General features: G+C 45.0%; 2 protein-coding genes, 2 non-coding genes and 1 pseudogene across 4 annotated transcripts; 2 read left to right on the forward strand and 3 right to left on the reverse strand.

Annotated features, from left to right (window-relative positions):
- Positions 1 to 1,231: 1,231 nt before the first annotated feature.
- Positions 1,232 to 10,231, reverse strand: LOC142423935 (glyceraldehyde-3-phosphate dehydrogenase-like; annotated as a pseudogene).
- A 15-nt stretch (positions 10,232 to 10,246) lies between these two features.
- On the forward strand, positions 10,247 to 37,120 carry NEMP2 (nuclear envelope integral membrane protein 2). The gene is made up of 9 exons (XM_075529444.1): positions 10,247 to 10,395; positions 21,136 to 21,251; positions 22,724 to 22,955; positions 23,090 to 23,162; positions 24,247 to 24,340; positions 26,276 to 26,390; positions 27,633 to 27,858; positions 33,000 to 33,176; positions 34,638 to 37,120. The coding sequence occupies exons 1-9, from the start codon at positions 10,281 to 10,283 to the stop codon at positions 34,759 to 34,761; spliced, it is 1,272 nt and encodes a 423-aa protein (XP_075385559.1). The 5' UTR covers positions 10,247 to 10,280; the 3' UTR covers positions 34,762 to 37,120.
- A 5,569-nt stretch (positions 37,121 to 42,689) lies between these two features.
- Positions 42,690 to 117,285, reverse strand: MFSD6 (major facilitator superfamily domain containing 6). Its single transcript, XM_075529523.1, has 7 exons — positions 117,021 to 117,285; positions 92,937 to 94,524; positions 70,440 to 70,537; positions 51,367 to 51,528; positions 49,434 to 49,532; positions 47,173 to 47,450; positions 42,690 to 44,543 (listed from the first exon to the last, which is right to left on the reverse strand). The coding sequence occupies exons 2-7, from the start codon at positions 94,466 to 94,468 to the stop codon at positions 44,337 to 44,339; spliced, it is 2,376 nt and encodes a 791-aa protein (XP_075385638.1). The 5' UTR covers positions 94,469 to 94,524; positions 117,021 to 117,285; the 3' UTR covers positions 42,690 to 44,336.
- Positions 52,096 to 52,286, reverse strand: LOC142425017 (U2 spliceosomal RNA). Its single transcript, XR_012779417.1, has one exon. It is a non-coding gene; the product is annotated as a U2 spliceosomal RNA (small nuclear RNA).
- On the forward strand, positions 87,312 to 87,415 carry LOC142425143 (U6 spliceosomal RNA). The gene has a single exon (XR_012779512.1). It is a non-coding gene; the product is annotated as a U6 spliceosomal RNA (small nuclear RNA).
- Positions 117,286 to 144,179: the final 26,894 nt, after the last annotated feature.

Here is a 144,179-nt window from a genome sequence, read left to right on the forward strand (position 1 = left end):
TAGCAATATGAATGACAAAAATGCACACACACATTTTTAACTACGATTAGAAGTTTGGCTAAAATATACCACCTGAAACACGTAAAGGTCATGGTCCTCATGCGTCAGCATCACTTGGGGTCCACATTAGAATGACACATTTTTGAGGTTGTTGTTCTGTACTGACTGAATCAGACTCTCTGGGAGCTGTGACCTAAGAATCCATATTGCCAATCCTAAACCCTTATTTATTACTCACACTGCATGGTGTAGTCCTCTTTACTCTCTATGAGGTCCTGATCTTCCAAGCCGGCATGATTCACTGCCTTAGACAGAGGTGGGCACCCAGGTGCTTGCCGGCAGTCCAGGATCGATAGGCACAATGGAGCAGCTGTGATCAATTCTGTACTTTTTGTCATTTCTTTTGGTGCAGAAATGTCTGGGCCACTGCTCATAACTAGTTACAATCTGCTAATATTCTCTGGGAAAACGTAATGGTGACCCCAATTTCAATTGTCACCTCGTTGAATCACTCACGGGCAAACTTTATTCTTTAATGGCAGCATCGAAAGTAAATCTGCGTCATGTACCAAGAGACTTGCTGCAGAGGGTTCCTCAAGTGTTCCTTTAGATGTTTGTTTGGTTCCCAGGTAAATAGGCGGTCTGTTCATGTGATTTGCTTCTCATGAGAAGGCAGCTTCACTACATGCAAGAGTCTCAAAAGACCCAAAGCCAATCCTACTGCCATCAGTCAATTTCAACTCATAGCAGAGTAGAATTTCTCCACAGGGTTCATGAAGTTGTAAATCTTTTACCTTTTTTGGGGGGTGGGGGGTGGGGCTGGGAACAGTGTACTTTATCAATGGTACATGACAAGATTGGGCTCTCTAAGCACTTACCCTGCTTCAAGTGGTCTGGATGGAAACGCCAGACGATAGGATATTCTGTGAATTGGGAAACTGAGTTAGGGCAGTGGTTCTCAACCTGTGGGTCGTGACTCCTTTGGGGGTTGAGCGACCCTTTTACAGGGGTCACCTGATTCATAACAGCAGCAAAATTAGTTATGAAGTAGCAACAAAAATAATTTTATGGTTGGGGTCACCACAACATGAGAAAGTATATTCAAGGGTCGCAACATCGGGAAGGTTGAGAACCACTGAGTTAGGGCTAAGGGTCCCCAGAAGCTGAGGGCCTCTGTCTTCCTCTAGTGCTGAGGTGGGGCTGGTGGTCCAGGGCAGAGTTGGTGGGTGGGCTATGATTCTTTGGAGGCCATGTGGACCATGAGGTCCACCACCCTGTTGCTGGAGCCAAAGTCATTGTCATACCAAGGAATGAACTTGATAAAGTGGTCATTGAGAGCCTTGTCAGCCCCGGCATCGAAGTTGGAAGAGTAGGTGTCGCTGTTGAAGTCACAGGAAATAATCTGGTTTTCCATGTAGCCCAGAGTGCCCTTTTGGGGATCACCTGATGCCTGATTTAACATCTCGATGTCATTGCATTTGGCGGCTTTCTCCAGAGGGCAGATGAGATCCACGACCATCACTTTGGGGGTGGGGACACAGAAAGCCATGACAGTGAGTTTCCCATTCAGCTCCCAGATAATCTTGCCCACAGCCTTGGCAGTGCCAGTAGATGCCAGGATGATGTTCTGGGCAGCTCTATGACCATCAAGCCAGAGGGGACATCCACTGTCTTCCGGGTGGCAGTGATGGCAGGGACTGTGGTCATGAGTCCCTCCATGATGCCAAAGTTGTCATGGTTGACCTTGGCCGTGGGGGACAAGAAGTTGGTGGTACAGGGAGCATTACTGACCCTGACCATCTTGAGGGAGTTGCATATTTCTCATGGTTTGTGACCATCCCAAACATGGAGTCATCACAGAAGGGGCAGAGATGATCTGCCCCCTTTGGCACCCCCCTTCAAGTGAGCCTCTACTTTCTCTGTGGTTACGAAGACACCAGTGGCCTCTCCAACATACTCGCACAGTTCACCCCACTTGGGGTTGGTGGGATCTCACTCCAGGAAGATGGAGATGTACTTCCCATTCATGATAAGCCTCCCATTCTCAGCCTTGATGGTGCCATTGAACTTGCCGTGGGTAGAATCATACTAGAACATGTAGATCATGCAGTTCAGGTCAATGGAGGGGTCATTGATGGCAACAGTGTCCATTTTTCCCGAGTTGAAAGTAGCCCTGGTGACCAATGGTTCAAATTCCTTTTACTCTGACCTTAACTATCTTGTCTCCGGGACGTGACTGGGACTGGACGGGAAGATGCACTGCCTGCTGCACGGAGAGGAGCAGAGAGCCGAGGTTGTAAATCTTTATGGAATCAAACTACTCTGCTATAGTTGTCTCCTGCATGATAGCAGCTGGTGTGTTTGAACCTCCAGCCTTTAGGTTAATAGCCCAACACTTAACCCATTGTACCACCAGGACTCCCTCAAATCTACCTAAATATGATTATATGTCCTGCATTTCTCCATGTCTTGCTCTTTGTATCTGTCTGTGTTTCTCCACACTAATGGCTTTTGAGTTTTGATTTTTTTTGCTCATTGCCATAATGACTACAAATCTTAAACATGGGGCCCATCTGTTAATGCCTTTAATACTCTGGCCAAAGCATTCTTGATATAATTGAAAATTTACTTGCAAACACAACTTTACTAAGGAGCAAGTGCAATGTTTTCTAAACTGTGCATGTGTAGTACAAGCAAAGATTATCATAGAAACAACATAGCATTCAGTAGGGTAAACTAGCCGAATCCTGGTTCTAAATACTAATGAGGGAAGGGGTGTGTGTGTGCGTGTGTGTGTTTAAAGCTTATTAGATTTACACTGTTAGGTAAGGTGGAAGCAATTAAGGGGCATTATCTCACAGTTATACCTATTACAACTCAACAGATGGAAGCAATCACTAGGTATCATCTCCGTTCCTGTGGGACAGGAATCTGGGGAAAGCATAACTGGCTGGTTCTCGCTCAGGGTTTCACACTTGGCTGCAACCACACTTTCAGCCAGAGCAGTGGTTATTTCAAGGTTCTTCTGAGGAAGATCCACTTCACTCAGATAGGTCTTCTCCACAGAGCTGCCTCGTGGCACGGTGACGGGCTTCTGCCAGACTGAGTGATCCAAGAGTGACAAACAAGAAGCGCCCAAAATGGATAGGCGTCACAATCTTTTTATAACCAAATGTTAAAAGTGACATCCCTTCACTTCTGTCACATACTATTAATTAGAAGTGAGTTCATACATTTTGCATACACTCAAGTGGAGGAGATGACACAAGGGAAGTAATACCAGGAGGTGGGTGGTGGATTCCCAGGAGCAATTTAGAGGCTTCGGATCAGTTTCTTTATTGCAGGAGTTCTCAAATATTGAGTATGTTCCACACTACTAATAATCTTTGGTTTCTTTATAGTTACCTATTTCATATATATGAGATCAGACAGCATTTGTCCTTTTGTGACAGACTTATTTCACTCAGCATAATGTTTCAAGATTCATCCAAGTTGTGACATGCATCAACATTTCATTTCTTGTTATAGTTGTGAGCTATTCCATTGCATGTCTATACTACATTTTGTTCACCCATTCACCTTTTGATATTGTGAACAGCACTGCAATGAATACTAGTGCACACATATCTATGTCTGTCAAAGCCATCACCTTTTCTGGGTACATACCTATGGGTGAAACTGTTAGGCCATATGGTAGTTCTATGTTCAACTACTGAATGAAGGAGTCCAAGGTACATTAAAGGCATTGGTAAAACACAAGTCTCTAGGAACTGAGGAAATGCAAACTGAGATGTCTCAACAAACAGATGGAAGTGCTCCCTAGGGATGTCAAGAAAAATGTGAAAGACAGTTACGTGGTCAACATATTAGAAGAATCCATACTTGTACCCATTCTGAAGAAGTTTGATCCAATGGAATGTAAAAATTATCAAATAATATTATCTTCAAGTAAAAGAATGCCAAAGATAATTAAAAATAGTTGCATCAGTATATTGACAAGGAATTTATTGACTAGATTCAGAACAGGACATATGTCACGGATTGAATTGTGTCCTCTACACATGTGTCAATTTGGCGACGTCATGACTCTCAATGGTTTGACAATTCTGTAATGATGTGATCACTCTCCATAATCTGAACAGCTAATCGATTATAAATGGATGAGGATGGCATGCAAACAGTCTTTCTCAGGTTACAACCCTGATCTGATAAGGGGAGCGTTCCCGGAGTATGGCCTTTATCACTTCCAAAGGTCCCTCCCTGGGGAAGATTGGTGCCAAGACACACAAAGATCTCCCAGGGATGCCAAGCCCACAGAGGTAGAAAGAAGCAATGGCTTTCCCCCAGAACTAACAGGTAGTCTTCTCCTAGGGCTGGCGCCTTGAATTTGGGCTTCTATCCTCCTAAACTGTGAGGGAATAAAGATCTGTTCGTTAAAGATATTTGGTGGTGATTCTATTAAAGCAGCTCTAGATAATTAAGACAACATGGAATGAAATATTTCTGATATCTGATGGATATTGGCTAAAAGCAGACACTACAAGAGAGATCTTTACCGATATACTCATGTTTTATTGACTATATGAAGGAATTTGGGAATCATATAAAATTATGTATATCATTATGAAGAATGGAAATGCCAGAAGCCTTAATAGTACTTGTGGGGAAACTATAGACCAAGAGATAATTATTTGAATACAACCAGGGGACTGCTTGCTATAAAATCAAGAAAGGTAAAAAAATTAAAATGAAACACTTAAAATAAAATCAAGAAAGATGTACATCTTGGCTGTATTCTTTCATCATACTTATTAAAGTTTTGTGCTGAGCAAATAATCCAAGACGCTGGACAGTTTCAAGAAGAATCCAGCTTCAGGATTGGAGGAAGGCTCAGTAACAACCTGTGACATGCAATTCGTTTGCTGAAAGAAAGCCAGAGACGACGTGAATCACTTACTGCTGGTATCAAAGACTAAAGCCTTCAGCGTGGATTACTTCTCAACACAAAGCAAAAGTCATCTCAACTCGACCAATAAGCAGCATCATGATAACCAGAGAATAGATTGTCAAGGATTTCATTTTAGTTGGACCCACAATCAGTGCCCATTTAAGCAGCAGTCAAGAAACCCCAGAGCATGATGGGAAAATCTATTGCAAACGACCAGAAAGCAATGAAGTCACTTTGAGGATGAAGGTGTGCCTCATCCTAGCCATGGCATTTCAATTTATATGCATGCTAAAATGGGACAGTAATTAAAGATGACTGAAGAAGAGTTGATGCATTTGAATTATGCGGTTGACAAAGAACACTGAATGTACCATAGATGACCAGAAGAATGAGCAGAGTTATCTTGGAAGCAGTACATCCAGCATTCTCTTTAAAAGAGAGGGTGACGAGACTTCAGCTTAGGTATTTGGGACGTGCTATCAGGATGTTGCTGGAGGACAGCAGGGTCGATAAATCAGATGGTCAGAAAAAAAGAGGAAGACCCTCTATAACAGCGGTTCTCAACCTTCCTAATGCCGCGAGCCTTTAATACAGTTCCTCATGGTGTGGTGACCCTCAATCATAACATTATTTTCGATGCTACTTCATCACTGTCATTTTGCTACTGTTAAGAATCGGGCAACCCCTGTGAAAGGGCCGTTCGACCCCCAAAGGGGTTGCGACCCACAGGTTGAGAACCGCTGCTCTATAAGCTGGTTTGACATAGTAAGTAGCTTATACAAAAATGGGTTCAAGCACAGAAACAATTGTAAGGACGGTTCAGGGTCAGTCAGTGTTTCATTCTGCTGTATGGGGGTTGCTATGGGTCAAAACTGATTCCAGCGCACCTAACAACAAAATTCAATGCTTAGCAACCTGAACATGATCTCCCACAGTGGCTATACCGTTTTACATTCTAACTAACAATGAATAAGCATTCCAGTTTCCCCACAACCTCACCAGCATGTGTTTTTTTCTGTTTCTTGATCATTTCCAATCTTTGGAGAGTGAGGTGATATATCATTGTGGTTTTGACCTGTAGCTCCCTGAAGGTAAATGAATTGGAAACGTAGGCAACATCTAACAATATGCTGTTGAATATCTTTTCGTGTTCTTACTAGCCATTTGAATACATTCTTTCTGAAGTAACTTCAGCTCTTTTCCTAATTTTTTTCTATTGGATCATTTGTCTTTTGGTTGTTAAATTATAGTTTTAAATGCATATATAAACACACACATATAAACATGTATAATCACTATGTTGATACGTGTGTGTCTAGATTATCTCATCTGATAGATGATTCTTGAAAATTTTTCACTTTGTTGATAGTCTTTTTATATATGAAAGTATTTAATATTCATGAGGTCCCATTTATCTATTGTGTCTTTTGCTGCCTGAGTTTTTGTTATCATATCAAATAATCTATTGTTAAACACTAGGTCTTACAGCATTATCCTTTCATCTAATTTTTTTATAGTAGGTTTGCTGAAAGTTGACAGAGCCTATTTTTCATTTAACAATTCATACACTTGTGCTTCCTGACTCTGGATCCAATCCCCTCGATGTAACAGAACTCTTCTCCATCCCTCTCTAGGGTCCCAAGTCCCCCGTCCTCTTTCCTGCCTCCCGAGCTTTCCTTTTCTGCAGATGCTGCTCTTTTGGTGTTCTATTTTTGTTGTATTGAGGAATACCTTCCTCTCTAGTGTTATTTCCTTTATATGTCTGTCTGTTGTTTGCTGGATCAATAGGTAACCTCATGATAAAATGCAAAAAGATTGGCATTGTAAAGGATTTCATCTTGGCTGGATTCACAATCAATACTCATGGAAGCAGCAGTCAAGAAATCAAACAATGCATTGCATTTTGGAACTCTGCTGCACAAGACTTCTCTACAGGGGGGAAAGCAAAGACGCCACTGTGGCGACTAAGGTGCACCTGGCATAGGACACTGGTATTTTCAATTACCTCACACGCCTGTGAAAGGTGGAAATAGGATAAAGAAGACTGAAGAAGAGTTGATGCATTTGAATTATGGGGTTGGTGAAAAATATTGGGAGTATGAGGAGATACCCCCACCAAAAAACCTGGAATTTTTTTCAAAGCTATGTATTTGCTTATTTTTTACAAAACACCCTTATCACCTTCAAAGTACTCTCTATTACACTTAATACATTTGTTAAATCTGAGATTCCATTCTTGGAAACATTTTTCAGACTTATCTGTTTGGATGGCTGACAGCACCTCCCTCATTTTTTTCTTCACCTCTTCTATGTTGTCGTCAAATCTCTGTCCTTTCATGTCCCTCTTCATTCACGGAAACAAAAAGAAGTCGCACGAGTGAGCTCAGGGGCCTAAGGTGCATGGGCCAAGAGGGGCACGCTGTTCTTTGCCCCAAGCTGGTGCACTGAGATAACTACATGAACAGGCGCACTGTTGTGGTGGCAAACGCAGTCCCCGTCTGCCACAAATCAGGCCTTTTTGTTACACACTGTTACACAATCTTTTCAGAACCTCTAAATAGAAAGCTTGATTGAAAATCTGTCCTATGGAGTTTCTAAGAGTCAGATTTGACTTCACAGCAGTGGGTTGGGTACCCAGACTTTCAAGAAAATAAATGAAGCTTCTTCCTTTTAGAAACCCATCTCTGTTAAAATTGGGCCTCCTAAGTTACACGGCAGAAGATGAAAGAAAAGGGAATAAGCATTTGTCCTATTTAGTGTTAACTCTCACTGGCATCAAGTCAATGCCTACTAAATAGTGACCCTCTAGTACCGGGTAGAACTGCCCACGTGAGTGTCAGAGGCTAGCTCTTCCAGAGAGCAGACAGCCCCATCTTTCTCCCTCAGAGGGGCTGGTGGTTTGGAACTGCTGACCTAGTGGTTAGCAGGCCAACACGTCCCCACGTTGCAGCCCTTTCAGACAGTTCCTCATGCTGTGAGGAACACCGCCCCCCAACCATAAAATCATTTTCATTGCTACTGTATAACTGTCATTTTGCTACTGTGATGAATCAGGCCACCCCTGTTGTGGAGGGGAGTCAGACGCTTACAGACATCCTCCCTGAGGGCTGTTAGTCACCAGACTACAGGGTAGGCCTCTAGGACAGTTAGTCACCAGACTATATGGCAGGCCTCATTCCCTGCTACTGGGGACAATAAAGTATTCCTCCCTGAGGCCTGCAACCAAGGTTCTCACCCTGCCAATAATGATCTCCATCAGTTGAGTCAGGGAACAGGCCAAACTGACTCTGTGACTTCCAAAGTTAAGTTATCCGCCCATCTTATCACATGTATACTCCCAATCCCTCCTCTTACTATTGCATGTATGTCCCTAGACCACCCCTTCTCATTACTGTTTATCTGTAGCACAACCCCTCCCTGTGATGTATGTCCTCACCTGTAATTAGGGGGCTTGCATGTCCCCAGAGAAAATAAAAAGCCTGGGCTAGCATTAAAATCTCTCTCTCCCTCCACGTGGACCATCATGAGGGACTGAGGTGAGCATGCTACCATGAATCGTGTCTGACTCCATTTATTTCAATACTTCCATCTCTCATGCTCTCTACAACTTTACTATAATCTTTACTTATTATCGCTGTACAATTGCGCCTACCGGATCCGTAATGATGTGTTAGGGGCTGGCTTCCCCTGACACCCTGTGAAAGAGTCCTTCGACCCCTGAAGGGGTCATGACCCACAGATTAACTAGGGTTAACCTGTATAGGGTTAACTAGGTATATTAAATCCCATTCACAGATTTTAAGGGCCCTAGGAAGGTCTGTTTTTAAAAAATAAATATAAAGGTACAATGCTGGGTTATTTAAGCTCACAAATTCCATAGTAATTTTCAATATTAACTCAAGAAATAGCTTTGTATCTATCTTTGCACATATATACCTATATGTATATGTATGTATATATACAATTTCTGTCATTAGGTGCCATCGATTTGATCCCAACCCTTAGCAACCGTATGCACAACTGAGCAAAACACCACGTGGGCCTGTGTGTCATCCTTAGTGACTGCTATGTGTGAGCCCTTGATGCACTGTGCCAATCTGTCCCCTCCTTTGCCGCCCCGCCACTTTACTGAGCGTGATGTCCTTCTCCAGGGACTGGTCTCTCTTGACAATATATCTAAAGTACGTATGATGAAGTCTTGTCATCCCTGCGTCTACGAAGCAGCCTGGCCTTAGTTTGTCTAACACAGATCAGTTTGTCCTTGGCCTTGTCCATGGTACGTTCAGTATTCTTCCCCAGCACAATTCAAATGCATGGATTCCTCTGCAGTCTTCCTCATTCAACGTGCAACTTTCACGTGCACACGAAGCCATGGAGTGTAGTTCCATGCTTGGGTTAAGCATACCTTAGCTCTTCATCAAAGGAACATCCTTGCTGCTCGACACTCTAAAGAGGTCTTGTGCAGCAGATTCGCCCGATGCAAAGTGGTTGGTTGCCTGACTGCTACTGCCATAAGCATGGATCGAGCGTCCAAGCAAGGCAAGGTTTGACAATCTCAACCTTTCTCCACTTATCATGATGCGACCTATGGGTCCCATTGTGAGGATTTTGGTCTTCTTTACATTCAGTTGTGATCCATTCTGAAGGCTACAATTCTTGATCTTCATCAGCACGTGCTTCAAGTCCTCCTCACTTTCAGCAGGTAAGGCGTGTCATCTGCATGCCACAGGTTGTTTATAAGCCTTCCTCCCATCCCGATGCCACATCACATATTCTTCCTAGCACAAGTTAATGCGATAGAAGATCTGACTGAACTTAGTGGGGATCATTGGCAGACCCTCTGTGCGCTGAAATGTGCGTTCAGGAGCTCAGACAGAGAAAGTAATGTTAATGAACTAGATTTCTGATTCCTTATTGCCAGTAACAAAAAAGGAAACATGAGAAACGCGGAAAAGAAACTAGCCCTTGTTCATCGTAAGGAAGGGGAACTGTTGAAATTGGGTGTCACTGATGGAAGCTTTGAGAACGGAGTCCCCAAACCTGGGGCGGAAAGACCCCTCCCCGGCCCGCTGTCCAGAGCGACGGTGAGTTGGGGCGGTGTGGGCGCAGGGCGGTGCAGGGCGAGGGGTCGGGGTTGACCTGCGGGATCAAGGCCAAGTGTGCAGCAGGGACTGGGGAAGGCCGGGTCAGGACCGGTCGGCCGTCCGGCAAGGCGGAGCCTCCGCCTCTCCGCGCACCCGCCCCGCCGCCCCCTCCTCCTCCTTCCCCTCGGTCCCGCGCCATTTCCGCCACCCCTGGCCAAGTCGGCTCCGGGGGCTGGCGCTCCGGGCGGATGCGGCCGCCCGCGGGGCTGCGGTGGCTGCTGCTCGGGCTGCTGCCGCTCTCCAGCCTGCCCGGGGGCGCGGGGCTCGCGGCGCACGCGGAGGAGGAGGAGGCCGCGTTGTCAGGTAACGGTGCCGGCGGCGGGGCTCCGCGCGCGCTCCCGCCCCACCGCGGGGGCGCGCTTCCTGCCTCGGGAGGCGCGCGCGCGCCAGTGGAGCCAGTGGGCACCTCTTTCCAGGAAAGGGTCACCCTGCCCGCAGCACCCGCAGAGGATCCGCAGCTCCCCCTTCCTGCCACCTGGGTCCCCTTGGTTCCTCCCCTGGCTCGTGGCCGGTGTATCATTTTAGGGTCTCGCCAAAGCGCCAACTCTACCTCAATCTTCTTGTACAAAAGAGCAACAAAAGCCCAGGCATGTAATGGATTGGTTTTTTTTTTTTACTGCGCTACTCTGGAATTTCCCTGCCTGCCTTCCAGCGCAGGACTTTTGGGTACAATTGGTACAGTTGATGTTGAAAACTTCCTGATTTCTCTATCTAGCCATTCCTTTGGAGTGGAGACGAGGGGAGCTTCCGCTTTAGAATCAGACGGGAATTCCACCGCCCCTGATCAGACGTGTGACCTGGAGTGAGACACAAGAGGTGACGTTAAAACCCTTTTAACGTCCCCCCACAGCACTGATGGCATGCTTAGCATGTACGCGATGCAGAGGAAAGAAGAGGAAATCGCTGTATGTTAAGGGCTGCCCTTGGAGCGTTCTCCAGAGTTGGTCACAGAAGGGAGTCAGGACGATGGACTTGGATCTATAACTCTAGAACAGCTGTTAATTTGCCCTGAGCTCAGCTAGCATCCCTGAGTGCCAATTCTTTTTCCAGAAAATCTCCACCAGCTTCCTTCCTCTCATTGGGCACCGCTGGCCATAAGCGAGGCTGCCAAGGGTGGTCTTCAGTAGACATGGGTCCCTCCAGTACCATCTGGGTTGAGTGGATGTCAGGTAGTCAGTTTTCAGATCCACACACTGCCGCCATGCCAAGAATTGTTATAGTCAGGCTTTTTGGACCCATTCCACAGAACCATCATCAAACAAACCTTTGTTGACCTTACTACGCACCAGGAGTGTTAAACGTGCTTTTTCTGCATTATTCAAGACTCATAACCCCCGTGTGCTGGTAGGTACTGTTCTTAGACCCATCCTACAGTGAGAAAGCTTAGTGAGAAGGCTTAGCAGTACAAGATACAGCCAGGACAGTCTGGTTTAACAAACAAACAAACGGGTCTGGACACACACTAGAGCAAACCCTTGGGTTCTAGTTCAGTCATTACGTCACCCCCTGGTAGTATAAACCAGGATCTGGCCTAGAACCTTAATGAACTCTAGTATTTCCATCAGTAAAATGAAGACGTTCTACTGGCTGATTGGTTTCCAGTGGTTACGTCACCAGGATCACCAGTGGGTTCATGTTTCTATTTTGTTTGCCGAAGGCTTGTATAAAAGCACATCAGTGTTTGCGGTCTGCCTGAAATACGCAGGGTGCCTCACTTAGTCCACAATTAAGAAAAGGATCAACCTATGGAGTCTTGTATTGACTCTTGCTACTCCATATGGCTTTGTAATGCGAAGGGGAAGTGTCCAGGGCCCTGCCTAGCACCGGGGACACCATGCTAGGACTTCTAGACTAGACTAGGTGTAAAAACCATTGCTGCTCTAAAGGCTTTTTATGAGAAACCCTGAGGTCAATGAATAGCTCTTACCTCCTTTCTCAAAATAGAGCCTAACTATGAACGTAGCCCTGGTGGTGGTGTAGGGTAAGCAATGGACTGCTAACCACAAGGTCAGTGGTTCAAGTCGCTTAGCCGCTCCACAGGAAAATATTGAGGCTGCCTCCTCCTATAAATGTTTATAGCCTCGGAAAACCTCTATAGCAGTGGTTCTCAATTTCCCTAATGCCACTCAATCTTCTTAATGACCCTTTAATATAGTTCCTCATGTGTGGGGACCCCCAACCATAAAATTATTTTAATTGCTACTTCATAACTAATTTTGCTACTGCTATGAATCGGGCAACCCCTATGAAAGGGTCGTTCAACCCCCAAAGGGGTCGCGACCCACAGGTTGAGAACCACTGCTCTGTAATAGGATCACAATGAGTCAGCATTTTTTTTAAACAAAATGTCTTTTTAATAACAGGCGAGATTTGGTGGCTTCCTGTTCTAAAATTTTATTCTCAACAAACACCCTTGCATAAAATGAAGAGCACTTAGACCAAGACCAGCTTTCTATCCCACTGTTTGGTGGGAAGTCAGAGGCAGTAGGCCCAGGAGGGGCCCTTGCATAATCTGGCTGAGAGGAAGAAGACTGCAAGCCAAGCATTACCTTTTGTTTGCAACCAGTGGGTGAAAGGTCCCTAAACCCAATAGGAAGTTGGGATCTCAGCCTGCTGAGATGAAGCCCCAGGCTTCAACAATCATAGATCATTGGAGACCACAGCTCTCCAAGTCGGCTGTGGAGCATTTGAAGTTAAAATCAGACCTGAGTCTTGCACTACAAACAAAACAAACGAACAAGTGCCTTGTCCTGGAGTAGAGCCAGCTCATCTTTTTTAAAAATTTATTTATTTTTAAACAATTTGTTAGGGGCTCATACAACTCTAATCACAGTCCACACATATACATACATCAGTTGTATAAAGCACATCCATACATTCCCTGCCCCAATCATTCTCAAAGCATTTGCTCTCCACTTAAGCCCTTTGCATCAGGTCCTCTTTTTTTCCCCCTCCCTCCCCGCTCCCCTCTCCCTCATGTGCCCTTGTTAATTTATACATCGTTATTTTGTCATATCTTGCCCTATCCGGAGTCTCCCTTCCCCCCCCCCCCCCTTCTCTGCCATCCATCTCCCAGGGAGGAGGTCACATGTGGATCCTTGTAATCAGTTCCCCCTTTCCAACCCACTCACCCTCCACTCTGCCAGCATCGTCCCTCACACCCTTGGTCCTGAAGGTATCATCCACCCTGGATTCCCTGTGCCTCCAGCCCTCATATGTACCAGTGTACAGCCTCTGCCCTGCAAGGTAGAATTCGGATCATGGTGTTGGGGGGAGGAAGTATCCAGGATCTGGGGGAAAGCTGTGCTCTTCATCGGTACTACCTCGCACCCTGACTGACCCATCTCCTCTCCTAAACCCCTCTATGAGGGGATTTCCAGTGGCCGACACTTGGGCCTTGGGTTTCCACTCTGCACTTCCCCCTTCATTCAATATGGTATACACCCACATATATACATACACACATATATCTTTTCATCTTGAGCCTATAGGACACGTAGTTCTGCCCCATAGAATTTCCAGGACTAAATCGTTAAGGAGGCAGATGGCCCCTTCTTTCTCCGGAGGGGCAGGTGGCAGATTTGAACTACACATCTTTCATGCGATGTGCTCATTTCAGTTTCATTCTTTATGTTCATTCTTCGAGAAATAGAAACCAAGATTTCTATTCAGGTGAGATGAAACAGACAGACAAGCAAGAATAAAATAGGGAACTGATCTTTGTGACAATAATGATGCATGTTCTTATCTTTGAAAAGCAGGATTCCTAATAATAAAATAAATACTAAGGACAATTTTCCCCCTATATTTGAACTCTCAGGAGTTAAGGTTTGTTGTTGGTTTGGGGGTTTGTTTGATTTTTTTTTCTTATACTATACTTGTACCTTCCTTCCTCTTGCCCCACTCCCCCAAACAACAGTTATAAATCAAATGGAGGAAATAGTATCCAATTTAATATGTGGTATTATTCTGTTTGAGTCTAATCTGAATATTTTTCCCATCTCTGAAAGCCATCTAAGGTTAAGTTTAAGGAGGAACATTGCTGAAATATTTTAATGTGGAAGGGCTGTTGAAGACCTGCTAAGATTTGAGAAGTGTTTGCGCTTTTTATTTTTAGCATGCTCTAGAAGTAGGTTTAAGTACTACCTGCTCTTTTCTGAAGTTTTGACTGAATATTTTTACCTTGTGTATGACTAATGCATTTTGGAAAGCTAATAAGTGACAAAAGTAGTACAAAGGAGTGATTTTAAATTCAGTTTGGTAATTAAAGTAGGTGACATACAGCTGTCCCTATTTAATATATGATATCCAGATATCATGAGGTAAAAATTAGTTGAATTGGGTATTTATAAATTGAGTACTCATAAAAATGAATGAAGGGACTTCACAGGCTAAGGTTACCTGACTCAACTCTTCTGATAGCGTAGCTCGTTAATGCCTCCGGTATTCGTTTGAGCAGTTTGGACACAACTGTCCAGAAACAGCCTCTCCTCCAGAGTCACATCTAGCGACTCTGAATCCCAAGAACCTGGTGACGTCTACAGAGCATTAGAAAGGAGATGCGGATTCTACGGCTTAGAAAATCGCCATGCTGGGCTAGCTATCATAAGGATGGCATTAGATAGCCCTGAATTCTTGGAAATCGAGACCGAGCTGGGATAATCCCCACTTGCAGCAATTTCTCCTGGTTTGCAACAGATAGGAGGACAGGGACAGTGTGTTAATCCGGGGAGACTAGAGAAACAAATCCAGAGACACTCATATGTGTGCAAGAGAGAACGTTATATCAAAGATCAATTATATATTAAGAAAACATCCCAGCCCAGTCCAGATCAAGTCCTTAAGTCTGATATTACCCCATATGTCAATACTAGTCCATACATTCCTCTTCAGACTCAGGTGACACATGAAATGATACTGAATGCAGGAAGATCCCAGGACAGTGAGTGGAAAGTCTTGTGGATTCAGTGGTGGTGGAAGCACCTCAGCTCTGGTGTGGGTCTCCACATGGCTCCTCCAGCTCCAGGACTCTGGCTCCATCAGTGTAGTTCTGTGTGGCTTGTCAAGAGGAACGTCTCACAGGAAGAGTAGCAGAGCATGTATCTATTGATCTCTGCTGTGTCTCCAAATGAGGTCTTCATGCTGTGACCTGACTGACAGGCTAGACTCCACCCTTTTGCAAGTTGACAGGACATTATGTAACTGCCACAGACATGTAGGGCAGCATCAGTGCGGGGGCCCAGGGACGTCTCGTTGGAGGAAGTAGCACTCCCTAGGCAAGTATTCATTTCTGACCAATGGAATGGCTATTCTTTCCTTTTCAGCAATTCTGTTTTGTTTTCGGGGCTGCATCCAAAGGAGCTTGTGGTTGTGGTGATGTCGGGTAAGCAGTGGGACTGTTAACCACAAGGACGGCAGTTCAAACCCACCAGTTGCTCTGCAGGAGAGAGACGAAGCTCTCTGCTCCCATGGAGATTTATAGCTCTGGAAACGCTACATAGGCCCACTCACTCGATGGCAGTGGGGTGGTACGTCCCTTGCTAGGGGATCCATCCTCTCGCAATGAACCGGCGAAGGCTGGGGTGCAGGAGTACGTGAAACCTGTGCATGTGTGAGCAGCCGCATAACTTTGTCAGCGGTTCAGTCAGACGATAGAGTTGTAAATAAACATCGAACAAGCTACACTTTCCATTTTCCACCCTCAGGTAGAGATAGAGGCGGTAGAACCTGAATCGTGAAATGTCCCTGGAAGCTTGCTGGAGGAGTGGCCTAGCAGATACCACTTTTAAGAGGGTGTTCTCTCAGCAGGCTTGCCTTCATAACGATCCTAGTTGGCACGAGTCACTGTCTCGTGCCTGGTCTAAGGAGTCCGTGGCTCAGGGATCACATGAGCTCACCTGCAGTTCTGGGCTCATGATATCTTGTGGTTCTGAGTTTCTAGCCCCTTGGATATTTGGGCATTATTTTTGTGGGGGTGGCTGGTTGAAGAGCAGGGAAGAGGTGATAAGAGTGGAGGGCAGCCAGAGGAGACCAGGACATGCTAACTCCTTGTCTGTGATACCATATATGTTGTATAAATTCTACATCAACCCGCCCCCCCCAAAAAAAAACCCAGAGGCCACACTGAGGAATTCCAGTGGGGAATGCTTTTAAAAATAAGTTTCTGATAGTATTTCTTATTTCTGTAGGCAGTTCCTGAACAGCCTGCGTTCATTTGTACTTTCAGGTTGAAGACCAAGGTGAAATTAAGAGCAAATTCATTTCTTCTAACCGGTGGGTCTCTGACCCAGAATACATTATTTACCATATAACTACAAAACAAAAACAATTTTGGGGGGGTCATCTCTTTCTTTCCCCTACTTGCTCTACCTGGTGAGGAGATGGAAGAAGGTCTGGGGGTGCTGTGGGTTATAGCTCTCCACCTTGAATTATGGGCCCACCGATTGTGGGGTGGGTTCAGGGGGTAAGCAGAGCCTCTGGTCCCAGAATAGCCCTTGTGTGGCTGCCATGAGCTCTGTCGAGGAGGTGGCCATTAGCAGGGAGAGCAGGGGTGCCCTGTGATGTCAGGTTGTCTCAGAGGGAGGGCCAGAGGGCACCCCCTTTTGGCGCTGCTGAGGCTCTGGGAAAGATGGGCCAAGGTTTCACACACTGGTCTCAAATTACAGCACACACCAATATTCAGTTCAGTGTCTCTTAAATCCTGGGTCTACAGCAATGAGCTGCAGGGTCCCTGACTTCAGGGGAAACAGGCTATAAACTTATAATTACATATAAATGATATGATGAAAAATCAAACAGTAGCAAGAGAAGAAGTGAAGGTAGTTGGGGTGTGCTATTTTAGCTAGTGGGGTCCAAGGAAGCCTTCCTGGGAAGGTGACACTTGAGCAAAGACATAAATTATCAGAAGGAGCAGGCTCTGCCAAGATCCGGGGGAAGCGAGCTGCAAGCCAAGAAAACAGCAAGTCTGAGGACGTGCTGTGGGGGCGGGCTTGGCACCCTGAGGAGGAGCTGGCAGGTTGGCGTGACTGGAGCAGGAGTGGGAGGGATGTGTAGGGGAGGAGACCCCGGAGGGACACAGGATCCTTAGAAGAGAGCGTGGGCATTATTTGGCATGCGAGGGGAAGTCACTGGAGGGTATTGAGCAGGATCTTAGGGATTCTCCTCGGTGCGTTCAAAAGAGCTTGGTGCTGGAAAAAGATAGATGCTGAGTGGAGAATAGGTTGTAGGGGCCAGCAGGGGCCAGTTGGGAACCAGGGAGACCATCTGGAGAGCTACTAAAAACCCAAGAGTTAACCATTGAAAGGAACCATTGTGGGCTACGAGTTGGGCTGCAAACACAAAGTCGGCAGTTCTAATCTAACAGCCTCTGCGGGAGAAAAGCAAGGCTTTCTGCTCTCATGAAGGTTTGTAACTTGGAAACCCACGGCTCAAGTCTGCTCTGCCCTGGAGAGTTGTGCTGAGTCAGATGGACTCGGTGGCAGTGGGTTTTGTTTGATTTTGAGGCGACCCGGACTCACAATGACCTCCCTCAGGTGTGTCTGTGTCTAACTGTCCCACAGGGTGTTCAATAGCTGATGTTTTGGAAGTCGGTTTCCAGGCCTTCTTTTGAAGGGCCTCCCAGTGGACTCAAACCTCCAACCTTTGGGTTAGCAGCCTAGCACATTTACAGTTTGCAGCCAGGGACTCCTTCCAGAAAGTCCAAGTGCAGGATGACTTGGACAACAGAGAAGCCCTTACTCCTGGCTTCAGATGCCTGTGCTATGTCTACGTACATCAAGCACCTTGCTCTTAAGAGCTCTCGCTATGAAAGGACTTGGGAGAGCAGATGGAGAAAACCTCATGTCAAGGCAACATTCACCTGCCAACTCAGGCCTCACAACGAGGACTTCTCCTCAGACCACTAGCATTATGGGAATTGATCCAAGCTGACGCCATGAAGCCGACCTACTAGGAGAGGGATTGGGGGGACAGCCAAGAAGAGCTGCCGAAGCCTCATAAGCTCTATACAGTAACCCTGGAAACAGCTGACTGGAAGTAGTAGGGCATCCTTCTGAGAACTCCAACTGCTGGGGCCTGGGGCCTTCGAGATTGCCACTTTCCTTCCTTCTCCCTTCTGGAGGGCCACAGAGCATTCTAGCCCCCCTCCCCCCTTAGGCCTGGTTCCTGCTGAGAGACTCCATAGGAGGCCGCGTGAAGGCAGAACATGGGCTACCTGCAGGCCAGCCAGGAGGGTTTGCTCCAACCCTATCTCTACTGCTCACTCTCCGAGGGCTTCTCGTGTGTTTTAATATGTTCTGATCAGCTGGCTTACATTCTACACTGCCGGCTAAGACATACATCTTTTCTATAGTTTGCTGCCAACCCTTTTATGTCCCTGGAGTCGCCTTTTCCTTGTCAAGCCCTTGGAAGGGGCTCTTGGGCATCTCGGCACTACTTCAGACTACATTTCACCAGCAGTGGCTTGGCCTTTTGGAGCGCCAATCCCACCTCCTCCTTTGGGCTCCCAAGTGAACAGGCATAAGCCCGCAGGATGCATCTCTAGACTCCCGTATTTGACCCCGTATTTGACAGGGGCCCCTCCACCGCTTCTTTCTAACACTTTTTTTTATTGGGGGAGACCTGCTTCTTAACCTGCCTTCTTGTATGAGGGCACGTCAAAAAGTCCATGGAGAAAGTCCAAAAATTTGTAAACCATTGAATTGTATAAGTGAATTAATAAGTGAATGTATGTGAATTGATAAATGGATTATATGTCAATCACACAGTTATAATTAAACAGTTATAATTTAAAAAAAAAAGAAAGTCCATCATCTATTCCTTTTTCCCATGAATGTTTTAAAGCCACCACCCCCACCCACCAGTCTTTGTAGCTTCAGACTTCCAAACTCTGCAAATGTGTTTGTAGAGATAAAAGTGGAAGCGTCTCCTCACAATGTTAAGTCAAGAGTAAAAGCTTAGTGGGATGTGCTATGTCCTCGTGGACATTCCCCTGAGGGCCCTGGCTTTCAGGAAGTTCGTTGCATTTTGGAAGGCGGTGGGTGTGTCCCTAACATCCTTTCCCTGTGTCGCTCCTTGCTCTTCCTTCAACTTAATGCTAAAGATAATCTTAGGCAGGGCAGGGAACGTCCTGAGTTTATTCAGTGTTGTTTCTTCAGGGGATGTAATTGTTCAGGAGCTATTGCTGGCTACCCAGACCTTCTCTAGTTTTAGTGGTGCAGAGTTCGGTGTACGGCTCGTTCTTGGCATGTGTCCACAGTGGTGCTCCATCCCTCTTTCCCGTTTGACAGGTGTGGTGGCGAGCACACATCCTGGATCCAGAAGAACGTAGGACTTAACATCCTGATTAATTTCAAATTTGAATACAGGGGTGGCTACAGAGAAAAATGAACCCCCGAAGTTGATCATTTTCTTAGGGCATTTGTCCTCTCTACTTTCCGTACTGTATAACGCATCTCTTTTGTTCCTCTGGATATTATATTGTGTTGTGATCCATTGATTGTATGAGTGTCTATTATAACTCACACTTAATGTATTTCCATCTATCTCCAATCACATTTCCTCTGACCTGCAGGCCTCACCATCTTCCCTCAATCCCACCAGCCAGAACTTGGCCAGTTCAAAGCCAAACTCATCTCCCCTTTCCCTTAATCAGTTTGCTCCTTCCTCACCACCCCCAAGTACAGGGCCTCACCGGCTGTCCACTCACCAGAAACCTCCAGGACATCTTCCTGCTGTCCCTCATCGAACCTCTCTGCAAAGCCTGCTGATTCCGCTTCCTGAACACACTGCCACCAAGTCCATTCGGACCCCCAGTGACTCTGCAGGACAGAGTAGAACCGCTCTCTAGGGTTTCCGAGATGGTTTAGGGAGGCAGCCTGCCCCGGCTGCTATCACAAAGTGGCTGAGAGGCTCCACCTGCCTGTTGATTAGCAGCTCAGTGTTCCCCCCACCCACCCAACCTGGTCTCCACCAGCTGGTCTCCTGTCCTTCGTTTGTCCTTCCCGCTCCTCGCTGCTTGAGCTCACGTCTTCCTTAGACGGCTTCCATCGCCTCCTTTGTGGTCTGCTTTTAGTCTTCCTCCCATCCAGCATCTCTCAATGCTCAGGAAATGCCCTTTCCAAAACACAAATGGACTTCTGGCATTTCCTCGTTGAGCTGATTAGGCCCAGTTCCCGCAGCCCCATCTCAGCCCTTCCCTCCCCTGCTCTGGCTGCAGAAGCTGACCTCTGTGGGTTGGGTCCCCTGGACTTCTTTGCTCTCTAGCTTCCTGTTGGGTTTGCCCAATGCGAGACACCAGCGAGAGGGTAGGAGAGAGAGTTTGAGGTTCCAGTACCCTACTTGCCTTGCCATTCCAAGGAACTCCTGCCTGTGGTGCATTCCACTCGATGACCATTCTTTAGCACCAGTAGCAAGCCCTCCTCTTGGAGTTTCAGGGCAGCAATGTTAAAGAATTTCTACTTCTGCTGGTACCTGGGAACCTCATCTGACCTGCCCACGTCTGCACTGAACCCTTTCACTGAAGCCCTTTTGTGTCAGTTGTTTCCTGTCGAGACACTTACCTAAAATCCTTCCTTGCTTCGTCTTCCATCGGATGAAGTCGGCTGCTTACCGTGCTTGCCTCGGGCGTCGGGGTGCACGCATACAGCCTCTGCCCTCCATCTTCGTGACTGGCTGACCTAACAGGCTTTCTCCTACCCCCTGGTTCTGCACACACGCCCCACCCCCACCGATCTCCATCGCGTTGCCTCCTGCTTGCCTGTCTGCGCTCTGTTCACGTGTCAGAAGGGAAGCTGCCCTCCCGTCTTTGCCTCCACTCCGGGACAGACGCGGCCCTGCCGCAGCATTCTGACGGTGCCTGAATACGTCATGAGAGTGACACTGCACCGTCCGCCTCCTTCTAGTTTGGAAAGCCGAAGGACTATAATTACTACGTCGGGAAGTCATCATGGGCTTCTAAGACTGCCACCATCATCCCTGTGGATAAAAAAATAAACGCCTGGACAAGTTACTATTTCAGAAATGCATTTGTTTTCCATCTTTCAGCTCCAAGGTGTAAAGCTTTGAGGGAAATGGCTTTCATTAAGAGCTCTGAGTCAGACTGTTACTGCTTCCATCAAAATACCCAAATGAAGTGGAACTCCTTATGGTCTACTGTCCAGGTAAGGGACGACTTTTAAGTCAGGTCTCAGGGAGCAGGGAATTACGAAGAACTCTTCCAAGAATAGGAAGTAGGTCTTGTATGACGTGGAACTATGAGTCAGCATGACAGCTGATGTAGGGAGGAGGCACACAGTGAAGGAAGGTCGCCACATCAATGTGTGGCAGCGGTGTGCCCTGGGAGCTCCGTGCTGAAGTCTCAGCTACTGACCGAACGGCAGTCTCTGCCAGCTACTCTGGGGGGCAAAGATGTGGCAGTCTGCTTCCGGGGACGTGACACCCTTGGACGGCTTACAGGGCAGTTCTACTGTCTCTTGTAGGTCCCCATGAATCAGAACCGACTCAGCGGCAAGGAGTTGGGGGTTTTGTTGTTTTTTCTTTTGTCCAAGAGGGGCATTAACTCTCTTTACTCTTCATTAGCCTCTCCCCAAACCAGTTCACATAATATACAGCGTGCTTGCTGTTCAAACACAGCTCAAGAGAGTGTCCAGCCTTCTATTTCCAGAATGATTGCTGTCCCACATAGAAACATTGGCATTGCCTGTGGGCAATTGATTTTAGACAGCCATTGATTTTAGTCTCAGGTGACCAGATTTTAACATTGGTAAAGCGGGACACCAGAGGGACACCATTGATAAGACTCATATCCTGGCGAAATAGCCACATCGCAGCCAAAACCCGTACACCCTAGCTTGTCGTGCATTCTTTCCCAAAATCGGGACTTTTTAAAAATGCCACGGGACGCGGGACAAATTGTTAAAAATCGGGAGTGTCCCTCCAAAAGCAGGACTTCTGGTCACCTTATTTTAGTTGCCTAGTACTTTCCTTCACTGAACATTCAACAAATGTAGCCTGAGTCCCTGCTGGGCCTTAGGAACTGTTCCAGGCTCTTAGGATACACCTGTGAACAAAACAAATCCCTGGATGTTTATATTCTCAGGGTGAAAGAGGGACACATAAAAAGCCATACCTGTAATAGAGAAGAAAATTGCAAACCTAGTTTTCATTGAGAGGGTGCCGTTTGGGAAGGAGTCCAAGGAAGCGCTGAGTGACCCCAGAGAAGGGTCTGGGAGAAGAGATCTCTAGGCTGAGGGAGAAGCTAGAGCCTGGCGTCCGGATGGCACCCGATGTTCGTTTGGTGAGAATAAGCTACTGAGGATACAGATCAGTTTGCCTGCGTTGCGTTCTGTCTTTTCACATGTCCCTTGGCCACAGTCACTTGCTAGAAGAGTTAGTCAAATCCACCACCATCCAGCGGAGGAAACATTCACTTCCACACGCGTCTGTAGCCCAGTGTGTGAGTGGTCCTAGGCACGGGTCTATAGGGCCCATCCCTGGGTCAGACCATTACCAAGTGCATCTGAACGTTCTTGATTCAGCCCATCCTGGTCTCTTCACTTTTGTGCCTGTGCTGTTAAGAACCTTATGAAGGCGTGCCACTTTTGTATTTATAGACTTGTCTGTTCTTCTGTAGGTAAAGATTACCAGCCCAGGCTTGCTGCATGTTGTATATATCACAGGAAGGCACAATTGCCAGTATCCAGAAACCATTATATCGTTTGTAAAATGTATGTTTCAAAACTTTTGGGCACCAAGGGAGGCGCATGAAATATCCATAACCATCCATCCATGTGGGCAGACCGTGTGTTTCTCTGTGAAGCCTGTTACCAGGACACTCACCTATACACTCAGAGTGAGTCGAAACTGTAAGTCAGTTCTTATTACACTGGATTCTCCTGATTCGTTTTATTCTGGGGAGTCAGTTCACTCAGTTGCCTTTTCTTTCCGTCACCACATCGACATAAAATCTTCTGTTTGTTTGTTTTTTCTTTTGCCCCAGTGATGGATTTCAATCTCTTCCTTCTGTTTGTGGCTGGCCTGCTCCTCTTCTTTTATGCAAAGACCTTCAGTCAGTAAGTATGAATTGGCGCTTGCGCAGTGTTGTACAGCCAAAGTTACACTGCTTGTTTTCTGCCTCACGCTCCTTGCATTTGTAGTTCTCAGTTCCAGCCCCTTGCCATGGGTTTGGCGGACAATAGGTCTGAAGACAGTGCTTAAGGACCTTTAAAACAGTAACAGTCATCTGTGTAGTACGATATGCCTATGTTGAAATCATCCACCTGCATGATTCCATTCGATCTAGTGGCATACCTTCCTTGATTTGATCTGATCGTGACAACGTGTGAGCTCTGGGTGACTGTTGTCGTCTTATCACTGAAAACCCCAGCATCCGCGACCACACTGCTGCTGCCTGCCAGGGCCAAGACCTGTACTCTGGTCTTCGCGTGCCGGATGCCTTGCTCTTTCTATTCACTAACACCATTCCCTAGTTGCGTGGCTCGACAGCAGGAGATTGAGTTGCACAAATAGCTGATAAATACATCATTCTGAAACTCGGTTTTCAGTTTCTCATTGGACAAAGAGCCTCTCTTTCCAATATTTTACCTCCTAGCTTGCTCACATTAGTCAGTGCCCAACACTTGCTATTCATAACATGATCCGTTTTCACTTTCCCCAGAATGGAATCAAGTGTGTTTCTTGCCACCCGTGGGCTTCTCAAACCCACAGTTCTTACGCAGCATGAGGGCAAAGCTTAGCATCAGAGGCTCTGGGCTGCTGAATCCTCCTGACTCAGACAATAACTTTGGGAAGGTCTTTGGCTTCTGAGCGCCTTGCTGTTCTCCTCTGTAAAGTTCACACATGGACGGCGGTGTCACGGGGTTGTTGTGAATGCATGGGAAGCTATCAGCCAGTGCCTGGTGCACCAGATAGCTGCTCAGGGGGTATTGCAAATCCAACACTGAAGAAAGACGTGAACTTGGCCATTCTGTTTTGAGTTAGTGGCAAGCTATTTACCACGAATTCCAAGTTTATGATGAAAATTGCCTTGGCTCTTGGACGTTGCCATCTGAGTTCATTGTGTCTTCATATTCTTGATGGCTCCTGTCCTGAGTGCGGCAGGGGATTCCAAAAGCATTTGTCGGCTGCTCTTCACAGAAGCCCTCTGTTCTATTACCTCTCGGGGACTCTGCTGGGCCTTCTGATGACATCTGTCTTTGTCCTGCTGCTGGCAAGAAGGTTCATTCCCAAGGTGAGCATCTTACGTGCAGATGACTAGAAAAGTAAAAGCCACGAGCTTATAAACATGAAAAACTGATGACCGTCACTTGGCTTGGATGGGGTAGATCCTAATGTAAGCTATGAGAGTAAGTTAAAACAAGTCTTGTCGCAAAATCACTGAAAGCCTTATGAAGCAAAAATCTCCAACTGTGAAGCTCCTGGTTCTCATCACATCCCCCATCCAAATGTTGCACTTTGGAAGGTCGTGTTTCCACCCCTCTAACCCTGCCCTGCAACTTACCTCCTGTCAAAACAGCAGCATGGCCGCCCAAATCCTGTTCCTCGTCAATGTTCTTTGAGTTTTGAGACTCAATAAAGCCTGCAGCAGCAACATCAGGCCTGTAGGCTGGAAAGGGTAAGGTTTCCCGGTGAAATTCTCATAAGACAGCCCGTGCTGCCCTGGAAGATGAGCTGAGAGCTACTCTGTTGACCTTTTTCTAATCGATGCCCTTTGCCATTTGATTACAACTTCTGCCTAATTAGCTCCCATGGTTCTTCCATGTCCCGGGAGAAAAATCTATCAAGATTCCCCTTGGAATTTCCCAGAAACAGCTGCCACCGCCTTCTGAGCTGACCTCTCTGCCTTGAATTTAGCTGGCTCAGCAGATTGCCTGGAAAGACACTATTTTTATTGGACCTCTTTTTGTTGTTGTTGTTGAAGGCATCCTAATGAGACTAAAAGGAGCCCTGGTGGCGTGGTGGTTCATTATGGGGCTTTAACCCACAAGGTTGGCGATTCGAAACTACCAGCAGCTCCAAGAGAGAAAGACAGGGCTTTCTACTCCTGTGGAAGGTCACAGTCTCAGAAACTCACAGGGGCAGCTCTCCCTGCCCTATCGGGTCACTATGGGTCAGTACTGATTCAATAAGAGTGAGTTTGGCTTGGTTTTTAACAAGACATGTCTGCGAAAACTTGTTGGCAGCTGATGGCTATCAAGGTGTGTTTAAGCACCCAAACGGGAGCGCTGGTACCAGTACTTTTCAACTTACCTTCGTCTCTTCCTTCCTATAGACACTCACTTCACGTGTATCTTTTTTCTAAAGAGTGCTTTATTTCTTCATAAATGTAGACTAACGAAGTATTAAATTTTGCTGATCACCTTTTTTTTTTGAGACGTTTTTATTTCTAGAGAGTGTGTTTTTAAGGAGCCTGCTGGCGCCGTGGGTTAAGTGCCGGGCTGCTAACTGAAAGATTGGTGACTTGACCTCGGCAGCTGTCTGGGCAAGAAGCTGTGGCAGCCTGCTCCCATCCAGATTGACAGCCCGGAACCCCCGTGGAGCAGTTCAACTCTGCCCTATGGGGTCGTGGAGTGGGCCCGGACTCAGTGGGGCCAAGTGTGTTCTTGCTGACGAGTGACGGGTTGTTTCCGGGCCGAGTGAAACTTCCTCTCATCTCGGCAGAGCTTAAGTGTTGCCTGACACCAAATCATCAGGCCTTGAAGGACACATCTAGGGAGTCGTTCGTTCTCTGAAACGCCTTCGAGAAACTAAGGCCCTGCCTTTCGTAGAGGGTAAATGCATATTGGTCCAGGATGACAAACTGCAGTGACTCTGAGCAAGACTTGCAGCCCGCGTTCTGCTGCGGGGAATGTCCTGCGGACGAGGGTCACTTGGGGAGCTTGTGGCAATGCATGGTCCGGCTCAGCAGTGAGGAGTGGCCGCTGAGTGTGTGCCCAGCACACCCCAGCTGCTGGGCCACGCTGCTGCTTAGCAACCGACACCTGAAGCAGTGGGACGACTGGGTAGCTCAGGGTATTTCAGACTGACACCAGTCCATTCACTTTGGTATGGAAGTTTTTACAAGGTTTTGATTTGTGTATTTCTATTCTGATGAGAGTGAATGAAACAGATATATATATATATAAATATGTATATGTATCTATCATTTATTTTCTTCCATGCACAGTATAGCACGTTTGGGGCTTTAATGGTTGCTTGTTGGTTTGCTTCGATTTACATTTTAAGCCAATGGACAGAAGACCTGAAGTGGCTGTGGTCTGAGAGCAGACTATATTTATTAGGTAGGTAACTTTTTAAGCATGTCTTCAATTTGGGTTGAGTGGAAAAGTGCACCTTGGGGCATTCCTCCTCCAGCATCTCAATTTCCAGAAGTGCTTTTAAAAATAAATACTTTATTGACTGGATTCTCATACCTGATGCTATCAGCCCAAGTGATCTCCTGTGAGACATTTCCCTCAGACTTCTTTCTCAGTCGATGATACCAGTGACCAAAGGTGATTTGTTTCTTGTGACTGAATACGGTTCAGCTCCAACCACATCCAATTTGTCAAAAAAAATTCTCGAAAATTTGGCTCTTTTCTCCCCTTCTTCTGTGTGAGAGATGAGAAATGCTAAATTAAATAACAAATGAAAGCTTGACTTTTCAAAATACGAGGTTGTGAAGAAGCCTTACCTTCTCCTTAGCTCGTATTATAAAAGCAAACCCCCAAACTCATCACTGTCAAGTCAATTCCGACTCGTTGGGTCCCTGTAGGAGAGCGTCGAGCTGCCCTGTGAGCTCCTGAAGCTCTAAGTCTTTACAGGAGTAGAAAGCCCATCTCTGTGGAACCCTAACCCTCCCTTTCTCTGTCCTCTCTTCTCAGCACAGCGCCCTGCTAAGGAGAGCAGGGAGTTGTCCCAGGTCCCACTTTCTGGCTTTCTCAGATGACTGCTTTGTGGTATCATTGAACTTTTCCTCTTGCCCCTCCAAACACATTCAGTGTCAGACTTGCTTAGCGAGAACATGAACACCTGTAATGCGTAAGATCCCCGATGATCTGCACTTCACGTTGGATCACAAGGGCAAGCATTCTCCCCAGCACTAGTCAGACTGAGACTGAACACTGGGTTAAGCGGAGACTGCCTGCGCCTCATTCTAAAGTCACTCTTCCTTTTATGACTAGAAAGTAAAAATAAGAAATAGGGACGGAGACGTAATCCTAGTCAAGGTCATCTGATAACACTTGCCCAGATAAGACACCGGGCTGACCAGATATGCATACGTATATGTTATATTTATTATAAATAGCAATTTCTAATTACTACTAAAGATCTTAAATTATGACAGAAGTCAACCCAACCTCTCACACGGCAGTGATAAACTAGCTCATGCTCTAATTTTTAAAGCTAGTTTCATTGTGGGGGGGGGGGTTGAAATCTCGGTTTTGTGATGTGTCCTTAGCTCTAAGTCCAAGGCCCTCCAGGTCTTACGGGTAACTTTTCTAATCTCGTTTACACCATGTTGTGTTCCTCTGCTGTTGCAGGCTATGCCTTGACAGTTGGACTCTCCAGCTTTGCTCTGTGTTACAAACATGGACCCTTGGTGGACGCAAGGAGCCAGAGCCTGGTGGCGGGGGCCCTGCAGCTCCTCTCCCTGGTCCTCATCTACTGCGGGATCTCTGTGCCTGCGTATGCATGCACAGCAGTGGTCCTCGTCTCCTGCTCCGCTCTGCTGCACTACCTGATGAAGGCACTGCACTCTGTGACCTGGTGGGCATCTTTTTTTTTAAAGTTTGGTTTCCTTTATTATGTCGGGGAGTGTTTTAGACACGCCATGTGTAATCTCACAAGGAACTGTGTTACCTGGAGGGACGAGGGAGAGCGTCTGTGACCTTCAGAGGTGTGTGCCACCAGTGTCTGGAGCACCACAGCCCACCTAGCATTGATTCAAGCCAGGGGCTACAGTACTTGTGCCCCGGGTTGCCTAAAAGGTCTGCTTTTAGTCTGCATTTCCTTGCATTGGAAAAGCAAGCATGCTTTTTTGTGTTGAGTGTTGTGTTTGTAAGATTTAGGCATGGAAATGAATATTAAATGAGTCATAAATTATATTTAGGATTTTTTTTTCTCTGCTGCTTTGAGGGAAGACCTAAGCCTTTTGAAACAACAGAGAGAAAGATGAGTTTATCTCTGTTGCCACCTGTTTGTTCTGTGCTTCTTTAGTAGTTCAGTTTGAGCATTGGCTTCATTGTCAAGTGCACAGGTAAAGGAGCTGGTTCTTGAGGTGGACTTTGTTGGACTATAAACATGAATCTCTCCATATTAACTACCGAGAAAGTTCAGGAAAACTCTTGGAAGAGGTAGTACTGGCCTGAAATGAAAAGAATGAACCGATACAGTTGGGTGAATAGATGTGGTACAAGCCTGCCAGACAATGGGAAAGGCCAGTTTGTTACCTTCACTAAACGGACTGTTCTAGATGTAGCCAGTGAGGTCGGTAGACCTGGGCCAGAGTGTGGGCAGCCCAGGCCCTGCTAAAGAATCTTTTCAGCTCCGCTACACAGCACCTTGCATTTTTGTTAGCACCCCTGCTGCCTAGACAAGAATTAACCCAAATGCTGAGGGAAGTGACCACATCTCCCCTAGGCATGGAGGTGATCTCAAGGACTGGCAAATTCTACAATCCAGAGTCGTTATCACTCAGCTTGAATGGACGTTACCATATGGGAAGATGGGCTCAAGGGTCTAGAAAAGTTGCAAATGTGGATTAGAATGTGCCTTCTTATCATCTTTATGTTGGCAACTAAGCTAATTAAAAGGGAAAAATAGTCTCCAAGCAAAAAACAAAAACAGATACCAAGCAAATCATTGCCTGGCGGGCTAAGGGCCCATTTGACTGGTGTAGCTTCAGGTCCTGCTGCACCCAGGATCACAGGACACCACAGCTCGTAGAGCTGGGTGACTCCCAGGTCAGTGCATCAGCGTGGGACTGGAGAAGCCAGTGAAGCCAAGGTTGCGGCAGACTAGATGGCAGATGGACAGTGGCTCCTAGGAACTGCAGGCAGTATGGCAGGCCATTATCTTAAGTCCAAAGAACCAGAGGTCAACACACCAGGTGCAGGATCCAAACCCAGCAAAAAGCAAGCAAGCTCTCCACCAAACACAAAACCAAACTCACTGCCATAGAGTGGATGCCGACTCATATCGACGCTTTAGGACGGAGTAGACCTGCCCCTGTGCGTTTTTGAGACTGTAACTATTTATAGGAGTAGAAGCCCTCATCTTTCTCCCTTGGTGCAGCTGGTGGTTTCTAACTTCAGACCTTGAGATCGCAGCCCAACACGTATTTATATCGGAAGTAGGCCACATTCCCAAGGAGATTTCTTTTCAGGTGCATCAGGGCTATGACTTAAGTAAGGCGATTGCCACTCTACCTTAATCTAACAACTCACAGCAGACCCCCTCACGGAGTCTGTTACATTGTGTTCGGTCACATCATGGGGCTTACTAAACTTCAGCTGCCAAACCACTGAGAATCCTGGCCCAGCCTAGTTGCCACAAACCTGTCATACAGGCTTGAGCAGAAGGAAGCTTCCCCTGGGTCTCTCTCCCCTTCTTTCAGTTTAACCATCCATCAGCCCTGCCAAGGACAAACTGTGTTCTGTGATCTGCATACCGTTCAAAAGAGTATTAACCTGTACACTGTGTACCTGTGACATGGGAACGGTAATAATGTGCAAGGACTAGAACAATTGAAAAGTAAATTCAGTAAAATTATTTTTTTCTGGTTGCTAGTTACATAATAGCAATGGGTACCTAGTGAGAATTCATTATAGACAACTCACATAAAACTTCATTTAGAAAGAAAAAATGTTAATGATTGGTAGCTTTATCCTATATAAAATTGGAATCTTGTCATTTAATCTAGTAAGCTATTTCCTTTAGGCTTCTTGGCCTGATACTTTTAATAATATTCAAAGATATCTTTGAAATATTATATCGTAGTGCTGTTTCCTACAGAATGATAAGACAGAAATATATCTGTCTGCCTTTTTCACTAACCATCCCACTGCCATCCAGTGGATTCTGACCAGATTCATCACAGTAGCGAAATTACAGTTATGAAGTAACAACGAAAAATAATTTTATGGTTGGGGGTTCACCACAACATGAGGAACTGTATTAAAGGGTCACGGTATTAGGAAGTTGAGAACCACTGTGTTAGTGGCTTTGAACCTTGGGTCTTATGGTAGCAATCCAATGCTGGTGGGGGTGTTGGATAAGCACTGGGCTTCTAACCACAAGGTCAGTGGTTCAAACCCACCAGCTACTCAGAGGGAGAAAGTTGAAGCTGTGTGCTCCCATAAAGATCACAACCTCAGAAACCCTTTGTAGGGTCACACAGAGTCCTGATCAAATTGATGTCAGTGAGTTCGGTTTGGTTTCTCATGAACGTGATCACAAATAGAAGACTTCATATACACTCTGTTAAGAGACCTCTAGTGGGGCAGTGAGTTATGCACAAACCACAAGGTTTGCAGTTTGTGCCCAACAACCACTCCATAGGAGAAAGGAGAGGCTGTCTGCTCCTGGAAAAATTTACAGCCTCAGAAACTCACAGGGGCAGTTCTACTTTGTTCTATCCCCCAAACCAAATTCACTGCCCTCAAGTTGATACCGACTCGTAGCAACCTTCTAGGACAGGGTAGAACTTCCCCCTGTGAGTTCCAAGATGGTACCTCTTTACAGGAGTGCAGAGCCCGTCTTTCTCCCCCGCTGTCCTATGGGGTCACTCACTGTGAGTTAGAATGGACAGCCTGGCAGTAAGATTGGCTTTGCAGCTTTGTGTAGTCTGTCAGCATGAAAGCATTCATCAGAGGGTGCTCCTCTTGCTCAGTTTCTCACTTTGCAAGTGAGATTTATATGAAGAACTGTGGTATGGAACAGGACGTTAAAGGGTAAATGACAAAGGAGAGAAATGATACTTTGTTTTTGCATAGTACTTGCTCCTTTGCAGAGAACTGTTGGCATACATCTTAATAGGCTGCAGCTGCTGGGCGAGTGTCCTTATTGATCACTCACTGGAGACTACTCACCCTACTAAGCACTTTGCACTTAATAGCGCATTTACTCTGTACAGGACACCATGGCAGAGATAATATTACTTTCATTTATGTTTTAGGCGAGTAGAGAGAGCCTCAGGACTGGTAAGGAAAGGTACTGCCCAGGCCCACACGTGGGCCAACCTCGAAGCTGGAGCTTGTGCACACGTCTTGGGTCCACGGCCAGGGCTCTTCCTCTCTAGGGAAACCGTATCTGTCTATGGTCGTGTGCCGTCCAGTGAATTCCACCCCACAGCAGCCCTGCCAGCCACAGAGCAGACCTGCCCCAGTGGCGTTCACACATCAGCAGGTCTTTTCCTTCCAAGGAAGCAACCATCCAGTTGATTGTGGGTCACAGCAGCCTGTAGGACCCAGAGCTGCCCGGAGGTTTCTGAGACGTAGATCTTTACACGAGTACAAAATCCTTATCTTTCTCCCTGGGAACAGCAGGCAGGTAGTTTCCACCTGCAGATCTTTCAGCTAGCAGCCCAAGGCATAACCGTCTAGGGAGTCCAAAAAGAATGAGGAACTAATCTTCAGCAGCTTCCAAATTCAGCTTATCTACCACCAGATGAGGTTTAAAAGATAAAATACAGATTTCTAGGGTCCCAGACCTTCAGAAAATATATTGAAAATAGAAAATGGTAATCCTGGTGCTCTTTCAGATTTGGAGATCTCTGATTGGATATGAAACCTTCTAAACTCATCTTGAAAAACCCACTGATAAATTATAACTTTATATTTCTTTAAAACTATCAACCTCATTACTGTTTTTCAGGTGTCACTTCCTTCGGGGCTCTCTTAGTTGGAAAGGAAGACAGTACAATCGGGAGAGCCTGGCATGTGAGGATGGAAGGATATTTAAAGATTAGTCTGTGTTCACCTTCGTTCAATGTTGCCTCCCTGTCTCTGGGAGCGAGCACTCAACCACATCACCACTAGGTGGAGGTGAATTCCCACAAATCCCCCGCTTTCCAGTGGGGGAGGGCTTCCGCTGATTCTCCATAAAAGGAGATCTCCACAGTCTGGCTTCTGTTAGTGCCTGGAAGTTCCACAGGCCAAGCGTAGAGAAGCGAGGCTTTGAGCTGTGTGATTGCAAATCACCGGAGAAGAAATAGACAATGAGCCAGCCTACCAAAAGCCCATTCAAATGCCGTCAGGAAAAAGGAAAGTGTACTACTAGACCCAAACTGTAGGCTCTATATGGAGTCCATGAGTGGAGCTAGCGAAGCACTGGCCACGAACTCCAAGTCTGCCAGTTCGAGCCCACCCTGGTGCCTTGGGAAAAGGTCGCAGCCTTGAAGATCATCCAGAGCATAGTTGCTCTCTGACCGCATGAGGTCGCCGTGAGTCGTTGGCTGGAGGTAGAATGGACTCGATGGCGAGTTTGAGGGGTGTGGTTTTGTTTTTCTATGTGCCCCTCAGTAAGGAGGCTCCGTGGTAGTGGGGTTACTCATCGAGCTGATAACCTCTAGGTCAATGGTTTGAAGCCACCAGCCATCCGCAGGAAAAAGACGACACACTCTGTGCCCTTCGAGCTCCACCGGTTCAGAAATCCAAAGGGGCAGCTCTGCTCTTTCCCATGGGCTCACTCTGAGGCCGAACCACCTCGGTGGAAGTGAATTTGGTTAGGGGGTACACCTACGTCACGATAACAATAGCATCCCCAAAGTACCGGGGTCTGCATTAGAGTAAAGCAATGTAAACGTAGTATTGTTGCTACCTTAGAAACACATGTCTGTAAACGTTAAGGATTGAATTGCGCCATCAAATATGACCAGGAATCTAACAACCAAATGCTTCACGGTTTAGGAAAATGAAGAGCTGGTTTGCCTCAAAGAAACCGGTGATTCGGTTGCTGACTGCTGAAGAGTACCGGGAACAAGCTGATGCCCAGACAGCCATTGCCCTGGAAGAACTGCGCCAAGCCTGCCGCAGGCCGCACTTCCCCGCCTGGCTGGCTGTCTCCAGGCTCGGGGCTCCTAAAAAGTAAGCCTGCATTTCATTGCTCCTAAACCGAGCTCAGTCGCCTGACCCATCGCTCGGGAAAGAGTCCTTCAAGAAATAATAGAGTGGCCCTGGAAAGACGGTTCGATTAGGAACGAGCGACTTTGGTGGAAACATTTGTCAGTGGTCCTTGTTCTTTGGTCCTCCTGAGAGCTGGTGCCAGATGACATCTTGGTGGGCTCCCTCTTAGGGGGAAGTCCATAGAGGTGGCTTCCATTAAGGATGGAGGGTGGTGGCATGGGCTGTGTAACTTGCTTCTCACTCTCCTGGTATGGGAAATACTTTTTTATTTTTCACCAAGAAAGACATTCCTTTGTTGCGTTACCTTAGCTCAACACCATATATACTTGTCTATAAGCCGTGTTTTTCAGCACATTTTTAACGCAGTTTTTGTGGCAACATTAGGCTGATATTCGGGTCAGCTTATACTTTGGTATATACGGTAACTAACTCCCCTGCCATTGAGCCCGGTTTCAGTCGTAGAGACCCTGGAAGGCAGGGTGGAGCTGGGCCGTGCGTTCTGTGGCTGAACATTTTCACAGGAACGGAACATTTCATTTCTCTCCCACACATCGATTGGTGGGTTCAAAAGACTGACCTTGGGGTTACAACTTAGTGCATAACCAACTCTACCCTCCGGCCTCCTCTAAATAATAGGGTCCTCAAATGAAAGACTGAAAGGGGGAAGCACTGGCAGTAAACAAATAAACACTAACAAGCCTACGCTAATAACCAAAGGGAAGCGATGGCGGTAGGACCTCCAGTGGGTACAGTTGGCTATGGCAGTCAGCCTAAGCCTCCCGGCTCTCCTGGAATAGCTCTCTATGAGGGTCACAATGTTACAGTGGTCTGATGTTTCTGCCCTTTGTGTAGATGCCACCCTCTATTGACTCAAATCAAATCGAATTAAAAAAGATAAAATTCCAAGGGTACATGCTGCCATCCCAATAAAGGTTACAGTTGTTATTTTTAGTAATTGGGATTAATAGATATATCAATTATTCCATAGTTCAGTCACATCTACCAGAATTGTACATTTGCTGCCACAATCTGTTTCCAAACATGCTTTTTCTATGTGGACCCCTTGACGTCATCAGCCCTTCACCCAGCTACCACCTCTGTATCCCCGTACACCCAAACCCTTATTCCACTTGCTAGCTCTATAGGTTCATCAGTCCTGGTTTTCATACACCAAAACCCAAAAAATACATACCACAGCTTTAAGAGGGTGACCCCCAATGCCATGACACATAATCCTGACTTGAACAGTTAAAATGTATCAGCAGATTCCCCCTAGGATGCATGCTGGAACCTGATCTGCTTTGCTAAAATCTTACGTATTGGGGGTTGTATTGTTTTGTTTGTACATGTTAGAGGTATCTCGGGAGTGACTGTATTAGTTTTGTGGGTTTGTCTGGTTTTTGTTTGTTTTCCACTCATTAGGTTTGCAGACTTTGTCCTGGGAGCAAACCACTTGTCGCCTGAAGAGATCCACCTGCACGAAGAACAATTTGGCCTTGGGAGTGTCTTCTTGGAAGAGCAGCTCTTTAACGGGAGGACTACCTGACAGTGCCACGTGGGACTTAAATTCACTCTGGGCACCGACCGAAGTGGGTGACCGGCCGGGATCCGGCTTGAAGCTGAGCAGAACTGCTCCAGAGCGCGTTGCCATAGACACAGTGCAAGCTACACTGAAAGTACCTGCACGCAAGGTACTCTTGGCACATTCTGCCGTGTACTGGATTCTAGGTGCCCCAAGATTCTGAAGCAGCCATTCACACTCCCCTTGAATGAAGACTTTCATTAGGAACAAAGGGAATTGCATTGTTTTGCAAGGAGCCAGTAATGGAGAGCAGGGCTTTGTCGGCACACAGTTTTCAATCCGCTCCGGAGCTCCAGAACCTGCCTATAAAAGCCGGCATTGCTCTCCCCACACTTTCTCCATAGAAGTCCTGGAAGAGACCCAGGACACACTGCGCCGGTGTTTTCCACAGTCTACCCTGTAGACTACAGAATGCTGGTAGGTGTCAGTTCACAAGGGGATTCTGAGGCCAACTCCATTTGATGCATGGACAAACTGCAGCACTGAGGGACTTCTGAAAACCTCGAACAACGCCGGTGCACGCTGTGTCTCTCTTAGTGGGGCGGGGGGTGCTGCGTGCAGCAGATCCCAATTGAATCTGACCACTGAACACTTTCAGAAGTATCCATGAGTCGGTATTGACTTGTTGGCAGTGAGTTTGGTTTGGTTTGGATCCTCTGGAATGTATGGCTGGAAAATGCGTATCTATTTTCATTCTTCACTGTCTGAAGGAGGAATTGAGGTTTGGGAAGATTACATACAACCAGAAAATTTTAGAGGCAGTTCTGGGTCCGAGACCCCAGCCCTTTATATACCCCACGACTCAGGTAAAAGAGATCTTGTTTTAGATGCAAACCAAGGTACCATGCCTTTACAGACCTGCGTGTCACACAAGGGCGGCTTTTTACACTCATGGGCAGCAGGCTATTTAATAACGGTGACATAAGAGATAACATTTCTTAAAGCCATTTATTTAAGTTTTGATCAGATTTTTATAGAAATACATAAAGATTAGGAATTAGAATTACTTTCTATCTTTTCTATATGATGACATTGAAGACAATGAGCCTCCTGTGACATTTTGAATTGACTAGTCCATTAAAAAAATGACACACGTTTAGCTGTGTTGGTAGCAATTTCCTACAGAATAGGTTTATGGTCTTCCTCAGAGAGAACAAATCTTTCCTTGCTTCATGATGTGACGCTCCTTAATGAAAGGAGGGACAATGGTGTGTTTTGCCCATGGAGGACAGAGACCAAAACACAGGCCTGAAAGAGGAGCGCATGCCCAGTCTTTAGAGTTGCTAAACTGATTCCCTTTCCGAATCAAGCACAGGTTTATATTACTGTGGTGGGAAGAAAAGGAAGAGGCTTTCTCGAAGAACTCCTTTTCTAGAAGAGGGGACAAGGGGGATGGGACACCAGGGGCTTAGGCCCTGTTGCTGCCTGATCCAAAGTTAGCGGGGTTTTTATAAAAGGTTGAGCTAGCACATAACTACCAACATTTGGAACTGTCATATGATTGATTCTTCAAGTAAGCGGTCCTCCGGGAAGCAGAAGGTCACGGTTGAATAGGTCTCTCTGCCAGGAGCCTGGAACAGTAGGAGCTCCGTCCCTACTTCCCACCGCCCATCCCTGAAAGCACATGCTATTGAAGTCTGTACCTTTACACAGATCTGGATTAAAATATCAACGTGCCTTCCATTCAGACTTATTTATGTGATTGTGATGATGACTGTCTTATCTGTGTGAAAAGTAAACCTTGAACATTTTGCTGTTTATGGATTTTTATTATTTTTATAATTCTGCACATCCATGACATAAACGTGCCGATGTAGCCGTGCTTAAGCTCACCCTATTCACCTCCCTAGAGACAGTTTGTCTCGTACACTATGAGGGCGTGACGAACCATGAGAACGGTTTGCTGGGGCTCCCAGGGGACGGCCCAGCCAAGACAGCTCCGGGGCCTCACCGGTGGCAAAGGGAAGCGGCCGTGGAAGGAAGTCGTGCAGCAGAGACCCGCAGGCCCGGTGTCTCGCGCGCGCGCGCGCGCGTGTGTGTGTGTGTGTGTGTGTGTGTGTGTAACTAAAACCGCTCCGTGCCCTTTCCAGTGGCTCGTCTCTCAGAAGTAAATCACCAGACCCTGCCTTCTGACATGACTTTGGTGGACTTGAACTTCAGGCCTTTTAGCTAGAAGCTGAGTGTGTTGACCATCTGCATTATCCAGGGACTCTGGCAACCACCCTAAAAACATCTGAAGGAAAAAAAAGGAGCAACAGTCTCCCAGGATCTTCATCTCCATGTTTATTTCAGGGGACACCATGGGTATTTCAGTTTCTGTTTGGTGAGAAGGTAACCAGTTAAAAGCATGACTTGGACTCTTTGTATTGCCTTCCTTTGCCTGGGATTAATGATGGCACTAGCAACAATTCCAGTCTTCAGCAAACAATGTAGAAATACCTCTTGTAAGAGACTTATTTTTCTCTCTTTTCCTCCCTCTCTTCTCTTTCTCTCTCTCCCTTTCCTCGCTCCTCTTTATCTCCTTCCACTCCCTGTCTTTTGGAAAGCATTGAAGCTGCTTCGGTGACCTTTCAGTGGCACTGCTCTGCCCTCCACAGGTGGCTGAAAGCTGGCTGGGTGCTTTGCACCCTAATAGGTGATCACTTATCAAACATAACAGGCCCTTTGTTGGGATGGTGCTCACACTGGGTGCCTCACAAAAGCTTCCTGTTGTTAGAGTTGGACCATTTGACACACACACACACACACACGTATGTGGCTGATGTAAGTTCTATCACTCAAATGTTATTCTTTAAAACGCTTAAAAACACATTTTACAGGTCCCAAACATGTGCTTCGTGAGTCTTATGGCTTTCCAGGCATTCTTAGGGCTGTATGGCAGGGCGGTACCATCTGACTTTTAGAACGATACTTGAATGTACAGCTTCTCTATTTAAAGCCAGTCATTTTAAGAGCAATTGGAGATGAAGAAATCTGGAGTGCGTGTAGGGGCACATCGGCGTCGCTAAGCACATGGAGGACTTGAGCTCTGAAGATAAGACCCTGTTTCTTTGAAAGATGTGTGATTTTTAAATCAGCTTTTCTGGTGCTGGTCCAACAAAGAAGGAGCTCGTGTGGCAATAGCACAAGAGGTGTTTAGTTGTGCCAGCCCTCCAGCACGACAGCCAAGAATTGCTAGGTGACCTAGGGAGCGGCGGCTGCCCTGGCTGGTGTGACACTTGACGCAGACAGGGTAAGACATTTGGCCCTATTGATTCAGAGCCCTGGTCTTGGTCATTGCACTGTAAGAAGACCTATCACGTGAGCCAACTCACAGGGTCTGTTTAATAATTCACAGCAAAAAAGATATAATGGCTTGAAGCACACAACTTTGAATTGGAATGGCCAGGAGATTCTGTCTTGGAAGACAGATCTACTAATGGATCAGCCTATAAAAAGAGGATTGCTTGGTGAACAGAAACAGAACAAAGGGAGCTTGTTATATAATTCATGTTTGCGATGTCACCAGGCCAGAAAGCCTAATGCTTTCAGTCCTGTAAAAATGCCACAGTGCCAGCGAGTTCTCTAACTTCAAAGGGTGGGTGAATCAAGGTCAATGTCAACCCCAGGCTGATCCCTATGAGTTGCAAGTTAGACATTCCTCCACCCTCCAACCTTTCCACAGTTCTGGCACCAGACATCTCTGCCGCAGCACACGCTACTCCAGTGCTATGCTGTGTGCATGACGGCCACATAGTCGTAGAGAAGCCTCACAATTAGAGGATTTATTAAGGAGCCCTGATGGGGGAAAGACGGGGCTTTCTAATCCCTTAAAGAGTTACAGTCTCGGAAACTCACAGGGGCAGTTCTACCCTGTCCTACAGGGTTACTACGAGTCAGAACGGACTTTGATAGCAGTAAGTTTTGTTTGGTGACACAGCGGTTCAGAGTTAGGCTGCTAACCCAAAGATCGATGGTTCAAATCCACCAAGCGCTGCACAGAAGAAATGTGTGGCAGTCTGCTTCCATAACGAATTACATCCTTGGAAACCATAGTTCTACTTAGTCCTTGAGGGTCTTTAGGAGTTGGAGTTGATTTGATTTCAGTGGGTTTTTCATTTGGAGGGAGGGGTGTCAATTAGGGAAGTAACAGGGTGAAAATTAGGATAAAAAATAATGTAAGATATAACTCTTTGGTCAGGAATGCCTGCAGGCAGGCCTCTCTTTTGGACCTTGGTCTCCTTAACCACTGAGACTTGCCCCTGACCTGCTCCTTCAATGTTCAAAGCACTTAAGCTTAGCTGATAGTGCCAGAGGCCCCCCATCTGCCAGATAGCTTCCTGTCCCGAGGCACTCCACTCTGATCTATGAGTCAGTACACACACTATCCCCACTTTACTTCACGGGCTGGGTAGTCGACGGCCATCTCACACTGGTCACCTGTTTCTGCCGCTGCCACTTCACCATTGCTTTCTCCCACTTCAATTCCCCTCCGGTGTCATAGCTCTTTCTGGCTCCTCCTGGGTCTAGGAGGTTCTCAGCAGAGGGACCCTGGGTTCAAAGGGCATGCTTCACTTTCCGATCTTTCTTGATGACAGGGTGACTTTCTGCTCTGGGATCGGCTCCCTTTTTAATCCTATTAAGATGGCAAAACTGAGCAAGCTGCTTGTTAGGATTTCATATGCCTGATGTGTCCCACCTTCACAGGGTTCCGTGCACCAGATTTGCATTGCTTGCAGCTTGTCTAATCCCTTTGGTGGGCTACAAGTACCTTATTCCCATAGTTCTACCAATCACCGCGTAGGACTTACAAGACCAAGTGTGGCTGAAAAGGCCATGTGAAGTGGTTCACGGAACAGCAGCCCCCACTCGAGACAGCCTTGCTCAGGGGACAAGATACCCAGTCTGTTGGAAAGACCACCTTCCTTTGTACAAGCCCTGTCAACTTCGTCCTCGTCATGAATGCTGTTTTCCTAAGTTTGTTTTTGCCAACACCCCTCCCTCCTTCTGATGAACACAGTCTCCATGTGCCCGCTCTGGTAATAGTATGGTTTCCATTTTACAGTGAAGGCAGGTCTTTGAACAACTGAGAGCTAAAGTGGTAAAAACAGAATTTGAACCCAAATATATCTACTCCCAGGGTCCAACCTCTATGCGCTTCCCACATTGTCATCTTCTAATAAAACATTAGCCAAGAAAATAACCCCCCCAAATGGTTCACTCAAGAAATGACTATGCCAGCAGGGGTGGGCACATGCCCGCCATGCCCAAGTGTAGTACGTGACTGACCTCGGACCTGCTCTTTCCACCCGTCACAGAACAGTGCTTTTGTAAAATCCACTGAAGGACATGATTACACAGATTTAACAATTTCTTTTAAAAAGATGTAAGAAGTCTAGTGCCCATGTGCTGAGTGGAATATCATAACAATGATAAACATTTCAAACTCTTGGTTTCTGTTTTGTCACACACCAGCAGTTCTTTCTGGGCAGCGCCAGTCCATGGCCACAGATGGAGTAGCACCGGCTATTATTATCTTGAGACGCCGAGTGATCTTTACAGGGAATGAAACGAATCCCTGGCTTTTAAAAAATATTGGTATACGGTTTGAAAAATAACTTCAGATATTAGGGAAAGATCAAAGTACATATTAATTATTATGAAGTTATCATTTTGTGTTTATTAACACCTCTTAGGAGAAAAAGAAAAGTAGAAATTATCAAACAAATGCCTTATACTCTCTCTCTGCAGACTTCACATGCAATTTGTCATTGTTCCTTGTCACTCCCTTCCCCCCATCCTCTGCACTTTGTTTTACTTAATTCTCTGTGTTATATCTTTAACCACTTATGTTTACAATGCATCTTGGGACTGAACATTTTATTGTACAGTTTACTAGGTAAATATTTAACATGGCATTGTAGTTTGGGGGAATTTAATAGGATTAAAGATTTAAACATCAACACAATACTAAGAACCAGTGGCTAGGCTCCGAATGGGAAAACTAGACAGATCCTCATGCCCTGGGCCATTTACCATACAGTGATGGGGACAGTTATGGGGCATACGCTACATGTTAGGTATCTCACTACAATCACCTCAGTATTACAGAGGAGGGGCCCGAGGCCCAGAGGGGGTTACATGTCAACTCTCACTGCAGTGCTGGGGCTCCATCCCAGACAGCCAACCCACAGCCTGTACTCCTAACTCTGTTAGGTCTCCAGTTGCTACCTAGAAGCTAGGACCCATGTGCAGCCCAAATGGGACAAGTCATCTCATATTAGCTGTCAAAAGCAGATGGGAGTTGAGTGGGGGAAACAATCCACCTGGACTCGCTCACTCCAATCGTAGCCATCGGCAACTTCCCCATCACTCCTTTATCGCCAGTCAGTGTGGCCTTGCAAGAGACAAATTACTCTCAGGCCTGGGAAGCCACGCCCTGCGTCTTCCACGCCTTCCCTGGGTCCATCTGCAAGCACGCTCTCATCTGCCATATGCTCTGGATTATTTCTCTTTTCTAAGATTAACTATTGCTTAAAGACAACTTCCTGGGTTAATTCTGTATGTTACAGAATTAAGTAAAACAAATTGCAGAGGATGGGGGAGGGGTGACAAGGAACAAGGTATAAATATTGCTTCCAGGGAATGGATTCACGAGTTTGTCAAGCTCAATGTCTGCAGTCAGTCTGGTTTCCAATGAGAATCTCAAGTCTCAGTATGGAACATTCCTCCTCTAGATGAAGATCCGGATCCTTGATGGAAACCTTCAGTAATGTTGACCACGCAGCATCCATTGCTCCTGGACTCGCAGCATGGGAGGCAATTGCACCTGCAGACCACTTCCTTGTCCAATTAATGTTCTCTTTCGTCCTTGGCGACTACAGGTGGATAGAGACCAATTACATCGAGATGGCCGCTGGCAAGTTTTCATTGTCTGCAGTTTGGTGTTGTTGAGGGAAACTGTATTCCAACTTCAATGCTCCCCACTTATCAGCTGTACGATCCTTGTTTGGGGGATATTCTTTGAGTTTTGATGAAATGGCCCAGGAGTGGATTGACACTTTAGTAGCTTGAGCCTTGTCCCTGTGCAGCACAGGGCAGGCACACTTCTGAGTCGAAAAATCACCCCTTAATTCCTCACAGTCAGTTGGTCAAAGCATGCCCTCATCTTCCCAGAAAACAGTTTTGAAGGCAGCCTCTCTTGTTGGAGATAAGGAAATAGATACCCAGAGTTCTGCCAGAGGTGATCTTTTTTTTTTTAATTTTTTTTCAAAGGTGATCTTGTTCTCGCTCTACTTGTCCATTATAGTAGCTACAAACTACATGGAGCTGTTGAAATTTAAATAAATTTAGAACTCTAATTCCTCAGGCACACTAGCCACATTTCAAATGCTTACAGCTAATGGCTATTGTACTGAGAAAATCTGTTGAAAAAAAGTTCTTTACAGTTTTGAAAAGCAAAGATGTCACTGAGGACTAAGGTGAGCCTGATCCAAACCATGGTATTTTAATTGTTATGGAAAAGACAGTGGGATAATAAATGCACTCAAATGGTGGTGTTTGTGGGAAATACTGAATAAACCGGACTGCCAAAAGAACAAACAAATCAGTCCTTAGCTTTTCATGACCCATGGGACATATAGTGCCCATTTACACGATCTGCCGTGGGCTTGCGGGGAGCTTATATCCCACTTTTAGTGTGGGCTTCCACCTTGGGGGATCTGGGTCACTGTGAATCTAAAGAAATGGATCTCACCCCACCAACCCCAGCACCAGAGGCCCATTTGACTATATGTACCCAAATCCCTATTACCTCCAAACAATTTTCATTTCGTCCAAAATGCCTTCCAATACCAAAACCACACAATTTCAACAGAAAATTCAGTCAGGAAACATTTAAAAATTGTCTTTATTTTCATTTCAACATGTCAACTGTGCATTTCCAAACAGCAGGCTTTTCAGAGGACTAAGTCAGAACTGTAAACACAAGGTACGATGTAAGTTTTTGACGTCCGACAGTCAGTTTCACAAATTCACATACTGTACATTCATAGGTGGGGTTCAGCCTGTCACCCATTTATTTATTCTTATAATTACATAAGCATAATAAATACATCTGATTTTAAAGGTCACTTAAAATGAGTCATGATCATTTACAGTACGTTTCAGTTCAAGTGCAAAAATAACTATTTGCTTAATTCTCTCTCCAATATCTTATTTGCGGTGCAGCTGGACATCGCATGGAGAATGGCCTTTGCCTGTCAGTTCCTTCCAACGCTGTACTTTCCTTTCCTCACTGCTGCCCCATGGCTAGTCTATAAACTAACTGACCTGCGACGAAAGCAGTGGTCCCTTTCCATAACCCTCTTCCCCAGTTTCCTGCGAACCTCTACTTTCTGTGTTAGCAGCAAGCTTTTCCGTGATTCGCCCAGTCCTTGTTCTGACAGGAGCTGTAATATTTACAGATGCATAACCCTCTCTGAACTCGGCAGTGTCCTCCTCTCCACCGGCCCCTCTCCCATTCTTCACGGCAGAGCTACACTGAGCTTTGCTCCTTAAGTATTGGAAAGTAAATTTACTTCTGTTCCTTTCCATTCAATACCCTTTTCCCTCACCAAAAAGAACACAATAAAATGGACCCATTTACATAATGTTTACAAATTATATATATACCTCCCCCAGGCACTTATACCTCACACTGGTACTTGTAAATAGCATCGCTTAATTAACGAGAACCTTAGAAAGTCAGTGAGCTTTGCTTGGTTTTGTTTTATTCAGTCAGCTCAGTAGAGCCCACTCACTAGAGAAGGAGGCTATTTGTAGATTCAGTAGCCCTTGCCTAACAAGCTGCAGGACACTGAGTCGGTTTGTTTTAAATAGTCCCTCATTTCTGGTCTTTCACAAAGCCCTTAAAATAGGTGGGGGGGTCTTTTAAAGTTCAGCTTGCAGTCATCAATAATAGCTTTTGCTATTGAAAGAATGAACTATTTTCATTATATCCCATACACATATAAAAATAGATTTGCTAGAGACATGTGACATTTCTGATAAAACGTTTTAAACAAAAGCATCCGTGCCAACTCGTGCCTGCTTCCTTTGTCAATGTGAGCACTAATTCTTGAAACGCTTCTGGCGAGAAACGAAAGAAGAGATGCATGCTATTTCTGCTCAGCCGAGCCTCCAAAACCAACGCATGGGGATACATCGGGAGAGAGAAAGTACATCAGCATTCGCCTCTGCACACGTTCCCTCCACTCGCTCAGCGTGGCTGCTGCTTTCCGCCCTCTGCAGCACTCTGCCTAACGGACAGGGAGAGCCGAGAGTCTGCAGTCAACTCCTGTGCCTTTCTGTACTTCCAAGAGGATTGTGAGCATTTACCTTTTCCTGCCAACATGTACTGTAGCTCCTGTGTGTGTTTCCATGTTAATGAGCTTAGATATTTAGAAGCATATGTGGTGCTGTGATCCTCAAGAGGAGGCGTGTCCTAGGTTTGGGGCACCTCTCCCTCTGTGCTGGCAGAGGGCCCATTCCATGCAGGGCGTGAGATGAGCAGGGTCCCCTCAGTGTCCTCCGGCCGCCTCAGGCTCAGCGTGCTGCACCTGACTGACCTCCGAGTGCTGGTCCTCGCCAGGGTGTGCGGGGCTGCTCTGGGTCTGAGAGGCGGATGCATTAGGGGCTGGCTGACTTCTGGATGAGTCGACATGAGTCTCACATGCGACAGGCTGGGCTCCACCAGCTGGAGAATGTCCCCGAGTCTCACTGGTCCCCTGGGAGGCAAACGGGAGATACCCCATCATCAGTGATAGCAAATATATGCAGCAAAGTTAAGCTAGAGGAAACACGAGTGAATCACTTTGAAGTGTCCTCTTTGGGGAGCAAGCAATAGAGGCACGAGGATAGAATGCCTTACCTTTCATCTCTTTTCCTATGCGCAACTGCCAAGGCCGCATGAAAAACAGAAACACGATAAGCAGAGGTCTCGGGGGACAGGGACATAATTGCAGCGCTACCTGCTAGTCCCGGGCCAGCAGTTTGCATCTGCAGATATTCACGGAGCCCCCACTAGCCGCTTGGGTAAGCCCCTGGTCACGCAGCACCGAAGACGTGAAGCTCAGGCCACCTGCTAAACACCAGCTGCCACGGAGTCGGTTCTGACTCATGGTGACCCTGGGTGTCCGGGTAGAACGGTGCCCCACGGAGTGCCAATGGCTGATTGTCCAGAAGTAAATCACTAGGACTTTCTTGTCAGACACCTCTGGGTGCACTTGAACTTCCAACCTTTTGGTTAACAGGTCGCTGCATAAGGTGTGTGCACCACTGGTGCACCGTGCCACGTGCTGGAAGCACGTCATTCAGGAGTGGGACGGTGCCTTGTTTGAGTTGAGCCATCGAGTCCATTCCTCCTCCCCAGGACCCCATGACAGAGTGGAAGCGCCCAGTTTTCTCTCATCGTCACGGAAGCAGGCCCCCAGGTCTTTGATGCTGCGCAGCGACCATGGGTGAGCGGCTGTTGGCTGTTTGGGCCACAGGGCTCCCAGACTCCCTAACAGTGAGTTGTAGGCATTCTCAGTCACAGAGATAAAACCAGGAAAAGCCCAGCTTAGAGCAGTAGTTCTCAACCTGTGGGTCATGACCCCTTTGGAGATTGAATGACCCTTTCACAGGGGTTGCCCGATTCATAACAGTATCGAAATCACAGTTATGAAGTAGCAACGAAAATAATTTTATGATTGGGGTCACCACCACGAGGAACTGTGTTAAAGGGTCACGGCATTAGGAAGGTTGAGAACCACTGTCTTAGAGTTACATGGCCAAAAGTATACTTGGAATGTCTAAGCTAAAATCAGAATGCCCAGGTTAAACTAGGGGATGCCCAAATGACTTGGGTAACAAACGGTAAGTAACAGAACAGATCCGCTGTAGTCCCTCACCTTCCCAGTTTCTATAAAATACCGCATCTGTCTTCGCAAGCTGGGAATCATGTTTTAAAAAGAGAAATGTTGTCCCCTGATTAGTGGCCATGCTTTAAATAGCTGAGCACATGAATGAAAGAATGAATGAATGAAATCATTTGTGATTGCTTCTAAAATGTAAAATACCCAGAAACCCTTGCTACCCCAAGTGGAATTTCCTCTGCTGTGTGAATAGTTAACAACCTGTGTTTCACGTGGGCGAGAGGGAGAAGCACCAGAGAACCAGACAGACTGGCTGGTGGGGTGATTTCTCTCTCCTGGGAGATTCTTAATCAACTTTCTCTATGCAAAACTCCCCCTCCAAAATTTTAAAATAAAATAATATGTAAAAATGTATTCGTATACTGACTCCTTCATAAGAATAATTATATCACAATACTTAACAGCTCTGGTTAATCTTGACATCCTGGGTGGGGGAGAGGCGGGAAGGGGCATTTTCCCAACTGCTGTTTAAGCTTCCTGGGCCTCTGTGAAAATGAGGGTGAGTGTCCAGTCATGATGACATTGCTAGTCCTGCACCACCAGGCACCACCCTCTCCCGCTTCTAGGGTCTAGACCCCATCAGATGCTCCGCCTGCCCTGAAATTGTAGTTCTTAACAGAGGATTTATGTGCATGTATTCCCTTGATGGCAATGGTTACCACTGAAGAATCCGATTTGGCTAAAATGGGCAAGGAGTGATTCATACCAAAAGGGGAGTGGAACTCATTACTTTGGCCAAATTGTTCATAGAAGCCACTTGTTTGTTTTTCAGACTCGGGATGGAGTTTTAGTTACATCATTGCCCATGCTGTTTTCTCTGCATGATTCGCTCTTACTCCAGAGAGACCAACCAAGCCGCGCTTCCATGGAGTTGGCTGAGCTGGCGGACCCGCAGCAGCCTGGGGATGGGTTGACTATTTTTATTAATTCCTCAGGTGTTTACTGAGGTCCTGATATACATTTTGAAAAGACTTCAAGAAGTTTGTAGGAAAACATCTAGTGTCTTTCAATTCCCTTTCCCCACAAACTTCTTGAAGCCCCCTCAAATAAAGCCTAGCACTAGTATTTGGGGGTTACAGAGATGCATAGATAGGGGCCCACCATGTCAAAAAACCATATCTGCTCATTCCACCTGGTATGCACCAATCCTCAAATTTATAAAAATGTATAAAATGTATAAAAGCAGAACAGATTCATTTTCTTTTAAGAAATACTGTCTCTTCTGTGAATCCTCACTAAGTTCTGTAATGCAGAATGTTCCCTCCGTGAAGCCTGAATACACTCTGTAGCACACTGAGTCAGAACACGGAAATTACTTGTTTGCATGTCTGGTTCCCTCTACAGACCTTCAAAGCAGTTTCTGGGCAGAGTAGTTGGTTAATTTAAAAAGCTGGGCCCACTCGGGGGTCTTTGGGGAAAGTGAGCCAGCGAGGAATTGTACCTGCAGGGGCTGGATCTCAGAAGCGCGGCTGTCTCTTGCTAGTTGCATCATCTCTTTAATTTGGTAGAGCACGTAGACAAAGGTCACCCAGGGGGAGGAGCTGACTCCCCAGGCTGGTTTGTTCACGTCTTCCTGTTCTTCCTGGTGCTTGGTTTTCTTGGGCGGCAGTCGGGGCTCAATGCGTGGCAGGACATCTGTCTGTGGCTGCACCAAGTCGATGGTTGCTATGGGAACTGGGCTAGACGGGACAGGGATCCTTTCTGCCAACATGCTCTTGTCTGGAGAGAAAATGAGGTTTAAATCGGAGTTCAGAGTTTTCTTCACATGTAAACAAAGCTTCCCATGCCCCCCCCTCCCACCTTAAAGGACAACAATCATGTAAGCCCACTTAGTATGCAAGGCAACTGTGTAAGTCATCAATATAATACACAGGATGTCATTTTCAGGTTCTTTTTATAGGACTTCAGGGGGGAAAAAAGAGGTTTTCTACTCCCGTAAGGATGTAGTCCCCCCAAAACCCATGGGGCAGGCAGTTCTACTCTTTCCCAGAGGGTGTCTCGGAGTCGAAGTGGGCTGATGGCAGGAAGCTTGCCTGAAGTTACAGGGCTCTGGTGCACCCCCTGAAGCTGAGCAAAAAGGCTTTCGTGCTTGGAAGAGGGTCAGCACAGCCAGCAGGAGAGAAGTCCTCAGCGGGACACCTCGACACCATCGCTGCAAATGAGGACTCAAGCACACCAGCAATCCTGAGGAGGGCACAGGCCTGGGCAGGGTCAAAACCACACCTCCATCAAAGCCATTCCCCAAGGTACAGCTGCCATCTCGAACACAGAGAGAAAGCCCAGGGCCCCTGAAGAGCACGGCCCAGACCTCTGTCTGAAGTTGGGGAGGCTGAGGCCATGAGACCAGAGGCACCAAAGACTGTGTGTGGCCTGGAGACTGCCGGACGAAGCAAGAGCAGCAGGGGCACGGCGATGGGACTGTGAGGCAGAGCAACAGGCTGGCCTCTGCCCACAACATAAAGGTCAACGGACCATGTGCTTGCGAGACTGCGGGCCTGAGAGAGGCTCGGCCCCGGCCGAGAAGAGGTGTTGCTGCGGACTAATACCTGTGTCCTTAGTGGTTCGTCCAGACTCCTGGGAATGGCTTCGCTTCCCTAATAAAAACTCACTGCCAACTCACAGTGACCCTGGAGGACGGAACAGAATCACCCCTGTGGGTGTCCAAGTCTGTAACTCTTTATGGGAGTGGAGGCACTGTATTTCTCCCACAGAGATGCTGCTGTTGGTTTTGAACTGCTGGCCTTATGGTTAGCAGCCCAATGAGTAACCACTACACCGCCAGGGCTCCTAAAAACTCTCCTGAACTGTGAATATTATCTGTGAGTTTTGTGTGGCCACTGCAACACATTCTCAAGCCCAGCATAGCGTAGAGTGCCGTGGGAGGGGGGCTGGTATCAAGCAGCTAAACAACGACGGAGGGGAATGCATGTCGGAGCCCGGCTCCTGACACTAGGGAAGCCCCCTGCACTGCTTAGTGCAACCTTGTAGGTAGATGATTCAAATCTGAAATCCCTCTAGAATACCAGGGAAATTTAAAACTAATTATCCCCCAGTACCTTGTTCCATAAAACGAAAGTTAAAAAATCCCAAGTTACTTAAAACAATCAATATTCTTCTCAAAAGAGTGGGTGGCTTATCTCAAACAATTGTACACGGGTCTATCTCTAAGAAAATCTGAAACTGTTGTACAGTCTGTTATAACTTATGGCTGGGGTGGGGGGTGGACATCCAACCCTTGGGCCACAAAAGATTCATGAAATCATCAATACTAACTCATATCACACACCTCACCAAAGAAAAGCAGCTCCAGCCATTGCGTTCCAAAGAGAAAACAGAGAAAAGCAAAAACTCACTACCATCAAATCGATGACACCCCATAGCAACCTTGTAGGAAGGGGTAAAATTGCCTGTGTGGTTCCAAGACTGTAACCCTTTATGGGAACAGAAAGCCCCGTCTATTCTTTGAACTGGTGACCTTGAAGTTAGCAGCCCAACTCGTAACCGCAGTTCCACCAGGGCTCCTAGCCGTCTCATTAGGGGTAAGTTAATGGAACGTTTGACTAGCGTGGCTCTCGAATGATGTGATAAATATCCAAATGGCCATTGGCAGAACAAAAGGTTCCCACCCCTGATGACGGGGCTGTGTGTGTGCAGAACTCCCGTGTTTGAAACTTCAGAACCATCCAGAACAGGGATGTTTACCTTCTTCCTCATCTGGCACTGCCAACCACTGAATCAGGGCAAAGAGCAAGAGGATCACCAGGCAGGCCATGCCAATGCCGCGGAAGGTGGCAGCAGCCCCTGGGAAAACAAGCAGAGCAATCTATGAAGTCATCTCACGGATGCCAAGAACCCCATCCAAAGCTGCCGATGTTCTCAAGCGTAGGCCAAATGGCAACAATCGGATGGACCAACAATAGTGGCTGGCCATTCGCTTGATAGGCTGGGGAAACACATGGCTTAAAAGGTGTGTGGAGAGCCTAGGGCTAGTATTGGATTGGCTGTAGGACAACTATCTATTTGTATTTATAAAGAGTTGTACTTTCTATTTGTATTTATAAAGAGTTGTCTGAGTGCCTTTTGCCAAAATCCACTGGTGATTTCTTCCTAAAGACCATCTACTCAACCATTGCCAAATGGCTCTATTGCTCTGTGGTGGGAATAGCAGAGCACAAATTATGTGATCAATAGAAACATTCCCAGGCCCACCTTACATTGATGTCGCAACATTCAAGATCCCTGGGGCAAAATCGTCTTCATTTCTACCCTAGCCCTGATATTTCCGCTGACAGAGATCTGAGAAGGCGGACAGAGTGTGTTGTCACAGATGTAATGACGTTACCAAACCCAGCACATGAGGGGGTACCCCCCCAAAAAACCTGGAATTGCTCTGGGCAGAGCCAAGCTTTGGTAGTACTCATCTTACCCACAAGGCATCAAACAGCTCATTCTGAGTTAGTGCACCCAGTGGCACCTCCTGGGAAGGTTCTCTCTGGTCACAGTGAATTTTTTTGTAAAGCAGTTTCGCTCAAACCTTGTTTTTGCGACGGCTGATTTAAGAGAACAGCATGTAGCCATGACATTTTGTGTCCTGCCCAGGGGTAAAAGACTTCAGAAACTGTTGTGATGTTTAACACAGCTTACAAGGGCAGTGCTATGGGAAAAACTCAAGGGTACAAATGGGTTTCTTGCTTCAAAGAAGGTGAAATGTTGATTGATGACAAACCTCCTTCTGGATGTCCGTGAATTTCCCGAAAGAAAGACAATATCGACTTGTAGAGCATTTGGAGTTCTTCCACCAGGTCAGACTGTTAATCAAGCTTTCTATTTAGAGGTTCTGAAAAGATTGCGTAACAGTGTGCGACAAAAAAGGCCTGATTTGTAGCAGATGAGGGACGGCTTTTGCCACCACGACAATGCACCTGCCATCTCAGTGTGCCAGTTTTTGGCAAAACCGCATCCCTCTCTTGCCCCATCCACCACAGACCATACTCACCTGACCTCACTCAATGTGACTTCTTCCTGTGTCTGCGAATGAAGAGGGTCATGAAAGGACAGATATTTGATGAAGTAGAAAAGGTGATTTTAAAAAAAAAGCGAGGAAGGTGCTCTCAGCCATCCAAACAGATGAGTTTGAAAACTATTTCCAAGAATGGAATTGCAGATTTGACTAATGTATCGGTGTAATGCAGAGTACTTTGAAGGTTGCCTTGTAAACAAAATTAAATACATAGCCATAAGAAAAAAAATTCCAGTTTTTTTGGGGGGTACCCCCTCATATCCTTGGATATGTTTGTGGCTGACAGTCTCCTGATAAAATAACCATGAGGGATTTTTCTTTTCCCTAAAATTACTATCAGTTGACTAAGCCACCAAACTTCAAACTCAAAGCGCTGGGACCCAGCGAGCAGCTTGCCAGAGGGCGTGCTCAGTTCCAGGCCGGCTCTACTTGACCGTCAACCTACTAAGCACACTGCCCGGCCATATAACCACCATGAAATCCAGAAAGAGATGATGAAGACAGGTTCTGTTTTAGCCAATGTCCAGGAATAATCTGAGTGCTTACTTCAGTGTTACTGAAATATCACAAATGTTGATCAGAGATGAATGGAAAAATAGAAAAAGCCATTCTTACCAAAATAGTTGACTAACACGCCCCCAATCATGGCACCACAGCCTCGCCCCAAACCCAGGTGCAGGCCCTGCAGGATGCCCTGGGCAGATGTCCTCAGCTCAGGGGGCACTGCTGCGCTCAGGTAAGAAATGCAAGCCGCCCAGATGGCCGCGTGGGTCACACCTGGATGGGGAGAGAGCAGATTGGTCTGGTCAGCACTCCTTTGGGAATTTCATTCTTTACTTACAACTACATGTTGGGCTGCTCCCCACAAGGTAAACATTTCAAAACCTCCAGCTGCCCCGTGGTAGGAAGATGAGACTTTCTACCCCTGTAGCAGTTAGTCTCAGACTATAGGGTTGTATACATTCTACACTGACTTGTAGGGTTGCTATGAGTCAGTATTGACTTGAGGGCAGGGAGTGAACCTACCACCCTGTCCATCAAACCCAGTCTAACTCAAAGCCACTCTGGAGGGCAGGGTAAAATGGCCCCACAGGGATGCCCAGGCTGTAATCTGTGTGCAAGCAGACTGCCACATCTTTCTCCCATGGAACAGATGAGGGGAGGGGGGGATCCAATCACCAACCTTGGTTAGCAGCCCCGCACTTAACCAATGTGCCTTAACCAACATGGATCGGGTTAACATAGACTGGTTCATCTATCCACTTACCCTACCACTCAGTTTAACCACCTAGGGCGTTTCCTCTAACTAGACACCTGGTTTTTTGGTTTTGTTTTTGTTTTGTTTTTTGGTGCACCGTTCCCGGAAGTACTGCAATACCAGGTCGATGCGTGGAGTGGACGGAGCAAGCTCCTATTCCAACTCCCTGCTCCAAAAATCCATTTAATATATTGTCCTCGGATAGAGGACGTATCAGATATTAAACTGATAAGAACAGATACTACACTTGATCTTAGCCAAAAGGCCGAGAAGCGATTAGACACCTGGTTTTAACATTAAGATTTTTTTCTCCCATTAACACCATCATGAATATTTTTAGAGATAAAAGCTTCCTTCAAACTTAGATTATTTCATGTCTTCAAAGCCAGTTCAACTCATTGCTAAGAATTTGCATTTTTTGCATTTTGAAGACCCATATTGTTTGTATTGATTGGAACTCTCCAAGTGGGACCAATAATTCAAAAGATACAATAATTTTAGCTCTTTTAATAAAATATTTATTTCCAAGGGTGTAGTGACAATATACAATACTATCATTACCAATTTAATTATATCTTGGCCACCTGCAAGAAGTGGGGGATAGAGGATGGAGAAAACATGTGAAGAAAAATATCATTTTATTATGCAGCAGCTGACCACTGGCCACAGAATTAAAACATATTATTGAGGTAGTACTTTAAATATAATAAAATGCTATTATTGCAACACCTTTTATAGCTAGATGAGCTCCAGAAATCACCTGGTTCTGCTTTGATTAAGTCCTGGGCTTGTGCCCTAAAAAATGGTGTCATTTAGAGGTGATATTGTCCCGGAACTCAATCTGTCTTGAAAGAGTAAACTAAGAGATCTACATTCATTTAAGATTTGAATGTGACATGAGTCTGCTGCTTATCAAAATGGAATAATAAGAGTTGAACTTACCCACTTTCCTGAAATAACGAAAAGGTAAAATATCAAAATCTAAAAATCAAAATACATGAACTAGCTCTCCTGAGCATTAGGCAACAAAGACAGTGATTTCTGAGGCTGGAAACAAATGGGTGTCCTAGCTATCGCCACAGAGAGGGCCCACCTTCCCCAGGGAGAAGTCCCACTTAAACTCGGGAGAGGTTCTGGCCACCAGGAAGGACGGGAAATGGTTGAGCTGAACATCTAGGGAGACCAAGGCGGCTGGACTCTGCAGAGCAGAGTAACAGAGAGAAAACCGTTTCACATACTGCGAAGCTTTGAAAAGAATGGTTGCTGAAGTGCAACTTTAAAGTCTGATGTAATTGTGCAACCTGGCGAGTGTAGAAACTCTTCTGGTCAGCCTAAGAGTTGACAACCACTGCACTGGCTGAATCAAGCAGAAGCCAGTAGACTGATCCAAAGAAGCCCGCCCTGCAGAAATCAGTGCCCGACCATCCAGAGTAGAGAGAAGAGCTGGGGGCCAGTGGGTCTACAATCAGCACAGATGACACGAGACAAGTAAAACACAGGAGAGCCGTGAAAAGCAAAAAAACTAACAAAAAATAAACACGTACGCACCAAACTCGCTGCCATTGAGCTGATTCTGACTCCGAGCGCAGGGTAGAACTGCCCCGTGGGTTTCTCAGAGTGTACCTCATTATGAGGTAGACTTGTCCTCCTGTGGCGCTCCTGGTGGCTTTGACCCACTGACCTTGCAGTTAACAGGTGCCAACCCCACGTGCTATTAACCCATGTTGGCAGCCCAACGTGCAGCCACGATGCCAACAGGACCCCGCCCATAGGCACAATCCTCTCAGATGCTCCTGTGGTCAGAAAATCTGACTTCCTCGGTCCAGTCTTCCCTCTTCACCCCAGCGGCAGGAATTTCACCTCCTACACGTGAGGCACGTTCCAAAGGTATGGAGCTCACCCCGTGTCACCTCGATTCTGGCTCGTAGTGACCTGCTAGCCCAGGAAAAGGATCACTCTAAAGAACAGCAGGATCCACACACTGAACTCAGACAGGGCTGGGCGCCATTTTACCACACTGGAAAGAAGTCAGGATTCGTGCGTGGGGCCGCCCCGGGCTTCTTCATGTGTGTTGGGCTTCCTTGCAGGATGATCGCCTCGATATTGGAGAGGATTCGGAGAGACTGGAACCCGCAACATTGCTGACAAGGCCGCAGCAGCGTACGACCATGTAGAAAGCCATCGTGCTTCCTCCAAACACCGAGACTAAAAACGCCATGTGAGCCAGCAGTCCCTCGACTGGGTACACACAAACGAAATCAGAACTGCAGCAACACAAACAGACATGGGCCACGTCCGTCCCCAGAGCACCACAGCACCACGCCCAAAGCCAGATAAGAAGAACCTAACTGCTCATTGGTGAAAGGATGGATGAAAGAATTTGGGTCCATCCACACTATGTGATGCTGTACAACATGAAGGAACAATGATGAATCTGTGACATGCCTCATGTGGGTGACCCTGGAGGACGTTATGCTGCGTGATCTTAATTACAAAAAGACAACTATCTTATGAGACCACAGTTATAAAAAAAATCAAGCAGAGGTTTCACACGAAAAGAAAAAGACTTTGGTGGTTCCCAGGGTGGAGGGGGAAGGAAGAGATGGGAAAGCCATCAGCTAGCGAGTCGACAGATGTTACAGATGTTGCCTGGGTGAAGGGGCAGCCAGCACTCGACAAGAGGCACATGGGCAAAAACATGATGGAAAAGGGCAAGCCACTGGGAAGTTCGATAAGTTGTTGAGTATAAAATTTATGATCTGCTCGGTAAACCTTCACCTAATTCGCAATAAAAAGTTACATATACACATATATATTTATGATGCAAGTGAAAGAATTAAATAAATCCCACTCCTGGAAAATCAACTAGCAAAACTAAACAATTCATTAGCGGGGACTGGCTTGGTAGCATCATCATCTTTGTATGCAAAAGACAGTTGTGGTTCTTGCTCTTAAATGTACAACTTTCTGGTAACCTTCTTAATATTCCAAATCTCTAATAAATGATTTTACTAACTATGAATTTACTACTAATAAACGTATTTGGGGACCAATTAAAAAAAACAACTTAGAAATCTAATAAACCCCCCACCATTTCCCTTGTTTTTAAGATAAGAAAGGAAAAAAAGAGAGAAAATCTGGCTACCTGAACAACTTTCCTGTGAATTGAACAAGGTGAAAGAGGTCAAAAGCTGGGGAGAGAAAAAGCTCCTACACAGCCTTTCTTTCTTGTGTAAACAACCTAAGAGAGTAGTAGATAGTTCTTGTGTGAGGGGGTAAATAAAGATGGGACTTTATGCAGTGACCGGGGTCAATGTGTGGACACTAAAGCTGCCAGAATTTTAAAAATCATTGACCTTGAAAGAACAGTGCCCTCGTGGCACGAAGGGTCAGCACTTAGTGGCTAAGTGGCAGGTTGGTTGGAGCGCCCACCAGCCACTCCCTGGGGGAAAGACCTGGTATCGTGTCCAGTGTGGGACTGTCTACAGAATGTGAGGGTGGTCAACTCTGTCCTATGCAGACAACAGGGTCAGGGATTGCAGTTGGCGGAGCAAACAGAACCAAAAAGATGTTACCATCCTCCCCACCTCTCCCACCCCAACTGATGCCGGGAACAAGAGGGCAGACACCGGCGCTCTCGCTCCTTGTTACATAACTACTGCTAAACCTTCAGCTTAGAGAATAGATGCTTAATAAATCCATTGACAAACGGTGAATCCAAAACAGAAAGTCAGCTCCTGAGTCCTTCAATACTGCGACTCCTCGTGATTAGTTTCAAGGTGTAACATAAACAAAGATATGTGTCCAGTACTGAAAATCAAGGCTTTAACTGTTTGGAAAGGTATGAGGGGTTCAAAAAGTTTGTGGAAATTTTTCATTATCTTTTCATTGCATGTTCCCATGAACTTTGGGAAGCTCTTTTTTGTTTTGTGCAATTCTTTTTTTTAAAATAAGGGGCTCGTACAACTCTTATCACAATCCATACAAACATCCATTGTGTCAAGCACATTTGTACATTCATTGCCCTCAACATTCTCCAAACATTTGCTCTCCACTTAAGGCCCTGGCATCAGCTCCTCATTTTTCCCCTCCCTCCCCTCTCCCCTCTCCCTCATGAACCCTTGAAAATTTATAGATTATTATTTTGTCATATCTTCCCCTGTCCGATGTCTCCCTTCACCCACTTTTCTGTTGTCCGTCCCCCAGGAAGGAGGCCACATGTAATCGGTTCCCCCTTTCCAGTCCTCCCTCTATGCTCCCAGTATCGCCACTCACACCCCTGGTCCTGAAGGTATCATCTTCCCTGGATTCCTATGTTTCCAGTTCATATCGGCACCAGTGTGCATCCTCTGGTCTAACCAGACTTGCAAGGGAATTCAGATCATGATAGTGGTGGGGGGGGGGGAGGGAGGAAGCATTTAGGAACTACAAGAAATTTGCATTTTTCATCGTTGCTACATTGCACCCTGACAGACTCCTCTCCTCCCTGAGACCCCTCTACAAGGGGATCTCCAGTGGCCTACAAATGGGTTTTGGGTCTCCACTCCGCACTCCCCGCCTCATTCACTATGGTAAAAATTTTTGTTCTGATGATGCCTGATACCTGATCCCTTTGACACCTTGTGATCTCACAGGCTGGTGTGCTTCTTCCATGTGGACTTTGTTGCTTCTCAGCTAGATGGCCGCTTGTTTACCTTCAAGCCTTAAAGACCCCAGACACCATATCTTTTGATAGCCGTTCACCATCAGCTTTCTTCACCACATTTGATATGCTCCCATTTGTCTTCAGTGATTGTATCATGGAGGTGAGCACTCAATGATATGATTTTTCTTTCTTTGATGCCTGATAACTGATCCCTTTGGCAACTTGTGATCACACAGGCTGGTGTGATTCTTCCATGTGGGCTTTGTTGCTTCTCAGCTAGATGGCCACTTGTTTACCCTCAAGCTTTTAAGACCCCAGGTGCTATATCTTTTGATAGCCAGGCGCCATCAGCTTCCTTCACCACATTTACTTATTCACCCGCCTTGTCTTCAGCAGTTGTGTCGGGAAGGTGAGCATGGTAGAATGTCAAGTTAATACAAGAAAGTATTCTTGCATTGAGGGAGTACTTAAGTGGAGGCCCAATGTCCTTCTGCCACCTTAATACTAAACTTATAAATATATGCACATATATCTATTTCCCCATCCTCATACATAAATATATTTGCATATGTACATGTCTTTATCTAGACCTCTATAAATACCCTTTGCCTCCCAGCTCTTTCCTCTATTTCCCTTGACCTTCCTCCTGTCCCACGATTATGCTCCGTCCCCACCAGGGTTTCAGCAATTCCTCTTTGTTACATTACCCTTGAGCATACCCTACCTGGCCTTTCACACCCTCCTCACCACCAATTTGGATCACTTGCTGTTCCCTTGTCCCTGGGTTTGTTAACATCACTTCCTTCCCCGACTCCCCCTCTCCCATTTCCCCCCAGAACTGTTGGTCCTGTTGTTTTCTCCGCCAGATTGTTCATCCAGCCTATCTTATTTAGACAGATCTGCGGAGATAATAACATGCACAAAAACAAGACAGAGCAAAACCAAGCAATAATATACAACAAACCAATGACCAAAAAAAACCTCACAACAAGAAAAGCTTGTAGTTAATTCAGGGATCATTTGTTGGCCTTTAGGAGTGTTTTCCAGTCCAGTGCATTGGGCACCACGCCCTGGCCCCAAAGTCCCCTTCAGCATTCCCTGCGGACCTCACCGCTCAGTTCCCTTGCTGTTGTGTTGCACCCCCTTAGTGTTTTCCCTCAGTGTGGCGGGATCCGATCAGGTGCAATTCCTACACTGTGTCTCCGGTATTGTCCCCTGTCGGGCTATGGGTCTGTGAGGGGCGTCATGTCTCATAGTGGGGCTGACCTTTGAAGCCCTCTTGTACTAGACTCACATCATATACTTAGAATCATCAAAACAAACTCTGATGAACACGTAATACAGTGCAATCATCGTATTACTACATCCGCTTTCTGCACCAGGAACCGTGCTAAGGGTTTTGCATAGACACTATCTCACTGACTCCTCCAAAGGGTAAGCACTACTTGTTCTTAATCGGTACAGAGAAGTTAAAGTGCCTCCGCCAAAGGTAACACAAGCTTCAGGGTAGTGTAGCATCTTAGACAACCGGGGATGTCTGAGTTCAGAGCTGGAGTGCTGGTGTACTACATTCTAATTTCTACCCATAACAACTACCAAAGCATTCTATAGTACCTTCAAACATCTACTTTGAGAGGATTTGTTAGTAACAAATTTAGCCAACAACCTACCAACTCGATCATTAAATTACACAGCTAATACAATAGAAAATAGGCATTTTCACTGCATTCTTCCCTTGCCTCCTAAAGGGTTGACATCCCATTTAGTGTTTACCAAGTTTCCTATGTGTCCCAGACTGCTCTTTACCTTATAATATTCAACACTGGTATCTGACTCTGCAACATGTATTTTGAAATTGTTCAGTATTAACCTGCAAGAATGCTCTACAACAAGAAACGGCATGTATGAGCAAGAAAAAGGAAATTTCCCAAGCTGACAGCTGCTCTTTTTAAAATGCTGAGTGGCTTAAGGAAACCAATCATAATGACTGGGAGGGGAGATCGCTGACAAAATACTAAAGAAATGAAATGTTTGGGTTTGGGTTTGGCTGTCTTCTGCCACTGATTTGCCCGGCATGAGCACTAGCACCAGACCAGTTACGGTAAGACCGTTCAGCACACAGCCAGAAGCACACGTGGCAGGGTAACCAGTGTAGCTTTCAAATGCTGGGATGAAAGAGGGCCTCTGCAAGACTCATCTAGTTGTGGTAGTTACATAATCTGTTGTCAACTTGAGATTTAAGAGTGAAGGAGTGGAGTTTAGCCTGTCAATCAGGCCGCAGCTTGACAACCTCATTTGGAGGCACTAAGGAGCTAAATAGCTCGCTGGAGGCAGGGCACGGGCTTACTCCCTGTGAGACATTCCTGTTGAGAAGATACATGGAGCTACCCCAGAGCCACTTGGAGACCCCTGTCAGTGCTAAGATGCTTCCGCTGCCACTGGATCCACAGGACTTTCCACCCACTGGTTTGTGATCTTGCTGCATTCGCATGATTGCTTGTGTTGCATGAGTCTGAAGAAGAATTTATAGATTGGTATCTGATATATGGGCTAATATTAGACTTATAGACTTGCTCTAGACTGGACTAGAATGTTTCCTCAATATTCAATTGCTCTTATGTCTAAAGCTTTCTTTTTTTTCTTTTTTTTTAATTTTAACAATTTATTGGGGCTCATACAATTCTTTTCACAGTTCATATATATACATACATCAATTGTATAAAGCACATCTGTACAGTCTTTGCCCTAATCATTTTTTTCTCTTTTCTTCTTTTACATTTTATTAGGGACTCATACAACTCTTACCACAATCCATACATATACATACATCAATTGTATAAAGCACATCCATACATTCCCTGCCCCAATCATTCTCAAGGCATTTGCTCTCCACTTAAGCCCCTTGCATCAGGTCCTCTTTTTTTTCCCCTCCTCCCTCCCCCTTCCCCCCTCCCTCATATGCCCTTGGTAATTTATACATCGTTGTTTTGTCATATCTTGCCCTATCCGGAGTCTCCCTTCCCCCCTTCTCTGCTGTCCCTCTCCCAGGGAAGAGGTCACATGTGGATCCTTGTAATCAGTTCCCCCTTTCCAACCCACTCACCCTCCACTCTCCCAGCATCGTCCCTCACACCCTTGGTCCTGAAGGTATCATCCACCCTGGATTCCCTGTACCTCCAACCCTCGTATGCACCAGTGTACAGCCTCTGTCCTATCCAGCCCTGCAAGGTAGAATTCGGATCATGGTAGTTGGGGGGAGGAAGCATCCAGGATCCGGGGGAAAGCTGTGTTCTTCATCGATACTACCTCACACCCTAATTAACCTATCTCCTCTCCTAAACCCCTCTATGAGGGGATCTCCATTGGTCGACACTTGGGCCTTGGGTCTCCACTCTGCACTTCCCCCTTCATTTAATATGATATATATATACATATATATACATACATATATACATATACACATATATACACATACATACACACACTTATATCTTTTTTTTTGCATAATGCCTTATACCTGAGAGTTTCCCTGGATTTGTTTCTCTATCCTACTAACACACTAGTAAAACTGGGTAAGAAACTTCCTTTACAAATGTCCTCTATTGGGCAGGCAATAAGTAGAGCCTATATTCATTACGGTTAGAGATAAATATTACAATCTTACTGGCTTTACATGTTAGATATCTTTTCTTGTTCATATAAATGTCTACTGAGCAGGGACAGGAGGTTCCACATAGTCATTCCAAGATCAAGGCTGCAGAGACATCTTCAACAAGGCCCCGAGAGCCATCCTCAGTATCAACATCCAACTAGCAGAGACAGTAGGAGGTGACAGCACATGGGGATTTTATGGGTGAGTGTTCGAAGTGCACACGTAGTTTATGCTCCAATAGGACCGGCCAGCATCTGTCATATGAGCACTCTGTGTTACCAGGGAGGCCGGGAAATACAACCTCGCTGTGGGTCCAGGGACAAATGGAACCAGAGCAAGTGAATAGTAAGGCAGTTTCTGCCAGAATTGGAAATTCCAATTATCAGAGAACTTAGTAGTTTTCAATTTCTCTCGAGGTATTTATAAGATTCTGAAATAGAATCTCCTGTATTTTAAAAATAGAGTTATACATAATGATATAACAGCATGTAACCATAGTATATGAAACAGGACTGTAGAATCAAACAACAAGCTTTTATAATAAAACTTTTTACGTGCATGAAATGCACAAAGCCTAGTGTTGGCGGTTAAGAGAGAACAGTGAAGTGCTAAGCTATGTTCCAGAGGCCATACGTTTAAGGAAATTTCAGAAAATGGTGAGATAAATGTGGTATACAGTTGGAAGAAAAAGATTCTTGAAGTGAAAAAAAATACCCACTGTTCAGTTAATTCCAATTAATAGCAACTCTTCAGGATAGAGTAGCACTGGGAAGAGAATGGGGTTTCCAAGACAGTCCATAATTACAGAAGCAGACTGCTACATGTCTGTACTGGGAGTGCCTATTGGGTTCAAACTGCTGACCTCTGGAAGCTGCCAAGCACTTAATCACTGTGCCACCAGGTTGGAGTAGATGTTTCTCAAACGAATTCTAAATGGGTAAAATAATTTCTATTTTAAAGCATGGAGTAAGAATAAAATTGCTATCTTATCATTTATGACTATTTTAAGTAAAAATTAGTTTTAACAGTAATACCAATGGCTTTATTTAATATGCCAATTTCTCAAATGAGATGCTGAATTTAGAGCATTTGTCTATATTTTGTATTCGTGTAGCATGCAACCTGGGTTTTAAGGGTTAAATTAGATACAGACTAATGGAATCAGAAAACCTTCAATATGGATGATAACAAATTGGAATTCCAATTAGAATGTAGAATTTCAATTTTCTGATAAGGCTACATACATAGCAATCCTCTTTTAATTTCTCCTTGCTCTTTCAGAACTTGGGAGAAACCTGGTTTGTGCTCTCCTGAACACACGAAATAGAGCAAAATTTCATAAATTTCAACTCAAGCCCTCCCACTGGGGACATTAAAAATGCATCTTTCATCAAACTCTTTGCCTCTTTCCCCCTAGCAGAGCATCCTGCAGGGAAGGAACTGACGACGACCTCGTTTTCAACCCTCGATGTGTGAGCCATTCATGCAAGCACCTTGCAAAGGCCTCTTCCTTGACAGCAGTGCCCAGGCTGGCCTTACCCTCCATCCTTTAAGACAAAACCCACAGTTGTTCCCGAGTTGATTCTGACTCCTGACAAGCCCACGTGCCTCAGGGTAGAACTGCACCCTCGGGACCTCGTGGCCATCGTCCTTACACAAGCAGATCACTCATCCTCTTCCATGGAGCCTGCTCAGGGGATTCCAGTCAGCAAATTCAGAGTCCTCGCTGAGGGCCAATCCCTTGTACCACCCAAGGATATTCCTGACACACGTTGTCAGAGCACAGCAGAGTCTGACAAGGATTCACAACCCAAACTCAGGCAGTTTCCTTATTGTTGTTGAGGGGAAGGTACTGGGTTTGCAGAGTAAAACTCTTCATAGGCGTTTGAGATTGTGACCTGTTGGATGCAGTTGGTCGAGCTTGTTCTCCAAGGCACTTCTGGGTAGGCTCAACCCCAGGTAAAAAGGACCATAATGCCTCTGGGTTCCGTGTTTAACAAATGTTTCTATTCCTTATCACAACTACCAAGGTTTAAATACTTCTTATGCCAAAGTCAAGAGGGAAATTCCTATGGATTTCAAAAACAATGTTGTGAAAACCAATGTACTTATCCACCTGCCCCACCCAGGAATGTCTGAGGAGTGCATACCCACACAGAATACAGTACAGGGTCTTTCTGTGCAGAAAGTGCTTCTCATGCTATTTTTACATGGGACTAGTTTCCCACGAAATAACCCCAGATTTTCTGGCAACTGCAGCTGCACTGCTAAAATCACAGGCCTGTAAGAGGAAAATAGCTACTGACTGTGCACCAGGAAAGATCGCAAGAAGCACACATCTTCACACTACCCAACAGCATCCAGGGGTCTTATTTTGATCTCAAATATAAGGGCGAGTCCAAAAGTATTGCTACAAAATCATAGAAACCCTCACAATACAAAAGTAGCAAATGTGAAGTTACTGTTCCTCAACATAGCTTCCATCAAGCATGCAGTTCTGAAGGGGGTGTTTCTACTTCGCTAACCCTTCTCTGCGTTCTTGGGTGCTCTTTGATTTACACCATGTCCAAATAGGTTTGGGCATCCTCGAGGGGAAGTGGTTCTCAGCCTTCCTAATGCCTCGACCCTGTAATACAGTTCCTCGGGAGGTGGTGACTCCGTATGTGGGTGTGTCTGCATGTGGGCGGGCCCGCCTGGAGATAGAGGAGCCGTGTCTCCGGTTCCTAAGACCATCGGAACTGTAGTCTTAGGCGACCCCTGTAAAAGGTCGTTGGACCCCCAGGTTGAGAACCGCTGCTCTAGGGGCTCAAATTGTGTACCGTCTAAATATTCGAGTTTAGAGAACCCAAAACATCTGAAGGGGCAAGATCAAGGCTGTGGGAGGAATGAGATGAGGCCTTTCAGTGACATTCTCATAGACCTAGCTTCAAAGAATGAACAAATGCGTTGGTGTGGCGGGAAAACAAATCTTTGGAGCAACTTTCTGGCATTTTTCTCACCAGTTGTTGTTGTTGTTGTTGGGTGTCATCAAGTCCATTCATACCCATAGCCACCCTATGCCCAACGGGGCAGTTGTTAATTTTCTTAAAACTTCTTCAAAATAAGTCTGTGATCATCCTGTGTCCTTGGAGAAAGTCTCCCGATAACCCCCTTGGCATGCCCCAAAGCAGTCTCCACCATCTCTGAGCTGACCTCGCTGCCTTGAATGTAACTGGCCCAGCAGAACCCCTCGGAAGCCACTGTTTTGACTGGACCTTTCTGTGGCATATTGATACATTCATGACCTGCCCCTGGTTAAGATTCACTCCATGAAATTGTCATCTTTAGCTTTAACCTTACCTAGAAGACGCAGTCAAAGTTCGGCTCTTTGAGCTGGCTAATTTTCACACAATACTCCCGGCACCCATTGTATTGAAAGCCTTGCTAAGGCCAAGAGGTTCACTTAAAGTTGGAAATGTTGAGCCATGTGAGAGCCCGACTTCCTTAGCTATCATATCAATAGTAATTCTATGGACCTCTTGCATCGATTTCTAGACTTCAGCCAACTTTTCTTTATTTATTGAGGTTTACAGTCTCTCCTTCCTTGATTCATCTTTGAGGTCTTAACCTTCCTTCAAATGTTTGATCATCTTAAAACTACTGTTTTATAGTTGTATAGTGTCAATGATTTGGAAAGATATCCATATGAATTTTGTTAAAAATAAGGCATTAACTCTAACCTCAAAATCATTTCCTCTCGACACACTCCCTTTGAGACATTTCTATTGAGAAGACACATGGAGTTATGCTAGAGCCCTGGATCTGAAGGAGTCATGTGGAGACCCCTGCCAGCACTGAGATGCTTACACCACTGGATCCACAAGACTTACCACCCCCTGGCCTGTGATCTTACTGCATTCGGCATCATGGCATGTGTTGCATGAGTCTGAAGAGGACTTTATAGATTGGTATTGGACCTAATATCGGAACTATGGACTTGATCTAGACTGGGTTGGGATGTTCTCTCAATATTCAATTGCTCTTGTATATAAAGTTATTTCTTATATACACACACACACAAACAAATAATGTCCTTTCATAGCCCAAAAGTATTCTCTTTTAGAGGAGCTGATACCAAGGGCTCCAGTAAAAAGAAAATGTTTTGAAAAGGATGAGGGCAACATGTGTACAGATGTGCTTGACATAATGGATGCATGGATTGTTATAAGAGCTGTAAGAGCCCCCAATAAAATAATGTATTACAATTAATAACAACAAAATATATAGAATAAATTTTTAAAAAGGGAAAAAGTGTCCTTTTTTAAAGGCACCGTAATAAGACTAAAACGCATGTATTACTCAGAGAACGTGTCTGAAGTTATCCGGTGGTCTCAGAGACATGTATAAACATAAATAATAATAACCCTGTGCTTGTATGACCTAGAACCCCGCTAGCAACACTTTTCACCCCTCCTCAGAGCTCCTGCACAGCCTCCTTCTTAGGGGTCTAGAGAGGAAGAAGTCTGCTTTTCCACCCCATCTGACTGTTCCCAACAGACTGAAGAGACAGATGCGAATGGATAGACTTCTTCTAAACGATGAGTTATCGCTAACCTGAAAGGGGGAAGAAGAGATGGATGGCTGGAGATGCGGCATGTAGCACATCCTCTGTCTCGTGGTGCATGAAGGATAAAGCAAAAGAGGAAGAGAACCCAAAGATGATCCTTCTCACCTTCTCACTTTTTTAAGAAGACTCGTCTGTGACACTAATTCCAGCAAAGAGTGGAAGTGCTGATTGTTCAAGATTAAAATGATCAGGGATGAGCGACAATATCTCCCTCTTCCCACTATTCGGTGACCAAGACTACGTCATCGGTAATTATCACAGTTAATAATGCCAATCTAGGAGTTAAGGGACATCTTACAGCCCAGTGGAACTCTTAGTTGTGCAAACAGTTGATGTGCTCAGCTGCTGGGAAAAGATCGGAGGCTCAGGTTCACGGAGCGGCACCTCTGAAGAAAAACACAGAGCTCTGCTTTTCAGACAACATCCCTACCCACAGGACCACCCTGACACGACGAGGGGAGTCAGAATTGTATCATGACAATGGACTTGTTGTCAAATAAAATCATGCAGTGCTTGCTGATCACCGTGTACAAATGTTCTGCATACTAAATAAGACCATCATAAGTACGGGGGCTTTAAAAAATTGCACAAGCCTTTGTAAGAGTGAAGAATCCAGGCAACAGAGGATTCATTCCACACGGGTGAGCCACTCCTTTCCATGGGTGGGCACGGATCAGCAAAAGCATGGGATTGTGTTTTTGTCGTACAGCCAAAATAGTCAGCATTCACTTCTGCTGTTTTAAACACACAGAGCTCTGTGAAAACCGGTCACACAGATCCCTCTGTTAGACTAGGGGGGTATGTATTCACAGACCTCCTTTTTCCTGGTTTTACGTCAGCAACTAGATTTCTCCTGGCACAAGCGGGAAATAAAAATGGGACCTACGAGTATACACTGACACAGAAAAGAGAACCGTCCTTTAGCTTCCGAACCTACCCGGCTCCCTAAGACACCCTGGTGCACACACATAAAAGATGGCCTGAACCGACGGTGGGGGGTGATGATCCAGCAAGCCAGGGCTACGGCGCACCGTCCCCTTCCCTGGAGATGCCATTCTCCTGTCCACCGCTATGCTTTGGCATCTGGCTTTTCCATCCCAGGCCTGCTCTCTTTAGGCCAGGGCTTCAAACCAGTTCAAAACAGCTTGGCAATTGCTATTTTAAAGAAGGGTTGTGTATCTGTTGCATAGCAACCACATCTGTTGCCAGTGGTATTTTGATTCAACAGCAGTGTCTCAATCAAAGGTGGCGGCCAGGAGCACCACTTCATGTGTTGCTCTCCAGGGCCCTGCCAATGATCCAGTCTTCCACATCAGGCTCCTGGAAGTTTCAGGAGGAAAGACTGTTCTGGGACGTTCGGAGACCAGGGCTCTGGAGAACTGCACACAGTCAAGCTGCCATGTTACTAGCCATCCTCATTGAGGGAGACACAGGTGTGTGTTTCCTACTTGGTCACAACACCAGGAGCATCACTCTTCTGGCTGGAACACGTACACATGGCCCTGGTTTACTTCACCATTGCTGAAGGACCCTTTTTATGGTGGATTCCTATTCGCCCTTCAAAACCCAGTTCATGCATGATTTCCTTAGGGGATTTCTCAATGATGCGTTCATACTCCCTGCCTCACAAAGCTAGGCACCCCTTCCATGCACCTTGTTCTCTGTGTCTGGTATATTTTTCTATGCCAGACACAGGTATAATGTGGTATATTTCCTTACAAACCATAACATATATGAATATATATATTCCATATAAAACATGATATAACTTAAGAAAATCTAACTCACTGCCAATGAGTGAAATCTGACTCATAGCAACCCTACAGGACAGCATAGAACTGGTCCTGTGTGTTTCTAAAACTGTTTATGAGCCTAGAATGCCACCTCTTTCTCCCACGGAGTGGTAGCTGGTGCATTTTTAACTGCTGACCTTGTGGTTAGCAGCCCACCACGTCACCCATGATGCCACCAGGGATCCTGGCCACATAATGGAATAACTAGGTATTTCCACATTTGGACTGGAGACTTTCAGGCCTGTGTGTGCATGTGTGTGTGTGCATGTGGGGTGTGTGTGTGTGGTGTGTCTCAGCACCAATATATCTTTGATAGGTTAATAGGAAAAATGTTTTCAATTTACAGCATTTTTCCCTCCTATTGTATTAAATTCTTCTTTTGCTCCACAACTATTGTGGATGCTTCCTTTTCTTGACTCACTTGTGTGAACTAGCCTTTCTCATTTAATTCATAATCAGTTAAAAGGACAAAGGGAGGAAAGGATACATGCATGTGTCTTTAAAACATGCTTTGGATGGTGTCGGTCCAGACAGGCTGTGTACAGACTGCAGCTGCACACTGTGGCATACCAATAATTAGAGAGGCGAGGCCAGGCAAGGACTGACCTCATAGAAGAGAAGCTAAAATTGGGGGCTTTGTGAGGACTATGCTGTGTCCACGTTGTAATTGTCTACTTCTTTGCTGGGGTTTGCATTTGATACTGTGTCATTAGCTCACCTCACGTTAATTCCAGCTCATGGACGCCCCATAGATGACAGAGAAAAACTCTGCCCCGCCCTGCCCCGCCTTCACAGCCCTCACTGTGTTTGAGCTCACTGTTGGAACCACGTTGCCAAACCATTTGTTGAAGTTCTTCCTCCTATTTGCTGACTCTCTGCTTTACCAAGCACGGCGTCCTTCTTGAGCCTTGTTCCCTCCTACTAACACGGCCAAAATACATTAGGTGAAGCTTGTGACCCATGTTTCTGAGAGATATTCTGGCTGTACTACTTCCAAGACAAATTTGTTTATTCTTATGGTAGTTCGTGCCTCACTGCCATTAAGTTGGTTCCAACTCCTGAGCTCTCGCATTCTTTACAGCGCCAGACAAAACTCACTTTTCTCCCACAGAGTAGCTAATGGGTTTGAACTGCTGGCTTTGTAGTCTGTAACCCAGTGCCTAACCCACGGTGCCACCACGGCATATCCAACGTTCTTCACAAACACCATAATTCAGACGCACCACAGTTAGTGCTCGGCCTTCTAAAAGGACGCAATGCTGAGATGAATCCTCCACCTCAAGACTCCAAAGAGCTTCAACTATTCTAAACACTCACTTCTTTTTATATAAAAATCATTTTACTGGGGGCTCTTACAGCTCTCATCACAATCCATCCATTCATCCAGAGTGTCAAGCACATTTATACATTTGTTGCCATCATCATTCTCAAAACATTTTCTTTCTACTTGAGCTCTTGGTATCAGCTCCTCATTTTTCCCCTCCCTTCTCCACCTTTTCTCCTTTATGAACCCTTGATAATTGCTACGTTATTATTTTTTTCATGTCTTACACTGACCAATGTCTCCCTTTACCCACTTTTCTGTAATCCATTACCCTAGGAGGGGTTATATATTGATCACTGTGATCGGTTCCCTCTCTCCCCGCCCCCGCCCTCCACCATTTCCTACCCTCCTGGTATGGCTACTCTCAATATTGGTCCTGAGGCGTTTATCTGTCTTGGATTCCCTGTGTTGTGAGCTCTGATCTGTACCCATATATGCTTTGGTATAACCAGATTTGTAAAGTAGAATTGGATTTGTGATGGGGGGGGGCAATTAAAAACTAGAGGAAAGTTATGTTTTGTCAGTGCTATACTGCACCTGACTGGCTTGTCTCTTCCTTGTGACCCTTCTGTGAGGGGATGTCTGATTGTCTACAGATGAGCTTTGGGTCTCTACTCCGCCCTCCTCCTCATTCACATTGATATGATTTTTTTGTTCTGGGTCTTTGATGCCTGATACTTGATCTCATCCATTGACACCTCATGATCACACAGGCTGGTGTGTTTCTTCCATGTGGGCTTTGGTGCTTCTCAGCTAGATGGCCGCTTGTTTATCTTCAAGCCTTTAAGACCCCAGATGCTATATCTTTTGATAGCTGGGCACCATCTGCTTTCTTCACCACATTTGCTTATGCACTCATTTGTCTTCAGCGAGCTTGTCAGGAAGATGAGTATCACAGAATCCTGGGCTATTAGAACAAAGTGTTCTTGCATTGAGGGAGTAATTGAGTAGAGGCCCAATGTCCATCTGCAATCTTAATACTTAACATATAAATACATGTACATAGATCTACTTCCCTATCATTACATATAAGTATATTTACATATGTATGTACCTGTATTTAGAAGTCCATAAACGTCTTTTGCCTCCTAGTTCCTTCCTCTATTTCCTTTTACTTTCCTCTTGTCCCGCTCTCATGGTCGACCTTCATTCGGCTTTCATTATTTCCTCTTGGCTACATTGCACTTGATCAAGCCCCACTAGGGAGCCTATGCCCTCTTTGCCATCGATTTTAGGTTACTTGTTGTTCCCTTGTGCCTGGGCTTGTTGGCTCCCCCCAACCCCCACCTCCTCCTCTCCCATGTCCCTCTAGAACAGTCAGTCTATTGCTATTTTAAAGCCAAATTTTATTTTCTATCTGATTGTAAAAAAAAACCTTTCATTATATATAGACTCAAAGAATATCGGAAAAAGCACCTTTAAGATATGTAAATATTTGAATCTTGTCATTTTATAACTTTAAGTGAACTTAGGTCACATATTCTTCATGTAAGGCTTCATTTTCCATCACCATGATGGAGCTTGATAAATGAGCTTCCATTTTTCTGTTTTACTTAGATGTCCAAATATGAATGCTTCCTCTGTAACTCATGACAAGAGGTTAGTTACATTGATTCTGCTCCATTTATATATTTGGGGTATTAGGGAGAATGATTATGGTGAGTTGGAAAGCTAATGAAATCATACTGAATCACAAACTATTTTAGGACAATTAATGATGTCAGGGTCTGGGCTACCCACAGAAGAACCTTCACTCCAGGGATCTTGTATTAAAATTTTATTTTAATTGCAATGCTAACCACCATACAGTAACAGGGGTTTCAGATACAGACTGGATGGAAATAAGCTTTGAATATAATCCGTGTTTCCAGTGCTCATAAGCCATATGGCAGGAGCCTCCTAGAAATCACTTCAAAATTACATTTTGAAAGGGAATAATCAACAAAGCACAGAGCATCTCAGGTCAAGTTATCTCAGCAAAGATTTAAAAGGATTCATGGGGAAACAATACCCTGCCGATACAGTTTATAAGTATGATAAAAATGATGAAAGATTTAAAGCAATTATCAGAACAACCTCTTACAATAGCATCATTCACCCACAAAACATCTCTGAAGGATAAATCCATTTACATGTAAAAACCACCTTTGACTCTATATGTCTAACAACTGTCATATGAGTGTATCCGAGAGTTCTTTTCTTTGTTTAACCAGGAGGATGTAGGTCAAACCCAGCTTTGTTTACCTAAACAAACAGAACAAGAACCAGCCCACGGACATCCCCTCTTCCTTAGCAACCACTTCAGACTCACGTCAAGCCAGCGGCCCGCCCTTCCTTTGTAGAATCAGATCTCAAAAGGCACAGTCAGAGCTCAGTTGAAAAACAATTCCAATCCTATATGCTAACTTACCTTGAAGAACTTCCATGGGGAGAACAGTCCAGGCATTTTCCAGGTAGGAAATATAAATATAGCGAGCTGTATTGCAGGCAAGGCCAATGTACAGAACCCTACAAAAGCAAAGAAACGTAAATTCAGTCCCTGCACAACACACAAACACTACTGACTTTCTCAAAACCATCTACCCTCCAGCAGACAGTGCTCCAGACGTAGGGCGTGGCAAAATGGAATTTAACCATGAACTCTCGGGAATAAGAACATTGCTTCTAACATAGCTGCCCTCTGCCTTTTCAAGGTGCCTGTTGACATAAATGCAAGCATCACCCTTCTTGAAATCTAGTAGCAGAAATGACGTTTTAAAGATCATCTGGGCACACCACCACCTATAGTGACATTACTAGTTTACTTCCAGGGCCTGTAGGGCACACACACCTGGGACTGCAGCCACTTCAGGATGACGGGGGAAGGACAGGATGAAAAGAGAACATGTGAACATGAATGTGGCCTCTCCTGTAACATCCAAGACACCAAACCATGTCACAAGGAGATTCTCAAAGTCATTGAAATCTATCTTCCAATGATAAATAATAATGGTTTGGAAATCCCCCCACCCCCAACCCTGAATTCAACAACTGATTTGTGCTCATTTTTTAATGATGCAAATGATCACCACAATGCAAATAATCATATGCTTATAAAATTAAAAAGTAAGAACATTTTTTTAAAAGCCTCAAGATTAAGGTTTCTCTCTCACCCTGAGCTAGACAAGCTGGTTTGGAAGGAAACGGTGGCTGCTTCGAAACAATGTTTTCAGGGAATTTGGGATGACAAGGTTCTGTCTATTTCTATAGATTTTAGTGTTTCTCAAGAGAAGAATGATCCCAGTTATTCATATAAGGTTCTCAGCGGTTAATCGTTCGGAAGGAGACAGCAATTCCTTCTTCGAAATCTGTTCTTGGTCTGGAAGCTCTCCTGGAGCCGTGGCACTTTCCAGCATCACGGCAAGACGCACGCCACCCCAGGAGGACAAGCTGATCGAGAAGTGGGGATGCTGCCTGGGGGACCCCGCTGCCCGAGACAGCGCGAATGTGGTGAAAAGGAAGGCTGTCACTTTGAGGCCTCCGTGCACCTGGCCCAAGCCATGCTCCCTTCAATTGCCTCCTGTTCAGGTGAAACTGGACACTGAATAAAGAAGACTGACGTAATGCAGCACATTTTCTTCCGTCTTCTTTATTCAGCGCCAGAAAGATGGGGTGACATATACATGGATCTCACCTCACTGATGCCTCTGTGGAAGAGTAGGTGGGGGGCAGTTGTTCTAGAGATAGATAGAGACTTACTGCATTTTTAATTACTTAATGCATTCCCCTTCTCATGCATTTTGAATTTTTGGTCACATACTACTTTCTCAAAGAATGACTAGAAATAAGTCACCGTGTCTTATGTAGTTAGAAATGGAGGCAGCCCATAATGGAGGCTGTAAGACATGTGACCCCAGGTTCCCCAGCCCAAAGGGATCATTGCCTAATGCCAGGACCCTTTCATACAGTTCCTCATGTTGTGGTGACCCCCAAGCATAACATTATTTTTGTTGCTACTTCATCACTGTAATCTTGCTACTGTTATGAATCATAATGTAAATATCTGATGTGCAGGATGTATTTTGATTGTTAAAATTGAACATAATTAAGCATAATTAAAGCATAGTGATTAATAATAAAACCATATGTAATCATATTTTGTAAAATATTTAGGTGTTTTCCCATGGTCTTAGGTGATCCCTGTGAAAGGGTTGTTCAACCTCCAAAGGGGTTGTGACGCACAGGCTGAGAACCACTGGCCTAGAGGTTTCTGTTTCGGTTTATAAGCAATGTAACATGCTGCTAAATTAAAATTCACAGTCATTTCTGTTGTAAAGCCCAGTTGTGGAGTTAAGTGTGGGCAGGCCAGAAAATTCTCCATGTAACAAAGGCATGATAGGTGAAGCAGTGAAGGGATTGCCAGATTCTTCCAGGGCAAAGAAGAGAGCAGTTTATTGAGCTAGACAAGGAAAGTGCCTATTTGCTTTCAGAGTCACCTGGATCATCAAAGGTATATGTAACAGAATGGGAACCTTTGAATCAAAATTAATGAGAGAAACAAGATTCTGTTACAAAACATCTTCTCCTGGGGGCCTGGGGCACAGTGCTCTGCCCTCTGCCACAAGAATGATAAAGGGACACACGGTGCCACCACGCCCACCGCATCCCCATCGTGCCACAATGTCCTCTTGCTCCTTCAGGTCTCACTAGCTCCACCCAGATCAGCTCTATCCCCTTAAAATGTGACCCTGGCATCATGGGGTTTCCTCAACACCACACGTCGCAATCTTATGTGCATGCTCCACGGCAAGTGGGGACAATTTCATAGTGTGTAGGATCCGTTTGGTCCCCAGTGCCTGACACCCAATAACTATTTATAAACCAGAGGGAAAACACGAATACTTTAAATGGAACATCATTCAACAGATATTTGTACCCACAACGTGCTGGGGACAGAGCGGTGGGCAGAATCCAACTGCACTTTCTGCTCAACTACACGAACGAACGGCCTTGGGGGCTGCTCTGGCTCGCAGGCACATCTGGCCCTGTGAGTTTCCAACTCTGCGGAAGAAGAAGAAAGCATTGTCTTTCTCCCTCAGAGCGGCTGGTGGTTGTGAACAGCTGGAGCAGCCCAAAGAGCAAGTCCCCACAATGCCGCCAGGGCGCCTCCATCTATGTGAGGGCTTCGAAAACTTCACAGAAAACTTCCAGGATTGTACGATGCCATTTTCCATGAACTTCTGGGAGGCCCCTTGTGTGTATCTAGGCGTTAAGATACTTGATGATGAACAAGGAATCAGTGGTGGGGAGGTGAGAGGAAGAATTGATGATTTATGAAAGAGCCCTAGTAACAGCATGAAAAATAAAAGATGTCCATATTTGGCGACGTTTTGACTAATGCGAATAGGCTGTGGTTTGAAAGTAAATATCCAGTCATTTATGTGGACAAACAATAACTGAATGAGCCACGGAAGACAGTTTGCTTATTTGGGGTATCCTCGGTACTAGGCGCTGGAGCCTCGACACATGTGTACCAGCAGATAACCGGATTCTTGGGTAACCACAAAGCCTATCTCACCAGTGGCATGAGAGCTAGTGCACAAGCCACAAGCTCAAAGAGTCAGCGGCATTCCCATGGCAACAGCCATTACAAGGTCACGGATAGAGACCTTGGAAGCCACCAAGCTTCTGTTAGCAAGAAGGTGCAGCTGGCCATCAGTTCATCCTTAGAAAGACTCAGAACCGAGCGGGGATCAGAAGAGTATTCGTTTCTGCAGCAGCGCTATCTCTGTAGCTACAGCTGCAGAAGAGATATTTCCATCTATTGCTTCTGCTAGAAAAAGAAAAGGTCAAAGTGAAGGCTGAGTCTCTGCTGATCTTAAATCATTCTTTGTTTTACCGCCTTCGGCTGCTTCCTGCTCTCTGAGCTAAACTGAGAGTGGATTGCTGCCGCCACAGGCAGCTCCGGGTCCCTTTATGTCTCTCCAGAGCTAAAGCTTTGTCTTGGGATGTCTACTCGTTCTTGGTGGCGATGATCGCAGGCAGAAAACCGGAGCTGCTCAGAGTAACGGGTCCCTGCTGGTTGTTGCTGTTTTTTCCATTTAGGAAAAAGTCCAATGGTCCCACAACTGGATTTTTTTAAATGTATTTTTCAAGATATGGCCTGAGGTATATGTACCATGCAGGCGCTGTAGTTTCCAGACAAGCATCATTTGAAAAAGACATCAAGGCTTTTGGTTGGCCATAAATGGAGCTGAACACATTCATGAAAATTCAGGCTGAAGGAGGACCACGATCGGATCAAAAGAAGTCCCTGCCCAGACCACCACAGCACTGGGTCCAATTCTGTGCCCTTCCTTTTATGAGCTCACTGCCAGACAAAGAAAGGAGGTGGAATAAAGAGAGGGGGAGCCTCAGGGAGTAGAGTCCTAGGCAAGACATTTCAGGAGAAATCACTGGGAGTATTGGACGGCATTCAGAGGTGTGCAGGGCTCTTCCCCTGAGAAGGGGGTGAGCTGACTCTGCACCCGTCAAGGTCAGACCTGAAGGGTTCGTGTTAAAAGACAGTGTTGTTTCTGTTGAGAAACCAGCATTCTCTTCTCAAGTGGACTTGGGCCTGTAAGACCCGAGGCTGGAGCTTCCTGGGACTTTGGATGTTGTTGCTGAGAATATACACAGAAGGTGTAGACCTGGTCAACAGTTTCCACAGGCCTGTCCTGGGCTTACAGTAGGTGAGGCGTCAGTTTCATTACGAGAACACGGGCCTGGGTATCTTACAGACGCGGAAAAGGCTAAGTCTGTACATGCAGATAATACAGTTTCTTGAGGGCTTTTCAGGAAAGAAATGCTTGAGAACAACTGGCAAACTGTACCTTTTTTTAAAACATAGAGAATATGTCAAATGGGGAGGGAAGAGTGAGAAAAACTTAGATACCATTTAAATTCCAAATTAAAGATACTGTAATTATTTTAATCAACATACTGTGGCACAACTCCAGTAAGTGAAACGTATTTTAACTCATGTTCCTCACCTTTGATATCTAGAGCTGAAAAACCCACACTATGACTTAATCCTAACACGCTAACTTGATTTATTCCCCAAACACACTAACCTAATATGCAAAAGTAGACAGGGTGGAAATTAAGATGCCAATTCTTATTTTGTTCCATATTTTGTAGACATCAACATTTGAAGTAGTTTCAACAGCAGGTTAAATAGGACCGTATGAAAACACCTCTACATAAAGCAAGATTTAGTGAGGGGAAAAAATGCTATTTACGCTGGACCAGAGAGAGAGCATGTGGTCGCAGGGACAGCTTCCCAGAGCCGCTAACCTGAGAGGAAGATTGTTAGCACATTAGACAGCCCAATGCGACTATATTTACTCATTTATGTTATCTCGGGGTTGCTATTTACTTTTCCAGTGGTTGATGTTAAATGAAAGACTTTTACCAACAGTACCAATTAATTCACTCTCCCCTGGGCAGCAGGTGGGGCATTTGGTGGAACCTTTGCTGAGGTGGTGGAATCCATGCCCACAAACAAACTTGAAATGACTTTGCTTATTCTCAAGAATTTTTAAAGGTCAAATACTGTTCAATCATGTAAGCGCCATGGGAAAATGCTATTATTTCAGGAGAGTAGTCAGAGTTTTTGTAAATTTGGTCTATACCAGTCCATGTGGGCTTCTCCAAGATTTAGGGTTCCGACCTCCAGTTGGTTCCATGGTTTTAAAGACAGAAAACTCTCTACATAGATCTCAAGGTGTGATTGCTAGCTTGAATCGCCTTCCCTGAGACTGATTGGGTGGTGTGGCCCAGATGAATGTGCATGAATGGTTTTGTACATAATTCTGACCATCTGCCCATGAAAAATATTCAAAGGCTTGGTCCAGGGGGCAGTGGGGGATGAGGTCTATGGGTATGAGTTCTCCTCGCCTCCTCGCCCCATAGTAAAACCAACCAAAGTAGAAAGTTAGATTATTAGAGGCAGGACTAATAGAAGCCACAGTATGTATCTTAACCCTCCAACTTCACAAAGTCAAGAAAAACTGACCATCAAGTTTGTTATCGGTACAAGGTGTGGGTCCCTATCCCATTGTCCAACACCGCTCTTTCTGTAGGAATGCAACACCGGGCTCTGTTTCTACTACAAGGTCCCGCCACAGAGCCAAATGCAAACCTCTGGTTTGAATCAGAGGAGACGGAGACTGGGAATGTTCACGTGGTTGTACATCTGGATCTGGGTGCAGGATACTGGGTAACTGGTTGAGCTGGCTTTAGAAGAGAGTGTTGTAGACACTGAGGAATCATTAGGAGAATGGGGTAAAGGGGGAGCAAAACAGCAAGTACCACTCAACAGCTCTCCAATATCCAGGATCACAGGAGAAAAGCTTACCCAAAAGCAAAATTCAGTATTATGGGGTAAAATGGGCCCAAAGACATTTTCTCCTTGGGTAATCCCCCGAAGTTCCATGTATCAATGCTAACCCAGGACCCAGGGGGAGACATCAGTTTTGTGTACCACCCCCACCCCAACCTCTGTCCACACACACACACACAGGCTGGTCCTGGGGTGCATGTCAGGTGGACTTTGAAATCAAATCATCAGGAAACTGCTTAGCTTGGGTGGCGTAAGAAGCAGACAATAGGGAGAGGCAAAACACACACCCAAAATCACAAGGGAACAGCACGGGGACAAGTCATTGGATGAATGGTAAAGATGGCATGTCCAGAGTCTCCTTCTCAAAGAGTCTGACCCAACCACCCAAGCCCACTGCCAGTCAATTCTAACTAATAAGGACCCTAGTTTCTGGCCATGTAAATCTTTACTGGGGCAGACAGCCTCAGCTTTCTCCACCAATATTGCAGTTAACAGACCAATGCCTAAACCAAAGTGCACACCACGATGCTCCTGGCCTGACCACAGGCACAGGCTACATGCCCATCAACCTGTAAGTCTCTGGACAAGCCCCAGAAGTTCCTGGAGCTGGAGTCGCTCCCTCAGGGTGTCAGAAAGCCCCAGTCTTTCCCACTCCTTTGATCCCTGGGATGCAGTTTTCCAGAACCTCCTGGGAAATCTTACCTTGCCCACCCCTAGGGCAGCATTGGCTTGGGTTTCTCACCAATCTCTCTCTCTCTCTCTCTCTCTCCCCCCTCCCCCCCTCTTTATCCACTTGCTTTCAGATTTAATTCAATGTGATCTCAACTCACACTGCTAAATACTTTCTCTGAATACTTCTTCTGAAGTGAAAAAACACAAGTTAATGAATTTTACAAGCAAGGAAAAATAGTGTAAATAGGATTAAAATGAACTCCTACCCACATCTATCCTTGGGCAACTAGTAAACCAGTAAACTTTAGTGAATAGAATTTTTCTCTGTTATATTTTAAAAACACATCTGATTGAAAAGGAGATTTTGATCCAATATTTTTTGCTTCCTTTTGTGTGAAATCTGCTTATTGAGGTGCCTCTACTTAAAAAACATTTTTTTAATCTTCTGAGAGGGAAAGGACAAAAGAAAGATATGATTAATCTCATTTTGAAGCACAGGAAATCAAGACCCTGAAAACTGAAGCAAGTTGGCTGTTAAGGCAGCTAAACAAAGTGTAGAACCAAGACTCAGCTGGGTCTTCATTCTACAGCCAGAGCGTCTTCCACCTGCGACCCCTATCATGAGACTTCACAAGATATTAAATAACAACTGTTAATGATGAGCTTAAAATACTCTTTCCAGGTTCACTAAAATAGTGCATTTAAAACAAACTAGATTTATAATCTCAGTAGAATTTAGAACCCTGTGGGGGTGGTTCTAATCTACTATATGGAATTACTGGACGTCGGAATCAAGTTGATGATACCTAAGAACCCTAGCGGTGTAGTGGATGTTGTTGGGCAGTTTGAATCCACCAGCTGCTCCTCAGAAGAAAGATGAGGCTTTCTATTCCCGAAAAGAGTTACAGTTTCAGATACCCACAGGGGCAGTTCTACCCTGTCCTAGAGAGTCAACGAATCAAGATCAACTCAAGGGCAGTGACTGTGTTGTGATTTTTGAAGAACAAGTCCTTGTCTTCTTTGATGATACCCACAATACTGACGTCTTGGAAAGAGTATGGTTTGAAGCCCCAAAACTTCAGCTGAAGGGTCCCCTCTACCACTCGTGAAGATGGAGCTTGGGGAAAGTGCAGCCATCGATTCCCCTCCAGACCTGCATTGATGAATTCCCTATCAGTGGACATGGTATCAGGGCAGACTCCTGAACCCACTCCCGCTGGCATCCCTGTGGTAGTAAGCCACAGGACCAGACTCTAGTTTTCCTCACGTGAAATCTTTGGGAATGCCAGCTTTGATATCTGCTCTTTGGGCTTTGACTACCTGCTTCAGCCATGACTCTCTGTCTTAGGCGCCAGCACTGTCTAGCACAACTAGGAAATGATGCTGCAGGTTCTTCTGTGACCCAGCCCTGGTCCTGGTCCTGTGGGGGGCGGGGAGGGAGACAGCCTGGGCTTTCTACTACTGGAGGATGTCAGCGTCCCATCAAGTCATTGCAAACAAATATAGTGAAGCTTGACTGGTTTTCAAGGGTGTCACGACGATGAAAATGTCTGAGCAAGCTGTATAAACCGTAAAGTCTACAAAAATGTTTTTCTGGTGAGCTAGAACTTGGAAGTGTAAATAACAACTATCTGTTGGCTTAAGCTGACTAATGAAAAACGGGGCATCAGCTTATTTTTGGTAAAAGAATATTTTCCGGGCAATAAGGTATATCCCAGCTATCAGTAGCATTCCTGCAATAAGGAAATAAAGAAGAATGCTCCCTGAGGTCTGTGTGCTCAAATTCATAACTGACGGGATTGCTGGTCTAGTCGGACTTTGTTTTCCTGCTCAGTTTTCATTGTACTTATCAGAAAAGTCCTCTCGGTGCTATCAAGTCGATTCCAACTCATAGCAACCCTATCGACTGGGCAGAACGGCTCCTGTGCGTTCCCGAGACTGTAACTCTTTACAGGAGTAGGAAGCCTCGTGTCTCTCCCAACAGGGTGGCTGGTGGTTTTGAACTGCTGAGCTTGTAGTTTGCAGCCTAACAAGTAACCACTAAGTCACCAGGGTTCCCCGTCAAAAAAAAAAAAAAGCAGTAGGCACACAAATCACACCCAGATCTTCAGGCTCTTTTGAGCATCATATTCCTTCCAATTCTGGCCTCTCCAGTCCCATAGAAATCCCACAGACACCATCCTAAAGGTCCCCTCACGATGAAAGTCTTGCATCATGAGTGAATGATATGGGCTTTAAAAGATCATTTCCTCCTATATGTCCGATGTTTGAACTTGTTTCTTTCTCTCAGTTCTGCTGTGAGGCACTGTGTCCAGCAGTGTACACGGAGATCGTAGCATGTCCCTTATTTGCAGAAGGGACCCCAGCCAATGATGTACGAGCCGAAGGGAAGAAAGGAAGAAGGTAGTTAACCACCCACTACCCACTGACACCGAGTGAAGTCACGCAGAGGGGCCTCCAGGACAGAGTGGAGCTGCCCCACTGGGTTCTGCAGCTGTCAGTCTTCACAGACGCAAACCGCCTCTTCTTGCTCCCGCAGAGCGGCCGCAGAGCCCATCTTATGGCGAGCAGTCCGATACGTCATGCCACGCCACCAGAGCTCCTCAGCCTGTTCACAGGGCACTCAAATCAGCGGATGCAGTAGACCGCACTAGCTATGTGTTCATCCGGTTTACTCAGTACTTTATCCCTAGAATATATGGAACCTGGGGGTTGCAAGAACTACTGAAGAGAGCATGACATTTTTAGTTGTGAAATAATTCTGCCTTTACAGTACATGGACATCATTAGAAACATTCATGTGCCAATAACGGTCCGTGTGAGTTTGTTTAATCCCATTACTCTCGCTCTAACTTGCTGAGATTCGGGGTAAAGGGAGTAATTGAGAAGAATGGGGCAGTTTAGAGAATGGTGATGGTACCTGGAAAACACAGGAGGGTGCCTCTGACCGACTGACCGACACTGCCCGCTCGGCAGGAATGAGAAGCGCCAGGCAGCCAGGCTGGGTTTTATGGTGGAACAAAGCACTTGCCTGTCTCATTCTGTGCTGGCGAATCTATAAGGTACTGAATGAAAACATGTGCATGGGAGTCGGCCTGGTTTGGGTTTTAATCCCACCTGGACTATTTACTAGCGAGAGATGTCATCTTGAACAAGGATAGAGATAGGATTAAATAAAACCTTTAATGTCAAGCATTTAAGCACACTGGTTTGTTAGCACTTGAAGCATGCAATTGAGAGCCCAGCAACCACAATTTCAATGATATTATACTGTAATTATATTTTTGTTGAGATTGGAGATTTTTTATTATTATTATTATTTAGAGTTCACTTGTCTTCTAGGCTCTATGGATTTCTGAGATTTAAAAGTTGCTTAAAAACAAATCTGCTACCTGGCCTGGTTGGTGGAGGACAGTGAACCAGCAAGGGTGGTGTGGAAATCACTTCTTTCTAACTCAGGAAAAGACCACCCACCCACTTCTCTGAAGGTCAGCAGGAAGGACAGGGGGCTTTTCTAAAGTAGGAAAAGCTATACAGTGATGGTCAGTTCTCCCCCCAAGTGATTATTTTGACGCACATAAAGGCAGAAATTAGTTCATGTCACCCCTGTCCCAACTCAACAGTGGCCTCTGGCTTCCCATGGAATAACGTCCCGACTCCTGGGGTGATCCTCAAGACCCCCCAGAACCCGGCCCTTGCCCATGTTCCTGCTTCCCCCGTTCTACCCTCGAGCCTATCCAGGGCTTTGCTCCAGGGTCTCGTCCTCTGAGCGAGCCTCCCAGTCCATGCAACCTGGGACTTCCCCGCTGCTGGGTCCCTGCTAGAGATGACCCCTGGGCACGGGGAATCGTGTGGTCACGGCACAGTGTCCGCCCCGCTGAAATGTTAGCTCCTGCAGCCCTGGCCTTTGTTTCATCTTGTTACACACTCCGCTCATCCACAGAGCATCGGGCTTGACCCCTAACGTGTGCTTCAAGAGTGCTTATTGAGGGAGGGACTTAGTACCGACCATAATAATACCATCTACTATTTATGACCGAACACTTAGGTGCTATGCGTTATCTCTTTTAATCTTAATAAAAGTCCTCTGGAGTTGGGTCCAATTATAGCCCTTATTTTACAAATGGGGAACCCGATGCTTACCAAAATTAAAGGCTACACGCTGAGGCATGTACGAAGGTTGGAATCTGAGCCCTAGTCAAAAGCACACATACGCACACACACCTTTCCACAGGTAAACCAACAAAAGGCAGAATGAAAAGATAGCAAATGGCTACCAGTCTACCTGACACAGCTGGCCAGGGTTTAGAAAGATCATCGGAGTCAGGGACAAGCCAATCTGCTTCCTCTCTTTCTCTTCCACGGACGGGGACGGAATAATGAAATGCAATGAAGCGCGGGGCCCACGACTTCAGTTAGAACCAAGGGCTCTTCCTGCCCCCACTGCAGAGGCCCCTCCACACGTAACAGCCTCTCACCACACAAGGCTGCATGGTCTAGAGACGGACACAGCTGTGGGGTTCGTGTTCTTTGAATTAACGATGGGGCTTTGTTGTAGAGGTGATTTTTTTTAAGAAAAGCATGTTTTTGCGAGCTTTCCATGTTCACTGATTTAGTCTCTCGCTGATAGGTGCTGTCATCTCTCCTCTGCCTCTACCGTGTTGAATGTATCCATTCCTTACGACATGCATCTGAACATTCCATTTTCACTCATAGGGACACTCAGCTTAAGCAATATGAGACTGCTGAGCTGGTTTCCAGACTGGTTGTCTAATAATGGATTTGTAGAAGTCATTTCTACACTTGTCCCGTGTGCACCTCAACCACCCTCTCCGCTGTGTGTGTGTGGTGGGGGGCCCTCCCAAAGCTGTGGCTCATCTACAAATTGTGCTGGTGCTTCATGGAGGTGGAAGGGAAAACCAGCAAAAAGTGGCAGCGACAACTGAGAGCTCTGGAGTCACTCGCATTAGCTTGCAACAGCAGTCTTTGTTCTGAACGATGAAGAGCTCGGTTTTCAGCAATGCTGTTATTAACCAGGCAGCCTGGTAGCTATGACATCATAGGAGAAGATACTTCTTTGCAAGGCTGTTCTTTTTTTCACGGGACTGTAAAAACCAAATTACTCCCTTCAACTCCTGTTCATAAATTCTTCTCTTTGGGAGATGCTATAGCTTAGTCAGCTGATGAAATACTCAAAATAGCTTTAAGAGGCCTTTCCTATACAAACAGGTATCAACACTTTTGAAGGTAACAAAGTGGAAAAGGAATAGAGATGCAGAAATCTGCCAATATATAAATACTAATAGCTACAGTTACAATCATTTCTGTATGCCAGCTATTATGATGGTGTACAGTCACCACCCCCAATGGCACTAAATATTATATAATCTCTCGATAGATATCATATAAACAATCTTCTTTATATCGCGAGAAGGTACTACACTATTGACTACATATAAGACACAGCTTTGAACATCTATGACATGGCCTATGCATCTTCCACATAGGAATGGTGGATTTAGCAGGACAGGGCTACTGCAGCAGTGAGCTGCTCACATGGTAACAAGTGCGATGCTCTCCGACTTTGTAACATGAAGAAGCAAAGCCCCAGTGGTGACAGGCTTACACTGACACTTTTACTCTATTACCTAGTTTTACCGAGTTCGTTGAGGAGATTTAGATAGCCTGGAATGATTAATTTTGTGTTTTCTGATGTGTATAGTTCTAATGACTCCTTTCTCTTAGTCCTTGTGTTAATCATTCTATTTCAAAGTCCTAAATGCACTAGTTTTTATACTTTATGTGTCAAGAGACATACTCTTTAATGTACTCAATTATGTATGCATGCCTCCGGGAGAAAATTTACTGTATTCCTTAAGTGTTTGCACTGTAAACCTGGGTCTCTTCATAAATGTCTGTGATGATGGGCTAAGACCTCTCCCGTTGGCTCACCCAGGCCTGTCATGTTTTTAGGGCAGTACACTGGGGACACTCGGATGCCCCAAGGCCCTGACCTTCTCAAATCTGGCCCATTTTAAACTAGACTTGCTACAGCCTTACCTAGTTTTTTAGATGATTGACTTCGAAGCCCAGCTTTAAAGCCAAAATATAAATCTCAGAGATCCCAGAACCAAGTAGTCATCTCTTATATTTCCGCAAGTAAGAATGCTTGGGTGGAACAAACAGTTAATAAACACTCCGTTGCAGGTTCAAGACCCGACAGAGGCTGGTACCTCTGTAAAACAGATACATCTTTCTCTGAAGGAGCAGCTGGTGGGTTCAAACCACCACCACCCATCTCTCAGCCGAGCGCTTTAGTCACTGCACCACCAGGGCATCTTCCTTTTGCCCACTTGTTGCTGTTGTCCGGTGCCATCAGGTCCATTCCATAGCAGCCCCACGTACAACAGAGCGAAACGCTGCCCGGTCCTGGGCCGCCTCACATCACTGCCATGTTTGAGCCCCTTGTTGCAGTGACTGCATCAATCCAGCTTGCTGAGGGTCTTCTTAATGCTGACCCCTCTTCTTTACCCATCGTGTCCTTACAGACAGCCAACCACTGGAAGAATCAATGCCTTACCTTCTATCGTGGGTGAATGATAATTATTTTAATCAAAAGAGAAAAATCATTTCCCCCCAAATGACCTTTCTTAACCAAGGCTCTAGGAATGAGATAAGCCATGTTTCAGGTCCCCAATGTAGGAAATTATGGAACTTCTGTTTATGTAATTAGAATGATGATAATTATGTAATATTCTTGGAAGAATTTTTTTAAAGTCACTCACAGAAGTCTGTATGTTCTATAATTCACTTGAGAAAACCAGTTGAGAAAGGCTGGTGGAGCCAAAAACTGGTTAGCTCTTTAATAAAGAAATGTAATTTTAAATTTAAGACTACTAAAGAATCACAGGAAGAAAGTGGGAGAAGTGATGCTATATGGTGGGGGTTGCAACCAAGGGCATGAAACAAAAGGTGTGCGAATCGCTGAATGGAAAGTTGTTTTGCTCCAGAAACCTTCACTCAATTGACCGTCAAAATTATATATATTTTTTTCAAAGGTAGATATTTTTAACATTCAGAGCATTCTGGAAAAAGGGCATAGTGCACGCTGGCATGCTACTTTTAGCGTGTGGAATAAGTGGAGGGCCTTCTTCGACTACTACGCTACGCGAGAATGAGCCCTCAGGTAGCACAGATGGCGAATGCCACCGCCAGCAGCCCTGCTGTCAACTGAGTTCTTCTGTCTCTGAGTCCATGCTACCTGCTTTCCATGGATTCTCAAGCACTTCTTCCGGCTCCCCTCAAGTACTGCCGACCAGCTCTGAGGTTGGGTGAAGCTACAGCGCAGATGAGCTCTGCAGCTGGCCGGAAATCAATGCCCCACCGCGGAAAGAGCAAGCTAACTGAGATGCAAGTCGGGTGAGTTCAATTCCAAAGACTACACTTACCACAAGGCCCTCCTGAGGATGGGAGATGTCAGGCCTGATGTCCTCAGACAAGCTATAACGTCTCAGCTGTCAACTGAGGGGTCTGAATGTTCGTCTAGCTCTATTGCAGATTCATACACTAGAGTTAATTCACTAAAGTAGGGTGCAAAGAAAGGGGACACAGTGGTGTCCCTACTTTTTGACTAGCTTATTTTGTGCCAAAGGGTAGACATCCAAAATTGGACCCCCCCAAGAACATTTTTACAAAACAATTGCTTTCTTTAAGAAACTAAGACTGAGTTTTCATGATCAAACACTGACGTAATTGTAACACTTGAGTAATACAGGGGAACAATTTTTAGCCTTGGTGCAAATGTTTGCTGACTGTATTACACTGTAGCTTCTTATTTGTTTTCTTTTGTTTTTATTCTTGTTATTGAATAAATGAAATACATAATCTCTGGTTTTCATTTCTGCTTTTTTAAGAAAAAGAAAATTATAAAACAAAACTAGCAGCTTCCAGAAAATGATGATGATGACCTCAATCGAAGTATGAGGTTGGCTAAAGTGAGGGAGGAAAGCAACAGCCATAGGTAACGATGACTTCGCAGGGGGTATCAGTGATTTACGTGGAAAAGCAGAGAGCGAGCTCACCTGCCACATGACAGTCTGCCCTCCTCGGATCTTGGGTGCGAACTCCCAGTTCGCTGCAATATGGCTCTCATTTATTTCCATTTTTAAAACCGACTTTAGATGTTACAACAGAATTGATGTTGTGGGTAAAGTGTAATCTTTGGCTATAGGGACACGGCAGTCTGTTCATCGACCAATAAAAAACAATACATATATATATATACATATATATACATGTATATGTGTGTGTGATATATATATATCAGTTGGCTGGCGTTCACCTGGAGTGTTCTCTGTGAAAAACCGGTGCTGTGACCAAGAAGAAGCAGTATGTGGTTTCGGGCCAGTTGCTGGAGACCACGCTGTCAGACAGCAGGCTTCCTTCTCCAGAGAACCTTCAGTCTCTGAACCCACGGGGCATTCTGCTCTGATACCATGAGTCAGAATGGACTTGATGTGGGGAGGTTGGTGTTAGGCTTAGGGCCAGTCATTGTATCCGACTTCATTAAATAGCTAGACAACGTCAAATAACCAGGATCCTTCCTTCATATCTCCTATGAACTCTGAAGATAAAAGTGATTTGTTCCTACAACCAGGTAACTTTGAGCAGGCTAGACTAGCGTTCAGGAAGATAACCTTATGCAAACCAAACATCCTTAGGATAAAGGTTACGTACGGTAGGAAGTGAACTTACAAGCTCATGAAGTCCCAGGCCATTTCACAGTCTATAGTCTTCAAGAATTGGGGAGGGAAAAAAACACCTCTCGATTTGCCCAAGAAGTGTTTGAAAGGAAATGTTAGCGATCGTGAAGATCACAAACGTCTTGCCTTGCAGCCTTCCTGGTCTGCACATTTCTTTTAACTTACGATGCCACCTTTATTTTTAGGCGATTGAATCTGACTTATCCTCATCAGCAACATATTCTAAGACTGATACCGTAATAATCCACTAAACTAGTGTATGGGTTAAGTCAAAAAATATTGCTACAGGGGTTCTGGTTCACACGTGCACGGGTTCATTGCAAATGAAACATATGTAAACGCATCTTTACAACCAGTGGGAGGCTGGAGAAAAGTTTGGTCCATAAAACACTTGTTTAAAAATAATATTCATCATAAAGGGATCCCTCAAAACATAGCCTCTGAGAGGCCTGCTGGGCCAGCTCAATCCAGAAGGAGAGCTCCGCTCTGCAGGTTATCATGGCTGTTTCTGGGGCTCCCAAGGGTGACCTTGAAAGATTTATATGAAGGACACAAGATGGCCAGGGGGCTGATGAGGAAGAACTTTGAAGGATATTGATAACTGCATTGATGAGAAAAAGGCCAGTAAATTTGCCCTGAGGAATTTTTTTCCGGATACAATACACCAGCTGGTTGTTCAAGGTTTACGAGGGCAGTCCTATGAGAATTCCACTGGGGCAGCTTACTTCCTCCACCGTATAGACCTGATGTTGCCCACTCAGGCATCTTTTTGTTCCCCAAACTCAAAGAGTACTTAAATGAACACAATGTGAGTCTCTGGGGGAATGTCTAAAATTGTCATTTTAAGGTGGTATACATCAAAGAGTGAGGAATTCTTCAGGGAAAGTTGGAGAGATAGAAATACCACTTTCAGATATCTATACACCCAGATGGGAGGATATGTCAAGAAGCAGTATCTTCATATTTAAAACATTTTGTTTCATAAAGGTTTCTGTGATTTTGTAGCAATGTCATTTAAAATTAAAAACAAAAACTAATATGAGAAAGCAAATGGTTCGTGGAAAATGGAATTTTTCTATAAACTTTTTGGAGCCTCCAGATAGTGTCCCATTTGCATATGACACAACCCAGGCCACCTGGTCCCAAGAGGCAGAGCCAAGCTGCTAATACAGCCTTGCATCTCCCACGACCTAGCTTGTCGGATGACTGACTTTCAGAGAGAAGAACAGTTAGAAACATTCCCCTGGAGAGGTGGTACAGGGCTATTTTCTTATACTACTTTCTCTCTCCACTACCTTTCCTTATACTTTCTCCGCTTATGTTCTCACTCCCTTGCTGGCCTCAGCTCAGCAGTGATCAACCTTGATTGCTATAAGAATTAACTGGGACGCTTTAAAAAGTAGGAATGCTCGTGGGCACCCCTGAAAGCCTGGTGTGAGCGTTCCGAATGGCCAACAATTAGGAGTGTTAAAGGCGTTCCTCCAGGGTCCACCACCACCATACATGTACTAAAATTGAAAGGAGACAGAGGAGGTTAGCATGGCCCTGCACAAGGAGGACCTGAACATTTGTGAAGCCCTCCCTATTGAAAAACTAAAACTCTTCTAGTGCGTCTAATGGTCTAAGGCAGTGGTTCTCAACCTTCCTAGTGCCGTGACCCTTTCATACAGTTCCTCATGTTGTGGTGATCCCCCCCCCCCCACCATAAAATTATTCTCGTTGCTACTTCATCACTGTCATTTTGTTACTGTTGTGAATTGGGCGACCTCTGTGAGAGGGTTGTTCAACTCCCAAAGGGGTCACGGCCCACAGGTTGAGAACCGCTAGTCTAATGGTTCGGCATTGGCTGAACCGGAACAGGCTACAAGAGACCAGAACTCAGGAAACGCAGGCTGAGAAATCCGAGTCCTCCCCTGCAGGGCACTCTGGTGATGGGTCTAGGACACTAGCAGGAAGGGAAAGAGGCAACGAGCATGAATACTTTCTCACCCAAATCTTCCAGCGGCCAGCTCACATTGAGTCCCTCCACAAAGTCTTCCCAGGTCATCCCGTTGCAAGGCTTCCCCCTCCTGCAGCAGCTTCTGTCCAGGGCAGCGTGCTTATCACACATACCTCCTGTGCATCCCCACCTAAGTTGTAGCCCAGCAACATCACATCTTCTGTGGTGTCCCATCAAGGAGGCTGGTCCCTTCCTCATCTTGATAATTGCATTGTGCATTCATTTCTTTCCTAAACTGACAGGCTAACACATTTGGAGAAATTAGCTACTATCAAGCAGTACAGGAAAAAGGAACTTTCTACTCCCATTAAGAGTGACAGTCTTGGAAACCCACAGGGACAGTTCTGCTCTGTCCTATAGATTCACTATGAGTTGGAATAGACTCAATGGCAGTGAGTTTGGCATCAAGTAGTAACTCATCTTAGCAAAAGAGTCCGAGTGGTGCCGGGGTTAAAGCTCTTGGTCACTAACCCTAACATTGGTGGTTCAAACCCAGCCATGCCATGGGAGAAAGACATGTCCATCTGCTTCCATAAAGATTGCCACCTGGAAATCATATGGGGCAGTTTGGCTGTGTCCTAATCAACTTGATGGCAATGAGTTTGGCTTTGGTTTGGGGTCACTGTTAACAAGGATATTTACCCCTCTGGATAACATTTGCATAGTAAACCTGACCTTGAGCATAAGAATTTCAGGGCAATACCACACATTACGTGAGTAAACTTTTGTGTGTTTCTTTAAACTTGGAACCAAGCCGTCTTAGTTTTTAAAGGTACATCACTATATTTATCCTTTCTTTTTAAAGTTATAAAGCTGATATATGTGGTTAAGGGCTTGGATTTCATACTTGATGCACCTGCACGTATACTGTAGCTGAGAAGAACCCCCTCGTGCACATACAGGAAAGGCGCTTCTCAGCCGCCGTCCAGCAGTGTCTGTGCCCAAGTGAAAGGATGCTACTCACTGCAAAGCCCACAGTAAATGTCCCTCTCCCCCTTACAATAATAAAGATAAATTGTTAAAATTTGAATCAAATACCAGAGGTGATGACCTAACACTGCAATGTGACAATTTTTAAAATTGCTAATTTTTTGTAATTTATTTTTATTGTAACCCCATTCAGGGCTGTTGAAACATTGTTCTCATGAGCTACGGCTCTATCTCTAGTTAAACTGATATCTGGTTATATTCATTTTATAAATTAGGATAGAAATATACATGCTGAATATTTCAGAGTCTTATGGTTTTGAATGAAGATAAATCTAATTTTTTTTTTTTTTAGTGGAAAGAACAGCATTTGTCTATTTGCCTGAGAAGTCACTCCCCAGAGCAGGGCAAAATCCAAGGTCAAAAGCAGGAATCATTTACTGTGTGTGTGTGTGTGTGTGTGTGTGTGTGTGTGTGTGTGCCCCCAAATGGCTCAACTGTTAAAATAATAAGTGGCTTTATACTCCACTCTCAGTACATTTTTTAAGCAAAACAATCAAAAACTAAAAAGAACCTGGTGACTAAGAAGTGGGCCAGCCAATTTTAAATTGTTTCACAGTGTAAGCTATTCTTCAGCATGAACCTATATAAGGAAATCCACATCTGACTACAATGAGAGAGCTCCACGTGTTACGGTGCTGCTGACTCCTGAGAACAAGCTCCCAACGGGAGAGCCACCAAGATTTCCTCTGGGGGAAATAGAAAGGCTAAGGATTCCCCAGAAAGCTAATTTCTGTTCAACTTTTTAAATATGACATTCTTCCAATAAAAGCTTAAATGGTCACATTACACTTTCAAACCCCCCAAATCTCAGCAACCAACAGATACTCAACCCCACCGCCACTGAGTCAATTCCAGCCCATAGCAACCTTATAAGACAGAGTAGGATCGCCACATGAGGTTTCTAGGCTTTACAGAAGCCTGCTTCCTCTTTTCTCTCAGAGCTGTTGGAGGGTTTGAACCACTGACCTTTGGGTTGGAGTGCTTAATCCCTGCATCACCGGGGTTCCTATTGCTTGACTAGACTTCCAACTCTAAACAAGATCCATTCTACCTGGCTATTGGAGTATAATCTTGAGCTGTCACAACGTTTCTAAAGTATTTTAAACTGGTAATAAATGTTCATGTTAAATGCCAAATAAGTATATAATCATATGCTAATAGAATCCTGGTTGAGTAGTGGTTATGTTCTGGGTTGTTAACCAAAAGGTCAGCAGTTCAAAACCACCAGCCATTCCCTTAGAGAAAAATGAGGGTTTCTACTCTTGTCAAGAGTTACAGTTAGTCTCAGAAACCCACAGGGGCAGTTCTATCATGTCCTACAGAGGTGCTATCAGTCAGAATAGACTGGACGGCTGTGAGTTTAGTTTTGAATTTGGATGGATTCCCAGCAGATCTTGAAAACAATATTGTGGCCACAAAGGCTAGCCTTGCCTATCACCTCAAATCATATTTCAAAATAAAAGGAAAGGTGTTTTTTGTGCCTAAGTCCAGAAAATTAAAGGCATTGGCCCAAATTGAGAGAATTGTTTGTTTTTCAGCAATGAATAAGCAATGTAACTCAGGAAAGAAAATCAAGTGTTAGCTCATGTAATTATCAAATGTAGTAGTAAACCTATTGGGATTTTAACATAACAATATATATCTTTTTTTCTTTTCATTTGCTGTCAAGTCAACTCATGATGTGTGTGTCAAAGTCAAATTGAGCCCAAGAGCATTTTCAAGGGCTGACTTTTTTTTCTGTGTAGATTGCCAGGACTTTCTTCTTGACCCTCCCACTTTCAATGAGTAGCTGAGCGTGTGAACCACATGCACCACTGAGGGAACTGCCATGATGATGTGTTTGAAAACAGAGCCTCACACCTGGCCTCTGTGGTGACCATGGCCAGCTAATGCTGTGGAGAGACTTTGTGATAATTTTCAGGAACGGCACTCCCTGGTAAGACCTAACTGGGTAGCTTTCTGGAAATACAACCTCTATGAGTTGAAGTATACTGTTAACTAAGGTGAGAGTCAGGGTCAAGAGAAGGGGCTACTTCATCACAGCCACGCTACACAGCTCAGAATGTAAAGCCAGTCTGGGCAAGGGCAGGAGAGGCCCCAACCCTTCCTACCGTAAGACTCTCTTCAGATTGGTCCCTAGGCCATGCCTCAGGCAGTCTGTGGGTCCAGCAGCAGCCGCACAGTGCCCGGTTGGTTTAGTGACAGCAAAGGGGTCAGAGAGTTGAGAGAGAGAACGAACAGGGCACAGCCTCTCAAGAGCAAACCCAGAATTAGAAAACATATTCCCAATCATCTGAGAAAAAGAATGATACCCGGCTGAGACTTGAACTAGAACATAGTTTCTTCGTGCAGTAGACATGAAGAGATCGGTGTTTCTCAAGTGTGGTATCATCTATTTCTCCTTTTCTATTTCTCCCCAAAACAGCAGATGTAAAGGTTCTCTCTCTCTCTCTCTCTCTCTCTCTCTCTCTCTCTCTCTCTCTCTCTCTCTCTCTCTCTCTCTCTCTCTCTCTCACACACACACACACACACACACGCACAGTTGCTTCTTTGTACTTACTGCAGCTCCTAATTTTAGAAGCAGCCAGCCACACTCTCTGTGAGGCAGGCATGCAAAGTGCATCAGGCTCCGCCTTCCAGAGCCAACCCCAAGACAGGAAGACGTAGAGCAAGGACAACGGTGCTGTTCAGTCAGTTTCAGGCAACCATTCACAAAGAGAAACATCACACAATAAAATACTAAGCATTTATATCTGGGTGGGGGGGTTGGCGGAAAAACTGACAGGATGCTCAACACATTTTAGGTAGAAATCAAAAACTTTAAAAGTGTCCCAGCCTTCATGGCAGATAAGAATGCAGAAACTCATGTAACCATCAAAAATAGAAACTGTAGGAATAAGACTCTCCTCCAAAGGGGGGTGGGGGTGGGGAGGACTCTCCTCCATACAATATGATGGCCTACAAATGATAGCTGGTCACCAAAAGCAACCAAGCCCACAGCCATCAACTCACTGGGACCCTGGAGGCCACAGTAGAACTCCTCCCCTCTCTTTACAGAAGCAGACGGCCAGGTCTTCCTCCCCTGAGGGAGCCACAGCCTCCTTAGATGCAAGAAACATCTTTCTATCTTAGAGTTTCTGCGACAGCAAGTGGCCAAGTATAAGTGAAGGCTGAGACAAACAAACGCACTTTGTCCAGCGAAGCCCTCTTTCATCGGTGTGTGGCGCAGGGGGTCCTGTGCAGTCATGGAGTGACACCGTCACTAGGTTAGGGCTCCGGTGCCTGAAAGCACTTACTGAAGCCTCTCAGCTCACAGCCGCACTGTCCGTGTGCCATTTCTGAGGGGAGGGAGGTGTGTCTAAAATGTAGACAATCCACACTGGTCCAGATAGGAACTGGAAACACAGGGAATCCAGGACAGATGAACCCCTCAGGACCAGTGATAAGAGTGGCGATACCGAGAGGTAGAGGGAGGGTGGGTTGGAAAGAGGGAAGCTATTACAAGATTCTACATGTAACCTCCTTCCTGGGAGATGGACAACAGAAAAGTGGTGAAGGGAGCCGGAGACATCTGGCCATGTAAGATGTGACAAAATAATAATAATTTATAAATTATCAAGGGTTCATGGGGGAGGGCGGAGCAGGGAGGGATGGGGAAAAATGAGGAGCTGATACCAAGGGCTCAAGTAGAAGACAAATATTTTGAGAATGATGATGGCAATATATGTACAAATGTGCTTGACACTATGAATGGATGTATGGATTGTGATAAGAGTTATACGAGCCCCCATAAAATGGTGTTTTTTTTTTGCTTTGTTTTTCTTTTTTTTTTAATTTTTTTTAACAATTTATTGGGGCTGATACAATTCTTTTCACAGTTCATACATATACATACATCAATTGTATAAAGCACATCTGTAAAAATGGTTTTTAAAAATAAAATGCAGACAATCCAACTGGTACCCTTCCAGTCCTGTTCTTATTTCTAGTCAAAGAAGGACGTGTGACCAAAATTTCCACTCCCATCCCCAGCTGCCCGCCCCCCTCCCGCACGAATGAAAGAAATCCCTAAGAAGATAAACTTCACCTGCGCGGGACCAGGACTAAGAAGCGTCTTCTTACCTGATGTGGCCAATCAATTCGATGAGCTTGTGACTGAAAAAGTAAGCGGTCAGCTCCGACACGTGACTCAGGACGGAGCAGACCCCGAAGAGAGTGGTGGTTCCGTTCAGGTCTTCCAGGTGCCAGTAGAGAAAGGTGAACACGAAGCCGTACCCGAAGCCCATGAACCACGCCACGAAGAGCACCGAGCCGTACTGCACGCTGCACAGGAGCCTGAGCAAGTCCCTGAAGGTGAAGGCCCGCGGGCCCGGGGCGGCGGGCGCCTCCTGCGAGCACTCGGCCGCGGGGCTCCTCTCCACCGCCGGGATCTCCACCTCCTTCCCTTTCGGGTCCTCGGTGCCGAAGTGGTGGTAGCGGAACCGGAACTGAGTGGCCACGATCAGGGCCATGGTCATGAGCACCCCAAAGACGATGAAGACAATCTGGTAGTTCCGGTACTCGGGGGGCCTGCACCCCTTTCCCTCGACGAGCACCTCGATGTGGGTGTAGTCGATGCCGATGCCCACGGAGAGCATGGCCAGCCCCCAGCCCAGGGAGCCCCACATGCGCTGCAGCCCGTAGCGGTCCCTGTGTCGCCCCAGGTACTGCAGCGTGACGGTGTCCACGATCGTGACGGAGGAGGCGCTGAAAAACTCGCCTATGATGACAACCACCAAGATCACCAGGAAGATGGCTTCCACTTCTTGTGGATCGTACACCAGCGAGGCGTGGTCAGAGGGGACCGGTCTGGTGGGAGGGACGGGCGCACGTGTGGTCTCCCTGCTGACGTTTCCTGCGGGGGTGGTTCTGGCCGGGCTCACCGTGAAGTCCATCATCTGACCCGTGGGCTCGCTGCTCCGGCTGGGAGACGTCGCGAACACAGCCGCTCCGGGGATGCTGGGCTCGGGTTCGAGCAGCAAGGACCCATTGGAAGTGGGCAGGTTCCTTCTCGCTCGTGTTTTTGGTAACCGGGAGCCCAGCGTGGTAGAAGGGAGACCAGAATAATTCGTTGGCAGGGTGGTGGGCGGGTGACTGGCATTGGTGGGATGAGCCGCTGGGGGGATCTTTGGTACACATCTCAAGGTAGCAGGCTTCACAAATCCGATGCCCAGGTTAAACAGAACCCAACACAAAAGAGAGAAGAGGAGGACAATCTTGCCTTTTTTAAAGCGGTCTGCAACGACACCCCAAAAGGGCGCGCTGCAGAATTCTATGAAGTATCGGATTCCGACTAGCAGTCCACTCTGGCTTGGGGACATGCCCAGCTGCTTGTAGTACACTGGCAGGAGAGGGTAGAGCGATCCATAGGCGGAGTAAAAGAAAAAATAAAAGACCTTGGAAATGAGAAGATCGTTGTTGATCTTCACACAATGTTTCTCGATCCAGTCTATTTCCTCCTCGGGGATCGCAGACGTTTCAGTGGAGGAAGGCGTTTCATTCGAAGGTGGTTCTGGTTCCCTGGCGATGCCGTTGAAGGGGTCAGCAAGCACATACTTTCTCTTCTGCTCCTCTTCATCGTCGGTTAGGATGGCAACTTTATCGTCCGCCGCCATGGCTTCCCACCACCATCAGAAGAAAGCCCGTGACTCTCAAAATGCTGGTTGTCGATCTGCAGAGAAAACGTTTAAAGAGGGCTCAGCAGTGGGAATTACAACACTCAAATGGAGAGCTAACTCTTGCAGGAAACTGAGGCATCCCAAGCTATAGCTAGAAATAACAACTGAGAGAAAATTCTCATCATGTAACTTGCAGTCACGAAATACTGATAAGTAGCTTTGCAAAAATCGAATAGCCTGTGGCCACGACTGAACTAGTCACATGTTCCGATGGCAGGTTTCTAGCTCGGGGTCACTCCCAGTCTTTGCACTGATCCCTAGGACACTGGCCAAGTGCTAGGGGTTAAGTCTAAACCAAATATGGGATAGTTGAAAGCAAAAACTATTTATAGTTCCTTGGTTTTACTGTTCAAACAAATTTGCTGCTCTCTGAAGTCTAGAATTCCTTTGAAAGTAAAAGCATCAAAAAATCATTCCATTTCGAAAGAAAATAGAAATAAGCTCTTACCCGCAACCACAATTACAATGTGAAGAAAGAGCCAACTGCAAGTTTGCCATTGGATGTGATCATTACAGCCAAGACAGTGACATCTAAGAGGCCTTTCCCTACTATCATTACTTATGTTTCCCAGATGTACTTTTATGGCTCTCAAGTCAAGAAAACCTCAGAGGGGTGGGGGGGGCATAGTATTCCTTGAGCACTAACTATGTATAAGCAGCCATCTCAAAGCGTCACAGGTGGGCAAACCCAGAGGGGAGTGTAACAGACCAGCAATGAAGGCCCAAAGTCCCTGAGGCATTCCGATTGCAGACTTCTAACTGAGCTCTTGGCACCTCATCTAGACCGGCTGCTGGGGGTGGCTCACAGGGGGCCACCCTGAAAGTCTAAAGGCACAATGGGGTGGGGGTGGAGGTGCTAGATGCTCCATCCCTGACTGCAGGAAGAGCAATGGGGACTTGCAGGAGGCATGCCTTTGGTCACGAATGCTGAGGACTGAAAAGGCACAAGAGCTGGGAAGAAAGCAGGTCTGGGATAGAGAAACTTAAAGAAAAGGGGATGGACAGATGGATTCTAACGGGCCCTGCTCACTATTGAACAGAGGGACACCCGGCTACTCTGGATTAGGATACCAGTAAAACTGGGAACTATTTATATGGTCTTTCTTCTTTCTCTCTTTTTCTCTTTTAGACAGCCACAGGACTGACGGGAGGGGAGTAAAGGAGGAGGGGAAGAGGAGCCAATAAGGACAGGGACAGGGGAATAACAAGGGATCTAAAATTGACAGTGAAGAGGGTGCAGCATTCCTGATCGTGTTTGATCAATTGAAATGTATCGAGAGGAATCACTGAGAGGTGAACAATGGGTAAACATGGTGATAGGGCAGGAGGAAAGGAAAAAATTTTTAAAAAGAAGAAAGTAATAAAATATAGAGAGATAAATAGCGAGATGTGTATATATCTATATACTTAAGTAAATATGTAAAGATAGGTATGTTTGTCTATGTATGTATGTGTATATATGTAAATACAACAAGGAAGCAGATGGACCTTGGGCCTCTACTTAAATCTTACCTCAGTACAAAAACGGGTTGTTCTAATAATGTGGCATTGTACAATACTTACTTTCCCAACATGATCGCTGAAGACAAAATGGGTTCGTAAGCAAATGTAGTTAAGAAAGTGGATGGTGCCTGGCTATGAAATGATATAGCATCTGAGTCATAAAGGCTTGAAGTTAAAGAAGCGACCATCTAGCAGGGAATCAACTAAGCCCACACGGAAGAAGAACATCAGCTGTGTGATTGTGAGATGTCGACGGGAAGAGGTATCAGAAGTTCAAAAACAAGCAATCAGATTGATGGAAAGAAGTGTGGACAAAGTGGAAACCCCAAACCCACCTGTAAGATAATTGGGCAGTCCCTCATAGAAGGGCCATGCAGAAAGGAGGATAAATCTAGGGAGAAGTATAACACTGATGAAACGCATAACTATCCTCCAGTTCTTTAATATTGCTCCCCGTACTATTATGGTCTTTGTTTTACCTCATTAATCTTGTTGGACCTGCATATGTTCATTTGTGTAATTAAGAGCACTCAATGCATGAAAGACAAGATAGATAACCCTTCAGAAACAGTAACGAGACTAATGATTCTCTGAGGGTACAGGAAGAGAGGCGGGTAGAGGGGGAAGGAAAGCGGATAGCAATGATAACTGTATAAACCCACTTGAGGGGAGTGAATAACAGAATTGCAGGTGAACAGATTCATGGATGGTATAAGACACGGCTAATAAAAGGAATATGTAATATAACAATAAGGGTTCCCAGGGAGTATGGTGGGAGAAGGAAGGGATAAAAGGGAGCTGATATCAAAGAGAGAGAAAAAAAATGTATTGAAACTGATGGTGTTAGCATTTGTATAATTATGCTTGATCTAATTGAAATACAGATTGTTATAATATCTGGAAGAGTTCTCAAAAAAGGTTAATATTTTTTTAAATACTCACATGTATTAATTCACATTTATCACAATATCCTGAATATCTTCTCCATCTTACAGTTGATAAACTGAGCATGGCTAGTGTAATGAATTGGTAAGTGGCAAAGCCAGGATTTGGACCTTTACTGTCTGGCTTCAGGGCACATATTCTACTATAACACAGTACACTACCAAATAACATAGTTGGAAATCGAAACACTGTTAGACCTTTTTAAGGCACAGGGTGTTTCATATGAGATCAGTCCTATGTACGCAGTATAAACTTGTAGAAACTGCCACGATCCATCAAATGGTTTTTTGTTTTTTTCGATTTTCCTTCTGCACTATACAAATGAGTTAATGATCAGAGTCTTGCATCCAGGTTTACATTGCTGTTGTTCTGGCTGTCAAGTCAGTGCTGACTCAGAGCACTCCACCGACCACGTGAGAAGACACCGACCGCCCAGTCCTGTTCCGCCCCCACAGCTACCGTCATGTTTGAGCCCGGGCTGTCCGTCTCGTCTCTCTGGTGGAGGGTCTTCGTCTTCTTGCTGCCCCCACTGATGTACTGAGCACGTTGTCCTTTTCTAGGGCAGGGTCTGTCCTGAGAACATGCCCAACCATCCTTGCCTCTAAGAAGCATTCCGGCTGCACTTCTTACAAGATAGATTCGGTGGCTCTTCTGGCAGTCCCTGGTACTTACAATATTCTTCACCAGAACCACAATTTAAATGCATCGATTCTTCTTCAGTCTTCCTTGTTCAATCAATATCTAACTTTCACATGTTTATGAGGCAACTGAAAATGCTATGGCTTTGGTCAGGCATACCTTAGTCCTTAGTCCTTGCTCTTCAATAATTTAAAGAGGTCTTGTGCAGCAAAGTTACTCGATATAATGTATTATTTTGTATATTTATAATATACTGATTCATAGTATACAGTATCAATAAATTCTGAACTGTAAGAGGTATGGGCATTATACTAATTACTCATTCTTTTCACTTATTCTATCAGGTATGATTGACATTGTCACCCTTTGAATATATCCTGTTCTCTCTCTTCCCAAGATGAAGAGTAACCTTCTGAAAACCTAGGATCATGCTCACAAATACTTACCATATATAAAAGAGTATAAGCCAACCTGTATATCAGCTGAGGCACCTAATTTTACCACAAAACTGCATTAAAATGTGTGGGAAAATGCAGTTTATATACAAGAATATACAGTATTAGTTTGTACAAAGTTGCTAGAAAGTGAGAGAAATGCAACTTATTAAATAAGTCAATTTACCTTTTTCTTCCAAACCCAGATGTCAATGTAACTATAAGCTTTTTAAATATTTGTGAATTTCTTAATGGAGAAAGGAAAAACTTTTTCTCCCACAGAAAGCCTGAAGAAACAGCAAAATCCAATTGTTTCCTGTCCAGCTATGAAAGATCTCCTTGAATGTTCTACATTAATTTTTCCTCTTCATTACTGCCCTCACCTATAAACTCAACTGTGTAGACAAAGTCCTGGTTCCATTCCCCGCCCCCCCACTTATCTCTATAAAAAGCACAAATAACTTTCCTTTGGAATTAATTTTACAGTAGTCTCCTCACGGCAGAGGAAATGCTTGCCCAGGGTTGGGGGGAATGAAGGGTGCGGCAAGTCTGTTTTAAAACCTGTAAGCTCATTCATTTTAAAATTTTGTGTATGTTTTTCTAATTTTTAAAATTAAGACCCCCCCCTCAATATATATGTACAATCATATAAGTTTCTGTTGCTGGCTGCAAAGGGTCCAGCAAGCGGGTCACTGTATTAGCCAAAGCAGAGAACAGGGTGACTAGAGAAAGTCCAAGTTCATTCCTGTAGGTGCTTGTGGAAGAAAACCACCAGGATTAACCTCCATAGCGTTTCAGAGTTCAGTCCTCATCCTGCAAGAAGATATATCTTAAACTATGTGACAAAAGACAGGTGTTTCTTTGTTTTTTACAATGATTACAGGAAGAGATGAACAGATTTTCACAACAATCATAGATAACAATAAATTCTCTGGAAAGGCAAGTTTTGCATTGGTCATTAGGAAATTATCTATATCTACATTTCTCCAGGAGCTATTAGACTGCCGTCCCCTAAAGCTTCAGATGCCCTTGAGTATCTGCAGGGGGGTGATGCTTCCATGCCTTTACCGGCCTCCGCCCCTGAGGCCTCTGACTGGGCCTGCATCTTGTCTGGCCACTTATCTTACTGGTCTTGCTAGCCTCCTTCCTTCCTGAGTCAGGACATCCCTGATGATGTAGCTTAAAAGGAATTTTTACTGCAAGGGAAGGGACTGTTACATTTTGAATTTTTAACAAGCTAAATCTTAAATTACATTATTTTTCTAATATTTTGATTATCGGCAGACGAACTCTCTGTAAAAGACAAAAAAAAATCACACCAGCTTCTGGTACTTCCCTATCACAGGCTGAAAATACTTCTCAGAATTGTACAGAATGTCCGACTGCATGAATTCTAATCAGGTGCCCTATAATAGCCTTTAATTAATTATCTTCCATAAAGCAACCAGCAAGTCCTTACCAAGTAAGTTATAAAAGGGCTCAAAAGTCCTGGGCGGCCACTATTTCCTGAATCGTGAAAAGTGAGGACGAAGAGCTGATGTTCAAATGCTCAGTCAAAGCTGCAAAGCATCTTGCATCCATCCTAACATCGACTTAACCCTTGAGAAGTAACTTTCTCGACAGCCACTCTTTACTCTCTCTTTCACTTGTTTTCTTGATCATCATAAGCCTATGCAAGGTTCGTTGTTACATGAGTGCAGATGTTAAATCGTTTCCAAAGTATAAACAAATTCAAAGTAATGAAGAAAATGCTCCTGAAAGGTGACAGCCAGTACTTTTTATAAAAATGTCACACTCAGTAACTTTTATAGGAATTTCACATCTAAAAATAGAAATAAAAGCTTTTTTTGTTTAACTCAGGATGTTAATTGTTTATTGGCTCTATTTCCAGGTCATATTTAGATTTTTATAGTAATTGAAATATTGCATGATTATAGCCATCCATGGGGAGAAAAAGTAATCAACGAAACAACAACAAAAGCATCCCTGTTCTTTGAAAGCAAAAAATAAAATATGTGCCAAATGCACATATAGGGCATGCTTTGGCTGAAGTGGAGTAGGTTGGATTGGCACTAATAAAGGTAGAGCGAGTGCCAGGAGCCATGAAAAGGGGAGGGCTCCTGGAGGTCCTTACGCTGTTTACAGGGAGATGACAGCTCTTAGCTTATTCAGGGGCCCACCACAGACAACATTTTGTTTTACACTCTGACTCCAAATAGCCTTTTTTTTTTAAAGGAAGGTAAAGAGAGAGAGAACAGAAACAAAACATTTCAAATTTCACATGAGAGGAGGGCTTCATGAATGGCTCTCAGAAACCCTTTCAGCTGCGATCCTGCAGTGAACCGGGTTAGATTAAGAAAGCATTTGTTTGTCTTATTGGGAAAAACAAAAGCTTTTCTCACCTCCACTCTCCAGTGACAGCAATCAACACCATGACTGAAAATATAACCTGGACAGTCTACATCTACCAATGCCTAAACCGAGTCACTCAACTAGCAGGTATATCTGCATTATTGATGAGAGGAGATGAAATCCTTCTTGTTAAAATGGATAGCTTTCTTCATTAAATATTTAAATTAATACTGCTCAGAGAGATACTATGTGATTCACAAATATATGACCTAAGAGAATGAAAGTGGCTTCAAGTTTGGGTGGGGGAGGAGGGGGTAGAAATTAGACCGGATTAGATCCTTTGTCACGGTAACTGTCAAAGATCAGGTTTGCAAACAGGATGGTACCACTGCTAGAATGGAACAAGAACCATCAGTGGCCGGGATGAAACCACCTCTGGGAGACACAGAAGGGAGACTCTGCTTCGCACCACTGTAACTCGATGCTGCTCGGAGACCAAAGTCAACGCTACCAAATGAGCAATGTGCTGGACCCTTCAGGGTTAGCTCTGCTTCCAGAAGTTATTGACCATCCTCTGTGCCTTTGGACAATGCACCAGAGCAGGACTGCAGCTGGCAGCACACATTTCTCTGAGCACAGATATAAAGCAGCTCATCTAAGACAGGCCTTGCCCACTGCTTCTGAGTCAATTCCAACATATATGGACCCAATATAGAATTTCTGAGACTATAAACCTTTACAAGAGCAAACAGCCTCACCTTTCTCCCAAGGAGCGGTTGGTGGAGTTGAACCTCTGACTTTACAGTTACTAGCTGAATGCCTAACCACCAGAAGCACTACGAGAGCTCCTTTAAGACAAACTCAAAAAAAAAAAAAAAAGACAGACTCAAGATTCCTGGTATTCAATCACTACACTTGAATATGTCGTGGATAGTCAGAATAGGGCTTTCTGCAGAGACACAGCACCCACGGTCAGTTTGCACAGGTCTTTCTGCAGTGATTGCTTCCACATCTGCTAAACACCACGAAGAAGAATGATGAGGATGGTTGATCCGAGTCATTCGTGCTCCAAAGGCATTACCATGTACAAAGGAGAATGTCTATTTTTGAATCTTCCTCTTCCTTATGGGGCATTTTGACATGGTTTCTTTATGCCTGGGACTAAGCCAAATCCAAATTGTGAAAGAGCCAAAACTGGTCCCTGCCCTGTCAGCGCAGCTGATTCTCCAGTTTCCAGCAGGACTCCTGCTGGCATTCCCGGCTCCCCACGGGCTCCCCATGGACCCCCACTGCTGCAACCAAATGCATTTGACTTGCATTGAAACTCCTCCCAGAACCACCGGAGCCGCCTCAGTGGTATTTCCCAGGCTCCAGGTAGCACACCAATCCATACAAAAAATTAATGCCTACCCATAGTTGCTTCATGTTGACAAGGCATTTCTATTTTAAGACAGGTCCTGTGGGATCTATGATTATTTGTGTAACAGCGACACATTTAAATAACACTAGGAGCTTCGCAGGGATTCACTTGTGTAATTCTCACGATGCTTTTTGTGGTGGGTGTGGTTACTTTCCTCACTTGACAAATGAGGAGCGTGAAGCACAGACAAGGCAAAGAATGACTCAAGGAAGCCTGGTACCAGAACCTGTTCTTTTAGCAGCTCCTACATCTCAACCGTGTGAACCATCATAAACTATGGATGGCCTTGAGAAGAGTGGGAATCCTAGCCCACTTCATTGTGCTCATGCAGAACCCGAGGATGAATCGAGAGAGCAGGAAATACTGCATAGTTTTACATCAGGAAGGGTGTGCATTGGATGGTGTCCTCCCACCATGCTTATTTAATTTGTATCCTGAGCAAATCATCAGAGAAGCTGGATTGTATGGAGAAGAATGTGACATCAGGACTGGGGGAAGGCTTATTAACAACCTGCAATACGCAGATGACATAACCTTGCTGGCTGAAAGTGAGGACTTGAAGTGCTTGCGGATAAAGATGGGGACTTCAGCCTTCAGTGTGGATTGCAACTCACTGAGACTCAGACTGACTCCTGCTGTCAAGTCGATTCCAACTCCTAGTGATTCTGTGGGACTGGGCACAACTGCTCCTGTGAGTTTCCAAAACGGAAACTCTTTATGGGACTAGAAAGCCCTGGGTTCATGCCACAGAACAGCTGGTGGTTTCAAACTGCAGCTTTCAATGGCCTCATATGCATGTGAACTTTGCTATCGTGTAAGGAAGACTGAAGAAGAGCAAATGCATTGGAGTTATGGTGCTGGTGAAGACTAGTCAAAATACCGTGGACTGCCTGAAGAACACCCAAGTCTGTCTCAGGCAAAATACAGCCAGAATTCTCCTTCAAGGCAAGGATGGGGATGGGCTTTGGACATGTTATCAGGAGAGGGTCTCTGGAGAAGGCCATCATGCTTGGGAAAGTAGAGCAGCAGTGAAAGAGAGGAAGGCTTCATAAGATGGGCGGACACAGTGGCTGGAGCAATGGGCTCCAACAGAAGAGCAATGGTGAGGGAGGTGCAGGCCCAGCAGTGTTCGGTCCTGTTGTACAGAGAGTTGCTGTGAATTGGAACCTAACAACAACAACAACAACACCCCAAGCACTGTGCAGCTGCTAGACAGGGATGCTGACAACTTAGCCTTAAGCCTCAAAGGCTTGCCTCTGACCACCCCACACAAAAAAAAATCCCACAAGTATGTAAATATTAAATAATGTAAATTTCTTTAAAGGACCAGTCAAAGAATAATAAAGATAAAACCACACAGCATGCAATGATTACTGCCTAAACATAATACAGACAACCAGGTGCTTCCAGGGTCCAAAATAGAGAACCCACACATCAGACAGGGATCATCAAGAGAATAATGGACTTAAACAGACCCTTGGAAACGGATCGGAATTGTCTTAGGCAAAAATAAATGTGGGAACGCTTTTAGTTGGAGAAAGGAAAAGGCAGCAAGAGAACCTTAGAAAGTTCTTACTGGGGCGGGGGGACAAATGAGGTCACCAGACAGGTATAGAGTACAAAGAGCCTTGCATAGAAGGTTATGGGATGATAGGAGAGCAAGATATATTGTGTTAGAAAGTGATACTAAAAATTAAAAGACTTTAGAAAAAAACTATCCAGCAAATATTTAGCACCAACCACTAGCCGGGATATGAGCAAGAATAAAAGCAAGAACCAATGGTGCTGAAGGGAGAAGTTCAAACTGCACTGAATGCATTGGCCAAAAACAGGGCTCCAGGAATTGACAGAATACCCATTAAAATGTTTCAGGAAATTGAAGAAGTACTGGAAGCACTCACTAGTCTATGCCAGGAAACTTGGACAGCTACCTGGCTAACTGGAAAAGATCCATTATTTGTGCCCATTCCAAAGAAAGTCGACCCAACAGAATGCTCAAACTATAGAATGACATCATTGATACTGCACACGAGTAAACTTTTGCTTATGATCATCCAACAATGGTTGCAGACGTACATTGACAGGGAGCTGCCGGAAGGGCAGACCAGATTCAGAAGAGGACGTGGAACCAGTGATAGCACTGCTGATGTCAGGCGTATCTAGTCTCAAAGCAGAAAATACCAGAAAGATGGTTACTTGTATTCCATCACCTATGAAAAGTCATTGACTGTGTGGACCAGAATAAACTATGGATCACCTTTAGAAGAATGGGAATTCCAGAGCACTTCACGGTGCTCATGTAGAGCCTGTATATGGCTCAAGAGACAGTTGTGTGGGGATATTGCATGATTTGAAATCAGGAAAGGTGTGCATCAGGGTTGTATCCTCTCGCCATACTTGTTCAATCTACATGTTGAGCAAATCATCAGAAAAGTTGAATTCTATGAAGAAGAATGCAGCATCAGGATTGGAGGAAGGCTTATTAACAACCTGCGGTATGCAGATGACACAACCCTGCTTGCTGAAAGTGAGGAGGAACTGAAGCACTTGCTGATGAAGATAAAGGATTGTAGCTTTCAGTGCGCACTACAACTCAATGTAAAGAGGACCCAAATCCTCACCACTGGACCCATAGGTGACAGCATGATCGGTGAAGAAAGGATTGAAGTTGTCAAGGTTTTTGTCTTACTTGAATCCACAATCAATGCTCTGGGAAGCAGCAGTCAAGTGATTAAAAGACATATTGCATTAGGTAAATCTCCTGCACAAGACCTCTTTAGAGTACTGAAGAGTACTCTGAGGACTAAGGTACGCCTGACCCACCCATGATATTCTCCATTGTGTTATACGCATGTGAAAGTTGAACATTCAAACCGTAGAAGAATCGATGCGTTTAAATCGTGGTGCTGGGGAAGAAGAATGAAATTACCATGGGCTACTAAAAAGACAAACTGATCTGAATTGGAAGAAGTAAGGCCAGCATGATCGTTAGAGGCAAGGATGTCAAAACTTCATCTGATATACTTCGGACATATTGTCAGGTGAGACCAGTCCCTGGAGAAGGGCACCATGTTTGGTAAAGTGGAGGAGCATTGAAAAAGAGCAAGGCACTCAAGGAGATGGACTGACACAGGGGCTGCAGCAATGGGCGCAGGCACAGGATAATTGCGAAGGTGGGGCAGGACTGTGCAGTGTTTCCTTCTGTCGTGCTTGGGGTCACTATGGGTCAGAGGCAACCAGATGGCCCCTAACAACAGCAACTCGCTGGGAGGTGTGCATGATGCTCAATGGGTTACAGTAGTGAATTAGGTGCAGTCCAGTGACAAGAGACAGGTTTAAAAAAAAACCAGCAACAAACAAACTCACTGCCATCAATCAATTCCAACCCTACAGGGCAAAGAACTTCCCCTTGTGGTTTTCTGAAACTGTTATTCTTTTCAGGAGTAGAAAACCTAATCTCTCTCCCTCCAAGTGGCTGGTGGTTTTGAACTGCTGACTTTGTGTTAGCAGTCCAGTGTGTAACCACTACACTACTAGGGCTCCTGTAAGAAAGAAGCGATGCTTAATGTCAGAACAGGGGCAAGCAGGAAGATGTAGGAGCCTCCAGGGTCAGTGCTTGAGAGAATCATATGCGAGGGGTATCCAAAAATCAATGGAAAGAAGCTCCGCTGATGTGAGGGGGGAAGTGCATCTGAAGCTGGTTTCACTGGGTCAGACTGTTCATCAAGCTTTCTATTCAGAGGTTCTGATAAAATTGTGTAACAGTGTGTGACAAAAATTACTTGATCGGTGGCACAGGGGGCTGATTTTGCCACCATGGTAATGTACCTGCTCATGCAGCCATCTCAGTGCTCCAGTTTGGGGCAAAAAAAACAGCATCCCTCTCTTGCCTCACACACCTTACTCAGCTGACCTCACTCCTTATGACTTCTTTTTGTCTCCACAAATGAACAGGCACATGACAGGATACGATTTGACGACATAGAAGAGGTGAAGAAAAAACGAGGAAGGTGCTGTCAGCCACCCAAACACATGAGTTTGAAAAATGCTTCCAAGAATGGAATCGCAGTTTGACAAATGTATTAAGTGTAATGGAGAGTACTTTGAAGGTGATAAAGTTGTTTTGTTAAAAAAAATTAAATACATACCTTTGAAAAAAAAAGTTCCAGGTTTTTTGGGGGTACCCCCTTGTAAGATGGGGAGGACCAAACCCAAACAGGAGCATTAAAAGGCCTGATTCAGAAGAGCCTGGGGCTTACATAGTGTAGCTATCAATTGGAGCCAATGTAACAGCTGTGGGAGTTGTAGGGTTTTTTGTGTTTGTTTTTGTTTTGTTTTATTTTGTTTTTTGGTGGATACACAATACAAAGCACCAGGCTGCTAGCTAAAAGGTCACTGGCTTGAGCTCACAGCCTCTCAGCTTCCCTGAAAGTATAGTTGGAAACATTACAGGGAAATTCTACCTCTTCTTATAGGATCATCAGGAGCTGGAAACGACTGGTGGGCAATGGGTACGGTGGGTGTGCATACACACGCTTACAGGCGTCTTGAGTAATAGGTGTGAGAATGACTTGCAGAGATAGAGCTTCTAGATTCTGTCTTTAACTAGCTCTGCGGCCTTGTGAAAGCAATGAACTTCCCTAAAATTCCATCTCCCCACCTACAGGACAAAAACGACAACAAAAGAAAAACAGAACCAAGTTGTCAAATCAGTTCTGACTCATGCCGACCTCATGTGTGCCAGAGCAGAACGGGCTCCGTCAGGCTCCGGGAGGGCTGGTTTTGCAGAAGTAGAGGGGCAGCACTGTCTTTTCAGGGCTCTCTGGTCGACTCAAGCCTTCACCCTGACTGCGGTTAGCAGCTGACTGCATCACCGCGGCAGCCCATCAGCAAAACGGAGAAGGTAATCACACTTTTCTCTTAGGGTGAGTGTGAGGATAAACAAGCATGGTGCCCATTTCTGGATGGAGGCCAGCGCTCCTGCTTGGCCGTGGGCCTCCTCGTCCACGAGTGGACCAGCCTGCAGGTCCACAGCCCTGGCGGCGGCCCATACTGCAAGTCCTACAGCCTGAGTCCCGTGGCGGGCCACCTCACCGAGACACCCTGGGACCCAGCAGTTCAGTAACCACAGGCAGCTTCGGGCAGCACTCCTCAAGGAAGCTTTCCACTGCCGCTTTCCCAGAGACCTTTCTGAGTTTCTCAGGAGGGCGCAGCCCGTACCGCCCAACGCTATGTGAGACAGGAACCTCGCCCGCTATTGGGCGCCCGAGCAGGCCCTGGGGCGGCCCTGAGGCAGGATCTCACCTGCTCCCGCGCTGTCCAGAAGCAGCAGATCCAGTCTAGCTGCAGCAGTCCATCCGGACAGGGCCTCTGGCCTCTCTCCTCGTTGGAGCGGTGGAGCACAGATGAACGGTGTCAGCTTGCCCTGTTTACAGCCACTGTGGTTCTGGATTGTTTCTGGGGTTTAGGCTCCCCAACCCCACCCATCTTCTCCTTCGTCCTTCTCTGTCACCTTCTCATCCTCCCTTCTGATAATGAACTCATACCGAGTGTGGGGAACCACAGGGCGGTGGCCATGTTCAAAGGCAGAGGCTGGTTCCAGCTTGCATATGCTGACTCACGGAGTGACTGTGCACAACAAGGCGCGCCTGCACATCCCAAGTAAACGCCTGCCCCTGTGCATCCCTTGTGCCTCAGCATTCCATGGAGGCTAAGCTGCCAAGGGCTTCCTCTTCACTCCAGGGGAGAAAGGGTCCTTTGAGGAGGAAGCTTGTGTTCTGTAAAAGTGTTAGGCTTATTTCCAAGCCTCAGTCCCCAGTGCACCCCTCCTGTTTGCTCTGGTGATGGGACATCACATTCTCGCCAGGGTCCCACCCATGCTCCTGAGGGTGGCAGGGCAGGGGCATACCAAAGAAAGGCAGCTTGGGTGAGGGAGGCTTGGGACCGCTCACCTAGGCCTGGAAGGGGTCGGGGTGGTGAAAGAAGAGGGCCAAGCTGGTGCTGGAATGGAGGATTCTGGGAAAGGCTTAGAGGCCTGACCGGCGCCTACAGCAGCAGAATGATCGACTCCAAATCAACCTCCTTTGGTGAATGAGGATTTCTTCAGTGGGCACCTCGTGCTGCGCTGAGAGCCAGCCTCCTACTCCCTGCCACACGGAGGATCAGCCCCATCCTCTCTCACATGTCACAACGCAGGGACAGCGGTGGGGTGTCGTTTGTTCTTGTGCTCCTAATCAAGAGATGTATTCATAGTCCAGCTTGTTTGGCTTTGTTTTTCAGCATACTGCGGGTTGCGTTCTAAGCACAGTGCCTGACACACGTAAGACTCTGTCCGTGTGCTTTGAGATCAAAGGGGGAGTTCCTGCAGGAGCCCAGTCAGAGGGGGAACGGCTGCAAGGGCTTACAGCTCGTCAGTGCGAAATACAGAGGAGCAGGTGGCTTCTGCAACCCCTACTAGGGCCTCTCTGACCTGGGAAATTCTGGTGCCTAGGTCTTGACACTAATTCTGGTGCCTAGGTCTTGACACTAAATCCGGTGCCTAGGTCTTGACACTAATTCTGGTGCCTAGGTCTTGACACTAATTCCGGTGGCTAGGTCTTGACACTAATTGCAAGTACTCATATCCTGTGGTGGTGACATTGTAGAACAAGCAGTGCTTTATGAATCGCATCTAATGCAATCTCTCACAGCATCTGAAAAGAGAATAAACTTGTAGTATGTTCCTGACTCCTTTACTACGTAGGTGGTTCTCGCACCTGAGGCTTTGTGGGTAATTTTATTATTATCTTTTGGAAGCTATTTCCTGTCTACCCAACTACATCATAAGCCCCTTGAAGGAGGATGTCATTACTTAGATATTATCCTTCGTTCTTTAAGCTTTCCATAAATGTTGTTTTGACAAGTACCCTATGGTATTGTACATGTAAAATTCTGTTCATGTTTTATGGTTCAGACATTAATTGTAGGGAGTTCAGTAGAGAGGAGTGGTGTTCCTCCCTCTGGTTCTGGTGACTCACTGCCTCGCTGAGTCTCCATGTCATCTATAAAACTGGGATTAAAAACACAAACTCAAGGCAAGAAACAGTTTCAGGGCTTCAATGAAGTAGAGCTTAAATGGAGCTTAAAAATGCTATAAACTCAAAAGCAATGTGAACATTTGCTTATAGTTTTAATTCAGGAAGAGTCTTTAGCAACCTGCAATATACAGAGTTCTACCATGTGCTATAATGTAGTTGGACAGAAAATATCTATTAAAATAGCAACAAAAATACCCATTAAGACCTCAGATGTGAGAACCACCAAGACAGTAAAGGAGTCAAGAAAATTTGCAAGTTTATTCTAAGTTTTCGGATGTTATAAAAAGTTGATAAGCCGCCAGTAATTCCCCTCTGAGTTGTTACATAGTTCCATGCCAACTTGACGACATACAATAATATGGGGGTGGTATTCAATCTGCCAATCAAGTCACAGCCTGATGGTGCCTCCCTGTGGGTGTGGCCTTCTCCTAAGGAGGGTCCTGGGAACCTCTCCTTCTCTGCTTTTACCTTCCTGTTGGTGAGACCTCCAGAGCCCTGTGGTGCTTCCACCACCATTGGAGCCACAAGACTTTTCACCAACCGGCTTGTGATCTTCCTGCATTTGCACCATTGCATGTGACTGTGAGTCTGAAGAGGTTCTCATGGACTAGTATCGGACTTAGGGACTTGAGTTGGACTAGGCTGGGATGTTTTCATGATATACAATTACTTCCTGAGCTCTTTCTTATACATATATGAGTGTCACTGGATTTGTTTCTCCAGTCAACCCAGCCGAACACACCATCTATCCACAGTAAAACGGTGAGACGAACTAGTTACCAAACAGAGTGCACTGGAGAGATGCCTATAGAAGATAAAAATGATAAACCTGACTTAAGTGGTTAAAACCTTGCCAGTTGATCCTCCTCTGATGCACATTAGGCCTGATCTGATTTGCAACATATTCTGTAATTTTTTGTTTGTTTGTTTGTTCATATTGGGGCTTATCTCAGATTTATTTTGTCATTGAATTTTTGTTATATGTTTTCCTGTTTTTCAGTATATGAAACCCAGGATTGATGAACCTAAAAGGATAGAGAGTAGAATATAGGTTTCTGGGGGGATCAGTGGGGGAAGGGGAGGAGGTAAAAGGGAATTGATGTTAAGGAGTTCAAGAAGGAAAATAATGTTTGGAAACTGATTGTGGTAGCAATTGTACAATACTACTTGATGTGATTGAACTATGGAATGATATGATATCTGTATTAATGTCCAATAAAATGGTATTTTTTGAAAAGGTTGCATTAGATAAAATTCCTACAGTACTGCTTGTTCTAAAATGACACCATCACAGGATAGTAGTACTTGCAATTAGCTTCAAGACCAAGCCCTTCACTTGCTTGATGAAAAGTGGAGAAGGCTGCCAAGGCTTGCTGATGCCAAGCAGACTACAGCCTTCAGTGTGGACTACCCTTCAATGTAAAGAAGACAGAAACCCTCATGATGGGACCATCATGATGGATGGGGAGAAAGGACTGAACAGAAATATCATTTTACTGGGAGCCCAGGGCAACACCCATGGAAACATCAATCAAGAATTCAAATGATGTATTTATTGCATTGGGCAAGTCTGCTACCAAAGATCTCTTTAAAGTGGTGGGTTTCTTAAGGCCAAGATATCACTAGGAGGGGGTAAGGTTCACCTGACTCAAGTCACGCTATTTTCAATGGCCTCACAAGCATGTGAACGCTGAGCGATCAAGAAGGAAGGCCAAAGAAGAATCGATCCATGGGTTAGGTTGTCGGTAAGGAATTGGGAATACTCCATAGATTGCCAGAAGATGCCTCGTGTCGCAGCGGTTACAAGTTCAGCCGCAATCCACACGGTTGGCAGTTTGAAACCACCAGCTCCGCAGGAGAAAGACGGGACTTCCACGCCCATAAACAGCTACCATCTTGAAAACTCACCCTGTCTGTTAGCGCCACTATGATTCACATTGACTTGATGGCAGAGCATTTGAGGGGTTTTCTCTGGCCAGAAGAATGAACATCTCTGTCTTAGAAGTACAGATGGAATCTTTAGAAGATGGCAAAGGAGTGGAGAGGGAGCACTAGAACTGATTGTGATTATGTATCCACAGCTCACTTTAAAAGCGATTTAACCATGGAGGTATATGGTATGTGAATACTATATCAAGAAAACCACTAAAAAAACCATAATGTTGATATAATGTGAAATATGTAACCAATGTCATTGAACAATATGTATAGAAATTACTTAATTGGAACCTAATTTACTATGTAAACTCTCACCAAAACTCAATGAAATATTTTTTTAAGGGGGGAGATGGCAAGGATATCTAGACTTCATCTCATGTGCTTTAAATTTTATCAGGAAGGACCTATTCCCAGGAAAGGACATCATGCTTAATGAAACACAGGGCAAGTGAAAGAGACGAAGACTTTCAATGAGATGGACTCACAGAGTTTGCAGCAATGGGTTCAAACAGCACAGACTGTGAAGGTGGCACAGGACCAGGCAGTGCTTCATTCTGTTGTTACGCAGGATCAGTGCACATAGGAACCAATTCAACCGCACCAAATAACATTATAGTAAGACACTGGCCCTTGTGCTTGGATATCAGAAAAAATAACATCTGGAGTCTTAAAGGCCTATCTTAAAGAAAGCAGCCATCTAAGTGAGGTGTTAACTAAGTCCACATGGAAGAAGCACACTAGCCTGTGTGATTCAAGAACTGTAAACAATAAAATTTAAATATGGAGGAGGGAATGGTATCAGAGCTTAAATGAGGAATCCTCAGATGGCTATGAATGACAGTGGAAGCCCTAAACCTATTTGCAGGCTCCCCACCTGGATTACGACTCCAGTGCTCGTATCACAGTCCCGGGGTGTGAGCAACCTTGCTACCAGGCAGAGGGTGGGTGTAGTGACCTTAAAACGTAACACCTTGTCATTTGATCTCCCTTTTGGCCCATTTTAAATGTGTTCCAGTTTTTAATATGTTCTGCTTTCTTTTTGATTGAAAATTTTCTGTTTTATTTTGTCATTTTTGTTGGGATTTGGGGGGGGAGGTTGTTAGTTTCTTGTTTTTATTTTATTTTTCTTCTGTATATAAACTTCAGAATATGTAAATCGATAAAGACAGTAACTAGGCATTTCAAGAGTGGTTGTGGGAAAATGGGGAGCCAACAGTAATAACTACAAGAAAGAAAGAAATACTCTAAAATTGATTATGGTGATAGTTTAAAATTCTTCTTAATATGATTGAATGACTGAATACTATGATATGTGAATTGCATGCCAGTAAAACTATTTTTTTAAAGGCTATGGGCCTTAATTTGCAGTCATTCCACAATCATTCTTGTTAAATGTTCTATAATTCTTTAACACTTCTACCCTTAGGTCCAGACTAGCATTTTATGCACCAAAGTAAATAAATGTATGTTCTCATGCCTGTCTAGAGCCTAATGTTTAGTAGTTCGCTATAAAGCTCATTATTGGACTATGGACTAGAATAATTAAGCATCTCTAGACCAAAAATAACTATTCATTTAAAGTATAGTCCCCTGTAGGAACATTTTAATTATAATTGAGACGCAGTATATTTGAAACAAGGAACAAAAATACTCTGTACTATATTTCCCTTCAGCCTGGTAAGAGTAAAAGAAACTAATTGTTTTCACCTGTTAAACGATGGCAGAACTAGCCTGTAAAGTTGGTTTTATTAATACTAACCAAGTGGGTTTTTACTTTCACTATGTAGAAACAAATCATTGAATGTCAATACTTTTTTTAAAAAATAATTTAAGTCCTTTGGACTTTACCATCAGGGAAGCAGATGCCTGTATATTTGTTTTAGGTTTCTGATTAAACATTGTGCCAATCCCTCACAGCTTATAAGTTTGAGTGGGCCCCTGACCTCATTTCTCCTACCTCTCAAATAAACTCCCCATCTTAAAACAAGCCTAGCAGGAAGAACAACATAGTTCACAGTACAGCATTTTAAAAAAGTAAATGATAGTTATATCTTGTGAGTTTTTCCAACAAGAAAATAATAATAGATGCTCAAGATAGGAAGTGAAAGTAATTGAATCTGCTTTCGAGATTGTGCACTTATTTGTCCAGAAGGAATGCAGTGGGCTCCCAACGCGTGGTGAAAACAAAACCCTGTATATTCGGTTCTCTCTAACGAACATCAGTAGCCTCTTGTATTTAGAGCAGTGGTTCTCAGCCTTCCTAAGGCCGTGACCCTTTCAGACAGCTCCTCCTGCTGTGGCGACCCCCAACCAGAAAATTATCTTGTGTCTACTTTATAACTGTAATTTTGCTACTGTTATGAATTGGGCAACCCCTGTGAAAGGGTCATTCAACCCCCAAAGGGGCCGCGACCCACAGGTTGAGAACTACTGATTCAGAGGGTAGCCAAACTAATGATCAGACTTTTCCAATATTCATTGTGCTTTAGCAGGAAATCATTGTCAGAAATGGTTGGAAAGTCATTCCAAATTAGGAGCTTAGAAATCATTTTCCCAAATGAATTAATATCACTGACAATGATAGGGGCTACACTAAACACGTGGCCGCCCCCACCTTCAGCATGACTCCCAAAGAGTACAAATGAATCCAGTCCTCGCCTCCCCGCTCTCCATCCTTGTCACCAAGCACCCAGGTGGCACACTTTCTCTAGGACCCTAGCCACCCAGAGCCGGGGCAGAGCTCACTAGTTATTGGGATACCATCTTTTCCCATGCCGCATTTCTCAGACCTAACCCACCCAGAGTTAGGTCAAAGCGCACACATTAGAAGGATAACTTCTTCCAGACTGCCAAACAGGCAGATGCCAGCCCCGTCTGGCTCTCACTGACCCTGTGGGTTTTTATTATAACCAGAAAGGATACAAAGAGAGAGGAACTTCGGGCAAGGCCTGGGGGGATCTCATCTCCCAAAGAGGAAAGTGCTTTCCTCTCCAGTACATGTCACAACCAGAAGCTCCTCCAGCCTGAGGAAGAAGGGCTCATCTTGAGGGTCAGGATGGATTACCTCTTGCCTTGTAAGACTTAGCAGCAGCATCCTCAGGTGTTGGTAAGGCTTGCGATGACTGAGAACAAGGACTTTCTGCAGGGTGATTGCACATCATGCAATGTCTAGACAAAGGCTCGCCCATTTAACCCATAAGGTTTCAAATTACCAAGCCAAAACTTTTAGAACCTACGGATTACAAAGTGGATAATTCTTAAGTGAATAGACTTCCTCCTGTTCCACCTGGGATAGGAGGAACCGCCCTCTCTAAGGCAGCCCCAACCGGAGCTTGGAGGTCCCACCCTCCCATGTCTCCTGCCCTAAGCCACAGAGGTAGGTCGTGGACAGCCACTTGCTTCCCTCGGGCAATGGCTGCAGCCTGTGGAACCCATGGAGTTACAGTAGAGGACTTTGAAAGACCCAAGTAAATAAGAAGCCACCCAGGGGAGTTCTATCCAGTTTCAATTTGAGATCGATGCCATCATAAATGCAGTTCTCTAACAAATGTTCATTCATTCTTAAAATTCTTATTAATGTTCTATCGCACATTTTCTCAGGTAGGGCGCACCCAAAATTCAACTGCGATCATAGGGGAGCCTGGGAAATCTATGGCCACTGACATTGAAATGGCGTCTTCATACTCCTTTTAGTTAACAGGATTGGGGAGGAAAGGAAGTCAGAGGTGCAGAACCTGGCCGGTACCAGCACAGGCCACAGCAGAACTGGGGAGCCATAGCCAGGAATTAACACACGATTGTAACTGTCTCTCTAGCCAAATTTCTTTTTGTGAATAAGCTTGAGTATAAGTATGTTCTTTGTCAAAAAGTAACACGGCAGAACCTTACACTTCTTAACTTTTCACAGCAGAAGCAAAGCAGTTTTAAAAGTGATATTGAAAGCAGTTGTATCCTGGAGACTTTACAGGTCCTCCTCAGCAGATTATTGCTTGTTCTATCTTAACAATGACTCCCACAGAACATACAGTAGCAAAATCAATAAATCAAGACAAATTAAAAATGTGCTTTGAATGGTTTGAGGTTATGTTTAAGCCTAGCTATGTAAATCACTGATTTAGACATACACACAGTTTTTTCTACCCAAAATTTTTTTTAGAAAAGGCTACCTTCAAGTAAGTACATAGTTGTACATCATATAGTAGTCTACGACTATGAATCCAGAATCTCAAAGGACTAGTAACACAAGATAACCACATGTTGGGGAAAAATAAGAATTGCACTATTGCAAAATTTCAGGCATTAGTTGTAACACATTTTAGTGCTGACAGTGTATCATATAAAATAGTGCCATATTTATAATAGATGCTTGATGAATGCCTATTTATTAAAAACACTGGGAAATTTGGGAAGGTTAGAGGCACAACCTAGCCATAAGGCAAGGCGAGTTAAACAGACATTTAAAGTGGCTTTTCTCAGTCGCCTCTTTATGTGCGCCTGGGCTTTAGAGCTGAGCCTAGACTTCAACACTTCAAATACATTCTTCTATGGACACATTGCTACATCCCTGATTTCCAGTACTGGGATGTCTGATGATGGCCTCTAGCTGCACCACCGTCCTTCTCCATAAAGATGCAATGTCTAAGGCTACTTGCGCTTTTTCTTATTTACCTTATTTGTAGAGACACAGAAAGGTGCCTTAAAAGTAAATCACTGTAAACATGCTTCCTGGCTTTCCTGCCTTATTGAAATAGGACCCTCTCTCCCTCCACTGCCCCAGATGTCTTGCACAGAGCTCATTAGGAAAATCCTACCTTCTCCTAATGCTTTACTGACCCGTGTGATATACACAAGCCATCTGACTACCACCATATAACTAAACATACCCTCCACATCTAGTAATGGCCAGCTGGACAAAGCCTCAAAAGCCAAATCTCCCACCTAACGAAGCAGCTTCAATAGTGCATGCACCCTTACCTGGCCCAGGACCACCGGTGCTTGGGCAAAGGATATCTACCCATCATAGGCCTACTAACTAGCCATCCGCATTTACTTAATATTGGTGGTCAACCAGTAGCCACTCCCTCTTTCCATCCATGTACATTGAAGAGATTTGATGTCTACAAAATTCTTGGCTTTTAGAACTTTGGGGAAGGGTAAAGTTGGCTCCGATGGATCTAATCCCATCTCGTGTTACAAGTAAAAATACTGGGGCTCAGGACGATGGAGCTTGCTCAAGGGCATCCAACCATTTAGGCACCGGTTGGATTAGAATTTCAACTCCCCACCCCCACCCCAAGACTCTCGGACAAGGTTTCTGGAGCTTCAGGAGCTTATGAAATATTCGTAGGCGAAAGGACATGTTTGTGGTTGTCAAAGCGAGGGGGAGAGGCTAAATGCGCCGAGTGCAGGCCTTATGGGTAATTAATCACCTATCTGCCCTTGCTGGCACAGACAGACGAGAGAGGAAGTTCGGTTTGAATTTCTTCACGGTGCTGCCTAAGTTAGAGGACTGTGAAGGGAGGAGACGGGATTCAGGAGGACCAGAAACCCCGCTACCCCTCAGCTCCTGGGCGGCTCCGCGGCGGTATAGACCGAGGGCGGTGCAGACGCGGGTGTGGGGCATTTCTGACAGCGCGAGAGCAGGTGGAGCAGAGTTGGTTCTTCCCGTTTAATCACCTAGAGCACACGACGTCAATATCCTCCTCTGGCCACACGAGTGGCCATGTCCCTGGCACAGGGCTGGCTGCTCGGGAACCGCTCGCCTCCCCCTCTCTCCGGGGGATGTTTATGGCAAGGGCACAGGTGGCGCTGGGCCCGCCCGGGCCTGGTCACTGCCCTCCTCCCCGGCCCCCACCACCTGGCAGCTGCCGCCGGTGCCCGACCAGGGTCCCCGGCAGCGCCTTTGTTTTCCCGACTCCAATTACGTTTGCGGAAGTGCCGGCTCGCCGGGCACGCCGGCTGCAGCTCCCCAGCACCCCACAAAGATGACAGGCGGCCGGGAAGCCCCCCGCGCGCGCTCGCCCCGGCCCCGCGCCGAAGCCCCCTCCCCCGGCCGCAGGTGTGCGCCCCCGAGGGTGGCCTCCCGGTCCCCCGGGCGGGTCGGGCGGCCCCGGCAGAGGCCAGGGCGGGCCACCCCCCGTGCGCGCCCCCTCCCCGGCGCGCGCCCGCCCGCCCGCACTCACCTGCGGCCCGCGGGGCGACGGCGCTCAGCTGTGCGCGGCAGGGGCAGCCCCGTGCCCGGGGCGCTGGGCGGCGGCTGTCGGCGCGGCGCGCACCATCCCGGGCGGGTCCCTGGCTCCTCCGGGGATGAGGCGGCGGCGCGCGGCCGGCGGGGGGATGCGGGGTGCGGGGGGCGGCGCGCGGCGAACCGTGGGCCCGCTGCACCCGCCGGCGCGCCCTGCTCTCCGGCTCGGCTCCGGCCGCCGCCGCCGCTCACGACCGGCTGGACCCGTTTCAGGGTTGAGCGCCGAGCACCCGCCGCCAGGTGCAGCGCTCCGCCTCCTGCGGCGGCGGCGGCGGCCTCCTCCCGCCCGCCCGCCCTCCCCGGCGGCCCCCGGGGACTCGGGGATCCAGGCCTGCGGGGGCAGCGCGCCCAGCCGGGGGCGGCCGGGTGCTACTCTCCGACGCGGCCCCCGGCGGCGACCCCGGGCCCAGGACACAGGCGGGGGCCGGAGCTGCGGAGCGGTGCCTGCCGGGCCTGGGCATTGTAATGATAATGACAACAAGAATAATGATGATCGCCATCATTGATGGGGCTCTCATTCTGTGCTGGACACAGTGCTTACGCAACGGATGCGTTATCTCGAAGGCTCTGTCGCTGTCCCCAGTTTACCCCGGAGAGGAGAGGAGCGAACGAGTGGAAGCAAGCAAATAGGGAGTCCACCAGGCTAAAGCACCCTTCCCTGCTGGGTCTAGGAGCTTTGCTGAAGATGCACAGTGTGTGTCGCACTAGGAAGGTAATTAAAGTTGTATTTCTGGTTAGACGTGTAGGAAGAGTAGAGGCGGATGTTGAAAAAATGTCAATCATCCAGCAACTATTTTGTGTGCCTGAACTAGGCTCGAGGGGAAGCCAGAATGCTTACAGTCTGATTCTGGTAACAACAACAATCATGATGGAACAGTTACCATCTAGAACAATCCAGAACCAAACCACTAAAAACTCCCACTGTGTCGGTTTTGTCACCTTAAGTGCTGCTTCAGCCTTAACCACAATCCTAAGGAAGCAGGTATGTGAGGCTGAGGTTCCTGTAACCGATCCATCCAAAGACACCACAGAGGAAAAGGGAAAACAGGCTTATTTTGTTTCCAAGGTTTAAGTTCTGAACGTTTAAATTACACTGATGTGGGTTCTATAGGTCTGAAACTCTAGGATGTGGGGTGCATCGTGAGAAAAAAATAATAAAAGGAAGTTATAAATAGAAAATTTCTAGGATCCCTCCTTAGCCCAGGAGCAGTCCTTAAAACATGAATTCTGTTCGCCTCATGAAAAATCCTATAAAAAATCATAATGACGCATAAAAGGGAACCATAGAGGCATGGTGTGCAAGGGTTTTCAAGGGAAAGAAATTACGATGATTGTTGGTTTAATGAAAAACGGATCCCTGAGCTGGAGTGGCCCAGACACAGTCTCCTACTATATGATTTGAAATTGTGACTCATGAAATAACCAATTAGTTGCCAGCAGAAAAGAATCACCATTCTTCTCGTCAGTCCAGGACTGGAGAAACAACTTCGAAAAAAGAAGAAAAGGTGGCAAATAGGCCCGGGGTTGAACATGGCTCCAGTCCTGTGTTCTAGGACAGTGGGAAGGAGAGCTGGGAGAAATTTGTGAAATACGATAGTTCGTAACCTACCGCTGCTTAAAGGTGGCACCATATTGTAAAAATAATGACAAGTCATCCTAGAATTTAAGCTGCCCTTTCTGGTTCGGCCAGGACAGGGCTGTCTCCAGGGTCAGCATGGGAGAAGGTGGCTTTTCAGGGCCGTATTAGCACAGACCCGGCATCCTTTTAATATCTTGGTCACGCCTCCTCTGCCTTTGTTGCTAAATATTTTCAAAACTTTCTCCTTTTTGTTTAAATACAAATAAATGGCCCCTTTCACCAAGAAGATACCCATGAAGGGAAAGCGATCTGCCCTTCCTCCTCCAATGTCCCCACCCCCTGGTGAGGTCACCAGTAGGTGTGGGTGGAGTGTGGGAAATTAGTCCATGAGCATCATACTGGTTATTTATTCCACGGATCATTTCACAGAAAGGCTCAAAGACAACATGTTCAATCTCACAGCTAATTGAATCATTTCTGAAAGCACACCACGAAACACTGGGCCCTGTTGGCTGTCTTTGCTTCCTCTAAATTTGATGACCACAAGCCAGGAGGTCTCCTCACAGACTACTTCCCTTTATACACTCCACTTCAGGTTTGGTCTTCCTTGGATTTTGTTCTAGGCTTTTCTGTGTATTCTAGCTGGGTTTTCTGTTGTTTGTCTTAGTTGTTGTCATTTTTTCTGTGAATGTCTTCAACCCACTTCAATCCCAGAATATTTGAGTACGCCCTGAAACCCCTCTCTCTGGGCAGCTTCTGAGCACCAGACTCATGTGGGCAAGTAACCAACCAGATATTTCATGGGAATTCGGGCTCATGAAATCCTGCGAGGTTTCAGTATTTTCTCCTCTTCCATAACTCACTGTTCCTGCTAATAATGTTCTATGATCTTTTCACCCCTACCCCCCATAATCTATATTAGTTTCCTATTGCTGCTGTAAAAAGAAATGATCATTTGAAAGATGATAAATTTAGTTGGTTTGAAATACTAGACCTTAGAAATCAGGAATAGTTATACTGAACTGAAATCAAAGGTTGCATCCTTCTGGTGATTCTAGAGGGAAATAAATGTGTGTCCTTCCTTTTTTCCAGCTTCTAGAGGCTGCATACATTCCTTGGTTTATGAGTGAGTCCTTTCTGCATCTTCAAAATACATCACTCCAACCTGTGCGTCAGTCATCACATTGCTTTCTCTGGCTGACCTTTCTGTCCCGATCCCAACTATAAGAAATCTTGTAATTACGTGGAGGCTCACTCAGATACCCATCTTAAATGCTCTCATCTAGAAAAGTCCCTTTTGCTACATGATATATTCGCAGGGTCTGGGGATTAGGACATGGGTAACTTTAGGGGGGCATTATTTTGCCTTCCACACTGTCAAAAGCCAAGCCCTTCTAAGCCTATCTTTGTCCCCCATCTATTTTTAAATAGTTTTATTGGCATATACTTCACATGTCATGTTCAATCATATTAAGATTTGTGCAATCATCATAAACAATTTCAGAACATTTTCTTCTACCCTCAGCCCCCATCATGCCCTGCCAGGCCCCTAGGCAATGATCAAACCCATTACTATCTATATTGATCTATATATCCTGGACTTTATATATAGAAAATAACACAAAACACAAAAAGGGAGAGAAGAACACCACCCACATACACACACACAAAAGACTAGACAAAACATAGAAAAACTTCAATCAAAAAGAAAACAAAAAACAAACACTGAGAAATCTTTAACGTGGGTCCAAAGGTACATCCAATAATAAGGTATCACATTTTAACCTAACTACATCTGCCAAAATTTATGTTATTGTGTTCCCTGTCTGATCACAAGGCGATTCACATCCCTGCACTATGGGGAGATCCTGCGCATGGACTTGGAGCATTTACTGTCATCCAGAGCCTTCCGACAAATGAGTTTTCACGATTTAAGTTCTGATACAATTCCCTCATTCAGATTTGCATTTTATTGTTTACAAAGGCTAGTGTGCTTCTTCCATTTGGACTTAGTTGACACCTCACTTCAATGGCTGCTTGTTTTAAGATAAGGCTTTAGGGCCGTGGACACTATTCTCTCTGACAGCTGGACATCCTCTGGTTTCTTCACCACACTTTGTTATAGCACCATATCTTTAGTGATCTCTTCGTGAGCTGAGCCCATCTTCTGATGGGCTTTCATCCCTGAACTATACTAATCCAGTGGCCTTGCTATCACTCCTTTGCCTTGTGAGAATCATTTCTCTGACCTCTTCCCGTTCAATCAATTGTCCAGGCCACACCTGAGGGCAATGGAAGGACACGTAGTCTTTAGCTCGGCGGCCATGCGTCCTATTACATCCTATTACTACCAAAGAGAGGGAGCGTAGACTTTGGGAGCCAATGCACAGTCTTCACCAGAAGAAAAATGAAGTGCTGTGCAGGAGAAAGCGGGAGGAACAGAGTTCACAATGGAGGAAGATGAAGGCCTCTTTGAAGCAATAACACTAAACTGAAAGCTAAAAAACAAGGAGGAGATGGCCAAGCCAATAGCCCAGAAAAAGCCTTTCCCACTGAAGGACCAGCCTTGAGGCAAGAGAGCGCCAGACTCTTGCAACTGACCCACGGTGAGTGGTGAGCCACGGAGAAATGTCAAGAGATGAGGCAGGAGCCAAGTCGGGCAGGGACCATCATGAGCATGTTGCATTTTAACCTAAATTCCGTGCAGTACATTGAAGAGTACTGACTTACTTAGCTTGCGTTTTCAGAGGATCGCTACGGCTGCCGAGTGGGGAATGTCATGTTGTAAGTGTGACGGCATTGGTGCATGAGTCCTGACTTAGAGCAGTCTTTTGAGAACAAACTCCAGACTCGCTGCCATAGAGTCTATTCCGACTCGTCGAGACCCCATAGGATGGGGGAGAACCGCTCCTGGGGGCGTCCCAAAACGGTAGCTCGTTAGAGGAGTAGAAAGCCTCACCTTTCTCCCTCAGGGAGGCTGGTGGTTTCAAACTGCTGACGCCTTAGTCGTAACCCACTATGCCAGCAGATCGCCTGCGCAACAGAGCAAAATATGACCCAGCTCTGTGCCACCCTCACAGTGCCGGTTAGGTGTGAGCCCATTGTTGCAGCCACTAATCCGCCTCCTTGTCGGTTTTCTTCTATTTCAGAGACGTGCTACTTCACCAAGCGCGATACCCTTTCCCAGAGACCGGTACATGTGCAAAGTATGAGAGATGAAGTCATAACATGCTCGCTTCTGCGGAGCATTCTGGCTGTATGTCCTCTGAGACGGAGCTGTTCATTCTTCTGGTTCTTCTGCTGCCAGTCCAGAGTGCTGTCCGTATTGTTTGAGGACAATCCAAATGCCTCAGTTCTCCTGAGTCTTCCTTTTTCATCGTCTAACTTTCACGTGCACATGAAGCCATTGAAGATACCCAGGCTTGCATCAGGCACAGTTAAGTCCTTGAAGTGACACCTTAGCTCAAGAACACGTTAAAGAAGCCTTTTGCAGTAGATTTACCCAGTACAATATATTGCAGTGTAACCAGACAGGACAAAAGTGGGTTAGTTAGAAGGTAAACCCAGCAGTGAGGAGAGAGCCACAAAGCACCTAAGTGGCAGTGGTGGAGTTGGAGAGAAGTAGATGGATTGGAGAGGAACTTTTGGAAGGCATTATCAGCTCAGCTTGGTAATATGCTGGGTGTGGGATGCCAGGGAATGGGAGGTGGTAGGAATGACTCACCGGTTTCTGGCATGAGCAACTGGGTGGATGGTAATAACTTTCATTGAAAGGAAGAGTGTGGGAGAAACAGGTGCGGAAGGAAGAAAGCTCGAGTTCAAGTTTGGCATCAAGTTTGACTGGCCTGTGAAACTTGCAGGTGGAATGGTAAAACTGGCCGTTTTAAATATGAGTCTAAAGGTCAGAAGAGAAGACCAGACTTGGCAGACCTTAGTATTGAGGTGCTATTGACAATCCTGGGAAGACGAAGGGTCACCTAGGGAGAGACGACATTGACAGAGCCTGGGAATAACCAACACTGACAAGTCATTGTGGGAGGTAGAACTGAAAAGCAACAGTCGTAGAATGAAGAGGAAATTCAGGGGGTGGTGTCACTGAAGCTTAGGGAATTGTTTTTCATGCAGGAGAAAGTGGTTAACACTCAACCTCTCTTTGCCTAGCTCCTACCGCCCCCCCTCAGCCCACCCCACCAATCCCCAAGAAACATAATCTCCTCAGGGAGCCCCTTGATGCTCTCATTAGATTGGTCACCCCTCCATGAGGCCATGTACCATATGTCTTCTCTATGATGCACTACAGATTATAATGATGTGTTTGATTTCCCTGTGTGATAGTAGGCTCCTGGAAGGCCAGGCACATTTTTGTCTTGCTTAGCATTGTGTTAGTCAACACACAGGGTAGTCTGCTATCATAACCCTCAGACAATCATTTAAAATGAGTCCCTTCGTCGTGTCAAAGTTAAATGAAGAGATGGCACAAACATTCTGGGGCCTTGTGCTCTTTGATCTTGCTGCACTCATCTGCAACATGACTTCCATCTCCCAATCCAACATCACTGCTCCATCTCTTAGCATCATGTTCGAATAGCTTCCATTATACATCAAATACCAAAGTCACTGCCATCAAGTCCATTCTGACTCATAGTGACCCTGTGGGACAGAATAGAACTGCCCTCATTATGGGAGTAGAAAGCCTCATCTTTCTCCCTCCGAGCAGCTGATAGTTTTGAACTGTTGACCTTGCAGTTAACAACCCAACAACATGGAGCCACTATGCGGCCAAGGCCCCTTAAGAAGAGGGGAGGAAGGGAACGTAAGTCCCCTCCTTTTAAGAACACGGCCAGACGTGTTGTACATATTACTTATACATAAATTGCAGTGGTAGACCTTGACGGCATGGTTCCATCTAGCTGCGAGGCAGGCTGGAGAATATAGCCTTTAACCGAGCAGCTATGTGACAGCTAAATTCTGCTGTTGTGGAAGAAGAGGATAGAGATACTATTATCTCCGACCCACTACTGGCAGTGTACTACCGAGTTTGGCTATCGGCATGCGCAGGCAGGAGCATGGAGAGAAATGTCAAAGGACAAACACCAACTTCGTGATTATGATTGCTTTAGGAAGGAAATAGAAGAGGCGTGGGGTGGAGTTGACAAATATTTGTTGAATAAATGTATGAAATGATTGGGTAGCTTTCACGGTGAAATAGTGAGGAAGTGTGCTGTCAGCATCTCGTATGACTTAGGCTGGGTTCTCCTGAGAAGAAAACCACTGCCACATGTTTGTGTTGTACATAGACAGAAATGCTTCTACACCTGTAGAAACAGGTAAGTCCAGTCTGGTTCCCGCCGATGCAGACTCGGGGAGGTAGGTTGGCAAAGCAGAGGCAGGAGGGAGCACAGGCTAGTGAACGCAGAGATCGGACGGGAGCCAAATGAATCCACTGCCATCGTCCACTAATGGCTCCTGGGATCGTCAGGCAATGCAACAAAGGATCGTGAGATCCAGCTCTGACAGAAGATGAAGGGCCACAGAGGGTTCGACTCAGCAAGGTCCCTCTTTTTGATTCAAAAAGGAGGTGTCACCAGGCTGCCATGCAATTGATACAGTGAGCTCCACCCCTACCTTACCCAGGACCATAGCCTCCTATTATCTGCCTTTCCTAAGTATCGGCTTCAAGGGCCTTAAGAAATAGAGTGAAGGCTTACTTTCTAAAAATCTTTTTATTTTGATTGCTTTTTAGTACTGTATATACTCGTGTAGAAGCTGAGGTTTTTTTGGTTTTGTTTTGTTTTCTCTGTACTTTTATTGGGGGCTCTTACAGTTCTTATCACTATCCATACATTCCACATTTGCCACCATGATCATTTTTAATTCATTCTCTTCCCGCTTGAGCCCCTGATATCAGTTCCCCTTTCTTCTCCCTCCCTCACAAACCCTTGGTTATAGATTATTATTTTCATATCTTACATTGTCCACTGTCACCCCTCACCCATTTTTCCATTATTCGTCCCCCTGGGAGGGGGGTATAGTTTTATCTTTGTGATTAATTCCCCCTTTCTCCCCCAACCCTCCCCTAATCCTCCTGGTATCTCTACTCTCATTGAAAGGAAGAGTGTGGGAGAGGGGTTTATCTGTCCTGGATTCCCTGTGTTGTGGGCTCTTATCTGTAGCAGTGTGCATGCTCTGGGCTAATCCTATTTGTAAACTAGAATTGAGGTCATGATAGCACCAAAGAACTAGAGGAAAGTTCTATGTTTCATCAGCGCTGCACTGCATCCTGACTGACCCATCTCTTCCCTGTGACCCCTCTGTGAGGGGAAGTCCAAATGTCTACAGATGGGTATTGGATCTCCACTCCATGCCCCCATCCCCATTCACCTTGGGTATGATTTTATTCTGGATCTTAGATGCCTGATTCCTGAACCCATAGAAACTTCATGATCACACAGGCTGGTGTGCTTCTTCCATGTGGGCTTTGTTGCTTCTCAGCTAGATGGTCGCTTGTTTACCTTCAAACCTGTAGGACCCCGACGCTATATCTTTTGATAGCTGGCCACCATCAGCTTTCTTCACCACATTTGCTTATGTACCCTTTTTCTCTTCATTGATTGTGCCAGGAAGGTGATAAGCCGAGGTTTTTCAGCATAATATTTTTATGTAGTTTTTGTCATAAAATTAGGTGCCTCAGCTGATATTTGGGTTGACTTATACTCGAGCATATATGGTAAATTCCTTCCAGTTTTCCAATGATCTACAAGCCTACAAGTAACAACTTCTAGATTACTCCCTAATATTGTACCTATTTACATTAACAAAATGTTCATAGATGTTCATGATGTTCCATAGGTGATCTTCTTGTCTTATTAATTCCTTTCCAGCAGGCACCTCTTCAAGTGCCTTACCGTTGAGTACGAGCATGGCTACTGCTTTGAGATAGCTATTCTTATTCTGTTAGTAACTTATCCTTCTTTTTGTGGTTTAAGAAAGGTTTTAAAATAATAATAAAATGTGAATATTGTTTTCTTCATGTATTCATGAGATTCGATTTCCAATTCAGTCTATATCAGATGGCGTTTATTGTCTTCTCTTTTTTCTTTTCCCCAATTTCTTTTTTTATTATTAATATAGCCTATCATGCCATAGTTTAATCACATCAAGCAGAATAGTACAATTGCTACCACAATTGGTTTCCAAACATTCTTTTTCTACATGGACTCCTTGGCACCGTCTCCCCTTTAACACCTCCCCCTTTATCTTCTTTTTATGATCATCTTAAATCACAATACATTTATTGTATGTGGAACAGAAGTGTAAGCCCTAGATATATAAAGTAGTATACAATTGGGTGGTCCCTTTCATCAAGAAACTTGCAAGTTGACCTATGTATAGGTCAAGTGTAATAGAAAGTAGCATAAACAATGAATGGTACACAAGTTAACTTTTCAAAAATATCATTTTCTTCATGTTCCTGTGCTCCTAGGAAAAATCCAACAGAACTCTTCAATACAAAGTATAAAACCTCAAAGCCCTTTCTCACCCACTGTGATTTTCCTTCAAGAGGACTTTATAGATTGGTATTGGACATCTGGGCTAATATCAGACTTAGGGACTTGATCTGGACTGGGCTGGGATGTTTTCTCAATATTCAATTGCTCTTGTATATAAAGCTCTTTCAAACACACACACACACACACAATCTCAAAGCCTTAAAACTCCTCAAACAAACCTGCCAATTTTATATCCCCGGTATTTCTCTAATCTCTTTCCTCTTACCCATCCCTTCCCACACTACGCGGACTCAAATCAAAATTTCACAGTCTCTACATGGATTTTCTGTTTCTAACCTTGCATGCTTTCAACAACCATTGCAACTCAAAATGTACCTCAGCTCATGTGAGGTTTTCATGATTTTTATTTTCTAGCTGTGTACTCTTTATTAGAGCATTGGTACCATGAAAAAATGCTTTAAAAATCATAAGGCTAAAGCTCTATGAGTTATAATAAGCATAATAAACCTGTGTAGTCAGCACCAACAGGAAGAAACAGAGCATCGCCAGCTCCCTAAGAGATCCTTTCCTGGCCCTTCCAAACGACCATGTCTTCATTCTTCCCCAGATCTAATCATTCTGACCTCTAACCCCACAGATCAGTTTTGCTCATTTTATAACTTTTGTAAATGGATTACACTATAGCTAAAAGCTTGTGTTTGGTTCCTTTTAGTCAAAATCACATTGCTATGTGTACTAGTTTCATTTCCAATTTATGAAGATATTACATTATATCTTTTATCATCCTTCTGGCAATTACACTATTGGCAATTACAAATAATGCAGTTATGAACATTCTTTTACTTGTCGTTCAGTGTATGTATATATATGAATTTTAAATATATATACACCTAAAATACCATTGCTTGAGTGATAATACTGTTCTACCTATAGAGAAGCTGTACAGGAGTACAAAGAGCTGTCATACACCCTAGCTTCCCCTGTGAGCATCCCACAGTTATTAATGCAAAGAAATGAACATTGCTGCTAATACCCCATTCTGCTGTCACCAGTCTTTCCTCCAACATCCTTTTCTAGTCCTGGATCTAATGTAGGGTTCTATGTAGCAATTTTTTCTCCTTAGACTCCTTCATTCTGTGACAACGTCTGAGCTGTTCCTATTCTGACCTGCACACTTTTGAAGGGTACTCGTCTCATACCTTGTAGATTAACCTTATATTTATGCTTACTGATGTGTTCTCAGGATAAGATTGAGGCCCTGTATCTTTGGCAAGAATATTACAGAGGTGATATAACCTTGTCAGTTAGATCATCATTCAAGGTCACACACATTAATCTTCCCCATTACTGACAATGTTGCAGTGAGCCTCTGACTTGGTGATGTCTACTAAGTTTCTCCACAGAAAGTTTCCCCCTTTCTCTCTCCCGCTCTTCTCTTTATAATTAATAAATACACATGGGGAGATACTTTGAAATTATGCAAGCATCCTGTTTCTCCGTACATACTTATTAATCGGAATTCTTTGGTACAGAAATGTTTTTCCTTCTTTTCCACTTTAATCAATCATTTAGATTGTTATAGGCATATAGATATTTATTTTATTCGTAGACTGAAAATCTAATACTATTGGTGTTTGTGTTCTTGTTTGAATTGTCCCAGTGTTTGCTCTTGGGAGTTATTTCAGTTGACTTCTTTGTATTTTTGTGTGCTATATTCATCTATTTACTTATTTCTTATGGTTATGTCTGTCTGTCTGTCTGTCTGTCTGTCTGTCTATCCATCCATCCATCTATTTATTTATCACACTGGGATCACAACATGCTCCAGGCATGTCTTGTATAGTCCCTGCCTCCATACTGGAACCAACCATTTCTCCAAGGATCCCTGGCTCTTTTTATTGGAGAATGATCATTATAAACCAATATCGTGACACTAGTTACTCTTATTGCAACTGGGATATCACTGATTCTAAGCTTTTTCAATAAAAAAACTTACAAAATACATGAATTAATACTAATCCATAAAATCTCACTGGTATCTAATCTATTCCAATTCACATCAGGCTGGTATTGAGTTTCTGAGACTGTAAATCTTTATGGGAGCAGGCATCCTCATTTTTCTTCCACAGACGGACTGGTGGGCTTGAACTGTCAACCTTGCTATCAGCCGCCCCGTTACCTAACCCACATTGCCACAGAGCTCCTTTTACTAACCCATGTGTGATCTACAACACATGAGTTCCTACTGTTATCTCAGACTCTAACCCAATTCCATAGAGTTCATTCTAGCATCCTCATCAGAAGATCTCTTTCATGCTCTCTCTCCAACAATGAGAAACTTGGCTCTAATTAGCTACAGTGTTATTTAGTTACTTTTTGAATCCTGGCATAAATACCTAGTCATTTCAGAATTGCTAACAAAATCCCCTGTGAGAACCACATGTATGACTAGAATTCCGTGTTTGGAACATTGAAATGCCAGTGCACATGCGCTAGAATGGGCAAATTAAAAGCCTGACATACTAGGTGCTGATGAGAATGTGGTGCAGCAAGACCCCTCGGCAGAGTGGGGGGAATGCCAACTGGTACAAACACTTTGGAAAAACAACTTGATAGTTTCTTTAAAAGATCATCATAAAACTGTCATTGACCCAGCCATTCCACTCCTAGGTATTTACCCCCTAAGCAAAGAAAGTATATGTTCACACAGGTGTATACACGAATGCACATAGCAGCTTTATTTATAATAGACAAAAACTGGAAACAACCCAAGTGAATGAATAAGTAAATTGTGGTATATTCATACAATGGAATACCAATTTAAAAAATGAGCAAACTACTGACACATGCATGAATGAATACACAAACGTACATGGATAGATGTCAGAATAATTAGCTTATATTAAAAATGGGCAGGGAGGACCTCTTCGGCCTTCACCCAGGAGACAGACTGAAACTCAGTGCCAGCACAAGGACACCGATCCCTGTGAGGTGGAAGTCATCCAGGCACCACTCTCCAGGCCCCTTTACCAATTCTGACATCAGCAGTCCCTTCCACAGCACTCTCTACTTCTAGGCTGTGTTCAATAATTCATTGCAATGATCACACAGAGCTCACAGACAATACTCATGATTATAGAACTTATTAAGGAAGCTGCCAGGTAACAATTCAGTATCAGGAATGTTCAGGATACACTCGTTTGGTCAGGACAGCCTCTTTCCTTCTATGCATACATGCAGGTCTCTTTCTGGTCCCTGGACTCTCAGGCACGTGGCCTGTTGGCTTATGCGCTGCTTGGGTAATGTTGCAAACCTCATTTAGAGCTACCAGAAAGTGGATAAAGGGCCTGCCACTCCACCATAAGTACCAGCCCATTCAACTTTAGATCTTTGAGTCAGCAAACCTAGATCTCCCGATTAAATGCCTGCAGGTACCCCCTCTGCAAGTGAGCCTCCTGCCTGAAAGAACAAAACTCTCCTCACTTCACTTCATGCTCTGGTTTTAGTTCTGCTGCTGCTACTCTGCCACTTCTCCTTGGTACAGCATTTTGTCCCAGGATCAAAGAGGAGTAATGTACAAGGATTTTGGAGTCTCAAGGATGCACTTCACTCTTGGATCTTCTTGCCTTCGGCTGAGTTCATGAACTCTTTGATGGACTTGTATGGTTCTTTTGTGAAGTTGGTTTTCTGCAATGTTGGTTCAAGAGGATATGGATCAACAGCCACTTCGGGGCCTTCAACGGAGGCATTTCCACCAATGGCGAGTCATCACCGTTCCCATGGACAGTTCTCTTCGTTTCCAGGGACAGTCTGCCCAGGAGCGCCCGGATCTTGTGGATGGAGGAGAGGGTCTCCTCAGTGCTGATGAGGGCGCGGGAGCGAGCTATCTGGAGGGCCGCCTGCTGGAGGGACACGCAGTGGCGCTAGTTTAGCCCGGAGCTCAGTGCCAGCTTGATGCAGCTGCAGGGCTGCTGGGGGTGGGAGTGGCGGTGGGAAGAGGTAATCGTATCTTGAAATATTTTAAGTATACAAATAATATAAAACATTTTCATTTTTCTATTTTGAAAACAAAATACTTGAAGATACTATTCAATGAAAGTACCAAATTCTACTTTGATACTTTTTCCATTGCTTTCCAGCCCTGGTTGCACTTAGGGGTAGGCTTTGCACTGCTAACTGCGCAGGCGTCTGAGGCTCAAGCCTGAGGCGCTTATGGCGCGAGAGATGAGGCTGTCTGCCCCCGTGTGCCGGAGTCCCGCTCCAGGAGGGTTGAACTGGAGACCTGGAGGAGGTGTGGAGTCGGCGAACACAGACGAGACAGACACAGAGATGTCCTGGTGGAAGCAATCTCTGCTGAGTTCTTCCAAACAGCTTGATTTATACCATAAAAGTTTTGCAGACCACTACATGAAAACAATGCTTTGTGATTAACTCCAAAATCACCCTTACTGTTTCCACTAAAACCTCATAAAAGGCCATTGTAAGGTCTGTACTTTCTACTATCACTTTCTGTCCTTTCCTGGTTTTTTTCTCCTGTACTGTTTGTCTCATAAGTTACATGCTATTCTTGATTGAGGTGTTTCAGAAAATTTGGTTAGACTCATATCCTACTCACTGCCCTATTTTTTGCTCACAATATTTCTTTCTTGGTTGACTAAGTTAGCATAATGAATCTACCTTATATGCTACTTCAAAGCCTACATTATTTAAAAATATATCTACAAGCAGAGTTAAATGCTTCTCAAATATTTTCCTTTATAAGCTTTCCCATGATAACTGTTCCATTGTCTACCTATGTCTTTTGTTTTTTTTTATACTCCTGAGGCACCATGGGCCAAACCGTCTGATTCTTTGCCAAAGACTTAATGTTTCCCCTTTTACGTGTTTTCTATTAATGTTAACCATTCTCTCTCCTTCTATGTAAGCCCCTGTCCAAGGTAAAGGGGCGTCAGTTGGGGGAGGCAGTCTATAAGGTCCTCTATATCGGAGAGGCCAAAAGAGTCTCCCGCTACCTAATCTGAATGGAATCCAGGGTTTTTCAGTGGGTTTCATTTTCTCCTCTGACCTCAACTTTGGGGTTTCTCCCTCACTCAATTCCCACATATCCTCCTCAGAATTCCCAAAGATGTCTCACTGTCTAAGCCTCTCCAATGCCTCAGTTAAGGAAAGCCCCATCATATTGAAGCAAGTTTTACATCTGGTTTCATTCGTCCTTCTCAAGACTGCCCTCGCATCCACTCCAGGTGCGGTAACCACGACAATGCACAAAATTCCCAAGAATGATTTAACAGCAGCAAATACTTGAGGGATGTTGGAGACACTCCCTGGGAAGCTCTGCTCTGCAGACGCTCCTTCCACCAGGCTGGAGCTCTGCTAGACAGCATGGCAGCGATGGCTCCCAGCAATCCTGAACATTTGCAGGTTTACAAACACTATATAAGATCACTATAAGTCAGAATCAACTCGATGGCAGTGGGGTTAGTATACAATAAATATTATGTACATGAATGTTAGTTTTAAATTTTAAAACGTAATTCAAATTACTTAAAAGGCTCAGATTATTGAACCTTTTGAGGTCGTATAAAATAAATGAACTGGAAATTTGTTTTTAAGTGTTTTAACTAAATTTCTTTTTCAATTTTCTATCATCTGTGTATGTCAAGTAAATATCCATCTGCTTTTAAATTATTCAGTAAATAACATTTCTCTATAACCCAAAAAGTCCTGTGGGATAAACATAATTTATGTATTATTATTCTTGAAATTTTGATTGTAATATTATTACTCTTCCATGTACCTTATATACCCAATCCTCATTTATTGACAAAGTTCCAAAAACCAGGTTGGGGATGTCCAATCCACAAAAGAGAGGATGACTACCTCAAAATAACTGCCCAACCGCCAAGATCCACAGCCCAGCCATGTTGACCAACCATACCAAACTCACTGCCATCAAGTCGACTCTGACACGTGGTGACCCTATAGGGCAGGGTAGAACTGCCCCTGTGGCTTCTGAGAATGGAACTCTGTATGAGAGTAGAAAGCCCCATTTTTTGCCAGCAGAGTCCCTGGTTTCGAACTGCAGACCTTTCTATTTGCAGCCCAACAAGTAACCACCAAGCCATAAACTTCATCACCACCGCCAGCATTGCTTTTGCCTCACTCTTGGCACTTGTTACTGCCAAATATATGTCGCAAATGAGCAGAAGAGTCAGCTAGTAGGCTTCAAATTATGACTATAAATATAAAATATTAGATAAAAATATAGTCAATAATTTACTAGTTAAAAATAGGATTGTTACAAGTTACAATGATACGGTACATAGAGAACGTAAAAGGAATTTTAATTCTCTCTTTACCAAGTTAGATTAAAGGTTGACTCTCTACTAAATTTTAAATTGGTGAACCTAAAAGATAACAACGTTTACATTCTTAGCACCAGGTCATCGTTTTTAGCATTGGTAATTAATAAGTAATTGAACATTAGTACTTATCACACACTCAATCCTGGGGCAATCTCTGGAGAAACAGCACAGAGGGAACAGGCCATGATATTAAGGATCTTGTAGTCTCTGCAGAGAAATAAATGCTATGAAAGCACATTTAAGAATGTATGTTATTCTGGAGAAAGGATACATATATATATACCTTTGACCAATCTCCCTTCAAATTTTGTTCCATGATGTCATGCATAATATCCCTTTGATGGTAACTACATATAGAAACTAGCTACAGTATCTTAATATTCATGTCAAATATTTTGGGGTATAGTCATTCATTCACTCATTCATTCATTCAATCAATCAATATTTATCAAGTGCTACTTTGGACCTCACTCTGGTCTAGGTGCTGGGAATATAGCAATATATAAAACAGATAAGATTCATATTCCCATCAAATTTATATTTCAGAGAAATAGCATTAATATTTGGGATATACATATGTATAACATGTATACATTTTCTTTAGGAGAAATGCTGTATCAACTTTTATTTCCACTGTTTTTCCCACTTATGATGGAAAAATAAAAGAGCAACAACACAGAAACCTAATACAGAGATGGTAGGTTCTTTTATATCAATATAATTGCCATGAATAACTTCTTTATATACTTGCCCAAAGCAAAATTGATTCTGACTCCTAGCAACCACGTAGGACAGAGTAGAACTGCCCCATAGGGTTTCCAAGCCAGTAAATCTTTAAGGAAGCATGGTGCCTCCACTCTCTCCCATGAAACAGCCAGTGGGTTAGAACCACTGACCTAGTTAGCCAGTAATCACTTAAATGACTATGCAATCAGGACTTCATATTTAAAAAATGGAATTGCTTTTCTATAAATTTCCCACCCTCATTTAAGTACATGGTATATCCTAAGTATCTTTTATGTCAATACCTCTAAATCTAGCTTTTCTTTTTCTTGGTTGTATAATATGCTCATATATACACACAATATATTTTAGCTGCTTTTCTATTGATGATCATTGAGATTATTTCCAGGTTTTCGTTATGATTTGGTGCCTTAACATATTCTTTAAGAAATCTTCATACACCCCAAGATATTTTCAAACTCACTTTGTAGGCTGAGGGGCAGAAAGCGCGCACCAGCGAGAGCTCCTCAGCTTTCACTGACCCGCTGAACTGGACAGACAAAAACTGCAGTATAGGCATTCCAGGGCAGCGTCCTCTGAGGGCTCAAGATCCCAGATCCCAGAGAAAAGAGGACTAGAGAGCAGTGGTCCCCACCCTCCACACGACATTTCCGTTCACAGAGCTTCTGATTCGCACACTGCAGCTAGGAACCCAGGTGGTGCTGTTGGGTAAGTGGTGGGCGGCTATGCCCAAGATCTGCAGGTCAAAACCACTGGCCACTCTGAGGGAAACAGGGAAGCCTATCTGCGCCGGTAAAGATTTACAGAGAAAGATTTACCACCCCACAAACTCTGCAGGGCAGCTCTGAGCTGGAATCAACTGATAGCAGTGAGTCTTTGAGTCTGCCATGCTGCGGACCCTGCTAAGTGTTGGCCTGAAAGGACTTGGTGACAGAGTCTCGGGTTGGATTTTCTGGCATATGCTCAGTATATGGTACAAAGGCTGCAGCAGTGGCTTAACCGTAGAAAGCCTGGGAGGCAGATGCGGGAGCAGGCAGCATTTGTCCTGTGATGTGTATGGTTGCTATGAGTGGGAATCTACCTGACGGGACCTAGCAATAGCAGCCTCGACTCACGGTGATTGGTGGGAAGCTCAGCAGAAAGCAGTTAAGAGCCTCAAAATCTTATGAGAGGTTTTCGCAGTCTCAGAGTGGTTGCCTGTTGTACTTTTTCATTCCTTCTTCTTAGAGGGAGAAACAGGAAGAAGGACTTACTTGGCAAGCTAGAGCATAGGAACCAGTGGAAAGTCCCTGGAGGGCATCTAAGGAAATGAAGGCCTGACCAATAACCAGTTATACAATGTTGGAAAAGTCGCTGAGATAGTCTTGCTCATGAAGACACTATGCCACAAGGAGGCTGTGCCCACCTGCGATCACACACAAACTTCAAAAAGTATGTGGAAAAAATGAAGTAAATAACCACGAAAATTTCCCATGAACTTCTGAGAGCCCAATTGTCTGATCCACAGCAGCAGAGTCAAGAGCCCTTGGCCCCTGTCTGGGCTGCTGTGCCATGTTGTATATTGGCAGTGTGCGTGCCTGGGTGCGTGAGAGGCAAAGGAGGTGGTCAGACGTTGTGGGTTAGGATGAAAGGACATTGTAGGCTAGGAAACGGGGGAGGGGGGGAAGGAGGAGGGGAAGGAGCCCAAGGATGAGCTCAGCGAAGGCTAAGGAACAGGAGAGCTAAATTCAAAACTTGTAAATCTAAGAGTCTAATGGAAGAAAGTCAGGGTTAGAAAGATGATTGCTTTGGAACCTAAGTGTCATGAGCAGACAAGACATGAAGGTGGAAATGGCCAATAGGAAATTAGAAATTGGTGCCTAGAACTTAAGAGACAGAGAGAAGAGCCTTCCCTATTCCAATCCATGCTGCCTTGTCGCTCTCAGTTCCTTCCCCCCCCATTCTTTGCAAATAGGATCAAATGTATAGGGACCAGAGCCGAAGCTGTATAAAGAGAGGGGGTCTTGGGCTGCTAGCAGCAAGGTCAGCAGTTGAAGTCCACCACCTGCTCCACAGGATGAGGTCATCTGTCCCACACACTACAGAGCAGCTCTACCCGGAACCGACGATGCCAGCAGGATTGGTTCGATTTGGATACAAAAGTGCATAAAGAAAGGAACTTTAACATCAAAGAGCTAAAAACCATATCAGTGGGTGCCCACCTTCCCGACACAATCGCTGAAGACAAACATGTGCATAAGCAAATGTGATGAAGAAAGCTAATGGTGCCGACTATCAAAAGATATAGCATCTGGGGTCTTAAAGGTTTGAAGATAAACAAGCGGCCATCTAGCTGAGAAGCATCAAAGCCCACATGGAAGAAGCACACCAGCCTGTCTGACCACAGGTGCAGAAGGGACCAGTTATCAGACATCAAAGAGCTAAAAACCATATCAGTGAGTGCCCACCTTCCTGACACAACCACTGAAGACAAATGTGTGCATAAGCAAATGTGGTGAAGAAAGCTGATGGTGCCCAGCTATCAAAAAATATAGCGTCTGGGGTCTTAAAGGCTCGAAGATAAACAAGTGGCCATCTAGCTCAGAAGCAACAAAGCCCACATGGAAGAAACACACCAGCCTGTGTGACCACAAGCTGTCGAAGGGATCAGGTATCAAGCATAAAGGAACAAAAAAATCATATCACCGAAAATGTGGGTGAGTGCAGAGTGGCAACTCAAAGCCCAATGGTAGCCAACTGGACACCCCTTACTGAAAGATTGTGGGGAGGGGATAAACCAGGCAGGGTGCAGGGTAGCAATGATGAAACATATAACTTTCTTCTGTTCTTAAATACTTCCTCCCCACCACTATCATGATCTCAATTCTACCTTACAAATCTGGCTAGACCAGAGGATGTACATTGGTACAGATAGCAACTGGAAACACAGGGACTCCAGGACAGATGATTCCTCCAGGATCAGTAGTGAGAGTGGCGATGCCTGGAGGGTGGAGAGAATGTAGGGTAAAAAGGGGGAACTGATTACAAAAATCTATGTATAGCCTCCTCCCTGGGGGAGGACAGCAGAGAAGAAGGCAGGGGGTGGGGTGGTTGGAGACATCAGACAGTGTAATATATGACAAAATAATAATAATTTATGAATGATAAAGGGTTCATGAGGTAGGGGGGAGTGGGGAGGGAGGGGGAAAATGAGCAGCAGAGATTAAGGGCTCAAGCAGAAAGCAAATGTTTTCAGAATGATGATGGCAACAAATGTACATATGTTCTTAACACAATGGATGGATGTATGGATTGTGATAAGAATTGTACGAGCCCCCAATAAAATAATTTTTTTAAGTATATGGAATCACAGCAAAAAAAAAAGGTTCTAAACTAAAAAAAAAGGAACTTTAAAGAACATCATATACTAACTTTATTGTGAAAGCTAGATATCTTGGCAAGTAAAATTCTTATCACAATCCATACATACAGCCATTGTGTTAAGAACATATGTACATGTTTTGCCATCATCATACTGAAAACATTTGCCTTCTACTTGAGCCCTTAATATCTGCTGCTCATTTTTCCCCTCCTTCCCCCCAGAAGAATTTATTTCAGAGGACAGAACTGAATCTGCAGCTCCGGGAGAGGGACATATCTAATCAGAGCACACGGGAGCAGATGAAGGGGGAGGAGGAGAGAGTGGAGCACATCCTGGCCCACGAGGCCCTGAGGATGATGACCCCAATTAGAGCAGCCAGTCCACAGAGAAGACCACATGGCCAGCCCCACTATGAGACATGACACCCCTCACTGTCCCATGGTCCTGTGGGGGACAGCACCGGAGACACAGTGTAGGAATTGCGCCCGATCTGTAGGAATTGCACACGGAGGCAAAGAACTTGGGGGGGGGGGCGGTGCAGCGATACAGCAAGGGAATGGAGTGGCAAGGTACCCAGGGAATGCTGAAGGTGAACTTTGGGGTCAGGGCATGGTACCCCAACAGACTGAACTGGAAAACACTACTAAAGGCCAACAAGCAGTCCTTGAACTAACTACAAGCTTTTCTTTGTTGTTGCTGTGTTTGTTTGTTTGTTTGTTTGTTTTGTCATTGGCTTTTTGTTGTATATTGTTGCTTGGTTTTGCTCTGTCTTGTTTTTGTGCATGTTATTATCTCCGCAGGTCTGTCTAAATAAGATAGGCTGGATGAACAATCTGGAGGAGAAAACAACAGGACCGACAGTTCCGGGGGTACATGGGATAAGGGGAGGTGGGGAGAAAGGAAACAGTGTTAACAAACCCAGGGACAAGGGAATAACAAGTGATCCAAATTGGTGGTGAGGTGGGTGTGGGAGGCCTGGTAGGGCGTGATCAAGGGTAATGTAACCAAGAAGAATTGCTGAAACCCTGTTGGGTACTGACCATGATAGTGGGACAGGAGGAAAGTCAAGGGAAATAGAGGAAAGAGCTGGGAGGCAAAGGGCATTTGTAGAGGTCTAGATAAAGACACGTACATATACAAATATATTTATATATGAGGATGGGGAAATAGATCAATGTGCCTATATTTATAAGTTTAGTATTAAGGTGGCAGAAGGACATTGGGCCTCCACTCAAGTACTCTCTCAATGCAAGAATACTTTCTTCTATTAAATTGGCATTCTATGATGCTCACCCTCCTGACACAACTGCTGAAGACAAAGCAGGTGAGTAAGCAAATGTGGTGAAGAAAGCTGATGGTGCCCAGCTATCAAAAGATATAGCGTCTGGGGTCTTAAAAGCTTGAGGGTAAACAAGTGGCCATCTAGCTCAGAAGCAACAAAGCCTACATGGAAGAACAACCCAGCCTGTGTGATCACGAGGTGCTGAAGGGATCAGTTATCAGGCCTCAAACAACAAAAAATCATATCATTGGGTGCACACCTCCATGATACGATTGCTGAAGACAAATGGGTACATAAGCAAATGTGGCGAAGAAAGCTGATGGTGCTTGACTATCAAAAGGTATAGCGTTTGGGATCTTAAAGGCTTGAAGGTAAACAAGCGGCCATTGAGCTCAGAAGCAACAAAGCCCACATGGAAGAAGCACACCAGCCAGTGCGAACACTAGGTGTCGAAGGGATCAGGTATAAGGCATCATCAGAACAAAAAATCTTACCATAGTGAATGAGCAGGGGGAGTTCAGAGTGGAGACCCAAAGTCCATTTGTCACCTTGCAGAGGAGTCTAGAGAGGAAGATGAGCCAGTCAAGGTACAATGTAGTAATGATGAAAAATACAACTTTGTTCTAGTTCCTAATTGCCTCCCCCACTCCCCCCAATATCATGATCCGAATTCTACCTTGAAAATCCGGTTAGACCAGAGGATGTACACTGGTACAGATAGGAATTGGAAACACAGGAAATCCAGGGCAGATGATCCCTTCAGGACCAGTGGTGTGAGTGGCGATACTGGGAGGGTAGAGGGTGAGTGGGTTGGAAAGAGGACACCAATTACAAGTATCTACATGTGACCTCCTTCTTGGGGACAGACAACAGAAAAGTGGGTGAAGGGAGACGTCGGACAGGGCAAGATATGACAAAATAATGATTTATAAATTATCAAGGGCTCATGAGGGAGGGGGGAGCAGGAAGGGAGGGGGAAAAATGAGGACCTGGTGCCAGGGGCTTAAGTGAAGAGCAAATGTTTTGAGAATGAGGAGGGCAATGAATGTACACATGTGCTTTACACAATTGATGTATGTATGGATTGTGATAAAAGTTGTATGAGCCCCTAATAAAATGATTTAAAAAATAATAAAATGCAGTTCATTCTATTACTGAGAATCTTAAATCCATAGAAACTCCTTGTGTTGAGTTCAAATCTGTTTATCCATAATTTATTCTCATTGCTTCTACAATGTTGATAAACCATCTACTCTCGCCAATAAAATGTCTTAATTTATTGAACATAGTAGTTCTCACTAACTTACAACTGTCTAACTAATCTTATCGGTATATAATTAACTTTTTATTGGCAATTATCATACAATTCAATAGTTCAATCATATCAAGAAGTATTGTATAATCATTATCACAATCAAACAATTTTTTAACTTTTTCTTCTTTCTTGTACTCATTAACTCCCTATTCCCTGCCCCCTCTCAACCTCCTCTGCATTACCCCCAAGAAACAATCAAGTTACTCTCTCTAGAGATTTACCTATCCTGGATTTCTTTCGTTTTTTGTTTAATAGTTCAAGGTTTGTTTGTTGACCTTTAGGAGTGTTTTCTGGCCGAGTCTGATGGGGTGCCACACCCTGGCTCCAAAGTCTAGTTTTGGTATTCCATTGGGACTTCCTTGCTCTGCTCCCCTTACTGTTCTGTTGCACGCCCTTAGTGTTTTGCCTTGGTTTGGTGGGGTCAGATCGGGCACAGTTCCGACACTGTGTCTCCAGTGTTGTCCACTATAGGGCTATGGGTCAGTGAGGGATAACATGTCTCATAGTGGTGTCAGTCATATGATCCTCTCTGAGCATTGGCTGCTCTGAGTGGGGATATCGTCTTCCAGGTTTGGTGGGCCAGGATGTGATCCCCTCTCTCTTCCTCCCCCTTCATTTGCTCCCATGTGCTCTGATCAGACATGTCCCTCTCCCTGAGCTGTAGCTTCAGCGATGTCCTCTGAAGTAAATTCTTCTGGGGGGAGGGACGGCTGTCCACATAGTTGGGATTGGGGCCAGCCCCTCATATCCTGGATTTCATATACAGAAAAACACACAAAGAAATCAAACAAACAATAACAAAGTAAAACAGAAAAAAGTCTCAATGAAAAGAAAGCAGAAAATATTAAAAACTAACAAATTTAAAATGGATAAAAATGAGATCAATGATAAGGTATTAAATTTTAACCAGACTTCATCTGCAATAATACACTTCCCAATGCACTCTGCATGATAGTGAGCTATTCACGTCCTTGCTCTGTGATCAGAGAGGATTCACTGTAGGCTTCATCCTCATTTTTTCCTCCTTTACTACTACTTCTTCTATTCTTCTTTTAATAAATGGAAGCAATTTTTAAATGGATCAAATGGGAAATTGAATGATAGGATATTACATTTTAACCTAACTATATTTCCCATAATCAACTTTATAGTATTGTCTGTCTGATAACAAGGCTCTTCACGTCTTTCGACTATGGTCAGAAGGAATTCACCAGGGACTTAATCTATGTGTGGACCTTGCTAGTGGATTTTGGGCTTCCACTGCTATCCATAGCCTTCTACACACTGGTATTCACAATTGAAGCTCTGATACCATTCAGATTTGGATTATATTATTTACAATCCTTAGATCACACAGGCTGGTGTGCTCAGTTAACGCCTCACTTGTATGGCTGGCTACTTGTTTGAACACAAGCCTTAAGACTCCAGAACATGGTTCTTTTTGTTCACCTGGCACCATCTAGTTTCTTCACCACACTTTGCTACAGTATCCATATCTTCAGTGATCTCTTCAGGAGGGTGAGCCTCAAGTAGGGCCATATCATAAAAATTAATTGTCCTTAAATTGAAACTAGAATCAAGTGTGAGCTCCAAATCCATTCATATATCTATGGTTTATATGTATCTCTGGTTCACCTTAGTGTCATCATGTCATTTTAAGTCAGAGAACATTGTCAATCATCCACCTGGAGCATAAGATAGCTCTATTGATAGTGTCATTAATTTAGCTCATGGCATAGAATTTAAAACATTGTTGATAAAAGGAGATTACACATGCATAGCCTGACTACAAAGTGCAATACTTGAATTGTTAATTTGTACAGATTCAACTTTTCAGAAGCTGGACACAAACAATGGAAGCTGGTGATATAAGATAAAACTTTCAAACATTCGTTCACAATGACAGAACCACAATGATCAGATTAAAGCGTGTTATAATAAAACAAGGAGGACATTAAACTAATAAGTATGTGGCAGGCTTGGGAACCCATTAATTGGGCACTCTCAAAGGAGATCTCAATGAAAGTCCAGTGGCTTAAGGAAGAGTAAGAGACCATTAAAACAACAGGATCTACTGCTTTCCTTCTCTTAGGTGTGAAAGATTGATGCTCATCAGTGCTGGCAAGAAGGTGGGGAGCAAGCATCTGCATCCACCGTTGCTACGGCGTCAGTTGGCACACCTTTTCTAGCGGACATGTGCTCGATAGATGCCCACGTGGAACATGCGTACTTTTGGTCCAGCGATTCCTTTTCTGGGAATGTGTCTTCACGAAGTCACTAAAGACGTGTCCACACAGGCATACCCGTCAAGCATATTAATTGGCTTGTTTTCATATGATGCACTTCTACGTTAAAGTGTAACATATAGTGAAATATACCCATCCAAAGAGTTTAGCAGTCGATGTTCATAAAATGAACAATCCTGTATTTCCATCATTATGATTGAAAAGATTATTAACATCCCAGAAGCCTCCTTCCTGCACTCTCACCGCCATTGTCCCCAAAGTAATTCCCTCCTCAAATTTATCATTGCCTATTGGATGCCCCGGTAGCTGACTCTGGGACGGAAATTACTGTGCAGTGGAATGAGCATTCATGGAGGGGAGCGGGGGGGGGGGGGGGGAGAACGAAGGGGTAGAGCGTGATTTCATACTGATGGGCATTGGATCGTCAGTGGACTCCTGTGGTTTGCTGAAGGTGGCTGGCTCACGCTGGGGTGAGGTCTTTACGCCAGCCCCGGGGAAGAGATGGGATTTTGAGACAGGCAGTTTTCTTAGTGGGGACGTCTCCCGAGAGGTGAGGGGTGTCTGCAGCCAGCCCTGGCAGCAGCTGAGAGGATCTTGGGGGTGCATCCCAGCATCTCACTGGTTCTGCTTTATTCATAGACATACAAATAGTATCATATAATACAAGGGGGCACCTCCCCCCAAAAAACCAGAATTGCACTGGGTGGAGCAGAGCTTTTTAGTTAGAATTTTTCCCAGGCAGGCAGGCAGGCATCCAGCAACTCGCTCTGAGTTAGTGCAACCAATAGTGTTGCCTAGAAAGGCTCTCTCTGGGCACAGTGAATGTTTTTGTAAAAGCGGTTTTGATGGAACCTTGGTTTGGGCGATGGCCTAGTTAAGAGAGCAGCGTGCGGCTGTGCAACTTTGTTTCCTGCTCAGGAAATATGCCACAGAAATGGCTCTGATATTGAACGCAGCTCACAAGGACAGCACTACGGGGAAAAAACTCAAGTGGTTTTCTCACTTCAAAAAAGGTGACATGTCGGTTGATGACAAACGTTATTCTGGACGCCTGTCAACTTCCCAGATGAACGAAAATGTCAACTCATACTGTATTTGGAGTTCATTCCATCAGGTCAGACTGTTAATCAAGCTTTCAATTTAGTGGTCCTGAAAAGATGGCGTAACAGTGTGTGACAAAAAAAAGCCTGACTTGTAGCAGGTGAGGCACTGGTTTTGCCCCCACAGCAATGAACCTGCTCACACAGCCATCTCAGTGAGCCAGTTTTGGGGGGGAAACAGCATGCCTCTCTTGCCCCACATACCTGACTCACCTGACCTCGCTCTGTGCAACTTCTTTCTGTTTCCATGATTGCAGAGGGACATGAAAGGAGAACGATTTGACAGCATAGAAGAGGTGAAGAAAAAAACAAGGGAGGTGCTGTCAACCATCCAAACAGATGAGTTTGAACAAATGTTTCCAAGAATGGAATCACAGATTTGACCAATGTATTAAGTGTCATGGAGCGTGCTTTGAAGGTGATAAGGTTGTTTTGTAAAAAATAAATAAATACATGGCTTTGGGGGAGGGGGAAATTCCAGTTTTGGGGGGTACTCCTTCGTATATGCTGTTTTATGTGTTGCTTCTTTCAGTCAGTAGTACGTAAGATTAAAACACGCTCTGTCATTCCATTTTGGTTCTCCATAAGAGCTGCAGTGTCAGCTGAGCTTTGAACTGCTAACTACAAGGTGGGTGGTTTAGACCCAACAAGTGGAGAGAGAAAGGTTAGATTACCTGCTCCCATAATGAATTATAGATCTGGAAACCCCCAGGAGAGTCGCTGTGAGTGATCATCAATTTAATGGCTGTGGTTGCTTGTTTTATGGCATATTAAAGACTTCTTCATTGAAAACTCCACCTGGCAGTTCTGTCCTATGGCCAGGGAGTATACATGGAAACCCTTTCAAATACTTTTTTGTCATTTTTGCCATTCTCTTTTGTCAAGAGATTTTTGCTTATTTTTAAGTTGGACTTTCTTTTTTTGTTGGCTTGTTGAAGTTCTTTATATCTTCTAGATGCACAATCTTCATTAGGTAGCAAGCCAAGCTACTGCCATGGAGTTGATTTAGACTCATATTGATCCCATGTAAGGTTTCTGAGGCTGTAAATTTTTAGAGAAACCTTATTCTCCTGTGGTGCAGTTGGCGGGTTTGAACTACCAACCTTGTGCTTAGAAGTCCAGCGCTTAGAGGACAGCACCACCAGACCAGGCACTTTGTTGGATATATATCACAAATATTTTCTACCACTCTGTGGCTCACCGTTTCATTCTCTTATGCAAAAAACAAAACCATTCTAGGGAGATTGGCTAAAACGTTAAGTAATTATGTCTAGATGTTGAATTTCCTTTTCTTTTTACTTCACCATAATTTCTGGCTCTTTAAGGGGTATGCAAAGAAAAGAAAGTTTTAAGAATGATAAAAGGATTGAACTGTGTAAGGAGGATGTCTTATTTTTAAATGGTCACCCAGTTAAACAGCCACGCACTGAAAGAGGTAACCCAGCCAACAGCCCTCCCACCACCTGCCTTTCCTGTTGCAGAAGGACTTGAGCAAATCTGCGGGAGACACCTGGTGGACAATGTGTTTACAGCAAATGCTTGAATGTCATGAAAGTGCTTGAGATGTTACAGCTGGGGTCTTAAAGGCTTGTCT

The sequence above is a fragment of the Tenrec ecaudatus genome, chromosome 13, assembly GCF_050624435.1.
Source record: "Tenrec ecaudatus isolate mTenEca1 chromosome 13, mTenEca1.hap1, whole genome shotgun sequence".
Lineage (NCBI taxonomy): Eukaryota > Metazoa > Chordata > Mammalia > Afrosoricida > Tenrecidae > Tenrec > Tenrec ecaudatus.

Coding starts and splice junctions, on each gene's coding strand:
- NEMP2 (XM_075529444.1), top strand. CDS start 10,281: ATGCGGCCGCCCGCGGGGCTGCGGTGGCTGCTGCTCGGGCTGCTGCCG. Junction 24,341..26,275: donor CAAGAAGGTTCATTCCCAAG/GTGAGCATCTTA, acceptor TTCCATGCACAG/TATAGCACGTTTGGGGCTTT. Junction 26,391..27,632: donor GAGCAGACTATATTTATTAG/GTAGGTAACTTT, acceptor CTGCTGTTGCAG/GCTATGCCTTGACAGTTGGA.
- MFSD6 (XM_075529523.1), bottom strand. CDS start 94,468: ATGGCGGCGGACGATAAAGTTGCCATCCTAACCGACGATGAAGAGGAG. Junction 70,538..92,936: donor GAATTGATTGGCCACATCAG/GTAAGAAGACGC, acceptor TTGCTTTTGTAG/GGTTCTGTACATTGGCCTTG. Junction 47,451..49,433: donor AGTGCCAGATGAGGAAGAAG/GTAAACATCCCT, acceptor TTTTCTCTCCAG/ACAAGAGCATGTTGGCAGAA.